Genomic DNA, 110234 nt, shown 5'->3' on the forward strand with positions numbered 1-110234 from the left:
AGGAGGGATGTAATCATGTGTACATCGACCAATAGAAACAGGACTATAATGTCTGGAGGAGGGATGTAATCATGTGTACATCGACCAATAGAAACAGGACTATAATGTCCGGAGGAGGGATGTAATCATGTGTACATCGACCAATAGAAACAGGACTATAATGTCTGGAGGAGGGACGTAATCATGTGTACATCGACCAATAGAAACAGGACTATAATGTCCGGAGGAGGGATGTAATCATGTGTACATCGACCAATAGAAACAGGACTATAATGTCCGGAGGAGGGACGTAATCATGTGTACATCAACCAATAGAAACAGGGCTATAATGTCCGGAGAAGGGATGTAATCATGTGTACACCGACCAATAGAAACAGGACTATAATGTCCGGAGAAGGGATGTAATCATGTGTACACCGACCAATAGAAACAGAACTATAATGTCCGGAGAAGGGATGTAATCATATGTACATCGACCAATAGAAACAGGGCTATAATGTCTGGAGGAGGGACATAATCATGTGTACATCGACCAATAGAAACAGGGCTTTAATGTCTGGAGGAGGGACGTAATCATGTGTACATCGACCAATAGAAACAGGACTATAATGTCTGGAGGAGGGACGTAATCATGTGTACATCGACCAATAGAAACAGAACTATAATGTCCGGAGGAGGGATGTAATCATGTGTACATCGACCAATAGAAACAGAACTATAATGTCCGGAGGAGGGACGTAATCATGTGTACACCGACCAATAGAAACAGAACTATAATGTCCGGAGGAGGGACGTAATCATGTGTACATCAACCAATAAAAACAGGACTATAATGTCCGGAGGAGGGACGTAATCATGTGTACATCGACCAATAGAAACAGGACTATAATGTCCGGAGGAGGGACGTAATCATGTGTACACCGACCAATAGAAACAGGACTATAATGTCCGGAGGAGGGACGTAATCATGTGTACATCAACCAATAGAAACAGGACTATAATGTCCGGAGGAGGGACGTAATCATGTGTACATCAACCAATAGGAGCAGGGCTATAATGTCCGGAGGAGGGATGTAATCATGTGTACATCGACCAATAGGAGCAGGACTATAATGTCCGGAGGAGGGAGGTAATCATGTGTACATCGGCCAATAGAAACAGGACTATAATGTCCGGAGAAGGGATGTAATCATGTGTACATCGGCCAATAGAAACAGGACTATAATGTCCGGAGAAGGGATGTAATCATGTGTACATCGACCAATAGAAACAGGGCTATAATGTCTGGAGGAGGGACATAATGATGGTTGGATTGTCATTGTAAATAAGCACTTGAACCTTGCCTCTCCCCCCATCTCATTGTAGATTGTAAGCTCTCACGAGCAGGGTTGTATTTTTTTCCCCTCTAAATATTGTATTTCTATAACTGTTACTTGTATGTATATGATCCTCCTGAATTGTAAAGCGCTACGGAATATGTTGGCGCTATAGAAATAAAGATTATTATTATTATTATTATTATTATTACATAATCATGTGTACATCGACCAATAGAAACAGGGCTTTAATGTCTGGAGGAGGGACGTAATCATGTGTACACCGACCAATAGGAGCAGGACTATAATGTCCGGAGAAGGGATGTAATCATGTGTACATCGACCAATAGAAACAGGACTATAATGTCCGGAGGAGGGACGTAATCATGTGTACATCGACCAATAGAAACAGGACTATAATGTCCGGAGGAGGGATGTAATCATGTGTACATCGACCAATAGAAACAGGACTATAATGTCTGGAGGAGGGACGTAATCATGTGTACATCAACCAATAGAAACAGGACTATAATGTCTGGAGGAGGGACGTAATCATGTGTACATCGACCAATAGAAACAGGACTATAATGTCCGGAGGAGGGATGTAATCATGTGTACATCGACCAATAGAAACAGGACTATAATGTCCGGAGGAGGGACGTAATCATGTGTACATCGACCAATAGAAGCAGGACTATAATGTCCGGAGGAGGGATGTAATCATGTGTACATCGACCAATAGGAGCAGGACTATAATGTCCGGAGGAGGGATGTAATCATGTGTACATCGACCAATAGGAGCAGGACTATAATGTCCGGAGGAGGGATGTAATCATGTGTACATCGACCAATAGAAACAGGACTATAATGTCCGGAGGAGGGACATAATCATGTGTACATCGACCAATAGAAACAAGACTATAATGTCCGGAGGAGGGACGTAATCATGTGTACATCGACCAATAGAAACAGGACTATAATGTCCGGAGAAGGGATGTAATCATGTGTACATCGACCAATAGAAACAGGACTATAATGTCCGGAGGAGTGACGTAATCATGTGTACATCGACCAATAGAAACAGGGACAGAGGAGCCACAAAGTGTGGGAGTGTCACAAAGGGAGGACTAAGGCAGTGCAAGCGAAGAGCAGACAACACCCGCACATAACATTATACTATGGCCATACACCAATGCATGAGCCTCAGGGACAGACAAAGGGCTGTGACTCCCATACCGACAGAGGACCACACGGCTTATTATCTATAGCATTAACTGCTGTCATTGCAAGAACACAGCAAATCTGCAACAAATCCGCAGCAAATCAGCAGCAAATCTGCAACAAATCTGCAGCAAATACCTAACAAATCTGCAGCAAATCTACACGAAATCTGCAGCAAGTCCCCAACAAATCTGCAGCAAATCCCTAACAAATCTGCAGCAAATCTGCACGAAATCTGCAGCAAGTCCCCAACAAATCTGCAACAAATCAGCAGCAAATCCTCAACAAATCTGCAACAAATCAGCAGCAAATCCTCATCAAATCAGCAGAAAATTCCCCCAAAAATCTGCAGCAAATCCCCAACAAATCAGCAGCAAGTCCCCAACAAATCTGCAGCAAATCCCCATCAAATCTGCAGCAAATCCCCAACAAATTTGCAGCAAATCCCCAACAAATCTGCAGCAAATCCCCAACAAATCTGCAGCAAATCCCCATCAAATCTGCAGCAAATCCCCAACAAATCTGCAGCAAATCCCCATCAAATCTGCAGCAAATCCCCAACAAATTTGCAGCAAATCCCCAACAAATCTGCAGCAAATCCCCAACAAATCTGCAACAACTCTGCAATAATCTGCAACAAATCCCCATCAAATCTGCAGCAAATCCCCGACAAATCTGCAGCAAATCCCCAACAAATCTGCAGCAAATCCCCAACAAATCTGCAACAACTCTGCAATAATCTGCAACATATCTCAAACAAATTGGCAGCAAATCCGCAGGAAATCCACACTCATTTTATCCCTGCGTTCTTGTGCCCATGGGAGCTTGCATCTGTGGATTTTCCAGATAAATCCGCAGGTTTTAGCACGTACAGTCACTCCCCATGTTATCCTATGGGACATGGGGAGTGCTGGGTCCACGCTGCGGAAAGTGCGGCTGCGGAACATGCTGCGGATGTCCGCATCCACACGTATAATTGCATGTCAATTATTCATGCGGAATTACCTGCGGATGTCCCGGCCCTCCACTATGGAGATAGAGGCCGGGACGTCCGCAGATAAGCCGCATGAATGTCCGCATGTTTCCCGCAGCTATTCCGCTGTAATCTCACAGCTCTAAAAATATGCGGACATACCTGCGGATACATCCGCAGGTACGCGCGCCCGTGGGCACTGTGCCTAAGGCTATGTGCCCACACGACTCTGTATCCACGGATTTTTCTGCAGCTAAATCCGCAGCATTGCCCCGGAATCTGCACCTTTGCATAGGTGCGAATTTGACACGGATTTCGTTGCGGATTTTTCGTTTTTTCACAATCACTTGCATGGGCAAAATCCGCAGGTAAATCCGCAGGAATAATTCCCATGCTGCTGATTTTTCCGCACAGAAATCCGCATTATTTCCGCTGCGGAAAAAAATGCAGCGTGGGCACAGCAGATCCCAAATGCCATAGAAATGGCTGGGAATTTTATGAAAAATCCACGGAATTTCCACGACAAATCCGCAGCAAATTCTGCGTATTTTCCGCAACGTGGGCACCTAGGTGGGCGCTATGGATGTATCCGCAGGTACGAGTGCATGTTTCCCGTATCTGCCCGCCGGCGTCCGCAGCTATTTTTAGCTGCTAGATTACAGCTGTGGGAAACACTGACTGCTGGGATCAGGATTCTCACTGACTGCTGGGATCAGGATTCTCACTGACTGCAGGAATCAGGATTCTCACTGACTGCAAGAATCAGGATTCTCACTGACTGCTGGGATCTGGATTCTCACTGACTGCTGGGATCTGGATTCTCACTGACTGCTGGGATCAGGATTCTCACTGACTGCTGGGATCTGGATTCTCACTGACTGCTGGGATCTGGATTCTCACTGACTGCTGGGATCAGGATTCTCACTGACTGCTGGGATCAGGATTCTCACTGACTGCAAGAATCAGGATTCTCACTGACTGCTGGGATCTGGATTCTCACTGACTGCTGGGATCTGGATTCTCACTGACTGCTGGGATCTGGATTCTCACTGACTGCTGGGATCAGGATTCTCACTGACTGCTGGGATCAGGATTCTCACTGACTGCTGGGATCAGGATTCTCACTGACTGCTGGGATCAGGATTCTCACTGACTGCTGGGATCAGGATTCTCACTGACTGCTGGGATCAGGATTCTCACTGACTGCTGGGATCAGGATTCTCACTGACTGCTGGGATCTGGATTCTCACTGACTGCTGGGATCTGGATTCTCACTGACTGCTGGGATCAGGATTCTCACTGACTGCAGGGATCATGATTCTCACTGACTGCTGGAAACAGGATTCTCACTGACTGCTGGGATCAGGATTCTCACTGACTGCTGGGATCAGGATTCTCACTGACTGCTGGGATCAGGATTCTCACTGACTGCTGGGATCAGGATTCTCACTGACTGCTGGGATCAGGATTCTCACTGACTGCCGGGATCAGGATTCTCACTGACTGCTGGGATCAGGATTCTCACTGACTGCTGGGATCAGGATTCTCACTGACTGCAGGAATCAGGATTCTCACTGACTGCTGGGATCAGGATTCTCACTGACTGCTGGGATCAGGATTCTCACTGACTGCAGGAATCAGGATTCTCACTGACTGCTGGGATCAGGATTCTCACTGACTGCAGGAATCAGGATTCTCACTGACTGCTGGGATCTGGATTCTCACTGACTGCTGGGATCAGGATTGTCACTGACTGCCGGGATCTGGATTCTCACTGACTGCTGGGATCTGGATTCTCACTGACTGCTGGGATCTGGATTCTCACTGACTGCTGGGATCTGGATTCTCACTGACTGCTGGGATCAGGATTCTCACTGACTGCTGGGATCAGGATTCTCACTGACTGCTGGGATCAGGATTCTCACTGACTGCTGGGATCAGGATTCTCACTGACTGCTGGGATCAGGATTCTCACTGACTGCCGGGATCGGGATTCTCACTGACTGCTGGGATCTGGATTCTCACTGACTGCTGGGATCTGGATTCTCACTGACTGCTGGGATCAGGATTCTCACTGACTGCTGGGATCAGGATTCTCACTGACTGCTGGGATCAGGATTCTCACTGACTGCTGGGATCAGGATTCTCACTGACTGCCGGGGTCAGGATTCTCACTGACTGCTGGGATCAGGATTGTCACTGACTGCTGGGATCAGGATTCTCACTGACTGCCGGGATCTGGATTCTCACTGACTGCCGGGATCAGGATTCTCACGGACTGCCGGGATCAGGATTCTCACTGACTACTGGGATCAGGATTCTCACTGACTGCTGGGATCAGGATTCTCACTGACTGCCGGGATCAGGATTCTCACTGACTGCCGGGATCGGAATTCTCACTGACTGCCGGGGTCACGATTCTCACTGACTGCAGGGATCAGGATTCTCACTGATTGCTGCGATCAGGATTCTCACTGACTGCAGGGATCAGGATTCTCACTGACTGCTGGGATCAGGATTCTCACTGACTGCCGAGATCAGGATTCTCACTGACTGCTGGGATCAGGATTCTCACTGATTGCTGGGATCAGGATTCTCACTGACTGCTGGGATCAGGATTCTCACTGACTGCTGGGATCAGGATTCTCACTGACAGCTGGGATCAGGATTCTCACTGACTGCTGGGATCAGGATTGTCACTGACTGCCGGGGTCAGGATTCTCACTGACTGCTGGGATCAGGATTGTCACTGACTGCTGGGATCAGGATTCTCACTGACTGCTGGGATCAGGATTCTCTCTGACTGCTGGGATCAGGATTCTCACTGACTGCTGGGATCAGGATTCTCACTGACTGCTGGGATCAGGATTCTCACTGACTGCCGGGATCAGGATTCTCACTGACTGCTGGGATCAGGATTCTCGCTGACTGCCGGGATCAGGATTCTCACTGACTGCTGGGATCTGGATTGTCACTGACTGCTGGGATCAGGATTGTCACTGACTGCTGGGATCAGGATTCTCACTGACTGCTGGGATCAGGATTCTCACTGACTGCTGGGATTAGGATTCTCGCTGACTGCTGGGATCAGGATTCTCCCTGACTGCTGGGATCTGGATTCTCACTGACTGCTGGGATCAGGATTCTCACTGACTGCTGGGATCAGGATTCTCACTGACTGCCGAGATCAGGATTCTCACTGACTGCTGGGATCAGGATTCTCACTGACTGCCGGGATCAGGATTCTCAGTGACTGCTGGGATCTGGATTCTCACTGACTGCTGGGATCAGGATTCTCACTGACTGCTGGGATCAGGATTCTCACTGACTGCCGGGGTCACGATTCTCAGTGACTGCTGGGATCTGGATTCTCACTGACTGCTGGGATCAGGATTCTCACTGACTGCCGGGATCAGGATTCTCAGTGACTGCTGGGATCTGGATTCTCACTGACTGCTGGGATCTGGATTCTCACTGACTGCTGGGATCAGGATTCTCACTGACTGCTGGGATCAGGATTCTCACTGACTGCTGGGATCAGGATTCTCACTGACTGCTGGGATCAGGATTCTCACTGACTGCTGGGATCAGGATTCTCACTGACTGCTGGGATCAGGATTCTCGCTGACTGCCGGGATCAGGATTCTCACTGACTGCTGGGATCTGGATTGTCACTGACTGCTGGGAGCAGGATTCTCACTGACTGCTGGGATCAGGATTCTCACTGACTGCTGGGATCAGGATTCTCGCTGACTGCTGGGATCAGGATTCTCGCTGACTGCTGGGATCAGGATTCTCAGTGACTGCTGGGATCAGGATTCTCACTGACTGCTGGAAACAGGATTCTCACTGACTGCTGGGATCAGGATTCTCACTGACTGCTGGGATCAGGATTCTCACTGACTGCCGGGATCAGGATTCTCACTGACTGCTGGGATCAGGATTCTCACTGACTGCAGGGATCAGGATTCTCACTGACTGCCGGGATCAGGATTTTCACTGACTGCTGGGATCTGGATTCTCACTGACTGCTTGGGTCACGATTCTCACTGACTGCCGGGGTCACGATTCTCACTGACTGCAGGGATCAGGATTCTCACTGATTGCTGGGATCAGGATTCTCACTGACTGCAGGGATCAGGATTCTCACTGACTGCTGGGATCAGGATTCTCACTGACTGCTGGGATCAGGATTCTCACTGACTGCTGGGATCAGGATTCTCACTGACTGCTGGGATCAGGATTCTCACTGACTGCAGGGATCAGGATTCTCACTGACTGCCGGGATCAGGATTTTCACTGACTGCTGGGATCTGGATTCTCACTGACTGCTTGGGTCACGATTCTCACTGACTGCCGGGGTCACGATTCTCACTGACTGCAGGGATCAGGATTCTCACTGATTGCTGGGATCAGGATTCTCACTGACTGCAGGGATCAGGATTCTCACTGACTGCTGGGATCAGGATTCTCACTGACTGCTGGGATCAGGATTCTCACTGACTGCTGGGATCAGGATTCTCACTGACTGCTGGGATCAGGATTCTCACTGACTGCTGGGATCAGGATTCTCACTGACTGCTGGGATCAGGATTCTCACTGACAGCTGGGATCAGGATTTTCACTGACTGCTGGGATCAGGAGTCTCACTGACTGCTGGGATCAGGATTGTCACTGACTGCTGGGATCAGGATTCTCACTGACTGCTGGGATCAGGATTCTCTCTGATTGCTGGGATCAGGATTCTCACTGACTGCTGGGATCAGGATTCTCACTGACTGCTGGGATCAGGATTCTCACTGACTGCCGGGATCAGGATTCTCACTGACTGCTGGAATCAGGATTCTCGCTGACTGCCGGGATCAGGATTCTCACTGACTGCTGGGATCTGGATTGTCACTGACTGCTGGGATCAGGATTCTCACTGACTGCTGGGATCAGGATTCTCACTGACTGCTGGGATCAGGATTCTCACTGACTGCTGGGATCAGGATTCTCGCTGACTGCTGGGATCAGGATTCTCACTGACTGCCGGGATCAGGATTCTCATTGACTGTCGGGATCAGGATTCTCACTGACTGTCGGGATCAGGATTCTCACTGACTGCTGGGATCAGGATTCTCACTGACTGCTGGGATCTGGATTCTCACTGACTGCTGGGATCAGGATTCTCACTGACTGCTGGAAACAGGATTCTCACTGACTGCTGGGATCAGGATTCTCACTGACTGCCGAGATCAGGATTCTCACTGACTGCTGGGATCAGGATTCTCACTGACTGCCGGGATCAGGATTCTCACTGACTGCTGGGATCAGGATTCTCACTGACTGCCGGGATCAGGATTCTCACTGACTGCTAGGATCTGGATTCTCACTGACTGCTGGGATCAGGATTCTTACTGACTGCTGGGATCAGGATTCTCACTGACTGCCGGGGTCAGTCACGATTCTCACTGACTGCAGGGATCAGGATTCTCACTGATTGCTGGGATCAGGATTCTCACTGACTGCAGGGATCAGGATTCTCACTGACTGCTGGGATCAGGATTCTCACTGACTGCTGGGATCAGGATTCTCACTGACTGCTGGGATCAGGATTCTCACTGACTGCTGGGATCTGGATTCTCACTGTCTGCTGGGATCAGGATTCTCACTGACTGCTGGGATCAGGATTCTCACTGACTGCTGGGATCAGGATTCTCACAGACTGCAGGGATCAGGATTCTCACTGATTGCTGGGATCAGGATTCTCACTGACTGCAGGGATCAGGATTCTCACTGACTGCTGGGATCAGGATTCTCACAGACTGCTGGGATCATGACTCTCACTGACTGCTGGGATCAGGATTCTCACTGACTGCCGGGATCAGGATTCTCACTGACTGCAGGGATCAGGATTCTCACTGACTGCTGGGATCTGGATTCTCACTGACTGCTGGGATCAGGATTCTCACTGACTGCCGGGATCAGGATTCTCACTGACTGCCGGGATCAGGATTCTCACTGACTGAAGGGATCGGGATTCTCACTGACTGCCGGGATCTGGATTCTCACTGACTGCTGGGATCAGGATTCTCACTGACTGCTGGGATCGGGATTCTCACTGACTGCTGGGATCAGGATTCTCACTGACTGACGGGATCTGGATTCTCACTGACTGCCGGGATCAGGATTCTCACTGACTGCTGGGATCGGGATTCTCACTGACTGCCGGGATCAGGATTCTCACTGACTGCTGGGATCAGGATTCTCACTGACTGCTGGGATCAGGATTCTCACTGACTGCCGGGATCAGGATTCTCACTGACTGCCGGGATCAGGATTCTCACTGACTGCAGGGATCAGGAATCTCACTGACTGCCGGGATCAGGATTCTCACTGATTGCTGGGATCAGGATTCTCACTGACTGCCGGGATCTGGATTCTCACTGACTGCCGGGATCTGGATTCTCACTGACTGCCGGGATCAGGATTCTCACTGACTGCTGGGATCAGGATTCTCACTGACTGCCGGGATCTGTATTCTCACTGACTGCCGGGATCTGGATTGTCACTGACTGCAGGGATCTGGATTCTCACTGACTGCTGGGATCAGGATTCTCACTGACTGCTGGGATCAGGATTCTCACTGACTGCAGGGATCTGGATTCTCACTGACTGCCGGGATCTGGATTCTCACTGACTGGCGGGATCAGGATTCTCACTGACTGCAGGGATCGGCATTCTCACTGACTGCTGGGATCTGGATTCTCACTGACTGCTGGGATCAGGATTCTCACTGACTGCTGGGATCAGGATTCTCACTGACTGCTGGGATCAGGATTCTCACTGACTGCTGGGATCTGGATTCTCACTGACTGCCGGGATCTGGATTCTCACTGACTGGCGGGATCAGGATTCTCACTGACTGCAGGGATCGGCATTCTCACTGACTGCTGGGATCAGGATTCTCACTGACTGCTGGGATCAGGATTCTCACTGACTGCAGGGATCAGGATTCTCACTGACTGCCGGGATCCGGATTCTCACTGACTGCCGGTATCTGGATTCTCACTGACTGCTGGGATCAGGTTTCTCACTGACTGCTGGGATCAGGATTCTCACTGACTGCCGGGATCTGGATTGTCACTGACTGCAGGGATCTGGATTCTCACTGACTGCAGGGATCTGGATTCTCACTGACTGCTGGAATCAGGATTCTCACTGACTGCTGGGATCAGGATTCTCACTGACTGCCGGGATCTGGATTGTCACTGACTGCAGGGATCTGGATTCTCACTGACTGCTGGAATCAGGATTCTCACTGACTGCAGGGATCTGGATTCTCACTGACTGCCGGGATCTGGATTGTCACTGACTGCAGGGATCGGGATTCTCACTGACTGCTGGGATCAGGATTCTCACTGACTGCCGGGATCAGGATTCTCACTGACTGCTGGAATCAGGATTGTCACTGACTGCAGGGATCTGGATTCTCACTGACTGCCGGGATCTGGATTCTCACTGACTGCCGGGATCTGGATTCTCACTGACTGCAGGGATCGGGATTCTCACTGACTGCTGGGATCAGGATTCTCACTGACTGCCGGGATCTGGATTTATCCAATGTCACCTATCACAGACGTTTCCATCCAATCTCAGCGATCACAGAAGACTCTGGGGCTGAATACTAATGCAATACAGAGTAAGGTGGTCGTACGGATTTCACCAGGTGCTGTATATATGCAGGGTGTGAATACTTTTCCTCAGGTGGTGTGTATACACTGGGTGTGAAGGATTTTTCCCCAGGTGCTGTATATATACACACACGGGGTGAGAAGTCTTTCCACCAGGCGCTGTATATATGCGGGGTGTGAAGACTTTCCCCCCGGCGCTGTATATATGCGGGGTGAGAAGTCTTTCCACCAGGCGCTGTATATATGCGGGGTGTGAAGAATTTCCCCCCGGCGCTGTATATATGCGGGGTGAGAAGTCTTTCCACCAGGCGCTGTATATATGTGGGGTGTGAAGAATTTCCCCAGGCACTGTATGTATACTGGGTGTGAAGACTTTCCTCAGACGCTGTACATATGCGGGGTGTGAAGACTTTTCTCAGACGCTGTATATATGCGGGGTGTGAAAACCTTCCCCTCACAGAAGACTCTGGGGCTCAATACTAATGCAATACAGAGTAAGGTGGTCGTACAGATTTCACCAGGTGCTGTATATATGCAGGGTGTGAATACTTTTCCTCAGGTGGTGTGTATACACTGGGTGTGAAGGATTTTTCCCCAGGTGCTGTATATATACACACACATGGGGTGAGAAGTCTTTCCACCAGGCGCTGTATATATGCGGGGTGTGAAGACTTTCCCCCAGGCGCTGTGTGTATGCAGGGTGTGAAGACTTTCCCCAGGCGCTGTGTGTATGCAGGGTGTGAAGACTTTACCCAGGCGCTGTGTGTATGCAGGGTGTGAAGACTTTCCTCAGACGCTGTATATATGCGGGGTGTGAAGACTTTCCCCAGGCGCTGTGTGTATGCAGGGTGTGAAGACTTTCCTCAGACGCTGTATATATGCGGGGTGTGAAGACTTTCCCCAGGCGCTGTGTGTATGCAGGGTGTGAAGACTTTCCCCAGGCGCTGTGTGTATGCAGGGTGTGAAGACTTTCCCCAGGCGCTGTGTGTATGCAGGGTGTGAAGACTTTCCCCAGGCGCTGTGTGTATGCAGGGTGTGAAGACTTTCCCCCCGGCGCTGTGTGTATGCAGGGTGTGAAGACTTTCCCCCCGGCGCTGTGTGTATGCAGGGTGTGAAGACTTTCCCCAGGCTCTGTGTGTATGCAGGGTGTGAAGACTTTCCTCAGACGCTGTGTGTATGCAGGGTGTGAAGAGTTTCCCCAGGCGCTGTGTGTATGCAGGGTGTGAAGACTTTCCTCAGACGCTGTGTGTATGCAGGGTGTGAAGAGTTTCCCCAGGCGCTGTGTGTATGCAGGGTGTGAAGACTTTCCCCAGGCGCTGTGTGTATGCAGGGTGTGAAGACTTTCCCCAGGCTCTGTGTGTATGCAGGGTGTGAAGACTTTCCTCAGACGCTGTGTGTATGCAGGGTGTGAAGAGTTTCCCCAGGCGCTGTGTGTATGCAGGGTGTGAAGACTTTCCCCAGGCGCTGTGTGTATGCAGGGTGTGAAGACTTTCCCCAGGCGCTGTGTGTATGCAGGGTGTGAAGAGTTTCCCCAGGCGCTGTGTGTATGCAGGGTGTGAAGACTTTCCCCCAGGCGCTGTGTGTATGCAGGGTGTGAAGACTTTCCTCAGACGCTGTATATATGCGGGGTGTGAAGACTTTCCCCAGGCGCTGTGTGTATGCAGGGTGTGAAGACTTTCCTCAGACGCTGTATATATGCGGGGTGTGAAGACTTTCCCCAGGCGCTGTGTGTATGCAGGGTGTGAAGACTTTCCCCAGGCGCTGTGTGTATGCGGGGTGTGAAGACTTTCCCCAGGCGCTGTGTGTATGCGGGGTGTGAAGACTTTCCCCCGGCGCTGTGTGTATGCAGGGTGTGAAGACTTTCCCCCAGGCGCTGTGTGTATGCAGGGTGTGAAGACTTTCCCCCCGGCGCTGTGTGTATGCGGGGTGTGAAGACTTTCCCCAGGCGCTGTGTGTATGCAGGGTGTGAAGACTTTCCCCAGGCGCTGTGTGTATGCAGGGTGTGAAGACTTTCCCCAGGCGCTGTGTGTATGCAGGGTGTGAAGACTTTCCCCCAGGCGCTGTGTCTATGCAGGGTGTGAAGACTTTCCCCCAGGCGCTGTGTGTATGCAGGGTGTGAAGACTTTCCCCCAGGCGCTGTGTGTATGCAGGGTGTGAAGACTTTCCCCCCGGCGCTGTGTGTATGCGGGGTGTGAAGACTTTCCCCAGGCGCTGTGTGTATGCAGGGTGTGAAGACTTTCCCCCGGCGCTGTGTGTATGCGGGGTGTGAAGACTTTCCCCCCGGCGCTGTGTGTATGCAGGGTGTGAAGACTTTCCCCCAGGCGCTGTGTGTATGCAGGGTGTGAAGACTTTCCCCAGGCGCTGTGTGTATGCAGGGTGTGAAGACTTTCCCCAGGCGCTGTGTGTATGCAGGGTGTGAAGACTTTCCCCAGGCGCTGTGTGTATGCAGGGTGTGAAGACTTTCCCCAGGCGCTGTGTGTATGCAGGGTGTGAAGACTTTCCCCCAGGCGCTGTGTGTATGCAGGGTGTGAAGACTTTCTCGCGCTTCTGCCTTCAGCTCTGGTTCTGGCTCTTGTGCCGCTGGTCAGGAGCCGTTCTTTATTGCAGCCAATGATCTAGCTGCTTTCATTCTGCGATCCGCCTATCACAGGAGAGCAGCGATCCGATTGGCTGCTCTCCCCTGCCCCTCGTGTTGTTGATTCTCCCCGGCCAGTGACGTCAGCTCTGGAGGCGTGGCTTCAGGCTCCTCCTACAGGAAGCAGCTGCGGGCACATTGGTCGGTGATGGAGCCGCGCGGAGACCGGAGCTGAGGAGGAGAGCGGGGGCCACACGGGGGGCCACACCGAGAGGGGCCACACAGCGCGGGCATGGGCGGGGCACGGCGCGGACTGCTGCTGTGCCTGGCGCTGCTGCTCTGCCAGATGGTGAGTGTGACAACAGCTGTGACCGCGCCGAGTGTGACCCCCGAACCAGAGACCCCCCGGAATCAGACCCCCAGAACCAGAGACCCCCAGAACCAGAGACCCCCCGGAATCAGACCCCCAGAATCACAGAACCCCCAGAATCAGAGACCCCCCAGAATCACAGAACCCCCAGAATCAGAGACCCCCGAATCACAGACCCCCGGAATCACAGAACTCCCAGAATCAGAGACCCCCGAATCACAGACCCCCGGAATCAGACCCCCAGAATCACAGAACCCCCAGAATCAGAGACCCCCGAATCACAGACCCCCAGAATCACAGAACCCCCAGAATCAGACCCCCAGAATTAGAGACCCCCCGAGTGTGACCCCCGAATCACAGATCCCCCAGAATCAGGACCCCCGAATCACAGACCCCCCAGAATCAGACCCCCCGAATCAGAGAGCCCCGGAGTGTGACCCCAGAATCACAGACCCCCCGAATCAGAGACCCCCAGAGTGTGACCCCCAAATCACAGATCCCCGAATCAGAGAGTCCCGGAGTGTGACCCCCGAATCAGCCCCGGAGTGTGACCCCCGAATCACAGACCCCCCAGAATCAGACCCCCTGAATCAGAGAGCCCCGGAGTGTGACCCCTGAATCAGAGAGCCCCGGAGTGTGACCCCCGAATCAGAGAGCCCGGGAGTGTGACCCCCGAATCAGAGAGCCCGGGAGTGTGACCCCCGAATCAGAGAGCCCGGGAGTGTGACCCCCGAATCAGAGAGCCCGGGAGTGTGACCCCCGAATCAGAGAGCCCCGGAGTGTGACCCCCGAATCACAGACCCCCCAGAATCAGAGACCCCCAGAGTGTGACCCCCGAATCACAGATCCCCCCCGACTCAGAGAGCCCCGGAGTGTGACCCCCGAATCAGAGAGCCCCAGAGTGTGACCCCCGAATCAGAGAGCCCCGGAGTGTGACCCCCGAATCAGAGTGCCCCGGAGTGTGACCCCCGAATCAGAGTGCCCCGGAGTGTGACCCCCGAATCAGAGTGCCCCGGAGTGTGACCCCCGAATCAGAGTGCCCCGGAGTGTGACCCCCGAATCAGAGATCCCCGGAGTGTGACCCCCGAATCACAGACCCCCCAGAATCAGACCCCCCGAATCAGAGAGCCCCGGAGTGTGACCCCCGAATCACAGACCCCCCAGAATCAGACCCCCGGAATCAGAGACCCCCGAGTGTGACAACAGCTGTGACCCCAGAATCAGACCCCAGAATCAGAGACCCCCGGAGTGTGACCCCCCGGAATCAGAGACCCCAGAATCAGAGACCCCCGGAGTGTGACCCCCGAATCACAGACCCCCCCCCCCAGAATCAGAGACCCCCCCGAGTGTGAGCCCCCGAATCACAGGACCCCCCCCCCCCCCTGGAGTGTGAGCCCCCGGAATCAGAGACCCCCGAGAGTGTGACCCCCGGAATCAGAGACCCCCCAGAATCAGACCCCCAGAATCAGAGATCCCCTGGAGTGTGAGCCCCCAGAATCAGAGACCCCCGAGTGTGACAACAGCTGTGACCCCGGAATCAGAGACCCCCGAACCAGAGACCCCCCAGAATCAGAGACCCCTGAGTGTGACCCTCAAATCAGAAACCCCCGGAGCGTCAGCCCCCAGAATCAGAGACCCCCGAGAGTGTGAGCCTCCTGAATCAGAGACACCCCTCCCGAGTGTGAGCCCTCGGAATCAGAGACCCCCCCCCCTAGTGTGAACCCCCGGAATCAGAGACCCTACCCCCCCGAGTGTGAGCCCCCCGGAATCAGAGACCCCCCCGAGTGTGAGCCCCCGGAATCAGAGACCCCCCCGAGTGTGAGCCCCCGGAATCAGAGACCCCCCCGAGTGTGAGCCCCCGGAATCAGAGACCCCCCCGAGTGTGAGCCCCCGGAATCAGAGACCCCCCCGAGTGTGAGCCCCCGGAATCAGAGACCCCCCCGAGTGTGAGCCCCCGGAATCAGAGACACCCCCCGAGTGTGAGCCCCCGGAATCAGAGACCCCCCCGAGTGTGAGCCCCCGGAATCAGAGACCCCCCCGAGTGTGAGCCCCCGGAATCAGAGACCCCCCCGAGTGTGAGCCCCCGGAATCAGAGACCCCCCCGAGTGTGAGCCCCCGGAATCAGAGAACCCCCCCGAGTGTGAGCCCCCGAATCAGACTCCCAGAGTGTGAGCCTCCCCCCAGAGCAGAGCCTTGCCCCCCCGCAGAATGTGACACGCCGAATGAGAGACTCTGCACCCCTCCTCCCCCCATTATCGGAGTCTGCGCCCCTCCTCCCCCCCCATTATCGGAGTCTGCACCCCTCCTCCCCCCCCCCCCATTATCGGAGTCTGCACCCCTCCTCCCCCCCCCCCCCATTATCGGAGTCTGCGCCCCTCCTCCCCCCCCATTATCGGAGTCTGCGCCCCTCCTCCCCCCCCATTATCGGAGTCTGCGCCCCTCCTCCCCCCCATTATCGGAGTCTGCACCCCTCCTTCCCCCCCATTATCGGAGTCTGCACCCCTCCTCCCCTCCCCATTATCGGAGTCTGCACCTCTCCTCCCTCCCCATTATCGGAGTCTGCGCCCCTCCTCCCCCCCATTATCGGAGTCTGCACCCCTCCTTCCCCCCCATTATCGGAGTCTGCACCCCTCCTCCCCCCCCATTATCGGAGTCTGCACCCCTCCTTCCTCCCCCATTATCGGAGTCTGCACCCCTCCTCCCCCCCCATTATCGGAGTCTGCACCCCTCCTTCCTCCCCATTATCGGAGTCTGCACCCCTCCTTCCCCCCCATTATCGGAGTCTGCACCCCTCCTCCCCCCCCCATTATCGGAGTCTGCACCCCTCCTTCCCCCCCATTATCGGAGTCTGCACCCCTCCTCCCCTCCCCATTATCGGAGTCTGCACCCGCCCTTCCTCCCCATTATCGGAGTCTGCACCCCTCCTTCCCCCCCATTATCGGAGTCTGCACCCCTCCTCCCCCCCCATTATCGGAGTCTGCACCCCTCCTTCCTCCCCATTATCGGAGTCTGCACCCCTCCTCCCCCCCATTATCGGAGTCTGCACCCCTCCTTCCTCCCCATTATCGGAGTCTGCACCACCCTCCTCCCCCCCCATTATCGGAGTCTGCACCCCTCCTCCCCCCCATTATCGGAGTCTGCACCCGCCCTTCCTCCCCCATTATCGGAGTCTGCACCCGCCCTTCCTCTCCCATTATCGGGAGTCTGCACCCGCCCTTCCTCCCCATTATCGGAGTCTGCACCCCTCCACCCCCCCCATTATTGGAGTCTGCACCCCTCCTTCCTCCCCATTATCGGAGTCTGCACCCGCCCTTCCTCCCCATTATCGGAGTCTGCACCCCTCCTCCCCCCCCATTATCGGAGTCTGCACCCCTCCTTCCTCCCCATTATCGGAGTCTGCACCCCTCCTTCCTCCCCATTATCGGAGTCTGCACCCCTCCTTCCCTCCCATTAATCGGAGTCTGCACCCCTCCTTCCTCCCCATTATCGGAGTCTGCACCCGCCCTTCCTCCCCATTATCGGAGTCTGCACCCCTCCTCCCCCCCATTATCGGAGTCTGCACCCCTCCTTTCCTCCCCATTATCGGAGTCTGCACCCGCCCTTCCTCCCCATTATCGGAGTCTGCACCCGCCCCTTCCCTCCCCATTATCGGAGTCTGCACCCGCCCTTCCTCCCCATTATCGGAGTCTGCACCCCTCCTCCCCCCCATTATCGGAGTCTGCACCCCTCCTCCCCCCCCATTATCGGAGTCTGCACCCCTCCTCCCCCCCATTATCGGAGTCTGCACCCCTCACTTCCCCCCCATTATCGGAGTCTGCACCCCTCCTCCCCCCCCCATTATCGGAGTCTGCACCCCTCCTCCCCTCCCCATTATCGGAGTCTGCACCCCTCCCCCTTGCTGTGTGGGTTGCCTGTGATTGGTGGGTGACTGTCGGTCTCTCCGCAGGGCGGTGGTGCAGGGAGCGGGGTGTCGCTGCCGGAGTCGCTGCTCTTCGTCTCCACCCTGGACGGGAGTCTGCACGCGGTCAGTAAGAGGACCGGCCGCCATCAAGTGGACACTGAAGGAAGGTGACTAAGACCCCAATCCCCGACACATGGGGGGCGACGCAGGGTGCGAGGGGTTAATCTGACACTGATTTATTCTGTTCTTTGCAGACCCCGTGCTCCAGGTCCCGACCCACGTGGAAGAGTAAGTGCGGCCCCCGCGGTGCGCGTCACTGGTCAGCGCAGTCCGGCCCCCGCGGTGCGCGGTCACTGGTCAGCGCAGCCCGGCCCCCGCGGTGCGCGTCACTGGTCAGCGCAGGCCCGGCCCCCGCGGTGCGCGTCACTGGTCAGCGCAGCCCGGCCCCCCGCGGTGCGCGTCACTGGTCAGCGCAGCCCGGCCCCCGCGGTGCGCGTCACTGGTCAGCGCAGCCCGGCCCCCGCGGTGCGCGTCACTGGTCAGCGCAGCCCGGCCCCCGCGGTGCGCGTCACTGGTCAGCGCAGTCCGGCCCCCACGGTGCGCGTCACTGGTCAGCGCAGTCCGACCCCCGCGTCTCCTCTGTTTCCCCCGCAGGCCTCCTCTGCGTCTCCTCTGTTTCCCCCGCAGGCCTCCTCTGCGTCTCCTCTGTTTCCCCCCGCAGGCCTCCTCTGCGTCTCCTCTGTTTTCCCCCGCAGGCCTCCTCTGCGTCTCCTCTGTTTCCCCCGCAGGCCTCCTCTGCGTCTCCTCTGTTTCCCCGCCCGTCTGTTTCCCCCGCAGGCCTCCTCTGCGTCTCCTCTGTTTCCCCCGCAGGCCTCCTCTGCGTCTCGTCTGTTTCCCCCGCAGGCCTCCTCTGCGTCTCGTCTGTTTCCCCCGCAGGCCTCCTCTGCGTCTCGTCTGTTTCCCCCGCAGGCCTCCTCTGCGTCTCGTCTGTTTCCCCCGCAGACCTCCTCTGCGTCTCGTCTGGGTTTCCCCCGGCAGGCCTCCTCTGCGTCTCGTCTGTTTCCCCCCGCAGGCCTCTCTCTGCGTCTCGTCTGTTTCCCCGCAGGCCCTCCTCTGCGTCTCGTCTGTTTCCCCCGCAGGCCTCCTCTGCGTCTCGTCTGTTTCCCCCGCAGGCCTCCTCTGCGTCTCGTCTGTTTCCCCCGCAGGGCCTCCTCTGCGTCTCGTCTGTTTCCCCCCGCAGGCCTCCTATGCGTCTCGTCTGTTTCCCCCGCAGGCCTCCTCTGCGTCTCGTCTGTTTCCCCCGCAGGCCTCCTCTGCGTCTCGTCTGTTTCCCCCGCAGGCCTCCTCTGCGTCTCGTCTGTTTCCCCCGCAGGCCTCCTCTGCGTCTCGTCTGTTTCCCCCGCAGGCCTCCTCTGCGTCTCGTCTGTTTCCCCCGCAGGCCTCCTCCGCGTCTCGTCTGTTTCCCCCGCAGGCCTCCTCTGCGTCTCGTCTGTTTCCCCCCGCAGGCCTCCTCCGCGTCTCCTCTGTTTCCCCCGCAGGCCTCCTCCGCGTCTCCTCTGTTTCCCCCGCAGGCCTCCTCCGCGTCTCCTCTGTTTCCCCCGCAGGCCTCCTCCGCGTCTCCTCTGTTTCCCCCGCAGGCCTCCTCCGCGTCTCCTCTGTTTCCCCCGCAGGCCTCCTCCGTGTCTCCTCTGTTTCCCCTGCAGGCCTCCTCCGTGTCTCGTCTGTTTCCCCCGCAGGCCTCCTCTGCGTCTCGTCTGTTTCCCCCGCAGGCCTCCTCTGCGTCTCGTCTGTTTTCCCCGCAGGCCTCCTCTGCGTCTCCTCTGTTTCCCCCGCAGGCCTCCTCCGTGTCTCCTCTGTTTCCCCCGCAGGCCTCCTCCGTGTCTCCTCTGTTTCCCCCGCAGGCCTCACTGTTGTGAATGTTAGTTATGTCTTGGCTGCTGGGAGGCTCCCTCTGGTGGCCAGGAAAGGTTTGGACAGAGACCAGGTGTGTTGTGCAGTGGGTGTTTCCTTTCCTAACTCTCTGCCTATTTAAATCCTGGTCTGCTAGCAGGCTATGCCGGATGTCAGTTGTTCTTTGTATCTCCAGCCTGCTTAATCCTGCTCTACACCACGTCTACCCCAGATAAGTGCTTGCTCTTTATTTATTGTCTGTTTTTTTTGCTCTTATCTGGGTTTGTCATTTGTTGTGGTTAGTTTCAGTTTATTTGCATGCAGGGATCTTCCCTCTCAGTTGCTTAGCTGGGAAGCTCCCTGCAGCTATGTTTGGAGTATTGCTCCTATAAGTCCATGTGTTTGTTGCTTCTTGAATTTGTAATGGTTCCTGCTTTCTGTTCATTGGTATGACAAGAGCGCCTGGTATAGGACGGAGTTCAGATCGAGTGATCTGAGGGCCTTTTTGTACTATCAGGAAGTTGGTATTTTGCAGGGTTTTTCTCTGGCCACCATCAGTCCCTTTCCTGTCCTTTCCTATTTTAGTCAGTAGGGCCTCACCTTTTGCTAATCCTGTCATCTACCTGTGTATTGTGTTTTTCCTATATCACCGCAGTCTTTGAATGTGGGGGGCTTGCTATTCTTGTCTATTTTCTGAGGCAGAGAGTTAGTCATCTTTCCTTCCTTTAGGATAGCTAGTTCTCCGGCTGGGTTCGCGGTGCACAGGATGTTAGTTCACCCCTCAGCTACTTCTAGTTGTGTTGGTTAGTAAGGGGATGGCGGCCAGATTAGTTGCCAAGGCTCTTGTCCCCTTTTGCCAATGATTTGTGGTGGTCTTCCATGGTTCCGGATCATAACAGTACATCCGGCCAACAAATTTAAAGGGTACTCTTAAGAAGGTAAAAAAATAAAAAAAGTTTGCTGAGAAATTTTTTTTTTTGGTGTTTTTCCTCTTCTTCTGCGGAAGATTTTTTTTCTAGCATGGATGAATTGGGTGAGCGTGTTGCGGATGCTGTGAAGGATGTAATGGTGGGATTTCCGTCCCTTCTGGTCTTGGTGCCTCTATGACCTTGGCCATTCAGATTGATAGGCGGTTACGTGAGCGCAGGAAGACGCCTGCTGGTTTTGTGCCTGTGGAGTGTGGAGCTTGTTCTAGGTCCAAGCCCTGTTGTTCACGTTCTAGTGGCTATTATTGCCTTTGCCGGTGCCTAAGAAACCTTGGACGCACATCTCTATGGATTTTATTTCAGAGCTTCCCGTCTCTCAGAAAATGACTGTGATTTGGGGGATCTGTGACAGATTCTGCAAGATGGTCCACTTGGTTACCCCTATCTAAGTTGCCGTCTTCCTCAGAGTTAGTGCCTTTGTTTTTCCAACATGTTGTCCGTTTGCATGGTATTCCCGAAAACATTGTTTCTGACAGAGGGGTGCAGTTTGTATCCAGGTTTTGGAGGATTTTTTGCTCCAAATTGGGTGTTCAGCTGTCTTTCTCCTCGGCGTTTCATCCTCAGACCAACGGTCAGACTGAAAGGGCTAACCAGACCCTGGAGACCTGTTTACGGTGTTTTGTTTCTGCGGATCAGGATGACTGGGTTTCGTTTTTGCCTTTGGCTGAATTTGCCCTTAACAATAGAGCTAGCTCTACCACATTGGTGTCGCCATTTTTCTGCAATTTTGGGTATCACCCTAGGTTCCTCTCAGGGCAGCTTGAGGCGTCTGACTGTCCAGGGGTGAATTCGGTGGTCGACAGAATGCAGCAGATTTGGGGGCAGGTAGTGGATAAATTGTTTCAGTCCCAAGAAACTGCCCAAACGTTTGCCAACCGGCGTCGGACTGTTAGTCCCCGGTTTAAAGTAGGGGACATGGTGTGGTTGTCCTCTAAAAATATTCCTATGAGAGTTCCATCTCCTAAATTTAAGCCCAGATTTATTGGACCTTATAAGATTTCGGAGATTATTAACCCTGTATCTTTCCGTTTGACTCTGCCTGCGTCATTTAAGATTCACAATGTCTTCCATAAGTCCTTATTGAAGAAACATGTGGAGCCAACAGTTCCTGCAGCAGCAGCTCCTGACCCTGTTTTGGTACAAGGGGATCTGGAGTACGAGGTTGAAAAAATTCTGGATTCCCGTCGCTGTAGACGTCAGCTTCAGTACCTTGTGAAATGGAAGGGTTATGGGCAGGAGGATAACTCTTGGGTTGTGGCTTCTGACATTCATGCGGACAGGTTGGTTCGCGCCTTCCATCATGCTCATCCCGAGCGACCCGGTGGCGTGGGTGAGGGTTCGGTGACCCCTCAAAAAAGGGGGGGTACTGTTGTGAATGTCAGTTATGCTTTTGCTGCTGTGAGGCTCCCTCTGGTGGCCAGGAAGGGTTTGGACTTGGACCAGGTGTGTTGGTGTTGATCAGTTGGCGTTTCCATTGCTAACTCTCTGCCTATTTAAACCCTGGTCTGATAGCAGGCTATGCCGGATGTCAGTTGTTCTTTGTATCTCTAGCCTGCTTAATCCTGCTCCAGACCACATCTACCCCAGATAAGTGCTTGCTCTTTATTTATTGTTTGGTTCTTTTACTCTTATCTGAGTTTGTCATTTGCTGTGGTTATTTTCAGTTTATTTGCATGCAGGGATCTTCCCTCTCAGTTGCTTAGCTGGGAAACTCCCTGCAGCTATGTTTGGAGCATTGCTCCTATAAGTCCATGTGTTTGTTGCTTCTTGACTTTGTTATGATTCTTGCTTTCTGCTCATTGGTATGACAAGAGCGCCTGGTATAGGACGGAGTTCAGATCGTGCGATCTGAGGACCTTTTTGTACTATCAGGAATTTGGAATTTTGCAGGGTTTTTCTCTGGCCACCATCAGTCCCTTTCCTGTCCTTTCCTATTTTAGTCAGCGGGGGCCTCACCTTTTGCTAATCCTATCATCTACCTGTGTATTGTGTTTTTCCTATATCACCGCAGTCTGTGAATGTGGGGGGCTAGCTATTCTTGTCTATTTTCTGAGGTAGAGAGTTATTCATCTTTCCTTCCTTTAGGATAGTTAGTTCTCCGGCTGGGTTCACGGTGCACAGGATGTTAGTTCACCCCTCGGCTACTTCTAGTGTTGATGGTTAGTAAGGGGATGGCGGCCAGATTAGTTGCCAATGCTCTTCTCACCTTTTACCAATGATTTATGGTGGTCTTCCATGGTTCCGGATCATAACACCTCACCCCGCGTCTCGTCTGTTTCCCCCGCAGGCCTCCTCTGCGTCTCGTCTGTTTCCCCCGCAGGCCTCCTCTGCGTCTCGTCTGTTTCCCCCGCAGGCCTCCTCTGCGTCTCGTCTGTTTCCCCCGCAGGCCTCCTCTGCGTCTCGTCTGTTTCCCCCGCAGGCCTCCTCTGCGTCTCGTCTGTTTCCCCCGCAGGCCTCCTCTGCGTCTCGTCTGTTTCCCCCGCAGGCCTCCTCTGCGTCTCGTCTGTTTCCCCCGCAGGCCTCCTCTGCGTCTCGTCTGTTTCCCCCGCAGGCCTCCTCTGCGTCTCGTCTGTTTCCCACCGCAGGCCTCCTCTGCGTCTCGTCTGTTTCCCCCGCAGGCCTCCTCTGCGTCTCGTCTGTTTCCCCCGCAGGCCTCCTCTGCGTCTCGTCTGTTTCCCCCGCAGGCCTCCTCTGCGTCTCGTCTGTTTCCCCCGCAGGCCTCCTCTGCGTCTCGTCTGTTTCCCCCGCAGGCCTCCTCTGCGTCTCGTCTGTTTCCCCCGCAGGCCTCCTCTGCGTCTCGTCTGTTTCCCCCGCAGGCCTCCTCTGCGTCTCGTCTGTTTCCCCCGCAGGCCTCCTCTGCGTCTCGTCTGTTTCCCCCGCAGGCCTCCTCTGCGTCTCGTCTGTTTCCCCCGCAGGCCTCCTCTGCGTCTCGTCTGTTTCCCCCGCAGGCCTCCTCTGCGTCTCGTCTGTTTCCCCCGCAGGCCTCCTCTGCGTCTCGTCTGTTTCCCCCGCAGGCCTCCTCCGCGTCTCCTCTGTGTCCCCCGCAGGCCTCACCCCGCGTCTCGTCTGTTTCCCCCGCAGGCCTCACCCCGCGTCTCCTCTGTTTCCCCCGCAGGCCTCACCCCGCGTCTCCTCTGTGTCCCCCGCAGGCCTCACCCCGCGTCTCGTCTGTTTCCCCCGCAGGCCTCACCCCGTGTCTCGTCTGTTTCCCCCGCAGGCCTCACCCCGCGTCTCCTCTGTTTCCCCCGCAGGCCTCACCCCGCGTCTCCTCTGTTTCCCCCGCAGGCCTCACCCCGCGTCTCCTCTGTGTCCCCCGCAGGCCTCACCCCGCGTCTCGTCTGTTTCCCCCGCAGGCCTCACCCCGTGTCTCGTCTGTTTCCCCCGCAGGCCTCACCCCGCGTCTCCTCTGTTTCCCCCGCAGGCCTCACCCCGCGTCTCCTCTGTTTCCCCCGCAGGCCGGCCTTCCTTCCTGATCCCAATGACGGCAGCCTGTACACACTGGGCAGTAAGCACGGCGAGGGGCTGACGGTAAGATATGGGGTCATCCTGGCCACAGGGGGCGCTGCTGTCACAAAGATCATCCTGTAGGAACAGCAGGATTCCGGAATACTGAATATGTGGACGCATTGTAACGACACTGCAGCTGTGATGTGGGCGCATTGTAACGACACTGCAGCTGTGATGTGGGCGCATTGTAACGACACTGCAGCTGTGATGTGGGCGCATTGTAACGACACGGCAGCTGTGATGTGGGCGCATTGTAACGACACGGCAGCTGTGATGTGGGCGCATTGTAACGACACGGCAGCTGTGATGTGGGCGCATTGTAACGACACGGCAGCTGTGATGTGGGCGCATTGTAACGACACGGCAGCTGTGATGTGGGCGCATTGTAACGACACGGCAGCTGTGATGTGGGCGCATTGTAACGACACGGCAGCTGTGATGTGGGCGCATTGTAACGACACGGCAGCTGTGATGTGGACGCATTGTAACGACACGGCAGCTGTGATGTGGGCGCATTGTAACGACACTGCAGCTGTGATGTGGGTGTGGCCCTTCTCATCTCATTTCTTTATTTGTAGAAGCTCCCATTCACTATCCCGGAGTTGGTGGCGGCGTCGCCGTGTCGCAGCTCAGACGGTATCTTATATATGGGTAAGTCGGAGTTCTCAGGGGCGTCTGACTTTGTGCGGTGTTATATGGTGTTGTGTGGCTCTGGGTGACGTGGCGGCAGCTGTCACTCCGTGTGGTGGCGGCTCTATGTGGTGACAACAGCTTGGTGTCCGGTCAGTGGTCACCCATGGCCCCATGGGGTTGCCTGGTGGCTCCGTGTGCTGGCTTTGTATGGCAGTGGCCTGTGAGTGGTTGCCTGGTGGCCCACAGTAGTGGCCCTATTGCCCCTTGTTGTGAGAGCTGCCTGGTGGTCAACTAGTGGGTCTGTGTGGTGGTTGTCTGGTGGCCCCCGTGTGGTGGTTGTCTGGTGGCCCCCGTGTAGTGGTTGTCTGGTGGCCCCCGTGTAGTGGTTGTCTGGTGGCCCCCGTGTGGTGGTTGTCTGGTGGCCCCCGTGTGGTGGTTGTCTGGTGGCCCCCGTGTGGTGGTTGTCTGGTGGCCCCCGTGTAGTGGTTGTCTGGTGGCCCCCGTGTGGTGGTTGTCTGGTGGCCCCCGTGTAATGGTTGTCTGGTGGCCCCCGTCTGGTGGTTGTCTGGTGGCCCCCGTCTGGTGGTTGTCTGGTGGCCCCCGTCTGGTGGTTGTCTGGTGGCCCCCGTCTGGTGGTTGTCTGGTGGCCCCGTCTGGTGGTTGTCTGGTGACCTCATGTGCTAGCCCGTGTTTGGTCGCCCGGTGGCCGCTCCTGACCCTTCGCTCTCTCGGCAGGGAAGAAGCAGGACGTCTGGCTCGTGGTGGACCTGGTGACGGGGGAGAAGCAGCAGACGTTGACCTCGTCCTTTGCTGAGAGCCTCTGTCCCTCCTCGTCTCTGCTGTATCTGGGCCGGACCGGTGCGTCTCCTCCCGGGTGGGCTGTGCGGCGCCCCCTTCTGAATGTTACATGACAGCGCCTCTTGCCTTGCAGAATACACCATCACCATGTACGACACCAAGAACAAAGAGCTGCGCTGGAACGCCACCTACTACGACTACGCCGCCACTCTGCCGGACGAGGGCACGGACTACAGTGAGTGGTGGTGGGCCAGCGGAGGGTGGGTGGGGGTTGTAATCCGGCTTTCTGTACACCCCTCTGTCCTTCCAGAAATGTCACACTTCGTGTCCAATGGGGACGGTCTGGTGGTGACGGTGGACAGCGACTCCGGGGACGTGCTGTGGATCCAGAACTACGGCTCTCCGGTGGTGGCGCTGTACATCTGGCAGAGAGACGGCCTGAGGAAGGTGCTGCACACCAACGTGGGGGTGGAGACGCTGCGCTACCTCACCTTCATGTCTGGGGAGGTCGGGCGCATCACCAAGTGGAAGTATCCTTTCCCCAAAGAGACGCAGACCAAGAGCAAGCTGATGTGAGTGTGCTGGCACCAGGGTCTGCGGGCGGTCAGTGACGGTAATGACTGCCACCCCCTCGGACCCCCGGAGATTCACTGATGTTCTTGTCTCCAGGCCGACGCTGTACGTGGGGAAGTACTCGACCAGCCTCTACGCCTCCCCCTCTCTGGTGCATGAGGGCGTTGCGGTCATGGTGAGTCTTCATCCTCTTACACACTTCCCTCCTATAGCCGAGGACGGCCGTAACATGCGCACTGCATGCTGATGGTTTCCATTACATCCACACTGCTGACGCAATATCTGTTCTGCAGCCGCGGGGGAAGGCGATGCCGCTGCTTGACGGCCCCAGGATGGACAGGGTAACGATTGAGCAAAGCGGGGAGTGCGAGTTCACCCCCAGCACCGATCTGAACATCCCGGCCGGCTTAAAGGGGCAGGACCGGCTGGATTACTGGAGGACTCAGTGGCTGCTCATAGGTACGGTCCTCCCGGGGGCTTCACATGCGGCACCTCTGCTCTTGCTCAGAGGTCACAATTTCCGTATGTTCTGCAGGTCACCATGAGACCCCGCAGTCTGCGCCGACCACCATCCTGGACACCTTCCCCTCCAGCCTGCCACGGGGCGAGAAGAACGTCATAGAGGGCGGAGCGGAGCAGACGCGGTTCTCCGAGGTGCGTATATTCCTGTGGGTGCGGTCTGAAGGTGGCGCTACTGTAGTAACACCCGGATCTTGGCCCCCCTGCAGGAGGTGATGGGGGTGGTAGAGGAGCCCCACACAGAGCTGCCGCCAGCATTCAATAAGGACTTGTCTGATGTCTCCCAGCCGTTCTCATCCAAACCTGAGGCACCAGTGGACTCCATGCTGAAGGACCTGGCCACCATCATCCTCAGCACCTTCCTCCTCGCGGGATGGGTGGCCTTTGTCATCACCTACCCCAAGGTAAATCCTACGTGCCGCCTGCGACTTTCCCCCCATTTTCTTCCAAAACTCACCCTTCCCTGCCCCATTGCCAGGATTAATCACCCATCCCCTTCACAGAGTGTCTCCAGCTGTCGGTGGTTTATCTCCTCCCCGTGTGTCTCCTGCTGCCGGTATCTCTCCTCTCTCCACATCTCCCCGCCTCACGGTGTTCCTCAGTCGCCGGTACCTCGTCTCCCCGCCTCACGGTTCCTCTGGTCGCCAGTACCTCGTCTCCCCGCCTCACGGTTCCTCTGGTCGCCAGTACCTCGTCTGCCCGCCTCACGGTGTTCCTCTGGTTGCCGGTACCTCGTCTCCCTGCCTCACGGTTCCTCTGGTCGCCGGTACCTAGTCTCCCTGCCTCACGGTTCCTCTGGCTGCCGGTACTTCGTCTCCCCGCCTCACGGTTCCTCTGGCCGCCGGTACCTCGTCACCCTGCCTCACGGTTCCTCTGGTTGCCGGTACTTCGTCTCCCCACCTCACGGTTCCTCTGGTCGCCGGTACCTCGTCTCCCTGCCTCACGGTTCCTCTGGCCGCCGGTACCTCGTCTCCCCGCCTCACGGTTCCTCTGGCCGCCAGTACTTCGTCTCCCCGCCTCACGGTTCCTCTGGCCGCCGGTACCTCGTCTCCCTGCCTCACGGTTCCTCTGGCTGCCGGTACCTCGTCTCCCCGCCTCACGGTTCCTCTGGCTGCCTGTACATTGTCTCCCCGCCTCACGGTTCCTCTGGCTGCCGGTACCTCGTCTCCCCGCCTCACGGTTCCTCTGGCTGCCGGTACCTCGTCTCCCCGCCTCACGGTTCCTCTGGCTGCCGGTACTTCGTCTCCCCGCCTCACGGTTCCTCTGGCTGCCGGTACTTCGTCTCCCCGCCTCACGGTTCCTCTGGCTGCCGGTACCTCGTCTCCCCGCCTCACGGTTCCTCTGGCTGCCTGTACATTGTCTCCCCGCCTCACGGTTCCTCTGGTCGCCGGTACCTCGTCTCTCCGCCTCACGGTTCCTCTGGTCGCCGGTACCTCGTCTCCCCACCTCACGGTTCCTCTGGCCGCCGGTACCTCGCCTCCCCGCCTCACGGTTCCTCTGGCCGCCGGTACGTCATCTCCCCGCCTCACGGTTCCTCTGGCTGCCGGTACCTCGTCTCCCCGCCTCACGGTTCCTCTGGCTGCCGGTACCTAGTCTCCCCGCCTCACGGTTCCTCTGGCCGCCGGTACCTCGTCTCCCCGCCTCACGGTTCCTCTGGCCGCCGGTACGTCATCTCCCCGCCTCACGGTTCCTCTGGCTGCCGGTACCTCGTCTCCCCGCCTCACGGTTCCTCTGGCTGCTGGTACGTCATCTCCCCGCCTCACGGTTCCTCTGGCTGCCGGTACCTCGTCTCCCCGCCTCACGGTTCCTCTGGCTGCCTGTACATTGTCTCCCCGCCTCACGGTTCCTCTGGCTGCCGGTACCTCGTCTCCCCGCCTCACGGTTCCTCTGGCCGCCGGTACCTCGTCTCCCCGCCTCACGGTTCCTCTGGCTGCCGGTACCTCGTCTCCCCGCCTCACGGTTCCTCTGGCTGCCTGTACATTGTCTCCCCGCCTCACGGTTCCTCTGGTCGCCGGTACCTCGTCTCCCCGCCTCACGGTTCCTCTGGCTGCCTGTACATTGTCTCCCCGCCTCACGGTTCCTCTGGCTGCCTGTACATTGTCTCCCCGCCTCACGGTGTTCCTCAGTCGCCGGTACCTCACCTCCCCGCCTCACGGTTCCTCTGGCTGCCTGTACATTGTCTCCCCGCCTCACGGTTCCTCTGGCTGCCTGTACATTGTCTCCCCGCCTCACGGTGTTCCTCAGTCGCCGGTACCTCACCTCCCCGCCTCACGGTTCCTCTGGCTGCCGGTACCTCGTCTCCCCGCCTCACGGTTCCTCTGGCTGCCGGTACCTCGTCTCCCCGCCTCACGGTTCCTCTGGCTGCCGGTACCTCGTCTCCCCGCCTCACGGTTCCTCTGGCTGCCGGTACTTCGTCTCCCCGCCTCACGGTTCCTCTGGCTGCCGGTACTTCGTCTCCCCGCCTCACGGTTCTTCTTGCTGCCGGTACCTCGTCTCCCCGCCTCACGGTTCCTCTGGCTGCCTGTACATTGTCTCCCCGCCTCACGGTTCCTCTGGTCGCCGGTACCTCGTCTCTCCGCCTCACGGTTCCTCTGGTCGCCGGTACCTCGTCTCCCCACCTCACGGTTCCTCTGGCCGCCGGTACCTCGCCTCCCCGCCTCACGGTTCCTCTGGCCGCCGGTACGTCATCTCCCCGCCTCACGGTTCCTCTGGCTGCCGGTACCTCGTCTCCCCGCCTCACGGTTCCTCTGGCTGCCGGTACCTCGTCTCCCCGCCTCACGGTTCCTCTGGCCGCCGGTACCTCGTCTCCCCGCCTCACGGTTCCTCTGGCCGCCGGTACGTCATCTCCTCGCCTCACGGTTCCTCTGGCTGCCGGTACCTCGTCTCCCCGCCTCACGGTTCCTCTGGCTGCCGGTACGTCATCTCCCCGCCTCACGGTTCCTCTGGCTGCCGGTACCTCGTCTCCCCGCCTCACGGTTCCTCTGGCTGCCTGTACATTGTCTCCCCGCCTCACGGTTCCTCTGGCTGCCGGTACCTCGTCTCCCTGCCTCACGGTTCCTCTGGCTGCCTGTACATTGTCTCCCCGCCTCACGGTTCCTCTGGTCGCCGGTACCTCGTCTCTCCGCCTCACGGTTCCTCTGGTCGCCGGTACCTCGTCTCCCCACCTCACGGTTCCTCTGGCCGCCGGTACCTCGCCTCCCCGCCTCACGGTTCCTCTGGCCGCCGGTACGTCATCTCCCCGCCTCACGGTTCCTCTGGCTGCCGGTACCTCGTCTCCCCGCCTCACGGTTCCTCTGGCTGCCGGTACCTCGTCTCCCCGCCTCACGGTTCCTCTGGCCGCCGGTACCTCGTCTCCCCGCCTCACGGTTCCTCTGGCCGCCGGTACGTCATCTCCTTGCCTCACGGTTCCTCTGGCTGCCGGTACCTCGTCTCCCCGCCTCACGGTTCCTCTGGCTGCCGGTACGTCGTCTCCCCGCCTCACGGTTCCTCTGGCTGCCCGTACCTCGTCTCCCCGCCTCACGGTTCCTCTGGCCGCCGGTACCTCGTCTCCCCGCCTCACGGTTCCTCTGGCCGCCGGTACCTCGTCTCCCCGCCTCACGGTTCCTCTGGCCGCCGGTACGTCATCTCCTCGCCTCACGGTTCCTCTGGCTGCCGGTACCTCGTCTCCCTGCCTCACGGTTCCTCTGGCTGCCGGTACGTCATCTCCTCGCCTCACGGTTCCTCTGGCTGCCGGTACCTCGTCTCCCCGCCTCACGGTTCCTCTGGCTGCCGGTACCTCGTCTCCCCGCCTCACGGTTCCTCTGGCTGCCGGTACCTCGTCTCCTCGCCTCACGGTTCCTCTGGCCGCCGGTACGTCGTCTCCCCGCCTCACGGTTCCTCTGGCTGCCGGTACGTCATCTCCCCGCCTCACGGTTCCTCTGGCTGCCCGTACCTCGTCTCCCCGCCTCACGGTTCCTCTGGCCGCCGGTACCTCGTCTCCCCGCCTCACGGTTCCTCTGGCCGCCGGTACGTCATCTCCTCGCCTCACGGTTCCTCTGGCTGCCGGTACCTCGTCTCCCTGCCTCACGGTTCCTCTGGCTGCCGGTACCTCGTCTCCCCGCCTCACGGTTCCTCTGGCTGCCGGTACGTCATCTCCCCGCCTCACGGTTCCTCTGGCTGCCGGTACCTCGTCTCCCCGCCTCACGGTTCCTCTGGCTGCCTGTACATTGTCTCCCCGCCTCACGGTTCCTCTGGCTGCCGGTACCTCGTCCCCCTGCCTCACGGTTCCTCTGGCTGCCTGTACATTGTCTCCCCGCCTCACGGTTCCTCTGGCTGCCGGTACCTCGTCTCCCCGCCTCACGGTTCCTCTGGCTGCCTGTACATTGTCTCCCCGCCTCACGGTTCCTCTGGTCGCCGGTACCTCGTCTCCCCGCCTCACGGTTCCTCTGGCTGCCTGTACATTGTCTCCCCGCCTCACGGTGTTCCTCAGTCGCCGGTACCTCACCTCCCCGCCTTACGGTTCCCCGCACCCCTGTCTCTGCAGACCGTGCACCAGCAGCAGCAGCTCCAGCACCAGCAGTTCCAGAAGCAGCTGGAGGAGAAGATTCAGCTTTTGCAGATGCAGCGCGGCTCCTTCCATCCCCCGGTGGAGGTCTCGGCAGATGGTGACGACCTGCGGGGGGAGAGCTCTGCTAATAGCACCCCCAATGTGTCCCCCCGAGCCTCCAACCTCTCGCTGCTCTCCAATCTGTCCGTGTCTGAGGTCGGCAGTGCGGTCTCCACCGAGCAGGAAGATGCAGGTAATGTCCGGAATATTCCCCCGCTCTCGTTGTCGCCTCCTGGTGGCTGACCGCAGTGTCCTCCACAGATGAGGAGGCCAGGGTGACGGTGGGGAAGATCTCCTTCAGCCCCCGGGACGTCCTGGGCCACGGTGCGGAGGGCACCATCGTGTACCGGTGAGTGTCAGTCACAGGAGGTGGTGGAGCCTCCGGGGTGTGCGGCTCTTCATGCCGGCGTCTTCCTCCTGCAGGGGGCGCTTCGATAACCGAGACGTCGCTGTGAAGAGGATTCTGCCCGAATGCTTCAGTTTCGCGGATCGGGAGGTTCAGCTGCTGAGAGAATCCGATGAGAATCCCAACGTCATCCGCTACTTCTGCACGGAGAAGGACCGGCAGTTCCAGTACATCGCCATCGAGCTGTGTATGGCCACCCTGCAAGAGGTCAGGGGTCACCAGGGGTCAGGGGCCACGAGGGGCATGAACAAACGGGGTCTCACTCTGCGCCTCTCTTCTCTCAGTATGTGGAGGAGAAGGACTTTGACCGTCACGGCCTGGAGCCCATCGCCCTCCTGGAGCAGACCATGTCCGGGCTGGCCTACCTGCATTCTCTCAGCATCGGTAAGTGGCGGCATGGAGGGGAGAAGCTGCTCTTAGAGGGGGCCTAGTGGGGGCTCGCTGGGGGCCACAAGGGCTCATAGGAGTCATGAACAGGAGCCTGTAGGAGTAGATGAGACCGTAAACCAGAGAGGTACAGAAATGTCGGAAGGAAAAGGTCGCGAGGCAAGTGAAGGCCATTGAGGTGTAGACTTCAGAGGCCAACGTTTCGGCTGATGGACGAAATAATGAGGCTCGCACCCCTGATATGTGTCACACTGGAGGCGTCTATAGGGTTATATATGTCTATGGAGGGAAGTATATAAGAATGTATATAAGATACGAATGGAGTGGGGTAGACATGACGGGCTATACTGTGTACAAGGAGAGATCAGAGCTCGGGGTGTAAGGGCTGGTAGGATGTATACCGATACCTGATGGTGTATGAGAGGACGTCAGGGTCCGGCACGAGGATCGGGGTCTATGTGTGGATAAAGAGGCATGAGGAACGAGGAAGGGGTGTGAAATAGAGGGGAGAGGGAGGAAGATGAAGGATGGTAAAAAGAGCCGTAAGCCTAGGGGGAGGCCAACCCATACAACTACACTGTTACCTGACCGCAACAAGGTAAGGAAGAGGGAAAACTCTAAAAGGGAGGCCAGTGACGGGGCAGGCCAGTGACGGGGCAGGCCAGTGACGGGGCAGGCCAGTGACGGGGCAGGCCAGTGACGGGGCAGGCCAGTGACGGGGCAGGCCAGTGACGGGGCAGGCCAGTGACGGGGCAGGCCAGTGACGGGGGAGGCCAGTGACGGGGGAGGCCAAAGACCGGGAGACCAAATCAATGAAAGGGAGAACAAAAACAGGGGAAACATTGAAAGGGAGAACCAATGAAGGGAAGAACCAATGACGGGGGGGGCCAGTGACGGAGGAGGCCGTTGAAAGGGAGAACAATAACTGGGGAGGCCAATGACTGTGGGAGGCCAGTCACTGGGAGACCAAATCAATGAAAGGGAGAACAAAAAAAGGGGAGACATTGAAAGGGAGAACAAATGATGGGGATACCAGTGACAACAATGAGAGGAAGGTTGGAGAAGAGGGAAGTAATGAGTGAGCGCCCTCAGGAGTGCTGTGTGTGGATGGCGGCCATTGATGAGGTCACATGTGGTGTCCCTGTTTGCTCTTTACCAGGACTGGCCGTGGTGAAGGTACTCGGAGATAAAGTGCGCACCTGGGGTATGGGATAGCGGATGTACAGAGGGGGTTATAGAGGCCGCTAATAATGATGGATGGCAGGTATAACATAGCCGATGTAATGCTTAGTCTGTATGTGAACCCAAGTCCTCTTGCGCCCGGCAGTCCTGTAGCCGCTCATCCTAACTGCTACCTCAGTCACAGCTTCTTTTCCTTTAGTAAGCTGTTGATCATCAAGCAGTATACGATGACTTGGGTCCACATAAACAACTGCCAGAAGAATTTTATTTTCCAATAGCTGTGTCTCTTTCCATTTCATTGAAGCAGAAATGCCATCTACGATTAAACCTCCTCTTTGGGACAGGCAAAATAGCAAGTTCTTCCACTCCCTTATGAAAATGCCAGGAGTTAAATCCTCAGCTTGTAATTTTTTAGTCACAGTAAATGGGTGATTAAGAAATTCCTTCAATTCAGCCACCTGTGTGCATTGACCTTCATTTAATGTAACTTGAGGGTTCACCATATCTATAAGAAACGATTTTAGTTCAAGCAATCGCTCAGTCATTAAATAAGTGCTGCCCCCACCGAGTGGCTTGATCAACAATTGCCCCTTTCCCAGCACGTCTCACATTTCAGAACTTTCTCAAATTCCTATGAAAAAATATTCAGCACATTCTGCATAAAACTCCTGTCCCCAATTTATTATATATTTTAGGAGCCGGATTCGGTCCATTTTATACAGACTCCACAGCCCTGAGTGAGACGTGGCTACTGATGTACAGAGTGGCAGAGGGGCATGTTAGTGTGGGGTATAGCAGCTATACAGGTAGTATGTGAGCATTGCAGAAATGCAGATCGTACCGGAGGAGGATGCACAGGGTGGGCAGCAGGGAGCCGGGGGAATGTGGTGCAGACGAGTGCCGTGTTATAGTGCGTGCCTGTGCGGTGCAGAGTCTCGTGCAGTTCCTGCCTCCTTTCTGTGGAACGCAGGGATGTAATGCTGGAAGACGCACGCCGGCGCATGTGCACTAAAAAGGTGCTGCAGGGTGTAAACGCGCATGTGTACTAAGGTGGTGCTGCAGGGTATAAGCATGCATGTGCACTAAGGAGGTGCTGCAGGGGGTAAGTGTACATGTGTACTAAGGAGGTGCTGCAGGGTATCAGCATGCATGTGTACTAAGGAGGTGCTGCGGGGTGTAAGCGCGCATGTGTACTAAGGAGGTGCTGCAGGGTGTAAGCATGCATGTGCACTAAGGAGGTGCTGCAGGGTGTAAGAGAGCATGTGCACTAAGGAGGTGCTGCAGGGTGTAAGCGCGCATGTGTACTAAGGAGGTGCTGCAGGGTGTAAGTGCACATGTGTAGTAAGGAGGTGCTGCAGGGTGTAAGTGCACATGTGTACTAAGGAGGTGCTGCAGGGTGTAAGCATGCATGTGCACTAAGGATGTGCTGCAGGGTGTAAGTGTGCATGTGCACTAAGGAGGTGCTGCAGGGTGTAAGAGAGCATGTGCTGCAGGGTGTAAGCGCGCATGTGTACTAAGGAGGTGCTGCAGGGTGTAAGTGCACATGTGTACTAAGGAGGTGCTGCAGGGTGTAAGTGCACATGTGTACTAAGGAGGTGCTGCAGGGTGTAAGTGCACATGTGTAGTAAGGAGGTGCTGCAGGGTATCAGCATGCATGTGCACTAAGGATGTGCTGCAGGGTGTAAGCGTGCATGTGTACTAAGGAGGTGCTGCAGGGTGTAAGCGTGCATGTGTACTAAGGAGGTGCTGCAGGGTGTAAGCGCGCATGTGTACTAAGGAGGTGCTGCAGGGTGTAAGTGCACATGTGTAGTAAGGAGGTGCTGCAGGGTATCAGCATGCATGTGCACTAAGGATGTGCTGCAGGGTGTAAGTGTGTATGTGCACTAAGGAGGTGCTGCAGGGTGTAAGCGTGCATGTGTACTAAGGAGGTGCCGCAGGGTGTAAGTGTGCATGTTTACTAAGGAGGTGCAGGGTGTGAGTGTGCATGTGTAATAAGGAGGTGCTGCAGGGTGTAAGCGTGCATGTGCACTAAAGAGGTGCTGCAGGGTGCATGTGCACTAAAAAGGTGCTGCAGGGTGTAAGCGTGCATGTGTACTAAGGAGGTGCAGGGTGTGAGTGTGCATGTGTACTAAGGTGGTGCTGCAGGGTATAAGCATGCATGTGCAGTAAGGAGGTGCTGCAGGGTATCAGCATGCATGTGTACTAAGGAGGTGCTGCAGGGTGTAAGTGTACATGTGTACTAAGGAGGTGCTGCAGGGTGCATGTGCACTAAAAAGGTGCTGCAGGGTGTAAGCGTGCATGTGTACTAAGGAGGTGCTGCAGGGTGTAAGTGCACATGTGTAGTAAGGAGGTGCTGCAGGGTGTAAGTGTACATGTGTACTAAGGAGGTGCTGCAGGGTATAAGCATGCATGTGCACTAAGGAGGTGCTGCAGGGTATCAGCATGCATGTGTACTAAGGAGGTGCTGCAGGGTGTAAGCTTGCATGTGTACTAAGGAGGTGCTGCAGGGTGTAAGCGTGCATGTGCACTAAACAGGTGCTGCAGGGTGCATGTGCACTAAAAAGGTGCTGCAGGGTGTAAACGCGCATGTGTACTAAGGAGGTGCTGCAGGGTTTATGTGCACATGTGTAGTAAGGAGGTGCTGCAGGGTATCAGCATGCATGTGCACTAAGGATGTTCTGCAGGGTGTAATTGTGCATGTGCACTAAAGAGGTGCTGCAGGGTGCATGTGCACTAAAAACGTGCTGCAGGGTGTAAGCGTGCATGTGCACTAAGGAGGTGCTGCAGGGTGTAAACGCGCATGTGCACTAAGGAGGTGCTCCAGGGTGTAAGCGCGCATGTGTACTAAGGAGGTGCTGCAGGGTGTAAGTGCACATGTGTAGTAAGGAGGTGCTGCAGGGTATCAGCATGCATGTGCACTAAGGATGTTCTGCAGGGTGTAATTGTGCATGTGCATTAAGGTGGTGCTGCAGGGTATCAGCATGCATGTGTGTGAGGCAAATCCCGGGATATGAAGATGAATTATGACTCCAGTCATAATCCCTCATCACTCCCTGGCAGTGCCCCCTCCCTTCTTGTTCTCAGTGTTCCACTTACACCTCCATGGCCATGTCCTGTGATATGGAGATGAGGTGGTGTGGGAACAATGGACACAGGATGACTCCCTGCCGTCACCCTGTAACAAGAGTTGTATCTCATTAGCAAGGCTATGGAACTAGCCAGACAGAACGACTCCAGTAAAAAATGGTTCATATCTCGCAAGCCATATTTCCGATAAATATGGCAACCATAAAAATGGTGTCTCCGCATGCGGACGATGCCGGCACACCCTTTTTATGGGAGCAGGACATTGGGAAATGCCCCAGGCGTGATATCAGCCAATGGGGAACTGGCAGACAGGTCATGAGTCCCCTCGTTCTGTAGCTAAATTCATAACTGTCACAATGAGAGCATTGGCGTCCGCCTACGACGCTCCCAGGCAAAGTTATGGCCATATTCCATGTTGGGATATTGTCCATAACTCCAGCCAGGGGTGGAGCAGTGCTCCCTCTGAGGTCACTAAGGTAGGAGGGGACCTGGATTTGCCCAGGTTGATAACCCTACTTCGGCCATTTTCCAGTGTTCTTTTCGCTGGGGGCACGTGTAGGAAACATCTGTGGGAAGGATCCTAGAAACCTGGGTACAGCGCCCCCCTGTGGCCAGACGCAACAAGGTAACTGCTGAAACTGTGTATGCCTGTTTGTAACCCATGCTTTGATTGTAACTGTACTCTGACATATGTATATTCTGTAGATTCCCTATTGTATATATTGTAGTTCTAGTGTGCTTTAGGCTGATTAAATTATATAATTAATCTTGGGCTGTTCTGTTATCTCGATCTTGAATCCCACATCTGTGTGTTCGGCTAATAGTTACCGTAAATCGGTTGGTGGCAGCGAATTGTGCCAAGGATTATTGTGGGGAGGCCAGTGAGATTCGGGGAGATTTTATATATTCCGCCCGCGGAGGTCGGGGGAATATATACCTTACTCTCACCGGGGACCCTTCAATAATCGGCATAAGTAGTATAGCGGCCTCCTTGCTTATTGTCGGGCAATTCCATAATTGGCCTGACTATAAGAGGGGCGCTAGAGAGCGCGTCACGTGCTCTGTCTGTCGGTCGGGAGGTATAAAGGAGGGGTGACCCCCACTTGTTACCCCCCGATTGTGACGTACTGGTAGCCAGCGCGGGGGATTTCTGAGTGACCCCCCGGTGGTTTGTGACATATTGGTGGTATAGCGGTGGGATCGAGATAATAGTGTGTGTGAGTGTGAGACCCATACTCCCAGACACTAAAGACTGCCTGCAGCAGCTGTGGCTGCTGGGGTCTTCAGACTAGCTCAACACTAGAGTGTCAGAGTGCAGATACTGTAAGGTGTGTGGAGGCATCAGGTGTCAGTTCTGTGTCAGTGACCAAAAGTCTGCAAGAATGGCTGATGGCACCAGGAGCAGAGCTAGGCAACTGGCCAATGCTAAAGCAGGAGCCAAAGAGAGGGAGGACGGTGCTGTGGACAGTAATGAGGAGGTTGCCCACGAGTCCTCCAGGAGCTCGACACCAGAAAACAGCTCTGCAGAGGACATTGCACAACCTGGCACTGCTGGACAAGATGAGGAGCAGCTCACCCAAGGGTCCTCAACGAGCCAGATGCCAGCCCTCCGCTCTGCAATGGACAGTGAATCACCAGGCTCCGCAGCGGGCCGCAGATCACCACGTGCCATTCCACCGAGCCTGGGAGGCTCGGATAGCCTTCTTCAAATGGCTATGGCCCTTCTCCAGGCTGGAGACCAGAAGGGCTACAAGGAACTCCTGGCAGAGCGCAGGGCAGAGCGGCAGGCAGCGCGTGACGCTGAGGCTGCGGAGCGGCACGCAGAGCGTGAGGCTGCGGAGCGAGAGCGGCAGGCAGCGCGTGAAGAGCGAGAGCGACAGGCAGACCGTGACTACCAGCTGCAGCTAGCTCAGCTCCGGCCCTCATCAGCCACATGTGACCTTCGAGACACCAAACTTCCAAAGGTCCGTGTTGAGGACTTCCCAGTGCTGGAGAAGGATGGAGACTTGGACTCTTTCTTGACTGCTTTTGAACGGACTTGCTTGCAGCACCATCTGGACAAGGACCAGTGGGCCAAATACCTGACCCCCCGTTTAAGGGGTAAGGCCCTGGATATCCTTGGGGACTTGCCTGCTGAGGCAGATCAGGGCTACGACACCATCAAGCGGGCCCTGATCCAACAGTACAACCTCACTCCAGAGTCCTACCGCAAGAAGTTCCGGAGCCTACAGAAGGGACCAAAGGACTCCTGGGCTGACCACCGGCGGGCACTTGCCCGAGCTGCCGACCACTGGACCCAAGGCCTGCAGCTTTCCACCGGACCGGAGATCCTGGACTTGTTCATCACGGAGCAACTCTTGTGGAACTGCCCTGAGGATCTCCGCCAGTTCATCCGAGACCAGAAGCCAAAGGGGTCCACGGCTACAGCTGCCCTTGCCGATGACTACACCAACAACCGGGCCCCTGAGGCCAGGAGAGCGGCCACCAGCAGCACCTGGAGAGGGGGTAAGATGAATTCTGCGACTGCCCCACCTGCCCCTAGACTGCAGGGGGCGTCCCCCTCAACTCCCCTCTCCAGGCCCGTGGCGGAACCAAGACGGTGCCACCAGTGCAACCTACCTGGACACTTCAAGGCCATGTGCCCTCAGCGTCCCAAGGCCCCGGCTCCGTCCCCGTCCCAAGGGCCGCCCAAGGTGTATTGTGTGGGTGGGGGTGGTGGTAGGTCCCTGGACAGCTTCCAACCTGTCACCGTCGGCCGGTCTGTGACCATGGGACTGCGAGACAGCGCCTCGGAGGTGACTCTGGTGCGGCCGGAGATGGTGTCCCCCCAAGACTTGATCCCTGGAAAAACCCTCGCTGTCTCCGGGATTGGAGGCATTGACCCGGCGCTGCCTGTTGCTGACATTTATGTGGACTGGGGCGCAGGGCGAGGGGTGAGGGAGGTGGGGGTAACTGATCGGATCCCTGCAAACGTGCTACTTGGGACAGATTTGGGGCAGATAACCTCCCAGTTTGGGCCCCCCCCAAGGGCTGAACCTTCAGCCAGTACTGACATGACTCCTGACAATGTTAATGTGTTATCTATGAATGATGTAAGGGAGGAGGGAGTGAACTCTGATATTTCTGCTTGCATAGACACCATAGACACACACTCAGCTGCAGCTGTGACAGGGGAGGGGGTCAGAGAAAGGTGTGACAATGCCTCTACAAGTAATCAGCCTGTGAGCTGGGATCTGCTGCCCTCTGCAGGGATAAGCAGAGAGCAGGGTGCTGCAGGGGGAGAACCAGTGTGTGGGGTGGGGGCTACCACAGCAAATGTGGGGTCCCCAGAGATTTCACAGCGGGGTTCTGTTGCTGCAGGAGGGGAACAGGCAGGTGAGATTGGGGCCGGTCCAGGAGCGGAAGTGCTCCCAGGTAAGATCTCGGTGCATGGTTCCCCCACAACCGGGGTGTCAGGAAGCCAGGTCGGTCTGCCTGAACCGGCGACTTGGTCAGGAATGGAGGAGGAGCAGGCACGACCCACGGTCGCAGCGGCTGTGGCCGCTGTCACCCGCAGTGGGAGTGCTGGAAGCCAAGGGGCCTCCCGGAGGTCCGATAGCTCTTCCCCTTCTGACCAAGTGGCAGCCGAGTCAGGTGGAGGCCAGGACACAGGTCCCGGGGTACTGACCGAAGATGTGACAGTCTCGTCGATTCTGGCCACATCTAGTCAGGGGTTTCAGGCGGCGTTAGAAGCTGACGACAGCCTGAAAGCTCTTAAGGAGCAGGCGGCACAGCCTCCCTCGGACTCTGACCCGGAGCGAGTGGTCTGGGACCAAGGACGGCTGTACCGGGCCACGGTCCAGCAGGGTTCACCGGAGGCGTGGCCCAGGGACCGACAGTTGGTGGTACCCTATCCGTTCCGGACGGAGTTGTTGCGGATCGCACATGAGATTCCGATGGCCGGACACCTAGGGATCGCTAAGACCAAGGCCAGGTTAAACCAGCATTTCTACTGGCCAAAAATGGGGGCCGATGTGGCTGCCTACTGCCGTTCGTGTGAAACCTGTCAGAGAGTGGGGAAGGCGGGGCCACACCCCAAAGCCCCACTAGTATCTCTGCCAATCATCGATGAGCCTTTCAGGAGGGTGGCTGTGGATCTGGTCGGCCCGCTGGCCATCCCCAGCAGCTCCGGGAAACGCTTCCTACTGACGGTAGTGGACTATGCCACCCGGTACCCAGAAGCAGTGGCCTTGTCGTCCATTCGGGCTGACAAGGTGGCCACCGCATTGCTGGAGATTTTCTCCCGAGTGGGTTTTCCCCAGGAAATGCTCACTGACCGGGGGACCCAATTCATGTCCCAGCTGATGGAGGCCCTCTGTAAGCAAGTCCAGGTGCGACATCTGGTGGCCAGCCCGTACCATCCACAGACTAATGGCCTGTGCGAGCGGTTCAATGGCACCTTAAAGCAGATGCTTAAGATGTTGGTCGACTCCCATGGGCGTGACTGGGAGCGGTATCTCCCACACCTGTTATTTGCTTACCGGGAGGTTCCACAGGCCTCAACAGGATTCTCACCGTTTGAGCTCCTGTACGGGCGACGTGTGCGGGGCCCCCTGGCTCTGGTGAAAGAGGCTTGGGAAGGGGATTTGGCCACCCCTGGAGTGTCGGTTATCGAGTATGTCATGCGCTTCCGGGACAAAATGCAGGCCTTGACGCAACTGGTACACGACAATATGGCTCAAGCCCAGGCCGATCAGAAGCGTTGGTACGACCAGAACGCTTGTGAGAGGACCTACCAAGTGGGTCAAAAGGTGTGGGTACTGGTCCCCGTACCACAGGACAAGCTTCAGGCAGCCTGGGAAGGCCCATACCTCGTGTACCAGCAGCTCAACCCTGTGACGTACCTGGTCACCCTGGACCCTGCCCGTGGAAGGCGGAAGCCCTTCCATGTGAACATGATGAAGGCACATCATGAGCGGGAGGCATGTGCGCTCCCCGTGTGCAACCTGCCCGAGGAGGGAGAAGCGGAAACCCTCTTGGATATGCTAGCCCAGGTTAGGGCAGGCGGGTCCATTGAGGATGTGGAGGTTGGCCACCAGCTCTTGGAAGACCAACGGTCCCAGCTGTGGGCCACCCTCCTCCCCTTCCGGGGGTTGTTTACCAACCAGCCCGGAAGGACTGACTTGGCTGTCCATCACGTGGACACTGGGGATCATCCCCCGATCCGGCGTTCAGCATATCGGGTCTCCCTGGAGGTGCAGCAACACATGCGCCAGGAGATTGACGAGATGCTGAAGCTGGGGGTGATCCAGGCATCCAACAGCGCTTGGGCCTCGCCTGTAGTCCTCGTCCCTAAGAAGGACCGAACCACTCGGTTCTGCGTGGACTACAGGGGGCTCAATGCGGTCACGGTCGCCGATGCGTACCCAATGCCACGCATCGATGACCTGCTCGATCAGTTGGCCGGGGCTCAGTACCTGACCATCATGGATCTGAGCCGGGGATATTGGCAGATCCCCCTGACTCGCAAGGCCAGGGAACGCTCTGCCTTTATTACCCCATTTGGACTGTACGAGTCCACGGTGATGCCATTCGGGATGAGGAATGCCCCTGCCACTTTCCAGCGGATGGTCAACACCCTGCTCAAGGGACTTGAAGGGTACGCGGCCGCGTACCTGGATGACATTGCCGTCTTCAGTCCCACCTGGGAGGACCACCTAGAGCATCTAGCACAGGTGCTCAGGCGGATCCACCGGGCAGGTTTGACCATCAAGCCGGGAAAGTGTCAGCTGGCCATGAGCGAGGTCCAGTACCTCGGTCACCGGGTAGGTGGGAGAACACTGAAGCCCGAGCCTGAGAAAGTGGAAGCCATCGCATCCTGGCCCACCCCCAGGACCAAGAAGCAGGTGATGTCCTTCTTGGGGACCGCTGGGTACTATAGGAGGTTTGTTCCATGCTATAGTAGCCTGGCAAAGCCCTTGACGGACCTCACCAAGAAGAAGCTGCCCTCTGCAGTCGATTGGACAATGGACTGCGAGACAGCCTTCCGGGCCCTAAAGGACGCCCTGTCCAGCCCGCCCGTGCTACAGGCAGCCGACTTCACGCGGCCGTTTGTAGTACAGACCGACGCCAGTGACTTCGGCCTCGGTGCGGTGCTCAGCCAGGTGGACTCTGCGAGCCAAGAGCACCCAGTCTTGTACCTGAGCAGGAAGCTGTTACCAAGGGAAGTTGCCTATTCCACGATGGAGAAGGAGTGCCTGGCCATAGTGTGGGCCCTGCAGCGTCTGCAACCCTATCTATACGGGCGCCACTTCATCGTGGAGACGGACCACAATCCCCTCAGCTGGTTGCACACCGTCTCTGGGACGAATGGGCGATTGTTGCGATGGAGCCTTGCGCTCCAGCAATACAACTTCACCATTCGCCACAAAAGGGGCCGTGACCACGGTAACGCAGACGGGCTGTCCCGACAAGGAGAGGTCGCGGACGGGCGCACGGGGGAACACCGGAGTGTGCTGCCCCCTAGCGCCCTCAAAAGGGGGGAGGTGTGAGGCAAATCCCGGGATATGAAGATGAATTATGACTCCAGTCATAATCCCTCATCACTCCCTGGCAGTGCCCCCTCCCTTCTTGTTCTCAGTGTTCCACTTACACCTCCATGGCCATGTCCTGTGATATGGAGATGAGGTGGTGTGGGAACAATGGACACAGGATGACTCCCTGCCGTCACCCTGTAACAAGAGTTGTATCTCATTAGCAAGGCTATGGAACTAGCCAGACAGAACGACTCCAGTAAAAAATGGTTCATATCTCGCAAGCCATATTTCCGATAAATATGGCAACCATAAAAATGGTGTCTCCGCATGCGGACGATGCCGGCACACCCTTTTTATGGGAGCAGGACATTGGGAAATGCCCCAGGCGTGATATCAGCCAATGGGGAACTGGCAGACAGGTCATGAGTCCCCTCGTTCTGTAGCTAAATTCATAACTGTCACAATGAGAGCATTGGCGTCCGCCTACGACGCTCCCAGGCAAAGTTATGGCCCATATTCCATGTTGTGGATTGTCCATAACTCAAGCCAGGGGTGGAGCAGTGCTCCCTCTGAGGTCACTAAGGTAGGAGGGGACCTGGATTTGCCCAGGTTGATAACCCTACTTCGGCCATTTTCCAGTGTTCTTTTCGCTGGGGGCACGTGTAGGAAACATCTGTGGGAAGGATCCTAGAAACCTGGGTACAGCGCCCCCCTGTGGCCAGACGCAACAAGGTAACTGCTGGAACTGTGTATGCCTGTTTGTAACCCATGCTTTGATTGTAACTGTACTCTGACATATGTATATTCTGTAGATTCCCTATTGTATATATTGTAGTTTCTAGTGTGCTTTAGGCTGATTAAAGTATATAATTAATCTTGGGCTGTTCTGTTATCTCGATCTTGAATCCCACGTCTGTGTGTTCGGCTAATAGTTACCGTGAAGCGGTTGGTGGCAGCGAGTTGTGCCAAGGATTATTGTGGGGAGGCCAGTGAGATTCGGGGAGATTTTATATATTCCGCCCGCGGAGGTCGGGGGAATATATACCCCACTCTCACCGGGGACCCTTCAATAATCGGCATAAGTAGTATAGCGGCCTCCTTGCTTATTGTCGGGCAATTCCATAATTGGCCTGACTATAAGAGGGGCGCTAGAGAGCGCGTCACATGCTCTGTCTGTCGGTCGGGAGGTATAAAGGAGGGGTGACCCCCACTTGTTACCCCCCGATTGTGACGTACTGGTAGCCAGCGCGGGGGATTTCTGAGTGACCCCCCCGGTGGTTTGTGACAATGTGTACTAAGGAGGTGCTGCAGGGTTTAAGCATGCATGTGTACTAAGGAGGTGCTGCAGGGTGTAAACGTACATGTGTACTAAGGAGGTGCAGGGTGTGAGTGTGCATGTGTAATAAGGTGGTGCTGCAGGGTATAAGCATGCATGTGCACTAAGCAGGTGCTGCAGGGTATCAGCATGCATGTGTACTAAGGAGGTGCTGCAGGGTGTAAGTGTACATGTGTACTAAGGAGGTGCTGCAGGGTGTAAGCTTGCATGTGTACTAAGGAGGTGCTGCAGGGTGCATGTGCACTAAAAAGGTGCTGCAGGGTGTAAGCGTGCATGTGCACTAAGGAGGTGCTGCAGGGTGTAAGCGCGCATGTGTACTAAGGAGGTGCTGCAGGGTGTAAGCGTGCATGTGTACTAAGGAGGTGCTGCAGGGTGTAAGTGTACATGTGTACTAAGGAGGTGCTGCAGGGTATAAGCATGCATGTGCACTAAGGAGGTGCTGCAGGGTATCAGCATGCATGTGTACTAAGGAGGTGCTGCAGGGTGTAAGCTTGCATGTGTACTAAGGAGGTGCTGCAGGGTGTAAGCGTGCATGTGCACTAAAGAGGTGCTGCAGGGTGCATGTGCACTAAAAAGGTGCTGCAGGGTGTAAACGTACATGTGTACTAAGGAGGTGCAGGGTGTGAGTGTGCATGTGTAATAAGGAGGTGCTGCAGGGTGTAAGCGTGCATGTGCACTAAAAAGGTGCTGCAGGGTGTAAGTGCACATGTGTACTAAGGTGGTGCTGCAGGGTATAAGCATGCATGTGCAGTAAGGAGGTGCTGCAGGGTATAGGCATGCATGTGTACTAAGGAGGTGCTGCAGGGTGTAAGTGCACATGTGTACTAAGGAGGTGCTGCAGGGTGTAAGTGTACATGTGTACTAAGGAGGTGCTGCAGGGTGTAAGCTTGCATGTGTACTAAGGAGGTGCTGCAGGGTGCATGTGCACTAAAGAAGGGAATTTTGTTACTTACCGTAAATTCCTTTTCTTCTAGCTCCTATTGGGAGACCCAGACGATTGGGTGTATAGCTACTGCCTCCGGAGGCCACACAAAGCATTACACTAAAAAGTGTAAGGCCCCTCCCCTTCTGGCTATACACCCCCAGTGGGATCACTGGCTCACCAGTTTTAGTGCAAAAGCAAGAAGGAGGAAAGCCAATAACTTGGTTAAACAAATTCACTCCGAGTAACATCGGAGAACTGAAAAACCGTTCAACATGAACAACATGTGTACCCGAAAAAACCCAAAAATCCCGAAGGACAACAGGGCGGGTGCTGGGTCTCCCAATAGGAGCTAGAAGAAAAGGAATTTACGGTAAGTAACAAAATTCCCTTCTTCTTCGGCGCTCTATTGGGAGACCCAGACGATTGGGACGTCCAAAAGCTGTCCCTGGGTGGGTAAAGAAATACCTTATGTTAGAGCTGCGAAGACAGCCCTCCCCTACGGGGAGGCAACTGCCGCCTGCAGGACTCTTCTACCTAGGCTGGCGTCCGCCGAAGCATAGGTATGCACCTGATAATGTTTGGTGAAAGTGTGCAGACTCGACCAGGTAGCTGCCTGGCACACCTGTTGAGCCGTAGCCTGGTGACGTAATGCCCAGGACGCACCCACGGCTCTGGTAGAATGGGCCTTCAGCCCCGATGGAACCGGAAGCCCAGCAGAACGGTAGGCTTCAAGAATTGGTTCTTTGATCCATCGAGCCAGGGTGGCTTTGGAAGCCTGCGACCCTTTGCGCTTACCAGCGACAAGGACAAAGAGTGCATCGGAGCGGCGCAGGGGCGCCGTGCGGGAAATGTAGATTCTGAGTGCTCTCACCAGATCTAACCAATGTAAATTCTTCTCATACCGATGAACTGCATGAGGACAAAAAGAAGGCAAAGAGATATCCTGATTAAGATGAAAAGAGGATACCACCTTCGGGAGAAACTCCTGAATGGGGCGCAGCACTACCTTGTCCTGGTGGAAGACCAGGAAAGGAGCCTTGGATGACAGCGCTGCTAGCTCAGACACTCTCCGAAGAGATGTGATCGCTACCAGAAAAGCCACTTTCTGTGATAGTCTAGAAAGTGAAACCTCCCTCAGAGGCTCGAAGGGCGGCTTCTGGAGGGCAACTAGTACCCTGTTCAGATCCCATGGATCTAACGGCCGCTTGTACGGGGGTACAATATGACAAACCCCCTGCAGGAACGTGCGCACCTTAGGAAGTCGTGCTAGACGCTTTTGAAAAAAGACGGATAGCGCCGAGACTTGCCCTTTAAGGGAGCCGAGCGACAAACCTTTTTCTAACCCAGATTGCAGGAAAGAAAGAAAGGTAGGCAATGCAAAAGGCCAGGGAGACACTCCCTGAGCAGAGCACCAGGATAAGAATATCCTCCACGTTCTGTGGTAGATCTTAGCGGACGTGGGCTTCCTAGCCTGTCTCATGGTGGCAACGACCCCTTGGGATAATCCTGAAGACCCTAGGATCCAGGACTCAATGGCCACACAGTCAGGTTCAGGGCCGCAGAATTCCGATGGAAAAACGGCCCTTGGGACAGTAAGTCTGGTCGGTCTGGTAGTGCCGACGGTTGGCCGACCGTGAGATGCCACAGATCCGGATACCACGCCCTCCTTGGCCAGTCTGGGGCGACGAGTATGACGCGGCTGCAGTCGGATCTGATCTTGCGTAGCACTCTGGGCAAGAGTGCCAGAGGTGGAAACACATAAGGGAGCCGGAACTGCGACCAATCTTGCACTAAGGCGTCTGCCGCCAGAGTTCTGTGATCGCGAGACCGTGCTATGAAGGTTGGGACCTTGTTGTTGTGCCTGGACGCCATTAGGTCGACGTCCGGCCTTCCCCAGCGGCTACAGATTTCCTGAAACACGTCCGGGTGAAGGGACCATTCCCCTGCGTCCATGCCCTGGCGGCTGAGGAAGTCTGCTTCCCAGTTTTCTACGCCGGGGATGTGAACTGCGGATACGGTGGAGGCCGTGGCTTCCACCCACGTCAGAATCCGCCGGACTTCCTGGAAGGCTTGCCGACTGCGTGTCCCTCCTTGGTGATTGATGTATGCCACCGCTGTGGAGTTGTCCGACTGAATTCGGATCTGCTTTCCTTCCAGCCACTGCTGGAAGGCTAGTAGGGCAAGATACACTGCTCTGATTTCCAGAACATTGATCTGAAGGGTGGACTCCTGCTGAGTCCACGTACCCTGAGCCCTGTGGTGGAGAAAAACTGCTCCCCACCCTGACAGACTCGCGTCTGTCGTGACTACCGCCCAAGACGGTGGTAGGAAGGATCTTCCCTGTGATAATGAGGTGGGAAGAAGCCACCATTGCAGAGAGTCCTTCTGTGAAAAGGATACTTTCCTGTTCAGGGATGTTGACTTCCCGTCCCATTGGCGGAGAATGTCCCAATAAGAGGACGCAGATGAAACTGCGCAAACGGAACCGCCTCCATTGCCGCCACCATCTTCCCGAGGAAGTGCATGAGGCGTCTTAAGGAGTGCGACTGACCTTGACGGAGAGTCTGCACCCCAGTCTGTAGTGACCGCTGCTTGTCCAGCGGAAGCTTCACTAGCGCTGAGAGGGTATGAAACTCCATGCCAAGATACGTTAGTGATTGGGTCGGTGACAGGTTTGACTTTGAGAAGTCGATGATCCACCCGAACGTCTGGAGAGTCTCCAGCGCAACATTCAGGCTGAGTTGGCATGCCTCTTGAGAGGGTGCCTTGACAAGTAGATCGTCCAAGTAAGGGATCACAGAGTGTCCCTGTGAGTGCAAGACTGCTACCACTGCCGCCATGACCTTGGTGAACACCCGTGGGGTTGTCGCCAGACCGAATGGCAGAGCTACGAACTGAAGATGGTCGTCTCCCATCACGAAACGTAGAAAACATTGGTGCTCTGTAGCAATCGGCACGTGGAGATAAGCATCTTTGATGTCTATTGATACTAGGAAATATCCTTGAGACATTGAGGCAATGACGGAGCGGAGGGTTTCATCCGGAACCGCCTGGCCTCCACGTGCTTGTTGAGCAGTTTTAGGTCCAGAACGGAACGGAAAGAGCCATCCTTTTTTGGCACCACAACCAGATTGGAGGAAAACCGTGTCTTGTTCCTGAAGAGGAACAGGGATTACCACTCCTTCTGCCTGCAGAAGAGCATCGGCTCGGTGGGGAGGTGGGGACGTTCTGAAGAACCGAGTCGGAGGACGAGAACAGAACTCTGTCCTGTGCACGTGGGCACAATGTCCCTCACCCACCGGTCTGTGACCTGTGGCAGCTAAATGTCGCCAAAGGCGAGCGAGTCTGCCATCAACCGCGGATGCGGAGAGATGAGAGAGCTGAGAGTCATGAGGAGACCGCCTTGGTAGCGGTTCCTCCGGCTGCCTTCCTTGGGCGTGATTGAGCCCCCGGAAACTGAGCCCCTCTGAGGCTTTTCAGCTCTTTTGGACGAGGACAATTGGGACCTGCCCGAGTTTGGGAAGGACCGAAACCTCGACTGTCCTTCCAGGACAGCATTAATAGGGTAAGTCGCAGTGCAGACATTGCGGAGTTACGGACGCCCCTGCGGCACAAATGTACATATGCTCAAGACCAGCTGTGCAAGAACAGCTGAAAAGCTTAGGGTGCCCATACGGCTGTAAATGCCGGAGCAACCGACACGCCGATAGCCTCATAGACAGATTTCAACCAGAGTCCATCTGTCTGTCAATGGCATCTGTAAGTGAAGTCCCATCTCCACTGCAACTATAGCTCTAGCCGCAAGCCTGGAGATTGGAGAATCCACCTTTGGACCCTGGGTCCCGCGCTTGACCACGTCAGGGGGAAAAGGATAACGTGTATCCTTAATACGTTTGGAGAAAACGCTTATCTGGTAAGCGTGGTGTTTCTGGACTGCTTCTCTGAAGTCAGCGTGGCCAGAAAAATACTCAATATCCGTTTGAGATACTGAAAAGGGACTTCTCCTGCTGTGAAGCTGACTCCTCCGCTGGGGGAGCTGAGGGAGAAAGATCCAACATTCCATTGATGGACGCTATAAGATCATTCACTATGGCGTCACCATCCGGTGTATCCGGAGTGAGAGCGGTGTCAGGATCAAAGTCCTGATGAGCTACGTCTGCCTCATCATACAGAGAGCCTCCTGGGACCCCCCCCGGAGCACCGATTTTATTCCAAGTGAGGGTGGCCAGGGAGCAATGATCCAGATTGCCCATGGCCTGTCCGGACTGCAAGTCTCTATCCCATTGCAACTCCATCCCTGTCCTTGGACAGGGTTGACAGGTGGTTCCTTTGGCCACGTCTAGTAGAGACCCCGGCTGACCAAGTGCTCCAGGGGAGCATTGCACACAATGGGGTTCAGTGCCGTGGAACAGTATCACATGCAGTAAAAACAGCATCGAAAGCCTGTGTTGCTTATATGCTGCTGCCGACTAGCCATCTAGGATATAGAGCCAAGAATGGCGACCGTACAGTGCAATGTATAGCATACAAGCATAAAGTACAATGAACACTGCAGCACATGCAATACAAGCAGCATAGAAAGCCTGTGCCTTGGCACCCCTGCTTTTCTGCTGCTGTAGACTAGCCATCTAGGGGAATATAGCCCAGAATATCGACCATACAGTGCAATGTATAGCATACAAGCATAAGTACAAATGAACACTGCAACACCTGCAATACAAGCAGCATAGAAAAAACCTGTGCCTCAGCACCCCTGCTTTTCTGCTGCTGTAGTCTAGTCATTCTAGGCGAAAATAGCCCAGACTAGCGACCGTACAGTGCAGTGTATAGCATACAAGCATAAATACACATGAACACTTCAGTACATGCAATACAAGCAGCATAGAAAGCCTGTGCCTTAGCACCCCTGCTTTCCTGCTGCTGATGTGTCGCCATCTAAGAGGGCATATAGCCAAAAATAGCGACCTATGCAGTGTAAGCATAAAATACAAATGGACAACTGCGGTATTTAGTGGGGTCAGCACTTCAGGTGCCGCTTACCGCCCACCTATAAGCGGGTGTGTGGTCGCCCTAGTCCTGTGCCTGGTTGCCCAGAGTCCGATCTCTCAGCTCGGACTGCAGGAATGGCTGCCGGCGTCCTTCTCCAGCTCGTGTGAGTAGGGGCGGGCCGTGGGCGTGCCCCCAAGTCAGAGCGGGAAACCGGCGTCCCATAGTGTCCAGTGAGAGGGCTGGAGCATGTAAATAAGGCTCCAGCCCTCGGCGCTGCTGATTGTACAGCGTCTCTCCCCTACCCTGATTGACAGGGTGGGGGCGGGAACGAAGCGGAGCTAGGCCGCAAAAGCCGGGGACTGGATTTATAAGCGCCACCGCCGTAAAAGCGCGGTCGGCGCTAAGTCCCCGGCGCACTACAAGTCCCAGCCGCGCCGCCGCTCCCGGAGCGTCCGGCGCGGTAGTTCCCCATACATAAAGTCACTCAGCTAGGCTGCAGTGACTGTAACCCTTTACTGTCCCCGGCGCACTAGCACACCCAGCAAGTCTGGAGTGTGCTGTGCCTGTGTGTACGGGGACACAGAGTACCTGAATGGTGCAGGGCCATGTCCCTGAACGGTACCCAGCTCCGTATCCAGCAGGTTCAATGGGTCTGTGGATGGAGCCCGGCCTCAGGGCTTTGGGGCCGGTAAGATCCCACTTCCTCAGAGCCCCTCAGGGGGATGTGGAAGGAAAACAGCATGTGGGCTCCAGCCGCCGTACCAGCAATAGGTACCTCAACCTTACAAACCACAAGCGGGGTGAGAAGGGAGCATGCTGGGGGCCCTATATGGGCCCTCTTTTCTTCCATCCGATATAGTCAGCAGCTACTGCTGACTACAAACAGTGGAGCTATGCGTGGATGTCTGACCTCCTTCGCACAAAGCAGAAAACTGGTGAGCCAGTGATCCCACTGGGGGTGTATAGCCAGAAGGGGAGGGGCCTTACACTTTTTAGTGTAATGCTTTGTGTGGCCTCCGGAGGCAGTAGCTATACACCCAATCGTCTGGGTCTCCCAATGGAGCGACGAAGAAAAGGTGCTGCAGGGTGTAAGCGTGCATGTGCAGTAAGGAGGTGCTGCAGGGTATCAGCATGCATGTGTACTAAGGAGGTGCTGCAGGGTGTAAGCGTGCATGTGCACTAAAAAGGTGCTGCAGGGTGTAAGTGCCCATGTGTACTAAGGTGGTGCTGCAGGGTATAAGCATGCATGTGCAGTAAGGAGGTGCTGCAGGGTGTAAGCTTGCATGTGTACTAAGGAGGTGCTGCAGGGTGTAAGCGTGCATGTGCACTAAAGAGGTGCTGCAGGGTGCATGTGCACTAAAAAGGTGCTGCAGGGTGTAAGCGTGCATGTGCACTAAGGAGGTGCTGCAGGGTGTAAACGCGCATGTGCACTAAGGAGGTGCTCCAGGGTGTAAGCGCGCATGTGTACTAAGGAGGTGCTGCAGGGTGTAAGTGCACATGTGTAGTAAGGAGGTGCTGCAGGGTATCAGCATGCATGTGCACTAAGGATGTTCTGCAGGGTGTAATTGTGCATGTGCATTAAGGTGGTGCTGCAGGGTATCAGCATGCATGTGTACTAAGCAGGTGCTGCAGGGTGTAAGCGTGCATGTGCACTAAAGAGGTGCTGCAGGGTGCATGTGCACTAAAAAGGTGCTGCAGGGTGTAAGCGTGCATGTGCACTAAGGAGGTGCTGCAGGGTGTAAACGTACATGTGTACTAAGGAGGTGCAGGGTGTGAGTGTGCATGTGTAATAAGGAGGTGCTGCAGGGTGTAAGCGTGCATGTGCACTAAAAAGGTGCTGCAGGGTGTAAGTGCCCATGTGTACTAAGGTGGTGCTGCAGGGTATAAACATGCATGTGCAGTAAGGAGGTGCTGCAGGGTATCAGCATGCATGTGTACTAAGGAGGTGCTGCAGGGTGTAAGTGTACATGTGTACTAAGGAGGTGCTGCAGGGTGTAAGTGTACATGTGTACTAAGGAGGTGCTGCAGGGTGCATGTGCACTAAAAAGGTGCTGCAGGGTGTAAGCGTGCATGTGCACTAAGGAGGTGCTGCAGGGTGTAAGCGCGCATGTGTACTAAGGAGGTGCTGCAGGGTGTAAGCGCGCATGTGTACTAAGGAGGTGCTGCAGGGTGTAAGTGCACATGTGTAGTAAGGAGGTGCTGCAGGGTGTAAGTGTACATGTGTACTAAGGAGGTGCTGCAGGGTATAAGCATGCATGTGCACTAAGGAGGTGCTGCAGGGTATCAGCATGCATGTGTACTAAGGAGGTGCTGCAGGGTGTAAGCTTGCATGTGTACTAAGGAGGTGCTGCAGGGTGTAAGCGTGCATGTGCACTAAAGAGGTGCTGCAGGGTGCATGTGCACTAAAAAGGTGCTGCAGGGTGTAAACGTACATGTGTACTAAGGAGGTGCAGGGTGTGAGTGTGCATGTGTAATAAGGAGGTGCTGCAGGGTGCATGTGCACTAAGGATGTGCTGCAGGGTGTAAGCGCGCATGTGTACTAAGGAGGTGCTGCAGGGTGTAAGCGCGCATGTGTACTAAGGAGGTGCTGCAGGGTGTAAGTGCACATGTGTAGTAAGGAGGTGCTGCAGGGTGTATGTGCACTAAGGAGGTGCTGCAGGGTATCGGCATGCATGTGCACTAAGGAGGTGCTGCAGGGTGTAAGCTTGCATGTGTACTAAGGAGGTGCTGCAGGGTGTAAGCTTGCATGTGCACTAAAGAGGTGCTGCAGGGTGCATGTGCACTAAAAAGGTGCTGCAGGGTGTAAACGTAAATGTGTACTAAGGAGGTGCAGGGTGTGAGTGTGCATGTGTAATAAGGAGGTGCTGCAGGGTGTAAGCGTGCATGTGCACTAAAAAGGTGCTGCAGGGTGTAAGTGCACATGTGTACTAAGGTGGTGCTGCAGGGTATAAGCATGCATGTGCAGTAAGGAGGTGCTGCAGGGTATAAGCATGCATGTGTACTAAGGAGGTGCTGCAGGGTGTAAGTGTACATGTGTACTAAGGAGGTGCTGCAGGGTGTAAGTGTACATGTGTACTAAGGAGGTGCTGCAGGGTGTAAGCTTGCATGTGTACTAAGGAGGTGCTGCAGGGTGCATGTGCACTAAAAAGGTGCTGCAGGGTGTAAGCGTGCATGTGCACTAAGCAGGTGCTGCAGGGTATCAGCATGCATGTGTACTAAGGAGGTGCTGCAGGGTGTAAGTGTACATGTGTACTAAGGAGGTGCTGCAGGGTGTAAGCTTGCATGTGTACTAAGGAGGTGCTGCAGGGTGCATGTGCACTAAAAAGGTGCTGCAGGGTGTAAGCGTGCATGTGCACTAAGGAGGTGCTGCAGGGTGTAAGCGCGCATGTGTACTAAGGAGGTGCTGCAGGGTGTAAGCTTGCATGTGTACTAAGGAGGTGCTGCAGGGTGCATGTGCACTAAAAAGGTGCTGCAGGGTGTAAGCGTGCATGTGCACTAAGGAGGTGCTGCAGGGTGTAAGCGCGCATGTGTACTAAGGAGGTGCTGCAGGGTGTAAGCGCGCATGTGTACTAAGGAGGTGCTGCAGGGTGTAAGTGCACATGTGTAGTAAGGAGGTGCTGCAGGGTATCAGCATGCATGTGCACTAAGGATGTTCTGCAGGGTGTAATTGTGCATGTGCATTAAGGATGTGCTGCAGGGTATCAGCATTCATGTGTACTAAGGAGGTGCTGCAGGGTGTAAGTGTACATGTGTACTAAGGAGGTGCTGCAGGGTATAAGCATGCATGTGCACTAAGGAGGTGCTGCAGGGTATCAGCATGCATGTGTACTAAGGAGGTGCTGCAGGGTGTAAGTGTACATGTGTACTAAGGAGGTGCTGCAGGGTGTAAGCTTGCATGTGTACTAAGGAGGTGCTGCAGGGTGTAAGCGTGCATGTGCACTAAAGAGGTGCTGCAGGGTGCATGTGCACTAAAAAGGTGCTGCAGGGTGTAAGCGTGCATGTGCACTAAGGAGGTGCTGCAGGGTGTAAACGTACATGTGTACTAAGGAGGTGCAGGGTGTGAGTGTGCATGTGTAATAAGGAGGTGCTGCAGGGTGTAAGCGTGCATGTGCACTAAAAAGGTGCTGCAGGGTGTAAGTGCACATGTGTACTAAGGAGGTGCTGCAGGATGTAAGTGTGCATGTGCACTAAGGAGGTCCTGCAGGGTGTAAGTGTGCATGTTTACTAAGGAGGTGCTGCAGGGTGTAAGCATGCATGTGCACTAAGGAGGTGCTGCAGGGTGTAATTGTGCATGTGCACTAAGGAGGTGCTGCAGGGTGTAAGCGTGCATGTGCACTAAGGAGGTGCTGCAGGGTGTAAGCATGCATGTGCACTAAGGAGGTGCTGCAGGGTGTAAGTGTGCATGTGCACTAAGGAGGTGCTGCAGGGTGTAAGCATGCATGTGCACTAAGGAGGTGCTGCAGGGTGTAAGTGTGCATGTGCAGTAAGGAGGTGCTGCAGGGTGTAAGTGTGCATGTGCACTAAGGAGGTGCTGCAGGGTGTAGTTGTGCATGTGCATTAAGGAGGTGCTGCAGGGTGTAAGCGTGCATGTGCACTAAGGAGGTGCTGCAGGGTGTAATTGTGCATGTGCACTAAGGAGGTGCTGCAGGGTGTAATTGTGCATGTGCATTGAGGTGCTGCAGGGTGTAAGCGTGCATGTGCACTAAGGAGGTGCTGCAGGGTGTAATTGTGCATGTGCACTAAGGAGGTGCTGCAGGGTGTAATTGTGCATGTGCATTAAGGAGGTGCTGCAGGGTGTAAGAGTGCATGTGCACTAAGGAGGTGCTGCAGGGTGTAAGCATGCATGTGCACTAAGGAGGTGCTGCAGGGTGTAAGTGTGCATGTGCACTAAGGAGGTGCTGCAGGGTGTAAGCGTGCATGTGCACTAAGGAGGTGCTGCAGGGTGTAAGTGCGCATGCTTCGGTGCTGTATGGCCCTAGTTTGGAGCACTCATGAATCATGACCTGAAAAAAACAGTGGAGCTGCCACGCCAAATCACAAAAATTGTCATCTTCGTACCTTCTCCATGTAATTGTGTTCCCTCAGTAGAGGGCAATCGTAGATGAACGTATCCATAAAGATTTGAGCATAGTGGGCATCGTGTTGGACCCCATGGCGGTCCCCTGCACTGCACGTAATGCTGGTCCTCACATGTGAGCATAGTGGGCATCGTGTTGGACCCCATGGCGGTCCCCTGCACTGCACGTAATGCTGGTCCTCACATGTGAGCATAGTGGGCATCGTGTTGGACCCCATGGCGGTCCCCTGCACTGCATGTAATGCTGGTCCTCACATGTGAGCATAGTGGGCATCGTGTTGGACCCCATGGCGGTCCCCTGCACGGCACGTAATGCTGATCCTCACATGTGAGCATAGTGGGCATCGTGTTGGACCCCATGGCGGTCCCCTGCACTGCACGTAATGCTGGTCCTCACATGTGAGCATAGTGGGCATCGTGTTGGACCCCATGGCGGTCCCCTGCACTGCACGTAATGCTGGTCCTCACATGTGAGCATAGTGGGCATCGTGTTGGACCTCATGGCGGTCCCCTGCACTGCACGTAATGCTGATCCTCACATGTGAGCATAGTGGGCATCGTGTTGGACCCCATGGCGGTCCCCTGCACGGCACATAATGCTGATCCTCACATGTGAGCATAGTGGGCATCGTGTTGGACCCCATGGCGGTCCCCTGCACTGCACGTAATGCTGATCCTCACATGTGAGCATAGTGGGCATCGTGTTGGACCTCATGGCGGTCCCCTGCACTGCACGTAATGCTGATCCTCACATGTGAGCATAGTGGGCATCGTGTTGGACCCCATGGCGGTCCCCTGCACGGCACATAATGCTGATCCTCACATGTGAGCATAGTGGGCATCGTGTTGGACCCCATGGCGGTCCCCTGTACTGCACATAATGCTGGTCCTCACATGTGAGCATAGTGGGCATCGTGTTGGACCCCATGGCGGTCCCCTGTACTGCACGTAATGCAGTGTGAGCGGAAATCAGTAGTGTCCATGAGATGGGAGGTGGTGAGGGGAACCAGGGGAGGATTTTATCTTGTGGGGGCTACAGGCGGGCGTCCAGGCGCTTTCTTCAGATGTGTGTGTGTGTTTTGGGCAATGTACAGGTGGGATGGGAGGTATCGTGTAGAGGACCTCGGCTCGGTTGTTGTCTGTAGCCCTCTCTATCAGGTAGTCCTTAGTGATGGACCGTGTCGGTGATGTAGGGTCTCTAGGGATTGGAGTGTAGGTCCAGCTATCCACCGGCTGGCTAATACGATTCTTCCATCACCATTGTCGGTTGCTTATTAATCAGTGTCTTGTCTTTCATGTTCTGAATAGCCGGGGTCTCTTCTGGTGTCAGATTGTGTCAAAGGCACGTCCCCTTCATAAACGCCTTCACCACCAAGGATGTATATATACGTCCTCGCCCATGTCTGTCCCTGTAATGTGGAATTGTTGACTGGAGCGGTGGGCAGAATCAGAGCCCCTTCTGTTGTACCATATATTGTTGTAGATAGGATCATTCCTTGTAAGACGCAGACTCCACTTCCCTGGTGAAGACTCGTCCGTCAGCCAAAACGTTGGAATCTTATTTTAAGTCTATACCTGTGCATGAGACCTCCCCTTACTCCTTCCCACTGTGACTGCTCTTACTGTAGAGAACCCCTCCGCTTCACTCTGTAGAGAACCCCTCTTCCTCCCTCTGTAGAGAACCCCTCCACTTCCCTCTGTAGAGAACCCCTTGTCCTTCCACAGTAGATAACCCCTCTTGCTCTTACTGTAGAGAACCCTTCTCTACTCTCCCAGATCATGGGATGACATTAGTCAGCAGTGTTTTGTCTTCTTAGTTCACAGAGACCTGAAGCCTCATAACATCCTGATCTCGATGCCGAGTGCTCACGGGAAGGTGAAGGCCATGATCTCGGACTTTGGGCTGTGTAAGAAGCTGGCGGTGGGCAGGCACAGCTTCAGCCGCCGCTCCGGGGTTCCTGGCACAGAAGGTTGGATCGCCCCTGAGATGTTGAGTGAAGATTTTAAGGAGAACCCTGTAAGATCTGTCAATCCCTCTAATGTTGGGGGTGGCGGGTGGGATTGGCCAGTGTGGCGGGGCGAGTGGGGCTGGGTTGTGCAGTGGGCAGTGTGGCGGGCAGGGTTGGCCGCTGCAGCAGAGGGGGGATGGCTGGTGCGACTGTGGTGGCTGGCTGGGGGCGATGGTCTGTGTGGTGGAGGGCTGTCCGGTGAAGTGGGCAGTGTAGCGAAGCGGGGTGCTGGGCGAGGGCTCCGGCCTGTGCGATGGGGGCGGCTGGTCTGTGTCACGGGTGGAGGAGGCTAGCTGGAGCAGCGCGGGGCACTGGCCTGTGTGGTGCAGAGCAGTGGCCGGTGCGGAGCGCAGGCCGGTGTGGTGGGGAGCGCAGGCCGGTGCCGGTGGGGATCGCAGGCCGGTGGGGAGCGCAGGCCGGTGCCGGTGGGGAGCGCAGGCCGGTGCGGTGCGGTGGGGAGCGCAGGCCGGTGCGGTGCGGTGGGGAACGCAGGCCGGTGCGGTGGGGAGGGCTGGCCGGTGCCGGTGGGGAGGGCTGGCCGGTGCCGGTGGGGAGCGCAGGCCGGTGCCGGTGGGGAGCGCAGGCCGGTGCGGTGCGGTGGGGAGCGCAGGCCGGTGCGGTGCGGTGGGGAGGGCTGGCCGCTGCGGTGGGGATCATCACTTACTGACTTGTCTTGCAGACGTACACTGTGGACATCTTCTCCGCCGGCTGCGTCTTCTACTACGTGGTCTCAGAGGGGAGACACCCATTTGGCAAGTCCCTGCAGCGGCAAGCCAATATCCTGCTGGGGGCGTCCAGCCTGGACTGCCTGAGCCTAGAGAGGCACGGTGAGTGCGCCACTGCAGAGGAGGCGCCATAATGCTGCTCCTCACCGCTCTGACCGCTCCTGTCTCCTGCTACAGAGGACCTGATCGCACATCACCTGGTAGAGCGGATGATCGACAAGGACCCGCAGAAGCGACCGTCCGCCCCGGCCGTCCTCACACACCCCTTCTTCTGGAGTCTGGAGAAACAGCTTCAGTTCTTCCAGGTCGGTAACCTGTGTAATAAGACCCCCGTATATGTAACTGCCCCTCATAGATGTATCTGCCCCCCATAGATGTAACTGCCCCCGTATATGTAACTGCCCCCCATAGATGTATCTGCCCCCATAGATGTAACTGCCCCCCATAGATGTAACTGCCCCCATATATGTAACTGCCCCTGTATACAGACTGTGCGAACAATGCTTATGTTATAATGGAGGTAGAGCGCAGCTCTGAGGGATGAAGACTTCTTCCAGCTCGGAGCGCTCCTTACGTCAATCTCATTGTTGTGCATTATTAGATATTTTCTTGCTCGTCAGTGTAAGGTGTAGAATAAAGTGTTAATGGATGTGGAGGGGCACCGGGGGGACACCATTCACCATACACATACCGCGCTCATCCAGACCCCGGAGCCATGAGGCAGAGACGTGCCTGCTGGATCTTACATACACAGAAGGCCAGGCATGGGATTGGTAATTAGAGTCAAGCAATCATTCCATTACTCGTTAGTGCCTCAGGGGCCTCAGTTAAGCCATTGTTCTTCCTCCCACTGGCCCTATTATGTGCATGGTGATCGTAGACCCATTGGAGCCATCACCACAGGGGGTCTCACATGCAGTCCCAGGTGAGGAGCTCGGCCTCCCAAAAATACCTCCACCAATGCAGAGTTCGCTTTAGGGTGGTGTTCCTCCGGCATCGGGCTTGATCCTGAAGGAGCGGCTTGGGGTATTTAGAACACCAATGAGAGGATGGGGGGTTGTTGCCAGCTGGAGCTGGATACACGCTCTGCGGTCATGGTATCCGCCATGTGGAGGAGCAAAGGCTGAGATTGTGACCATACCAGCGGTACAAAAGTTTGGAGACGGTGGGTATGGCCTGATCCTGGGGCAGAGGAATTACCGGTCCCCGTTTGGGATCTTGTTGACTGGGGGCACCTCGTTCTGGCCATCTAACTGGCATTGCTGTAAGACCGTGGACAGAAGAATAACCTTCCCAGGTGATTAATACAACCCACAACCTCAGATCTTCACACGTGGTGGCAGCGGTGGGATCATCTATCTCTGGACCAGGGGAAAGTTACTGAGCGGTGACTTGGCAGAAGAGATGGCAGAGATGGCTGAGAGCCCTCTGCTCGGGGAGAGAGCTGGAATGGCTGCCGGAGGAAAACCGGGAGACCCTAATACAATGCTTGGCCGTGTGAGACCGAGAACATCCACAGGAGGAGGTCGGTTCAGACATGGAGGAGGGCAGCTCCATGGAGGGACCACAGCTCAGAACTCTGTGGACACATGGGACACTTTACCTCATCATCCACGTCCCTAACCGGTGAACACTCTACTGTAATAGGGCTGGAATGCTGGGGAAAAGGATCCCACTACCCCGACCGGAAGAGGAAGAGGCAGATGTGGTGGAAGGACAAGTGTCTCAGACTAGGATGGACACCTCAGCCACCATGAACCAGCATCTGCAGCCGGTCTGGTTAGACAGCACGGAGTCTGGGTGGTCCATGACTCCAGTGCCTCGGTTACATTAATCAGAGACCATCTAGGTGGGATCCTGTCAGCCATATGTTAGTCCACGTAGCCGGAGGAGAATCTGAAGGTTCGGAGGGCCCGAGTACATTTACACTGGGGGCACAGTCATGGAGTGGTGAATGTAGGAGCAGTGCGGCACATACCGGTAGACGTGCTGCTGGGAAGCAACCAAGGAGCAGGGTTAATGTGCCACTGGGCCAGCGTCGTGACCCGAAGCCAAAGACTGGTTCCCACTGTGTCAACGAGAAGGAACAGAGCGATCTCAACATGACGACTTCTCCCCGCCCCACCAGTGGTGAGTAACACACACAACCCAATGACTGCTACTGTGGTGGAACGTGACCTGGGGGAGGTAAAGAACATCATGGAGGAGGTACAGGGAGGCCCATCGCTACCGGGGATGAGGAAGACGGGAAAGGGGATGGCTGTGTCAGGTGACACAAGGGGCAGGATACCAAGCAGAAGATGGTGCCGGAGAAATACAGAAAGGAGATCCTATCCTCTACTTATGAAGCTCCATTATGAGGACACCTGGGAGTGAGAGATCTAATCCAGTGTTATGAGCAGGGCCTTCTGGACCGGGAGGGGGGTCCTTGAAATAAAAACAATTGTAATCTCTTGTAATGCTTGCCAACGGGTGGGTGGCCCCTCTCCGCACAGAGCCCTTTTACGACCCTTGCCTTTAATAGCAGAACCTTTACAACAAGTGGAGGTGGATTTGATGGACCCCCTGCCCCAGCCCTATCTCTCAGGGAAGAGATACAGTCAGGGCCAGAAATATTTGGACAGTGACACAAGTTTTGTTATTTTAGCTGTTTACAAAAACATGTTCAGAAATACAATTCTATATATAATATGGGCTGAAAGTGCACACTCCCAGCTGCAATATGAGAGTTTTCACATCCAAATCGGAGAAAGGGTTTAGGAATCATAGCTCTGTAATGCATAGCCTCCTCTTTTTCAAGGGACCAAAAGTAATTGGACAAGGGACTCTAAGGGCTGCAATTAACTCTGAAGGCGTCTCCCTCGTTAACCTGTAATCAATGAAGTAGTTAAAAGGTCTGGGGTTGATTACAGGTGTGTGGTTTTGCATTTGGAAGCTGTTGCTGTGACCAGACAACATGCGGTCTAAGGAACTCTCAATTGAGGTGAAGCAGAACATCCTGAGGCTGAAAAAAAAGAAAAAATCCATCAGAGAGATAGCAGACATGCTTGGAGTAGCAAAATCAACAGTCGGGTACATTCTGAGAAAAAAGGAATTGACTGGTGAGCTTGGAAACTCAAAAAGGCCTGGGCGTCCACGGATGACAACAGTGGTGGATGATCGCCGCATACTTTCTTTGGTGAAGAAGAACCCGTTCACAACATCAACTGAAGTCCAGAACACTCTCAGTGAAGTAGGTGTATCTGTCTCTAAGTCACCAGTAAAGAGAAGTCTCCATGAAAGTAAATACAAAGGGTTCACATCTAGATGCAAACCATTCATCAATTCCAAAAATAGACAGGCCAGAGTTACATTTGCTGAAAAACACCTCATGAAGCCAGCTCAGTTCTGGAAAAGTATTCTATGGACAGATGAGACCAAGATCAACCTGTACCAGAATGATGGGAAGAAAAAAGTGTGGAGAAGAAAGGGAACGGCACATGATCCAAGGCACACCACATCCTCTGTAAAACATGGTGGAGGCAACGTGATGGCATGGGCATGCATGGCTTTCAATGGCACTGGGTCACTTGTGTTTATTGATGACATAACAGCAGACAAGAGTAGCCGGATGAATTCTGAAGTGTACCGGGATAGACTTTCAGCCCAGATTCAGCCAAATGCCGCAAAGTTGATCGGATGGCGCTTCATAGTACAGATGGACCATGACCCCAAGCATACAGCCAAAGCTACCCAGGAGTTCATGAGTGCAAAAAAGTGGAACATTCTGCAATGGCCAAGTCACTCACCAGATCTTAACCCAATTGAGCATGCATTTCCCTTGCTCAAATCCAGACTTAAGACGGAAAGACCCACAAACAAGCAAGACCTGAAGGCTGCGGCTGTAAAGGCCTGGCAAAGCATTAAGAAGGAGGAAACCCAGCGTTTGGTGATGTCCATGGGTTCCAGACTTAAGGCAGTGATTGCCTCCAAAGGATTCGCAACAAAATATTGAAACTAAAAATATTTTGTTTGGGTTTGGTTTATTTGTCCAATTACTTTTGACCTCCTAAAATGTGGAGTGTTTGTAAAGAAATGTGACAATTCCTACAATTTCTATCAGATATTTTTGTTCAAACCTTCAAATTAAACGTTACAATCTGCACTTGAATTCTGTTGTAGAGGTTTCATTTCACATCCAATGTGGTGGCATGCAGAGCCCAACTCGCCAAAATTGTGTCACTGGCCAAAGATTTCTGGACCTAACTGTACATTCTAATGGTTGTGGATTTTGCCACCAGATACCCCAATGCTAGTAGCTCTTCGAGGAATAATTCCAAAGAGGGGGTCTCACTCATTAGAGGAGATATTTAGCTTGGTGGGTTTCCCCAAGGAGGTTGTCTTGGATCAAGGCGCACAATTCACGGGGGGGGGGGGGGGGGGTATGGCGTGTCATGTCCTGGGTCCATCCAGTGTTCACCTCCACCTACCACCCACAGATGAACAGACTCTACGAGGTGTCTAATGGGACCCTGAAATGTTTGATCAGTGCCTATCTAGAGGCGGAGGGGGGACTGGGAAGAGGCTCCTCCACAGCTGCTCTTTGGTGCTGTTTGTCCACAGAGATGTGCCGCAGGCTTCTAGCTGTTTTCCCATTCATACCCTTACATGGCCGGCAGCCTCGGGGCCCGCTGGACTTGGTGTGAGACCACTTTGGAGATCGAGACAATTCTGGGGGGTGCCAGTGCTTCGCTATATGAGGCGGTTGCGTGAGAGGATACAGCACCTTGAGCGGCTCACACGAGTACACTTATAGAGGTGGTACAAGGGCAACAGAAAACCTACTATAATGGGGCACCCGGCCCCGAGAGTTCACTGTGGGCCAGCTGGTGATGGTACTAAATCCCATCCACCATGACAAGCTGCAGGACAACTGGGAGGGTCCCCACACCATAGCCATAATAAAGGGGACATTCACCAATCTGGTAGCATTCGACCCCCACCACACCCAAACTAAGCAGAGTCATAATAACCAATTACCAGGCCAGAGATACGTGTGTGGTAGCCATATACTGTCCCCTCCAAATGCCTGAGAACACCATCCCCTCCGGTCTTGGTACAGCCCACCATAGAGAAGGAGAAGTGGAGCACATCGCCTTAGAGGTCACCTCACCCCAGCCCAGTCCATTATCAGACCAGTATCGTGAGCTCTTCTCTATCCAGCCTGGCCGAACCTCTCTGACTGAGCATCGGGTAGACCTGTGACAGCAAGACCAATTCACCAGCCGCTGTGCCGAGTGGCATCCAATGGTCAGCAGATGATTCGGAAGGAAGGGGATGAAGTGTTCTAGTTGGTGGTGGTGATCTCTTGTACAGTCCCTAGGCGGCCAACGCAGTCCTTGTCCCTAAAAATATAGAGCACAAGATTCTGCGTGGTGTACCAGAGGCTGAATGAGACAACCATCACCGATGCAGACCCCATGCCCCGAATACTTGATCTGTCAGACTAGATTTGGGGGGACGACATTCATGTCTACCCTAGATCTCGGTAAAGGCTGCTGGCAGATGGGCACTGGAGCGTTCAACCTTCTTTTGGTCATGCCATTCGGGGTGAAGAATGCGCCAGGTACCTTTCAGTGAATGGTGGAGGTGAGGCTGTCAGAAGCTCTCCCAGGGTTATCGGAATGATACTGCCATATTCAGTAAGACCTGGGGAGATCACCGCGTCACATAGAGGAGATACTGCAGCGTATTCAGCAGGCTGGGTAACCATAACCATGCCAAATCAGAGATGGCCAAGGTCCAGCACCGAGGACACTGAGGTCACCTCTCCGCGGTTTCTTCTGACCTATGGCGGTTCCCTCCTGCAGGATGTCAGTGACCGTATAGAGAAGGAGGCTTTGGATGGACCAGTTGTGAAGAGTCTGGAGAAGGGAGGACGGAACGTGGTGAAGATGGACTGGAGAGAACACATCACGTTGCCGCTGCAGACAGGTACGGTGGTGTGAAATTAGTGCGACGGTGTTACCTTGGCAATGTGAAGGCACTGCGGTGTGCTGTCCGTGGTGTGGTGTCAGCACTGCAATGTGGTGTCAACGCTGCAGTGTGAGGTCAGTGGCGTGATATCCGTGTAAGGGAGCGCGTGCAACCGTGCGTATGTGGTGACCGGTCCCAGTAAGGGAGTGTGGGGAAATGTGTGTATGTGGTGACCGGCCCCAGTAAGGGAGTGTGGGGAAATGTGTGTATGTGGTGACCAGTAGAGAAAACCGAATCTCATTAAAGCTGCAATACAAGTTATACAGATTGAAATACATATGTATGTAGCTATTATCTGTGGTGACTCAGGCACAGGGTGCCACAATGGCAGTGCTTCCCTGTGATTGCGCTGCAGTGTGATGATGGCGTTCTAATGGAGCTGCAGTGTGATTATGGCGTTCTGATGGTGCTGCGGTGTGATGATGGTGTTCTGATGGTGCTGCGGTGTGATGATGGCGTTCTGATGGCGCTGCAGTGTGATGATGGCGTTCTGATGGCGCTGCAGTGTGATGATGGCGTTCTGATGGCGCTGCAGTGTGATGATGGCGTTCTGATGGCGCTGCAGTGTGATGATGGCGTTCTGATGGCGCTGCAGTGTGATGATGGCGTTCTGATGGAGCTGCAGTGTGATGATGGCGTTCTGATGGCGCTGCAGTGTGATGATGGCGCTACAGTGTGATGTCGGTTCTGCGCTGTCCCTGCTTTACTGCACCTTTCTTCTTACAGATCTGAGGAAGTTCCGCAGTTACAAGGGAAGATCCGTAAGAGACTTACTGCGGGCACTGAGAAATAAGGTGAGACGACGGAGCAGACACTGATCCGCAGAACAGAGTATTTCAGGAGCAGGTTTATCTGTAGTGTTGGGGCGGCTGTCAGTGCGGCACAGAGTATTTCAGGAGCAGGTTTATCTGTAGTGTCCGGGCAGCTGTCAGTGCCGCACAGAGTATTTCAGGAGCAGGTTTATCTGCAGTGTCCGGGCAGCTGTCAGTGTGGCACAGAGTATTTCAGGAGCAGGTTTATCGGTAGTGTTCGGGTGGCTGTCAGTGCGGCACAGAGTATTTCAGGAGCAGGTTTATCTGTAGTGTCGGGGCAGCTGTCAGTGCGGCACAGAGTATTTCAGGAGCAGGTTTTTCTTCGGCGCTCTATTGGGAGACCCAGACGATTGGGTGTATAGCACTGCCTCCGGAGGCCACACAAAGCAATTACACTAAAAAGTGTAAGGCCCCTCCCCTTCTGGCTATACACCCCCAGTGGGATCACTGGCTCACCAGTTTTCTGCTTTGTGCGAAGGAGGTCAGACATCCACGCATAGCTCCACTGTTTGTAGTCAGCAGTAGCTGCTGGCTATATCGGATGGAAGAAAAGAGGGCCCATATGGGGCCCCCAGCATGCTCCCTTCTCACCCGCGGTGGTGCTTGTAAGGTTGAGGTACCTATTGCTGGTACAGAGGCTGGAGCCCACATGCTGTTTTCCTTCCACATCCCCTGGAGGGCTCTGTGGAAGTGGGATCTTGCCGGCCCCCAAGCCCTGGGGCCGGGCTCCATCCACAGACCCAGAGAACCTGCTGGATTTGGAGCGGGAGTGCCGTTCAGGGACAAGGCCCTGCAACTTTCAGGTACTCTGTGTCCCCGGCAGGCACGGACACTCTCAAGGCTTGCTGAGCGTTATAGTGCGCCGGGGACAGTAGCGCTGTGCGCTGGGGTTAGGTCACTGCAGCTTTGCTGAGTGACGTTACAGGTTGGGAACTACTGCGCCGACCGCTCCTGGAGAGGCGGCGCAGCTGCGACTTGTGGTGCGCCGGGGACTTTGCGCCGACCGCGCTTTTACGGCGGCGGCGCTTCTAACTTTAGCCCCGGCTTCTGCGGCCTAGCGCCGCTTCGTTCCCGCCCCCACCCTGTCAATCAGGGTAGGGGAGAGACGCTGCTCAATAGGCAGCGCCGAGGGCTGGAGCTTTATTTACATGCTCCAGCCCTCTCACTAGGCACAGTGGGAAGCAGACGTCCCGCTCTTCGTCTGTATACGCCCAGGGCCCGCCCCCCCTCTCCACAAGGACGCCGGCAGCCCTTACACATGCGGTCTGGCTGGGGAAAGGCAGCAGGCTCTGGGAGACCCAGACTAAAGGGATTTCGGCGCCCACACACCCGCTCCTAAGCGGGCGGTAAGCAGCACTTTAGTGCTGGCCCCACTAGTGCCTCAGTGTTATATTAGTGTACTTTTTTCTTAGTACCATATATATATATATTTGCACTGTAAGGTCGCTTCTTGGCTGGACACCCTGTACTGCTCTGAGGAAGCAGCAACATGTCATCCGCAAAACGCAAGGGTGCCAAGGCACAGGCTGTGTACACTGTTTGTACTGCATGTGGGGCTGATCTACCGGCAGGCTCCAATGACTCACATTGTGTGCAATGTTCAGTCCCAGTGGCACTTCGTCAGCCAGAGCCTAATGTGGTGGTAGCCCAGGCAGAGACGCCTGTGAACCCTGCCCCGGTGACGGGGACAGACTTTGCAGTTTTTGCTGATAAAATGTCTGTGACTATGACAAAAATCCTGGAGACCTTGCAGTCCAGGCCAGTTCCTCAGACCATGGACACTGCTGTGTCTATGCTCTCCGGTCCCCCTCAGTTGGAACTAATCCGTACTTCAAGGGGGTCTCAAGCATCACAGGCTGAAGTCTCTGACTCAGATGACAGTCCCAGGCAGCCTAAGCGAGCTCACTGGGAAAGACCCTCCACGTCATCACACTGCTCAGGGTCTCAGCGAGAAGAATCTCTCTGTGATGAGACTGAGGACGGTGATCAGGATTCTATTCCTGAGGCCCCTCTCAATCTGGATGCCCCTGAGGGTGACGCCATGGTTAATGACCTTATATCGGCAATTAATAGACTGTTGGATATTTCTCCCCCAGCCCCTTCTGCAGAGGAGGCAGCTGCACAGCAGGAGAAGTTCCATTTCCTGTATCCCAAGCGTAAATTAAGTGCTTTTTTGGACCACTCTGACTTCAGAGAATCGATCCAGAAACACGACGCTCATCCAGACAAGCGTTTCTCTAAACGTTCTAAGGATACCCGTTATCCTTTTCCCTCTGAGGTGGCCAAACGCTGGACCCAGTGTCCAAAGGTGGATCCCCCAATTTCCAAGCTTGCGGCTAGATCCATAGTCGCAGTAGAGGATGGCGCTTCACTTAAAGATGCCAACGACAGACAGATGGACCTTTGGTTGAAATCTGTCTATGAAGCTATCGGCGCGTCGTTTGCTCCAGCATTCGCGGCCGTGTGGGCACTCCAAGCTATTTCAGCTGGTTTAGCACAGGTGGATGCTATCATACATCCAGCAGTACCGCAGGTGGCGTCCCTAACTTCGCAAATGTCTGCGTTTGCGACCTATGCTATCAATGCTGTCCTAGAATCTACGAGCCGTACCGCTATGGCGTCCGCCAATTCCGTGGTTTTGCGCAGAGCCTTGTGGTTAAAGGACTGGAAAGCAGATGCTGGTTCCAAAAAATGCTTAACCAGCTTGCCATTATCTAGAGACAGACTGTTTGGTGAGCCATTGGCTGAAATCATAAAACAGTCCAAGGGTAAGGACTCTTCCTTACCACAGCCCAGAGCAAGTAAACCTCAACAGAAGTCGAGGTTTCGGTCCTTTCGAGGCTCGGGCAAGGCCCAATTCTCCTCGTCCAAAAGGACTCAGAAAGAACAAGGGAGCTCAGATTCCTGGCGGGCTCACTCACGCCCCAGGAAAGCAAATGGAGGAACCGCTTCCAAAGCGGCTACCTCATGACTTTCGGCCTCCTCCCTCCGCATCTCGGTCGGTGGCAGGCTCTCCCGCTTTTGCGACATTTGGCTGTCACAGGTCAAAGACCGGTGGGTAACAGACATTTTGTCTCGCGGGTACAGAATCGAGTTCAGTTCTCGACCTCCACTTCGGTTCTTCAGAACCTCCCCACACCCCAACCGAGCAGATGCCCTGCTGCAGGCGGTGGACTCTCTAAGAGCAGAAGGAGTCGTGATCCCTGTCCCCCCTCAGGAACGGGGGCGAGGATTTTACTCCAATCTCTTTGTGGTTCCAAAGAAGGACGGCTCCTTCCGTCCTGTTCTGGACCTAAAACTGCTCAACAAGCATGTGAACGCCAGGCGGTTCCGGATGGAATCCCTCCGCTCAGTCATTGCCTCAATGTCTCAAGGAGATTTCCTAGCATCAATAGACATCAAAGATGCTTATCTCCACGTGCCGATTGCTACAGAGCACCAACGCTTTCTACGCTTCGTGATAGGAGACGACCATCTTCAGTTCGTAGCTCTGCCATTTGGTCTGGCGACAGCCCCTCGGGTGTTCACCAAGATCATGGCGGCAGTGGTAGCAGTCTTGCAGTCTCACGGACACTCTGTGATCCCTTACTTGGAATCTACTGGTCAAGGCACCCTCTCAAGAGGCATGCCAACTCAGCCTGAATGTTGCACTGGAGACTCTCCAGGCGTTCGGGTGGATCATCAACTTCCCAAAGTCAAATCTGTCACCGACCCAATCACTAACGTATCTTGGCATGGAGTTTCATACTCTCTCAGCGATAGTGAAGCTTCCGCTGGACAAGCAGCGGTCTCTACAGACTGGGGTGCAGGCTCTCCTTCAAAGTCAGTCGCACTCCTTAAGACGCCTCATGCACTTCCTCGGGAAGATGGTGGCGGCAATAGAGGCGGTTCCGTTTGCGCAGTTTCATCTGCGTCCACTTCAATGGGACATTCTCCGCCAATGGGACGGGAAGTCAACATCCCTGGACAGGAAAGTCTCCCTTTCCCAGACGGCCAAGGACTCTCTGCAGTGGTGGCTCCTTTCCACCTCATTATCACAGGGAAGATCCTTCCTACCACCGTCCTGGGCGGTGGTCACGACAGACGCGAGTCTGTCAGGGTGGGGAGCAGTGTTTCTCCACCACAGGGCTCAGGGTACGTGGACTCAGCAGGAGTCCACCCTTCAGATCAATGTTCTGGAAATCAGAGCAGTGTATCTTGCCCTACTAGCCTTCCAACAGTGGCTGGAAGGGAAGCAGATCCGAATTCAATCGGACAACTCCACAGCACCAAGGGGGGACACGCAGTCGGCAAGCCTTCCAGGAAGTCCGGCGGATTATGATGTGGGTGGAAGCCACGGCCTCCACCATATCCGCGGTTCACATCCCCGGCGTAGAAAACTGGGAGGCAGACTTCCTCAGTCGCCAGGGCATGGACGCAGGGGAATGGTCCCTTCACCCGGACGTGTTTCAGGAAATCTGTCGCCGATGGGGAAGGCCGGACGTCGACCTAATGGCGTCCCGGCACAACAACAAGGTCCCAACCTTCATGGCACGGTCTCGCGATCAAAGAGCTCTAGCAGCAGACGCCCTAGTGCAAGATTGGTCGCAGTTCCGGCTCCCTTATGTGTTTCCACCTCTGGCACTCTTGCCCAGAGGGCTACGCAAGATCAGATCCGACTGCAGCCGCGTCATACTCGTCGCTCCAGACTGGCCGAGGAAGGCGTGGTATCCGGATCTGTGGCATCTCACGGTCGGCCATCCGTGGGCACTACCAGACCGACCAGACTTACTGTCCCAAGGGCCTTTTTTCCATCGGAATTCTGCGGCCCTGAACCTGACTGTGTGGCCATTGAGTCCTGGATCCTAGCGTCTTCAGGCTTATCCCAAGGGGTCGTTGCCACCATGAGACAGGCTAGGAAGCCCACGTCTGCTAAGATCTACCACAGAACGTGGAGGATATTCTGATCCTGGTGCTCTGCTCAGGGAGTGTCTCCCTGGCCATTTGCATTGCCTACCTTTCTTTCTTTCCTGCAATCTGGGTTAGAAAAAGGTTTGTCGCTCGGCTCCCTTAAAGGACAAGTCTCGGCGCTATCCGTCTTTTTTCAGAAGCGTCTAGCACGACTTTCTAAGGTGCGCACGTTCCTACAGGGGGTTTGCCATATCGTTCCCCCGTACAAACGGCCGTTAGATCCATGGGATCTGAACAGGGTACTAGTTGCCCTCCAGAAGCCGCCCTTCGAGCCTCTGAGGGAGGTTTCACTTTCTAGACTATCACAGAAAGTGGCTTTTCTGGTAGCGATCACATCTCTTCGGAGAGTGTCTGAGCTGGCAGCGCTGTCTTCCAAGGCTCCCTTACTGGTCTTCCACCAGGACAAGGTAGTGCTGCGCCCCATTCAGGAGTTTCTCCCGAAGGTGGTATCCTCTTTTCATCTTAATCAGGATATCTCTTTGCCTTCGTTTTGTCCTCATGCAGTTCATCGGTATGAGAAGGATTTACATTTGTTAGATCTGGTGAGAGCACTCAGAATCTACATTTCCCGCACGGCGCCCCTGCGCCGTTCGGATGCACTCTTTGTCCTTGTCGCTGGTAAGCGCAAAGGCTCGCAGGCTTCTAAGGCTACCCTGGCTCGATGGATCAAAGAACCAATTCTTGAAGCCTACCGTTCTGCTGGGCTTCCGGTTCCATCAGGGCTGAAGGCCCATTCTACCAGAGCCGTGGGTGCGTCCTGGGCATTACGACACCAGGCTACAGCTCAACAGGTGTGCCAGGCAGCTACCTGGTCGAGTCTGCACACTTTCACCAAACATTATCAGGTGCATACCTATGCTTCGGCGGATGCCAGCTTAGGTAGAAGAGTCCTGCAGGCGGCAGTGACATCCCCGTAGGGGAGGGCTGTCTTGCAGCTCTAACATGAGGTATTTCTTTACCCACCCAGGGACAGCTTTTGGACGTCCCAATCGTCTGGGTCTCCCAATAGAGCGCCGAAGAAGAAGGGAATTTTGTTACTTACCGTAAATTCCTTTTCTTCTAGCTCTTATTGGGAGACCCAGCACCCGCCCTGTTGTCCTTCGGGATTTTTGGTTTCTTTGCGGGTACACATGTTGTTCATGTTGAACGGTTTTCAGTTCTCCGATGTTACTTCGGAGTGAATTTGTTTAAACCAGTTATTGGCTTTCCTCCTTCTTGCTTTTGCACTAAAACTGGTGAGCCAGTGATCCCACTGGGGGTGTATAGCCAGAAGGGGAGGGGCCTTACACTTTTTAGTGTAATTGCTTTGTGTGGCCTCCGGAGGCAGTGCTATACACCCAATCGTCTGGGTCTCCCAATAAGAGCTAGAAGAAAAGGAATTTACGGTAAGTAACAAAATTCCCTTCATCTGCAGTGTCAGGGCGTCTGTCAGTGCCGCAGCTTCTTCTCCTGTATCATATTCCGGTGCGGTCTTACATGATGGGGGATATAACTCCTGCTTCCTCTCTGCAGAAGCACCACTACCGGGAGCTGCCGCCCGAGGTGCAGGACACGCTGGGGAACGTTCCGGATGAGTTTGTGTGTTACTTCACGTCGCGGTTCCCGAGACTCCTGCTGCACACGTACCTGGCCATGCAGCTGTGCAGCCGCGAGAGACTCTTCCTGCCGTATTATGTTCAGGAGTTATGGGAGCCGGCCGTCAGCACAGAGCCGCCATGGGAGCCGGCCGTCAGCATAAAGCCGCGGGGGGAGCCGGCTGTCAACACAGAACCACCATGGGAGCCGTCCGCCAGCATAGAGCCGTCATGGGAAGCGGCCGTCAGCACAGAGCCGCCGTGGGAGGCAGCCACCAGCACAGAGCCGTTGCCTGAGGCGGCCGCCAGCATGGAGTTGCCGCCAGAGGCGTGAGCCTTGCTGGTGACACAGACACACGGTGCCTTACACTGCCGGAGCTCCGCTCTGCTGCACGGAGGGGGTGGATGTAGCAGAGCCGAGTCCCCAAGGTTATCACACATTGCACTATGGCCTCTGAGGGAAGGCTCTTATTTATGGACGAAGCTCAGTATTCGGGATCCCGCAGCCGTCTTGTGCGCCTGTCTCGGCAGCGGCGCCTTACACGGTGGATGTTACTACATGAAGTATCGGAGCATTAACTTATTTATGTTCTTTTTATATTTGGTGCAGAAGATGTTTTATAAAACGGGGTGCAGGGTGGGGTGCTCTGCACGGGGTGGGGGGCGCTCGGAGTAGACGGTTTGGGTTTTTTTATGCTTTTTTATAAGGAAAATGTGATATTTGCAGAACTGTTGTTTGGTCTTAATGTGGAATAAAAGCGGTTTTCTTGATAGTCCGAGCGCCTGGTGCTGCAGCCGTGACCCGGGGAGGGAGCGGGCGAGAGTGGGGGGGTGACACAAAAGAACATGAAAGTCCCATGCCGGTCATACGGCAGACGGAGGGTGCACGGATCAGGGGTCCCACCATAAAGAGCAGCAGGATAAGGAGAAGTGGATCCAGCTCCAATGTGGTGGGAGAAAAAGGTCAAAAAGGAACATTCATTTCATCTTCCATTATCTTATCCGTGAATTGATATTATAAAGAACGCGCACGGCCCATGCGTTCCACACCCGGTGCAGGGACATCCTCCCAGCAGGACACTGTACAGAATACATCACTTGTGTGATCCCCCTGAATACAGTGGCTAAAGAGGGGGCACCCTTAGAGGCACCGCCCACTGCTGACCGAGAGGCACCGCCCACTGCTGACTGACACCCCGCCCACTGCTAACCGAGGCACTTAGCCTATCGGGTTTATGTTTCCCGCAAACTAAACCTAATTTGCTGCCATATTCTGGGATCCTGAGCACCACAGTTTTATAGCACTATTCTACACATTACATTCTGTAAGTTGTGCCCCGGGGAGTGTGCATTGGCAGCAGTCATGGGTAACGTGCAGCATTTACCTATCCTCGCTCTGACCATAGCCACGTTTGCTATAGCCATGGGTAACGTGCAACATAGAAGGCAATCTTTGTTTACCTATCCTCTCTCTGACCATAGCCACGTTTGCTATAGCCAACATTCCTATTGGGTAGTCATTCTGCTTCCCTAGTTGCCTGGTCAGTCAAGGCATTCCCTACTGCATCAGGAGTTTGTGTGTGTGCCAATACTTTGGCAATGGCTACCCTGCAGGGCAGGTTGAGTGCTGTGAGTAGCTGCACTGCCGTCTTTATAGGTTTGGCAGCAGAGATCAGGAAATTACAGCTTCTCCAAAATGGCACCAAAGTCAGGTAGCACCCTGAAACCATATCTAGAGTCTGAAATACATTAATATCCTACCATTGCCCACATTGCACTCTGCAGTGAGTGCCTTCAGCTCAGCCTCCTGTGCAGAGCAGCTGGAGGGGAGCGATTATTGTATTACCTTCTTACCATTGTGGAGTACTGCATACTTGGTGATGAAACGTTTGTCCCAAACTCTGGAACCATTTACAAAATACTCAGCAGAGGTGTTATTGAGTGGAACATCAGTGATTTTTACCAAGCACCCCCTTCAATGTCAGCCATCATTATTCCCTATAGAAGTTATTGACAGTGGACCAGAATCCGGCGATTAAAAATGGTGGTAGAAGGGATAGGGGCATAGGAGCAGGAATGCTATACTTAGAGCCTGTAACTGCTTCGGTGGCCACCCACTCCCTTCTGGGGCCACTTACTCATCAGGCTCATGGATATGTAGTGGTTTTCCCGCCCACTGGAATCTGTGATTGCAGTCAGAAGCGCCCCATCCCTGAATGTCAGGTGACTGCTTCCAATCACAGGCGTTGTGTGCGTCTATCGTGGTATAAAAATAAATAAAACAATTGGCGTAGGGTCCCCCCCATATTATGATACCCAGCACAGAGAAAGGCCATGGTTACAGGCTGCAGCCCCCAGCCATGTGCTTATCTTGGCTGTGTATCAATATAAGAGGAACTGCATGCGGATGTTTTTTTTTCTTCAAATTATTTAAATTTTTTAAAATTGACGTGTGGTTCTCACCCCCCCACAATTTTGATACCCAGCCATGATAAAGCCTGAGAACTGGGGTTGGTAGTCTCATGGTTATTGGGTCCCCCAGCGTAAAAATAGCAGCCTGCAGCTGCCTGGAATTGTCACATCCATTAGACTACCCAGCTCTTCCCGATTTCCCTTGTACGGTGGCAGTTAGGGTAATATGGGGTTAATCACAGCCCACAGCTGCCACTAAGCCCTAGATTAGTAATGGGGAGGGTCTGAGACTCCCCCATTACTAATCTGTAAGAGAAGGTAAATAACCACAAACCACGAAAAAATCCTTTATATGAAATAAAACCCAAAAAGACATCCTCTTTCACCACTTCATTAACCCCACAAAAAACCCAGTTCCAACGTAATCCACTTGACATGCTTTATTACTGAAGGCACCGCGCGTGATCGTGGAACATGACCGGTTGCTGTAGGCTTCAGACAGAGAATGAGCCGCGATGAGTGGTGACGTTACTCAGGTTAGTTGCGGTCACGGCTGGAGGTTCCCACGTTCCTCCACCTGTGACTGCAGGTAACCTTACCCCCGGTGACCTCAATGAACTCTCTCACTGAGTTCACAGACCTACATCTGGCAGAAAACTGTGTTTTGTTTTTTTGCCAAGAGATGCAGATATCGTGCTGAAATGTTTACACCATATTCCTGCACCCCATCTACACCTCCTGGCAAAAGGAATCACTACCGCATGTAGGCTGGGAAAAGGAAATAAGTAGTGACAAACTGAAAAAATACCAAAGAGATTTGCAAGATTTTAAGAACAACTATATATATAAATGGCAATTCAGAAAAATTACTTCTTCCAAACTTATCACCAAAAATTAATCTAATCAGTCACGATCCTCAGTCTCAGACAGTGCAACATCAGCAAGTGAATCTGAAAGTTATAAGAATTTTTCCTTTACAAACCAAAGAAGAAAAGAAAGGGGCAGCACATTTTTAACAAAGGTGACAAAAGAACAGACAGGCCACAGGTAATTAATTTATCATCTCATACCTTGACAGATGTTCAAATTAACGTCTTGGAAAAAGGTTTAACCTTTTCCCTTTCAAATTCCATAACCCCTATTGTTCTTATTGATGCGTAGGTCAGGAAAGTTATTTCTTTGTTTGAGGTACTATATAAACTGGTCACATGATGTAATAAAGCAGAAACTTTCAGTACCCCACAAAGCGTGTGTGCTGATACTACTGGTTTCTGAGCTTCCCTCCTACATTCTGGGCACCAGCGCAGCTTTAAAATGACTTGGAAGATGGTAAGGTGATCGTGACAACTGATATCGAATCGCTGTATACATCCATCAAACATTACGAAGGGCTAAAGCAAGTGCATGGGTTTTTAACTCCAGCAGTATTGAGAAACCAATCGCTGATCTGATACTCGGCTGTTATGATCCGGAACCATGGAAGACCACCACAAATCATTGGCAAAAGGTGGCAAGAGCATTGGCAACTAATCTGGCCGCCATCCCCTTCCTAACCATCACAACTAGAAGTAGCCGAGGGGTGAACTAACATCCTGTGCACCGCGAACCCAGCCGGAGAACTAACTATCCTAAAGGTAGGAAAGATGAATAACTCTCTGCCTCAGAAAATAGAAAAGAATAGCAAGCCCCCCACATTCAAAGACTGCGGTGATATAGGAAAAACACAATACATAGGTAGATGACAGGATTAGCAAAAGGTGAGGCCCCCGCTGACTAAAATAGGAAAGGACAGGAAAGGGACTGATGGTGGCCAGAGAAAAACCCTGCAAAATACCAACTTCCTGATAGTACAAAAAGGCCCTCAGATCGCACGATCTGCACTCCGTCCTATACCAGGTGCCCTTGTCATACCAATGAACCGAAAACAAGAATCATAACAAAGTCAACAAGCCACAAACACATGGACCCAAAGGAGCTATACTCCACACAGAACTGCAGGGAGTTCCCCAACAAACCACTGAGGGGGAAAATCCCTGCAAGCAAATAAACTGAAAACAACCACAGCAAATGACAAACCCAGAAAGCAAAAGAACCAGACAATAAAAAAAGAGCAAGCACTTATGTGGAGTAGATGTGGTGTAAAGCAGGATTAAGCAGGCTGGAGATACAAAGAACAACTGAAATCCGGCAACAGCCGGCAATCAGACCAGGACTTAAATAAGCAGAGAATTAGCAAAGGAAACACCCACTGCACAACACACCTGGTCTCTGACAAAACCATTCCTGGCCACCAGAGGGAGCCTCCCAGCAGCCAAAACATAACTAACATTCACAACACTCGGCCTTTTAGAATTTATCTTGACACACAGCATATTCTTGTTTCAAGGTAAAGTGTATTTACAAACACATGGGACCGCCATGGGGGCATGCTGCGAGCCCTCCTATGCCAACCTTTTTTGAGGGCGATCTTTTTGAGTGACACCATCTGTGATGTACACAAAATTCTAAATTGGATGAGATACATCGATGATGTATGTTTTATGTGGGAGGGGCGCATGGCCGAGCTCCGTGAACTCATGCTGAAATTAAATCTGAACAATTACAACATTAATTAACATATGAATATGGTTGGGAGATTAATCTTCTGGATTTAGAGTTCCAAACCTTGCCTTATGGGTCCTTTTCTACTCACATATTCAGGAACCCAACGGCCACTAAGTCATATTTGCAACCTACGTTTGCACCTCCCGAAACTACCATCAGAGGTAACACAACTAGGCAATTCCTAAAGGGCCAGAAGGATTTGCTCAGAGGATAAAGATTTGCACTCACATTCAAAAAATTTGGCACATCGATTTCTTGCAAGAGGTTACAGCCGCAGAATTATCAAGAAGGGGCACAAAAGATCTAAGCGGACGTCAAGAAATTCCCTATTATATACGAATTCCAATGCAATAGGAATAATGGATAACGGACAGCTACACTTAATTACTACCTATAACAACGCATGATTTTATGGAAGTTGTCAGTAAACATTGGACTGTCTTGCAAACTGTTACATTTATTCAAGTAATATAGCCACTGTCTCTCCGGTTCACTAATATGCATTCGCCTACCAGCGCCAGAGTGATTTCTGCTGCGCATCCAAGCAAATCTCATGTGACGCTCAGCCTCACGTGTCACATGAGCAGGCAGTGTCACGTGATGCAGGATTATGTGATCCAGAAGTCCTCTTTAGGGTTCTTTTCCACTTGTGTTCCGCTTCCGACCCTCCGTTGCGTGCGTCAGCCGAGGGTCATGCGACTGCGATGCCATCTTGCGATTGCATCACAGCCTCTGAGAAGAGAGAGGGAGAACTTTCTCCCATCTCCTCCGCTGTTTCTCTGCGTATATCGCACTGCAGTCGCATAACATGCGAGTGCAGTGCGATGTTTCACACTCCCATAGGCTTGTAAGGGGGTGCGGTGTGTGAGCTGAGACTCGCTACAAAACGCATCATGCTGCGATTGCACCAAGAGCACGATTCATGTTGAGAAATAAAAGGAAAGAGGACACTGCCCAATGGATTGCACTCGCAGCATTTTTAATCAGATGTTTTATAGGATCACACTCGCACATGAAAATTGCAAGTGGAAAAGAGCCCTTATACTGGGCAGACAGCCGGACTCCCCTCTTCTCATTGATCACCAGCCTGCATTCCCTCACCCTGGACTTGCCCCCCTAGGAAGCTTTGGGCGAAAAACGTGTTGGGGTGAGAGGATGCAGACCCTTTCTATGTGTGTAGTGAGCTCCCTCTAGTGGCTGCTGTTCTGTGTGTGTAGTGAGCTCCCTCTAGTGGCGGCTGTTCTGTGTGTGTAGTGAGCTCCCTCTAGTGGCGGCTGTTCTGTGTGTGTAGTGAGCTCCCTCTAGTGGTGGCTGTTCTGTGTGTGTAGTGAGCTCTCTAGTGGTTGCTGTTCTGTGTGTAGTGAGCTCCCTCTAGTGGCAGCTGTTCTGTTTGTGTAGTGAGCTCCCTCTAGTGGCAGCTGTTCTGTGTGTGTAGTGAGCTCCCTCTAGTGGCTGCTGTTCTGTTTGTGTAGTGAGCTCCCTGTAGTGGCAGCTGTTCTGTGTGTGTAGTGAGCTCCCTCTAGTGGTGGCTGTTCTGTGTGTGTAGTGAGCTCCCTCTAGTGGCTGCTGTTCTGTGTGTGTAGTGAGCTACCTCTAGTGGCAGCTGTTCTGTGTAGTGAGCTCCCTCTAGTGGCGACTGTTCTGTGTGTGTAGTGAGCTACCTCTAGTGGCGGCTGTTCTGTGTGTGTAGTGAGCTCCCTCTAGTGGCGGCTGTTCTGTGTGTGTAGTGAGCTCCCTCTAGTGGCGGCTGTTCTGTGTGTGTAGTGAGCTCCCTCTAGTGGTGGCTGTTCTGTGTGTGTAGTGAGCTCCCTCTAGTGGTGGCTGTTCTGTGTGTGTAGTGAGCTCCCTCTAGTGGCGGCTGTTCTGTGTGTGTAGTGAGCTCCCTCTAGTAGCGGCTGTTCTGTGTGTGTAGTGAGCTCCCTCTAGTGGCAGCTGTTCTGTGTGTGTAGTGAGCTCCCTCTAGTGGCGGCTGTTCTGTGTGTGTAGTGAGCTCCCTCTAGTGGCGGCTGTTCTGTGTGTGTAGTGAGCTCCCTCTAGTAGCGGCTGTTCTGTGTGTGTAGTGAGCTACCTCTAGTGGCAGCTGTTCTGTGTAGTGAGCTCCCTCTAGTGGCGGCTGTTCTGTGTGTAGTGAGCTCCCTCTAGTGGCGGCTGTTCTTTGTGTAGTGAGCTCCCTCTAGTGGTGGTTGTTCAGTGTTTGTAGTGAGCTCCCTCTAGTGGTGGTTGTTCAGTGTGTGTAGTGAGCTCCCTCTAGTGGCGGCTGTTCTGTGTGTGTAGTGATCTCTCTCTAGTGGCGGCTGTTCTGTGTGTGCAGTGAGCTCCCTCTAGTGGTGGCTGTTCTGTGTGTGTAGTGAGCTCTCTCTAGTGGTGGCTGTTCTGTGTGTGTAGTGAGCTACCTCTAGTGACGGCTGTTCTGTGTGTGTAGTGAGCTCTCTCTAGTGGTGGCTGTTCTGTGTGTGTAGTGAGCTCCCTCTAGTGGTGGCTGTTCTGTGTGTGTAGTGAGCTCCCTCTAGTGGCGGCTGTTCTGTGTGTAGTGAGCTCCCTCTAGTGGTGGCTGTTCTGTGTGTGTAGTGAGCTCCCTCTAGTGGCGGCTGTTCTGTGTGTGTAGTGAGCTCCCTCTAGTGGTGGCTGTGCTGTGTGTGTAGTGAGCTCCCTCTAGTGGTGGCTGTGCTGTGTGTGTAGTGAGCTCCCTCTAGTGGTGGCTGTTCTGTGTATGTAGTGAGCTCCCTCTAGTGGCGGCTGTTCTGTGTGTGTAGTGAGCTCCCTCTAGTGGCGGCTGTTCTGTGTGTGTAGTGATCTCTCTCTAGTGGCGGCTGTTCTGTGTGTGTAGTGAGCTCCCTCTAGTGGCGGCTGTTCTGTGTGTGTAGTGAGCTCCCTCTAGTGGTGGCTGTTCTGTGTGTGTAGTGAGCTCCCTCTAGTGGATGCTGTTCTGTGTGTGTAGTGAGCTCCCTCTAGTGGTGGCTGTTCTGTGTATGTAGTGAGCTCCCTCTAGTGGTGGCTGTTCTGTGTGTGTAGTGAGCTCCCTCTAGTGGCGGCTGTTCTGTGTGTGTAGTGAGCTCCCTCTAGTGGCGGCTGTTCTGTGTGTGTAGTGAGCTCCCTCTAGTGGCGGCTGTTCTGTGTGTGTAGTGAGCTCCCTCTAGTGGCGGATGTTCTGTGTGTGTAGTGAGCTCCCTCTAGTGGCGGCTGTTCTGTGTGTGTAGTGAGCTCCCTCTAGTGGCGGCTGTTCTGTGTGTGTAGTGAGCTCCCTCTAGTGGCGGATGTTCTGTGTGTGTAGTGAGCTCCCTCTAGTGGTGGTTGTTCTGTGTGTGTAGTGAGCTCCCTCTAGTGGTGGCTGTTCTGTGTATGTAGTGAGCTCCCTCTAGTGGCGGCTGTTCTGTGTGTGTAGTGAGCTCCCTCTAATGGCGGCTGTTCTGTGTGTGTAGTGAGCTCCCTCTAGTGGTGGATGTTCTGTGTGTATAGTGAGCTCCCTCTAGTGGTGGATGTTCTGTGTGTGTAGTGAGCTCCCTCTAGTGGCGGCAGTTCTGTGTATGTAGTGAGCTCCCTCTAGTGGCTGCTGTTCTGTGTCTGTAGTGAGCTCCCTCTAGTGGCGGCTGTTCTGTGTGTGTAGTGAGCTCTCTCTACTGGTGGTTGTTCTGTGTGTGTAGTTAGCTCCCTCTAGTGGTGGCTGTTCTTTGTGTGTAGTGAGCTCCCTCTAGTTGTGGCTGTTCTGTGTGTGTAGTGATCTCTCTCTAGTGGCCGCTGTTCTGTGTGTGTAGTGAGCTCTCTCTAGTGGCGGCTGTTCTGTGTGTGTAGTGAGCTCCCTCTAGTGGTGGCTGTTCTGTGTGTGTAGTGAGCTCCCTCTAGTAGCGGCTGTTCTGTGTGTGTAGTGAGCTACCTCTAGTGGCAGCTGTTCTGTGTAGTGAGCTCCCTCTAGTGGCGGCTGTTCTGTGTGTGTAGTGAGCTCCCTCTAGTGGCGGCTGTTCTTTGTGTAGTGAGCTCCCTCTAGTGGTGGTTGTTCAGTGTTTGTAGTGAGCTCCCTCTAGTGGCGGTTGTTCAGTGTGTGTAGTGAGCTCCCTCTAGTGGCGGCTGTTCTGTGTGTGTAGTGATCTCTCTCTAGTGGCGGCTGTTCTGTGTGTGTAGTGAGCTCTCTCTAGTGGTGGCTGTTCTGTGTGTGTAGTGAGCTCCCTCTAGTGGTGGCTGTTATGTGTGTGTAGTGAGCTCTCTCTAGTGGCGGCTGTTCTGTGTGTAGTGAGCTCCCTCTAGTGGCGGCTGTTCTGTGTGTGTAGTGAGCTCCCTCTAGTGGCGGCTGTTCTGTGTGAGTAGTGAGCTCCCTCTAGTGGCGGCTGTTCTTTGTGTAGTGAGCTCCCTCTAGTGGTGGTTGTTCAGTGTTTGTAGTGAGCTCCCTCTAGTGGCGGTTGTTCAGTGTGTGTAGTGAGCTCCCTCTAGTGGCGGCTGTTCTGTGTGTGTAGTGATCTCTCTCTAGTGGCGGCTGTTCTGTGTGTATAGTGAGCTCTCTCTAGTGGTGGCTATTCTGTGTGTGTAGTGAGCTCCCTCTAGTAGCGGCTGTTCTGTGTGTGTAGTGAGCTACCTCTAGTGGCAGCTGTTCTGTGTGTGTAGTGAGCTACCTCTAGTGGCAGCTGTTCTGTGTAGTGAGCTCCCTCTAGTGGTGGCTGTTCTGTGTGTGTAGTGAGCTCCCTCTAGTGGCGGCTGTTCTGTGTGTGTAGTGAGCTCCCTCTAGTGGTGGCTGATCTGTGTGTGTAGTGAGCTCCCTCTAGTGTTGGCTGTTTTGTGTGTGTAGTGAGCTCCCTCTAGTGGTGGCTGTTCTGTGTATGTAGTGAGCTCCCTCTAGTGGCGGCTGTTCTGTGTGTGTAGTGAGCTCCCTCTAGTGTTGGCTGTTCTGTGTGTGTAGTGAGCTCCCTCTAATGGTGGCTGTTCTGTGTGTGTGTAGTGAGCTCCCTCTAGTGGCGGCTGTTCTGTGTGTGTAGTGAGCTCCCTCTAATGGTGGCTGTTCTGTGTGTGTAGTGAGCTCCCTCTAGTGGTGGCTGTTCTGTGTATGTAGTGAGCTCCCTCTAGTGGTGGCTGTTCTGTGTGTGTAGTGAGCTCCCTCTAGTGGCAGCTGTTCTGTGTGTGTAGTGAGCTCCCTCTAGTGGCGGCTGTTCTGTGTGTGTAGTGAGCTCCCTCTAGTAGCGGCTGTTCAATGTGTGTAGTGAGCTCCCTCTAGTGGTGGCTGTTCTGTGTGTGTAGTGAGCTCCCTCTAGTAGCGGCTGTTCTGTGTGTGTAGTGAGCTCCCTCTAGTTGCTGTTCTGTGTGTGTAGTGAGCTCCCTCTAGTGGTGGCTGTTCTGTGTGTGTAGTGAGCTCCCTCTAGTGGCGGCTGTTCTGTGTGTGTAGTGAGCTCCCTCTAGTGGTGGCTGATCTGTGTGTGTAGTGAGCTCCCTCTAGTGTTGGCTGTTTTGTGTGTGTAGTGAGCTCCCTCTAGTGGTGGCTGTTCTGTGTATGTAGTGAGCTCCCTCTAGTGGCGGCTGTTCTGTGTGTGTAGTGAGCTCCCTCTAGTGTTGGCTGTTCTGTGTGTGTAGTGAGCTCCCTCTAATGGTGGCTGTTCTGTGTGTGTAGTGAGCTCCCTCTAGTGGTGGCTGTTCTGTGTATGTAGTGAGCTCCCTCTAGTGGTGGCTGTTCTGTGTGTGTAGTGAGCTCCCTCTAGTGGCGGCTGTTCTGTGTGTGTAGTGAGCTCCCTCTAGTGGCGGCTGTTCTGTGTGTGTAGTGAGCTCCCTCTAGTAGCGGCTGTTCAATGTGTGTAGTGAGCTCCCTCTAGTGGTGGCTGTTCTGTGTGTGTAGTGAGCTCCCTCTAGTAGCGGCTGTTCTGTGTGTGTAGTGAGCTCCCTCTAGTTGCTGTTCTGTGTGTGTAGTGAGCTCCCTCTAGTGGCGGCTGTTCTGTGTGTGTAGTGAGCTCTCTCTAGTGGTGGTCGTTCTGTGTGTGTAGTGAGCTCCCTCTAGTGGTGGCTGTTCTGTGTGTGTAGTGAGCTCCCTCTAGTGGCTGCTGTTCTGTGTGTGTAGTGATCTCCCTCTAGTGGCGGCTGTTTTGTGTGTGTAGTGAGCTCCCTCTAGTGGTGGCTGTTCTGTGTGTGTAGTGAGCTCCCTCTAGTGGTGGCTGTTCTGTGTGTGTAGTGAGCTCCCTCTAGTGGCTGCTGTTCTGTGTGTGTAGTGAGCTCCCTCTAGTGGTGGCTGTTCTGTGTGTGTAGTGAGCTCCCTCTAGTGGTGGCTGTGCTGTGTGTGTAGTGAGCTCCCTCTAGTGGTGGCTGTTCTGTGTGTGTAGTGAGCTCCCTCTAGTGGTGGCTGTTCTGTGTGTGTAGTGAGCTCCCTCTAGTGGCTGCTGTTCTGTGTGTGTAGTGATCTCCCTCTAGTGGCGGCTGTTTTGTGTGTGTAGTGAGCTCCCTCTAGTGGTGGCTTTTCTGTGTGTGTAGTGAGCTCCCTCTAGTGGTGGCTGTTCTGTGTGTGTAGTGAGCTCCCTCTAGTGGCTGCTGTTCTGTGTGTGTAGTGAGCTCCCTCTAGTGGCGGCTGTTCTGTGTATGTAGTGAGCTCCCTCTAGTGGCGGCTGTTCTGTGTATGTAGTGAGCTCCCTCTAGTGGCGGCTGTTCTGTGTGTGTAGTGAGCTCCCTCTAGTGGCGGCTGTTCTGTGTGTGTAGTGAGCTCCCTCTAGTGGTGGCTGTTCTGTGTATGTAGTGAGCTCCCTCTAGTGGTGGCTGTTCTGTGTGTGTAGTGAGCTCCCTCTAGTGGCAGCTGTTCTGTGTGTGTAGTGAGCTCCCTCTAGTGGCGGCTGTTTTGTGTGTGTAGTGAGCTCCCTCTAGTAGCGGCTGTTCAATGTGTGTAGTGAGCTCCCTCTAGTGGTGGCTGTTCTGTGTATGTAGTGAGCTCCCTCTAGTGGCGGCTGTTCTGTGTGTGTAGTGAGCTCCCTCTAGTGGCGGCTGTTTTGTGTGTGTAGTGAGCTCCCTCTAGTAGCGGCTGTTCAATGTGTGTAGTGAGCTCCCTCTAGTGGTGGCTGTTCTGTGTGTGTAGTGAGCTCCCTCTAGTAGCGGCTGTTCTGTGTGTGTAGTGAGCTCCCTCTAGTGGCTGTTCTGTGTGTAGTGAGCTCCCTCTAGTGGTGGCTGTTCTGTGTGTGTAGTGAGCTCTCTCTAGTGGTGGTCGTTCTGTGTGTGTAGTGAGCTCCCTCTAGTGGTGGCTGTTCTGTGTGTGTAGTGAGCTCCCTCTAGTGGCTGCTGTTCTGTGTGTGTAGTGATCTCCCTCTAGTGGCGGCTGTTTTGTGTGTGTAGTGAGCTCCCTCTAGTGGTGGCTGTTCTGTGTGTGTAGTGAGCTCCCTCTAGTGGTGGCTGTTCTGTGTGTGTAGTGCGCTCCCTCTAGTGGCTGCTGTTCTGTGTGTGTAGTGAGCTCCCTCTAGTGGTGGCTGTTCTGTGCGTGTAGTGAGCTCCCTCTAGTGGTGGCTGTTCTGTGTGTGTAGTGAGCTCCCTCTAGTGGTGGCTGTTCTGTGTGTGTAGTGAGCTCCCTCTAGTGGTGGCTGTTCTGTGTGTGTGTAGTGAGCTCCCTCTGGTGGTGGCTGTTCTGTGTATGTAGTGAGCTCCCTCTAGTGGTGGCTGTTCTGTGTGTGTAGTGAGCTCCCTCTAGTGGTGGCTGTTCTGTGTGTGTGTAGTGAGCTCCCTCTAGTGGTGGCTGTTCTGTGTGTATAGTGAGCTCCCTCTAGTGGTGGCTGTTCTGTGTGTTTAGTGAGCTCCCTCTAGAGGCAGCTGTTCTGTGTGTGTAGTGAGCTCCCTCTAGTGGTGGCTGTTCTGTGTGTGTAGTGAGCTCCCTCTAGTGGTGGCTGTTCTGTGTGTGTAGTGAGCTCCCTCTAGTGGCGGCTGTTCTGTTTGTAGTGAGTTCCCTTTAGTAGCAGTCGTGCTTTTTTTATATGTGCCTCCCTGCTATTCATACATCCGGTCTTTCTGACTTTCCTTCTTGTTTTGTTTCTCTATTAGGCTCTTTATCCCTTTCTCGCTCTCTTTCTCTCAGTCTCTCCCTGTGTTTCTGTGGTTGTCTCTCTCCTTAGTTTCCTGTGGTCACCATTGGTCTTTGGTGTTCACATGCGCCCTGTCCCTCTCGTCATCATGAGGAAATAGAAAGTGATCAGATTCCAAACCCAGAGGAGGAGACTCCCCCCAAATACACACAGCGCAGAGAGGAGGGGTAATGGCTGCAGAGAGAAGACTCACAGAGGTCTGGTAAGAACTGATTGTCACACACTTTGCTTTTCCCGTTTTTGGGTGTCGTGTTCTTCTTTTCTTCCATTCTCAGGTTCTTGGTGTCATATTCTTCTTTTTCTCCGATTCTGGGTGTCATGTTTCTATTTCTTCCTGTCTCCGGGTACGGCTTTCTTTCTCTCCCAGTTCTTGGTGCCATATTCTTCTTTTCTTCCTTTTTCTGGGGGTCGTATTCTTCCTTTCCCTGGTTCTTGGTGTCATAGTCTTCTTTTCTTCCTTTTTCTGGGGGTCGTATTCTTCCATTCCCTGGTTCTTGGTGCCATATTCTTCTTTTCTTCCTTTTTCTGGGGGTCGTATTCTTCCTTTCCCTGGTTCTTGGTGTCATAGTCTTCTTTTCTTCCTTTTTCTGGGGGTCGTATTCTTCCATTCCCTGGTTCTTGGTGTCATATTCTTGTTTTCTTCCTTTTTCTGGGGGTCGAATTCTTCCTTTCCCTGGTTCTTGGTGCCATATTCTTCTTTTCTTCCTTTTTCTGGGGGTCGTATTCTTCCTTTCCCTGGTTCTTGGTGCCATATTCTTCTTTTCTTCCTTTTTCTGGGGGTCGTATTCTTCCTTTCCCTGGTTCTTGGTGTAATAGTCTTCTTTTCTTCCTTTTTCTGGGGGTCGTATTCTTCCTTTCCCTGGTTCTTGGTGTCATAGTCTTCTTTTCTTCCTTTTTCTGGGGGTCGTATTCTTCCTTTCCCTGGTTCTTGGTGTCATAGTCTTCTTTTCTTCCTTTTTCTGGGGGTCGTATTCTTCCTTTCCCTGGTTCTTGGTGTCATATTCTTCTTTTCTTCCTTTTTCTGGGGGTCGTATTCTTCCTTTCCCTGGTTCTTGGTGTCTTATTCTTCTTTTCTTCCTTTTTCTGGGGGTTGTATTCTTCCTTTTCCTGGTTTTTGGTGTCATAGTCTTCTTTTCTTCCTTTTTCTGGGGGTCGTATTCTTCCTTTCCCTGGTTCTTGGTGTCTTATTCTTGTTTTCTTCCTTTTTCTGGGGGTCATATTCTTCCTTTCCCTGGTTCTTGGTGTCATATTGTTCTTTTCTTCCTTTTTCTGGGGGTCGTATTCTTCCTTTCCCTGGTTCTTGGTGCCATATTCTTCTTTTCTTCCTTTTTCTGGGGGTCATATTCTTCCTTTTCCTGGTTCTTGGTGTCATATTCTTCTTTTCTTCCTTTTTCTGGGGGTCGTATTCTTCCTTTCCCTGGTTCTTGGTGTCATATTGTTCTTTTCTTCCTTTTTCTGGGGGTCGTATTCTTCCTTTCCCTGGTTCTTGGTGCCATATTCTTCTTTTCTTCCTTTTTCTGGGGGTCATATTCTTCCTTTTCCTGGTTCTTGGTGTCATATTCTTCTTTTCTTCCTTTTTCTGGGGGTCGTATTCTTGCTTTCCCTGGTTCTTGGTGTCATATTCTTCTTTTCTTCCTTTTTCTGGGGGTCGTATTCTTCCTTTCCCTGGTTCTTGGTGTCATATTGTTCTTTTCTTCCTTTTTCTGGGGGTCGTATTCTTCCTTTCCCTGGTTCTTGGTGTCATAGTTTTCTTTTCTTCCTTTTTCTGGGGGTCGTATTCTTCCTTTCCCTGGTTCTTGGTGTCATAGTCTTCTTTTCTTCCTTTTTCTGGGGGTCGTATTCTTCCTTTCCCTGGTTCTTGGTGTCATATTCTTCTTTTCTTCCTTTTTCTGGGGGTCGTATTCTTCCTTTCCCTGGTTCTTGGTGTCTTATTCTTCTTTTCTTCCTTTTTCTGGGGGTCGTATTCTTCCTTTCCCTGGTTCTTGGTGTCATATTCTTCTTTTCTTCCTTTTTCTGGGGGTCGTATTCTTCCTTTCCCTGGTTCTTGGTGCCATATTCTTCTTTTCTTCCTTTTTCTGGGGGTCGTATTCTTCCTTTCCCTGGTTCTTGGTGTCATATTCTTCTTTTCTTCCTTTTTCTGGGGGTCGTATTCTTCCTTTCCCTGGTTCTTGGTGTCATAGTCTTCTTTTCTTCCTTTTTCTGGGGGTCGTATTCTTCCTTTCCCTGGTTCTTGGTGTCTTATTCTTCTTTTCTTCCTTTTTCTGGGGGTCATATTCTTCCTTTCCCTGGTTCTTGGTGTAATAGTCTTCTTTTCTTCCTTTTTCTGGGGGTCGTATTCTTCCTTTCCCTGGTTCTTGGTGTCATAGTCTTCTTTTCTTCCTTTTTCTGGGGGTCGTATTCTTCCTTTCCCTGGTTCTTGGTGTCATATTGTTCTTTTCTTCCTTTTTCTGGGGGTCGTATTCTTCCTTTCCCTGTTTCTTGGTGTCATATTGTTCTTTTCTTCCTTTTTCTGGGGGTCGTATTCTTCCTTTCCCTGGTTCTTGGTGTCATATTGTTCTTTTCTTCCTTTTTCTGGGGGTCGTATTCTTCCTTTCCCTGTTTCTTGGTGTCATATTGTTCTTTTCTTCCTTTTTCTGGGGGTCGTATTCTTCCTTTCCCTGGTTCTTGGTGTCATATTGTTCTTTTCTTCCTTTTTCTGGGGGTCGTATTCTTCCTTTCCCTGTTTCTTGGTGTCATATTGTTCTTTTCTTCCTTTTTCTGGGGGTCGTATTCTTCCTTTCCCTGGTTCTTGGTGTCATATTGTTCTTTTCTTCCTTTTTCTGGGGGTCGTATTCTTCCTTTCCCTGGTTCTTGGTGCCATATTCTTCTTTTCTTCCTTTTTCTGGGGGTCATATTCTTCCTTTTCCTGGTTCTTGGTGTCATATTCTTCTTTTCTTCCTTTTTCTGGGGGTCGTATTCTTCCTTTCCCTGGTTCTTGGTGTCATATTCTTCTTTTCTTCCTTTTTCTGGGGGTCGTATTCTTCCTTTCCCTGGTTCTTGGTGTCATATTCTTCTTTTCTTCCTTTTTCTGGGGGTCGTATTCTTCCTTTCCCTGGTTCTTGGTGTCATATTCTTCTTTTCTTCCTTTTTCTGGGGGTCGTATTCTTCCTTTCCCTGGTTCTTGGTGTCATATTGTTCTTTTCTTCCTTTTTCTGGGGGTCGTATTCTTCCTTTCCCTGGTTCTTGGTGTCATATTCTTCTTTTCTTCCTTTTTCTGGGGGTCGTATTCTTCCTTTCCCTGGTTCTTGGTGTCTTATTCTTCTTTTCTTCCTTTTTCTGGGGGTCGTATTCTTCCTTTCCCTGGTTCTTGGTGTCATATTCTTCTTTTCTTCCTTTTTCTGGGGGTCGTATTCTTCCTTTCCCTGGTTCTTGGTGTCATATTCTTCTTTTCTTCCTTTTTCTGGGGGTCGTATTCTTCCTTTCCCTGGTTCTTGGTGTCATAGTCTTCTTTTCTTCCTTTTTCTGGGGGTCGTATTCTTCCTTTCCCTGGTTCTTGGTGTCTTATTCTTCTTTTCTTCCTTTTTCTGGGGGTCATATTCTTCCTTTCCCTGGTTCTTGGTGTAATAGTCTTCTTTTCTTCCTTTTTCTGGGGGTCGTATTCTTCCTTTCCCTGGTTCTTGGTGTCATAGTCTTCTTTTCTTCCTTTTTCTGGGGGTCGTATTCTTCCTTTCCCTGGTTCTTGGTGTCATAGTCTTCTTTTCTTCCTTTTTCTGGGGGTCGTATTCTTCCTTTCCCTGGTTCTTGGTGTCTTATTCTTCTTTTCTTCCTTTTTCTGGGGGTCGTATTCTTCCTTTCCCTGGTTCTTGGTGTCATATTCTTCTTTTCTTCCTTTTTCTGGGGGTCGTATTCTTCCTTTCCCTGGTTCTTGGTGTCATATTCTTCTTTTCTTCCTTTTTCTGGGGGTCATAGTATCATAGTATCATAGTTTTTAAGGTTGAAGGGAGACTCTAAGTCCATCTAGTTCAACCTGTAGGCTAACATGTTGATCCAGAGGAAGGCAAAAAAACCCCAATGTGGCAAACAAGTTCCAATGGGGAAAAAATTTCCTTCCTGACTCCACATCCGGCAATCAGACTAGTTCCCTGGATCAATACCCTGTCATAAAATCTAATATACATAACTGGTAATATTACATTTTTCAAGAAAGGCGTCCAGGCTCTGCTTAAATGTTAGTAGTGAATCACTCATTACAACATCATGTGGCAGAGAGTTCCATAGTCTCACTGCTCGTACAGTAAAGAATCCTCGTCTGTGATTATGATTAAACCTTCTTTCCTCAAGACGTAGTGGATGCCCCCGTGTTCCAGTCGCAGGCCTTGGTGTAAAAAGATCTTTGGAAAGGTCTCTGTACTGTCCCCTCATATATTTATACATTGTGATTAGATCCCCCCTAAGCCTTCGTTTTTCCAAACTAAATAACCCCAAGTTTAATAACCTGTCTTGGTATTGCAGCCCACCCATTCCTCTAATAATCTTGGTGGCTCTTCTCTGCACCCTCTCCAGTTCAGCTATGTCCTTCTTATATATCGGTGACCAGAATTGTACACAGTATTCTACGTGCGGTCGCACTAGTGACTTGTACAGAGGTAGAACTATATTTTTTTCATGAACACTTACTAGGGTCGTATTCTTCCTTTCCCTGGTTCTTGGTGTCATAGTCTTCTTTTCTTCCTTTTTCTGGGGGTCGTATTCTTCCTTTCCCTGGTTCTTGGTGTCTTATTCTTCTTTTCTTCCTTTTTCTTGGGGTCATATTCTTCCTTTCCCTGGTTCTTGGTGTAATAGTCTTCTTTTCTTCCTTTTTCTGGGGGTCGTATTCTTCCTTTCCCTGGTTCTTGGTGTCATAGTCTTCTTTTCTTCCTTTTTCTGGGGGTCGTATTCTTCCTTTCCCTGGTTCTTGGTGTCATAGTCTTCTTTTCTTCCTTTTTCTGGGGGTCGTATTCTTCCTTTCCCTGGTTCTTGGTGTCATATTCTTCTTTTCTTCCTTTTTCTGGGGGTCGTATTCTTCCTTTCCCTGGTTCTTGGTGTCATATTGTTCTTTTCTTCCTTTTTCTGGGGGTCGTATTCTTCCTTTCCCTGGTTCTTGGTGTCATATTGTTCTTTTCTTCCTTTTTCTGGGGGTCGTATTCTTCCTTTCCCTGGTTCTTGGTGTCATATTCTTCTTTTCTTCCTTTTTCTGGGGGTCGTATTCTTCCTTTCCCTGGTTCTTGGTGTCATATTCTTCTTTTCTTCCTTTTTCTGGGGGTCGTATTCATCCTTTCCCTGGTTCTTGGTGTCTTATTCTTCTTTTCTTCCTTTTTCTGGGGGTCATATTCTTCCTTTCCCCGGTTCTTGGTGTCATATTCTTCTTTTCTTCCTTTTTCTGGGGGTCGTATTCTTCCTTTCCCTGGTTCTTGGTGTCATATTCTTCTTTTCTTCCTTTCCCTGGTTCTTGGTGTCTTATTCTTCTTTTCTTCCTTTTTCTGGGGGTCATATTCTTCCTTTCCCTGGTTCTTGGTGTCATATTCTTCTTTTCTTCCTTTTTCTGGGGGTCGTATTCTTCCTTTCCCTGGTTCTTGGTGCCATATTCTTCTTTTCTTCATTTTTCTGGGGGTCGTATTCTTCCTTTCCCAGGTTCTTGGTGCCATATTCTTCTTTTCTTCCTTTTTCTGGGGGTTGTAGTCTTCCTTTTCCTGGTTCTTGGTGTCATATTCTTCTTTTCTTCCTTTTTCTGGGGGTCATATTCTTCCTTTCCCTGGTTCTTGGTGTCATAGTCTTCTTTTCTTCCTTTTTCTGGGGGTCGTATTCTTCCATTCCCTGGTTCTTGGTGTCATATTCTTGTTTTCTTCCTTTTTCTGGGGGTCGTATTCTTCCTTTCCCTGGTTCTTGGTGCCATATTCTTCTTTTCTTCCTTTTTCTGGGGGTCGTATTCTTCCTTTCCCTGGTTCTTGGTGCCATATTCTTCTTTTCTTCCTTTTTCTGGGGGTTGTATTCTTCCTTTTCCTGGTTCTTGGTGTCATATTCTTCTTTTCTTCCTTTTTCTGGGGGTCGTATTCTTCCTTACCCTGGTTCTTGGTGTCATATTCTTCTTTTCTTCCTTTTTCTGGGGGTCGTATTCTTCCTTTCCCTGGTTCTTGGTGTCATAGTCTTCTTTTCTTCCTTTTTCTGGGGGTCGTATTCTTCCTTTCCCTGGTTCTTGGTGTCATATTCTTCTTTTCTTCCTTTTGTCTGGAGGTCGTATTCTTCCTTTTCCTGGTTCTTGGTGCCATATTCTTCTTTTCTTCCTTTTTCTGGGGGTCGTATTCTTCCTTTCCCTGGTTCTTGGTGTCATATTCTTCTTTTCTTCCTTTTTCTGGGGGGTCGTATTCTTCCTTTCCCTGGTTCTTGGTGTCATATTCTTCTTTTCTTCCTTTTGTCTGGAGGTCGTATTCTTCCTTTTCCTGGTTCTTGGTGCCATATTCTTCTTTTCTTCCTTTTTCTGGGGGTCGTATTCTTCCTTTCCCTGGTTCTTGGTGTCATATTCTTCTTTTCTTCCTTTTTCTGGGGGTCGTATTCTTCCTTTCCCTGGTTCTTGGTGTCATATTCTTCTTTTCTTCCTTTTGTCTGGAGGTCGTATTCTTCCTTTTCCTGGTTCTTGGTGCCATATTCTTCTTTTCTTCCTTTTTCTGGGGGTCGTATTCTTCCTTTCCCTGGTTCTTGGTGTCATATTCTTCTTTTCTTCCTTTTTCTGGGGGTCGTATTCTTCCTTTCCCTGGTTCTTGGTGTCATATTCTTCTTTTCTTCCTTTTTCTGGGGGTCGTATTCTTCCTTTCCCTGGTTCTTGGTGTCATATTCTTCTTTTCTTCCTTTTTCTGGGGGTCGTATTCTTCTTTTCCCAGGTTCTTGGTGTCATGCTCTTCTTTTCTTCCTTTTTCTGGGGGTTGTATTTTTCCTTTCCCTGGTTCTTGGTGTCTTATTCTTCTTTTCTTCCTTTTTCTGGGGGTCATATTCTTCCTTTCCCTGGTTCTTGGTGTCATAGTCTTCTTTTCTTCCTTTTTCTGGGGGTCGTATTCTTCCTTTCCCTGGTTCTTGGTGTCATATTCTTCTTTTTCTCCGATTCTGGGTGTCATGTTTCTATTAATTCCTGTCTCCGTGTATTGCGTTCTTTCTCTCCCAGTTTTTGGTGTCATATTTTTCTTTTACGTGTCATATTTCTATTATTTCCCGGCTCTAGGTATCGCACTCTTCTTTTTCTCCGGTTCTAGATGTCGTATTCTTCTTTTTAGGGCTCTTTTCCACTTGTGATAAAATAATCACTGCGATATTCGTGGACGAGTGTCATGAGTATGGTCTGATTTTTTTGTTCTCATCTAGCATCCGTATTTTGTGCGAGTGCCGTGAGAGTGTGTAGATTTTTCTCAGCAAGGATCCGTGTGACATGCGTATTTAATGCCGTGCGATATTTTTCTCGCACCCATAGCAAGTCTGGTGCGAGATACACTGACAAACACAGCGTGCTGCGATTTCAACGAGAACAAATCGTGTAGAGAAATAAAAGGCAAGAGGACACTGCCTCATTAATTAACACTGGTGCGAGCGCAAGCCGATGTTCTCGCAAGTGGAAAAGAACCCTTAAGCCGATTCTGGATGTCATACTTTTGTTTTTGTCTGGTTCCGAGAGTCATATTCTATTTTCCCCCTATTCTGCATGTCATATTCTTCTTTTTTGCTACTTTTGGGTGTTGTTTCACAGTTACATAATTACATAGGTTGATAAAAGCCCTTGTTCCATCATCTTTCCTCCACTAATTATATATTTCATCACTAAATCATCTATAACCAACAATTCTATGTACTGAGGAAATCATCCAGCCCTGATATAAAGCTGTTCTAGTATCGGCCATTACTACCTCTTGTGGTCGCATTGCACAGTCTGACTGCTCTAACTGTAAAGAACCATTTCCTATTTAGCTGCCGGAATCTCTTTTCTTCTCCCCGCAGTGGGTGTCCCCTGGTCCTTAGTATTGTCTGTGGAAGGAATAAGTCCTGCGCCGTCCTTTATATTGACCACACATGTATTTATACATATAAATGAGATCTCCTCTGAGACGTCTTTTTTTCCGCCTCTCATCATACGGGCTGCCTCCATTACTCATCATACTGGCGGCCTCCATTACTCATCATACGGGTGGCCTCCATTACTCATCATACGGGCGGCCTCCATTACTCATCATACGGGCAGCCTCCATTACTCATCATACGGGCGGCCTCCATTACTTACCATACGGGCGGCCTCCATTCCTTGTAATAATCTAGTTGCCGCCTTTGATTCTAACTTCTGAATGTCCTTTTTAAAATGTGAAACCCAAAACTTGATCCCATATTTCAGATGTGGTCGTACAAGTGATCTATAAGTGGGTTAACAAAACTTTGGGATCTAGTCTCTATTTTTCTCCTCCCTTTTGCAGCTGCTGCCTGACATTGAGTGTTACTGCTCAGTTACTTGTACCCACAATCCCCCGCTCCTTCTCCGGTTCTGTAGTCCCGAGTTTACTTCTTCCATGTAATGTATATGCAGTTATAGGATGACTCCGTCCTCGGTGCATTACTCCACATTTATCACAATTACATCCCCTCCATCCATTGTCTACCCATTCCCACATCTTATGTAGATTGTTGTATTCTTCTTTTCCGCAGTTCTGGGTGTTGGGTTCATCTTTTCTCCGCTTTCGGGTGCCATGTGCATTTCTTGAGTTCCAGGTGTCGTAGTCCTTCCCCCTAGTTTGGGGTGTCGTGTTCTTCTTTTCACTGGTTCTACGTGTTCTACTGTTTTTCCCCAGTTTTGAATGTCGTATTCTTCTTTCCCCCAATTCTGGGTGTTGTTTTCTTCTTTTTCTCTGGTTCTGGGTGCCGTATTCCTTTTCTCCGGTTTTGTGTATCAAATTCTTTTTCTCTGGTTCTGAGTGTCGTATTCTATTTTGCCGATTCCTGGTGTTATATTCTTTTTTTCTCTAGTTACTATTATTATTATTATTTATTATTATTATTATAGCGCCATCTTTTCCATGGTGCTTTACATGTGAAAGGGGTATACATAAGAGGGACAAGTATAATAATCATAAACAGTACAAGACACAGACAGGTACAGGAGGATAGAGGTCCCTGTCCGCGAGGGCTTACAGTCTACAAGAGATGGGTGAGGGTTCAGTAGGTGAGGGTAGAGCTGGTTGTGCGGCGCTATATCAGACTGAGTGTTACGGCAGGTTATAAGCTTGTCAGAAGAGGTGGGTCTTCAGGTTCCTTGTGAAGCTTGTTAAGGTAGGAGAGAGTCTAATATGTTGTGGCAGAGCATTCCAGAGTATGGGGGAGGCACGGGAGAAATCTTGGATGCGATGGTGGGAAGAGGAGATGAGAGGGGAGTAGAGAAGGAGGTCTTGTGAGGATCGAAGGTTACGTGCAGGTAAGTACCGGGAGACTAGGTCACAGATGTAGGGAGGAGACAGGTTGTGGATGGCTTTATAGGTCATGGTTGGTGTTTTAACACTAGAACTACTGAGGTAGTCATTTTGACTACTTTGCACTATGTATTTCTATATAGGTGTCACAAGTCCAGTAGTTCTAGTGTTAAACTGGAGTCGTTGGGCGATGGGAAGCCAGTGAAGGGATTGGCAGAGAGGAGAGGTCGGGGAGTAGCGGGGGGACAGGTGGATTAGCTGGGCAGCATAGTTTAGAATAGATTGTAGGGGTGTGAGACTGTTAAAAGGGAGGCCACAGAGCAGGAGGTTGCAATAATCCAGGCGGGAGATAATAAGGGCATGCACTAGGGTTTTTGCAGCTTCTTGGGAAAGGAATATACGAATCTGGGAAATATTTTTGAGTTGGAGGCGGCAGGAGGTGAAGAGGGCTTGGATGTGTGGCTTCAAAGAGAGATCAGAGTCTTGAGTTACTCCCAGGCAGTGAGCACGAGGGACCGGGGAGAGTGGGCAGCCATTAACATTGATGGATAGGTCAGGTGGGGGGGTTGAGTGAAGAGGAGGAAAGACAATGAATTCTGTTTTGTCCATGTTAAGCTTTAGGAATCGCGCAGAGAAGGATAAAATAGCAGACAGACATTGTGGGATTTTGGTTAGTAGAAAGGTGATGTCAGGTCCAGAGAGGTAGATCTGCGTATCATCAGCATAGAGATGATACTGAAAGCCATGGGACTCTATGAGCTGTCCCAGGCCGAAGGTGTAGATGGAGAACAGCAGGGGTCCAATAACTGAGCCTTGGGGGACACCGACAGATAGGGGGCGAGATGAGGAAGTGGTGTGAGAGTGGGAGACGCTGAAAGTTCGTTTGGTTAAGTATGAGGAGATCCAAGATAGGGCCAAGTCTGTGATGCCCAGAGATGAGAGAATCTGTAGTAGGAGGGAATGGTCTACTGTGTCAAAGGCAGAGGACAGGTCCAGGAGGAGGAGGACAGAGTAGTGTAGAAGGCAGAGGACAGGTCCAGGGGGAGGAGGACAGAGTAGTGTCGCTTGGATTTTGCGGTGAGTAGGTCATTAGTGACTTTGATTAGGGCAGTTTCAGTGGAATGATGGGGTCGGAAGCCAGATTGTAACCGGTCAAAGTTGGAACAGGAAGAGAGATGGGAGGACAGTACAAGATGGACATGCTGTTCCAGTAGTTTTGAGGCATAGGGGAGAAGTGATATGGGACGATAGTTTGACACAGAGGAAGGGTCAAGGGAGGTCTTTTTGAGGATGGGTGTGATGGAGGCATGTTTAAAGCATGAAGGGAATACACTAGTTGATAGTGATAGGTTGAAGAGATGGGTTAGGGTCGGGATGAGGATTGCGGTGAGATTGGGGATGAGGTGGGATGGGATTGGATCAAACAGGCAGGTTGTGAGATGTGATCTTGAGAGTAGAGTGGAAAGATGTTCTGTCATGGTGGAGAAGCTGGATTTGGAGGAAGAAGGCTGAGTAGTTGTGAGGAGTGGCTGTGGGGATTGTGGGCCAAAGATTGCTTTGATGTTGTTAATCTTCTGCTTGAAGAAATAGGCAAAGTCTTCAGCTGAGATGAGAGGAGACGGAGGTGGTGCCGGGGGACAGAGGAGAGAATTGAAAGTGTTGAATAGATGTTTAGGATTGTGAGAGAGAAGATATGAGGGATAAGAAGTAGGTTTGTTTTGCAGAAGTGAGTGCGGACTTGAAAGTGATGAGGGCCTATTTGTATGCCATGAAGTGCTCAGTGGAATGAGACCTCTTCCATCTGCGCTCAGCGATTCTGGAAGCCTGTCGCAATTCTTTAGTCTGACTCGTGTGCCATTGTTGCCTGTTGATTGTGCGGATTTGGTGTGTGTGAGTGGGGCAGCTGATTTGAGATCAGCAGAGATTGTACAGTCATGGCCAAACGTTTTGAGAATGACACCAAAATTATATTTTCACATGATCTGTTGCCCTCTGGTTTTTAATTGTGTTTGTCTGATGTTTACATCACATACAGAAATATAATTGCAATCATATTATCAGACCAAAAGGTTATATTGACAGAATGAGTTAATGCAGCAAGTCAGTATTTGCAGTGTTGCCCCTTCTTCAGGACCTCTGCAATTCTCCCTGGCAGCTCTCAATCAACTTCTGGACCAAATCCTGACTGATCGCGGTCCATTCTTGCATAAGCAATGCTCGCAGTTTGCCAGAATTTGTTGGTTTTTGTTTGTCCACCCGTCTCTTGATGATTGCCCACAAGTTCTCAATGGGATTAAGATCTGGGGAGTTTCCAGGCCATGGACCCAAAATCTCTATGTATTGTTCCATGAGCCATTTAGTGATCACCTTTGCTTTATGGCAAGGTGCTCCATCATGCTGGAAAAGGCATTGTTGGGCATCAAACTGCTCTTGGACAGTTGGGAGAAGTTGCTCTTGGAGGACATTCTGGTCCCATTCTTTATTCATGGCGGTGTTTTTAGGCCAGACTGTGAGTGGTGCGATTCCCTGGGCTGAGAAGCAACCCCACACATGAATGGTTTCAGGATGCTTAACAGTTGGCATGAGACAAGACTGGTGGCAGCACTCACCTCTTCTTCTCCTAATAAGCTGTTTTCCAGATGTCCCAAACAATCGAAAAGGGGATTCATCTGAGAAATGACTTTACCCCAGTCCTCAGCAGTCCCTGTACCTTTTGCAGAATATCAGTCGGTCCCTGATGTTTTTTCTGGAGAGAAGTGGCTTCTTTGCTGCCCTCTTTGAAACCAGGCCTTGCTCAAGCAGTCTCCGCCTCACAGTGCGTGCAGAAGCACTCACACCAGCTTGCTGCCATTGCTGCGCTAGCTCGCCACTGCTGGTAGTCCCATCCCGCAGCTGAAACAGGTTTAAGATACGGTCCTGGCGTTTGCTGGTTCTTCTTGGGCGTCCTGGAGCCTTTTTGGCAACAATGGAAGCTCTCTCCTTGAAGTTCTTGATGATGCGATAGATTGTTGACTGAGGTGCAATCTTTGTAGCTGCGATACTCTTCCTGTTAGGCCATTTTTGTGCAGGGCAATGATGGCTGCACGTGTTTCTTTAGAGAGAACCATGGTTAACTGAAGAGAAACAATGATACCAAGCACCAGCCCCCTTTTAAAGTGTCCAGTGGTGTCATTCTTGCTTAATCATGACTGATTGATCGCCAGCCCTGTCCTCATCAACACCCACACCTGTGTTAATGGAACAATCACTAAAACAATGTTAGCTGCTCCTTTTAAGGCAGGAATGCAATGATGTTGAAATGTGTTTTGGGGGTTAAAGTTCATTTTCTTAGACAATATTGACTTTGCAAGTAATTGCTGTTAAGCTGATCACTCTATGACATTCTGGAGTATATGCAAATTGCCATTAGAAAAACTTAAGCAGTAGACTTTGTAAAAATTAATATTTGTAGCATTCTCAAAACTTTTGGCCATGACTGTAGTGTTGTATAAAGTGGCAGCAGCATCTGCATCGTGTGAAGAAGCAATGTCTGCAAGAGGGAAAAGAGACTGAGAAAGTGAGCGTAAATCAAGGTGATTGAGATTTCTGCGAGGGTGTGAAAGTTTGTGGAGGGGGTTGTGTACTTGGAGAAGAGAGGGGAGAGAATGTGAGTAGGTTGTGGTCAGACAGGGGGAGAGGCGCGTTAGGAAGATTAGATAGGGAACAGAGACGGGTGAAGATGAGCTCTAGCGTGTGGCCATCTTTGTAAGTAGCTGGTTCTGGATGTAATATTCTTTTTTTATCCATATTCTGGGTTTTGTATTCCTTTTCTCTAGGTCTGGTTATTATATTGTTTATCTTCTGGTTCTGAGTGTCGTATTCTATTTTGCCGGTTCCTGGTGTCGTATTCTTTTTTTCTGTTTCCAAGTGTCGTTTTCTTTTTCTCTGGTTCTGGGTGTTATATTCTTTATCTTCTGGTTCTGAGTGCCGTATTCTGTTTTTCCGGTTCTTGGTGTTATATTCTTTTTCTCTGGTTCTGGGAGTCGTATTCTTCTTTTACCCGTGTTCTGGATTTCGTATTACTTTTCTCTAGTTCTGGGTATTATATTCTTTATCTTCTGGCTCCGAGTGCTGTATTCTGTTTTTCCGGTTCCTGGTGTTGTACTTGATTTCTCTGGTTCTGGGTATCATAATATTTTTCTCTGGTTCTGAGTGCTGTATTCTGTTTTGCTGGTTCCTGGTGTTGTATTCTTTTCTGGTTCTGTTTGTCGTTGTCATGTGTTCTCTTGGTGACAGTGTCTCATCATTATTTATAGGAGATGAAAATCACTCCCTAAGGGGTTCTTCCCCCGTGACCTCTTTGATGGTGCCAGTCATCTCCACTATACAGTAAGTACAGAAGGAACCTAGCAGGGTTATTACTGGGCAGAGGGCTTTACTGGGTTGCCCCAATGTTGTTCAGTCCCACTTTAGGAGGTAACAATGCTGTTGCAGTCTTGTCGATAGGTGACTGCTAGGAGTAGGATTCCAATGCAAAAGTGTTAGGCCCCAGACAACCTTTCAGGCTCATCTCCCAGCAGCCCCTGTACTGACAGCCTCTTCCCAGAAGTGGGACTGGTGGGTGATGCTGTGTACGTACATCTATGGTTAGGGCGATTTTTGTTTTTGGGTCTCACCCCCCCCTCTGTGACACTGTACTGTGTACTGACAGTTCTACGCTGACTCTTGGTTTTCTGCTCTCAGGATCACCTGTGCCTTCTTTGCTGACCACTAGGCTGCCTGCACCCAGCACCAATGGCGGGTAAGTCCAGAACAAGAATAGCCATTGGCCGCCCTCACACTGATATCTGACACTGTATTTAAATGAGGGGGGAGGGGTTAGCAGGAGTCATCTGACCATTCATGCTGCACAAACAACATGAATCTCAGCCCATCTGCATGATTGCAGCGAGGTATATTATTCTTTGAAATCTCTGCAGGTGATTGCCAGATTTCTATCTATGTACTATATTTTTCGTTTTATCAGACACACAAATTATAAGATGCACCCCAAATTTAAAGATAAAAAAGGTAAAAAAAAATAAAAAAATGGGGTCTGTCTAAAGGGGGCTTTACACGCAACGATATCGCTAACGATATGTCGTCGGGGTAATGGAATTCGTGACGCACATCCGGCCTCGTTAGCGACGTCGTTGCGTGTGACACCTATGAGCGAGTGTGAACGATCAGAAATACTCACCATATCGTTGATCGTTGACACGTCGTTCATTTCCCAAAAATCGTTGCTTGTGCTGGACGCAGGTTGTTGGTCGTTCCTGAAGCAGCACACATCGCTATGTGTGACACCCCGGGAACGACGAACAACAACGTAACTGCGTCCTGCCGGCAACGAGGTGGGCGTGCCAGTAATGCAGTTGGTCTCCGCCCCTCCGCTTCTATTGGCGGGCCGCTGTGTGACGTCACTGTGACGCCGCACGAACCTCCCCCTAAAAAAAGAGGTTGTTCGCCGCCCACAGCGACGTCGCTAGGAAGGTAAGTACGTGTTACGCGTCCTAGCGATATTGTGCGCCACGGGCAGCGATTTGCCCGTGACGCACAAACGACGGGGGTGGGTGCTTTCACGAGCGACATCGCTAGCGATGTCGCTGCGTGTAAAGCAACCTTTATACTCCGGTGGTGTCTTACCGGAAGGGGGGCGGCACCGGTGGTGGAGCGGAGTCACAGGAGGCGGGAGCGGTGCTGGAGTAGGGCGATGCTGCAGGCGCTATGATGGGGGCTGTGCTGGCTGCGGGCACCGTGCTGGCTGTGTGGAACAGGGCGGTGTGGCGGGTGTCACTGATGCTCTATCGGCGGTGCGAGCTTCAAAGAAATGGCACCTGCAGTCAGCACATGCGCAGATTGAGCTCTCGGCTCAATGACAACCCGATATCTCATCTGCGCATATGCCACCTCCAGGCGCCATTTTCCTTCAGTCCGCTGCTGGGAGATCAATGGGCCGGAGGCGGCGCATGCGCAGATGAGCTTTTTAGCTGAGAGCTCTATCTGGGCATGCACTAACTCCGGGTGCCATTATTTGAAGCTTGCTCCACCGACAGAACATCTCACCCACTGCACCACCCTTCTCCGCACAGCCCCCCCCGCAGCCAGCACAGCTCCCCGCAGCCAGCACAGCGCCCATTCTTCACCTCCCGGTAAGCTACATTCGCATTAGAAGACACTTCCCTCAATTTCCTCCCAAATTTTTGGGAAGAGAAGTGTGTCTTACAATCCAAAAAATACGGTACATGTGAGAAATTTGTGGAGCATCTTACTTACATCCTCCGCTTACAATGCTGTGAACAGTAGCCACTCCATGCACACCTCTATGACTGAAAGCTAGCGGCTTCTGGGAGGAATAAAGATCACTTTTACCCAGTACCTGCATTTTCATTCAGGCAGCCGGACAGCATTGTAATGCTATTAACTTGCAGATTAACCTTATATCTGCAGGGTAGCAGCATATGGGGACATGATAGGTTCCCTTTAAGTACTTGACAGTATCCTTTATCTGGATAATTGTCCTTTGGTCTATACACTGACTATGTCTCTCCTTCCTTTAGATTACAAGACGAAGCCTCTGAGTGAGTGGACCGAGCAGCATGTCTCGCACTGGCTCCAGTCCATTCCCATAAACCAGAAGTACGTTGACAAGCTCTACGAGGAGGAAGTCTCGGGGCCGGTGCTGAAAGAAATAGACGAACAGTTCTTAATAAATTTTGGAATGAAACACGGTCCCATCAAACTGCTGATCAAAAAGAGGGATGAGCTGCTCTCCAAAGAAGGGGAGCAAAACACAGAACAAAGACCTGATGAGGACAAAAAATATCAAAAAATTCCAGAGGAAATGGGAGCATCAGGAAACTCATCTGAGGTCTATAGTAAACCTGAGGACGTCTTGTCTCCTGTAAAGTCAGATACTGTAAGCTCTCCAAAGAAACTTCCCAAAGATGAAACCGAAAGCTCAGAAGAAACTCAAAACAGCAGTACATCGGACCACAGCGCCCTCCAGCCTCAGCTCTCACCCTCCTTGTCTACTGCTAATTTCCGCCCATTCAATAAAGACATTGGGAACTTTAAATATGTGAAGGGCCAAGTCCTTCCTCCAGAATCTGGAGTAGAAGACCTCATCACTCCATGTCATGAGTATAAGTCCCTCATTACTGCCTCTAAGCTGGACCGTACAAGACTCCAGGCAAAATTTGCCTCCGAGGTGATCAGATTCGCTTGTGCTTGTATGAACGTGAGGACTAATGGAACAATACATTTTGGAGTGTTGGATAGCAAAGAAGACAAGCGCTGTACACATGGACAGATAATGGGGATCACGGTGAAGGAGCAGGACGTGTACGTCGATGCACTGGACTATATTGAGAGGTGTTTTAATAAAGGAGAACACGATGCAGTCAGAGCATGTATTCGCACCCCCAAATTCATTGCGGTGGTCGATAAAGAGTGTAAAGATCAGCGCTTTGTGGTTGAGGTGGACGTGGTGCCAGATTCAGGTTCTGTGAAAGGACGAGCTTTCCAAGCAAGTTTACCAAAGTTTAATGAAAAGAGCAACAAAGCAATTCTAGATAAGAAAACCTATTACCGCAGAATTGGCGCAAAATCTGTGCCAGTCCCTGAGGGTGATATTGATATGGTGCAGTTTATCCAAGGGCTGCAGGAAGTGGATGCAAGAAGAGAGAAGGCAGAATGCATACCACTGTGTGAGACTACAACCACGGAAAACATCACCAAGAAAATAGACCTCCTTACTGGAGGCAAAGAATACATGGATGACACCATCTGGTACATACTAGTCACCAACAAGTGGGAACCTTCCTCCCTAGCAAATATCAACTTCCTCACACGTCTTAAGATTTTTTGTGTGTTTGATTTTGATGCCGACTCTGATGAGTCCGGACTGTGCTCCACATACAAGGGACACCATGCCACCAACATCCACTCCCTGACAGATTATGCCAATGACAGTAGAATGAGCCCAAGTGAGCTGAGAAAGTCTCTTGGACTCTTCGATCAAACCAGCTGGATATTCTGTAATGGCCGAAGTAATTTCCGAGGAGGTGATGAGCCTTTTGATGAAAATTCCTGGATTAAGACTAGAAAAAAACACCTGCTAAAGGCACTGTCATTAATCTGTGATGAGCTTTTCCCAAGAGGGACCTATGTTGTGGTGTTTTTCCTGATGTCACCAGTGGAGAAACCCATTGTCGAAACCTTCCACAACTTCTACGCCCTGATGAATGGCATAGAAGACATAATTTGTATTGCAGAAAACAAGGAATATTACAAGGAATGGGCCAGCCTTGCCCAAGCATCTTGTAACATAGAAACACTGGAGCAGAGGAGCATTGTTGGGGTTCAGTTGAGTCACATCAACGCTACTGTCCAGAGCATGTTCCCCATTGGGAACTCTTATCGGAATCTGCCAGTGTCATCCAAAGGTGTCTGTGTGCTTAACACTCCCGATGAGGAGAAAATGCACTCACTGGAAATCCTGTGCGTGAATGAATGCAGTGATAAAAATCTTCATCTTCTGACCAAAAAGGAGGTGAAAAATCTGGAAGGGACTTTCTATCGAGGAGGCAAGATCAGCTGGAAACATCTCTGGCTTTCGGAACAGAAAATGTGTGGAGATTTTATTGAGCGCGATGCTTGTAACAAAGTCCAGAATATTCTACATGGGATTCTGTATGAAAACACTGTCCGGCTTCCAGTCGCAAGGATTAAAATTTTCCACCATCCTGGGAGTGGAGGGAGTACAGTCGCAAGACAGGTCATGTGGAAGAACAAGAATGTCTTAAGATGTGCTATTGTCAGGTCATCTCATCTTGTTTCTGTTAGTCAGCATGCCGTGAAGCTCCGGGAGTATGAAGAGGACAATCCAAACTTATGCCTGCCTGTCCTGCTGCTGGTGGAGGACTGTGAAGAAGACTACCTGGATGACCTGAGGCATGAGTTGATGGAAGCTATGGCAGTAAAGAAAATTGTTTATTCCAAGCCGTGTTTCATTCTCATGAGCTGCAAACGATCAAATATCCCAGAAGATTTTTTTAAAGCCTCTGCATCTGACACAGTTGTTATCACACATAAGCTCAGCCAGAAGGAAAAGCAGGAATTCTCTACCAAAGCAACAGAGTTGGAGAAAGAGTTTCCCGAAGAAGAGTTCATAATCACCTTTGTTCTTATGAGCCATGAATTCGACAAACAATATGTGAAGGATTTTGTCCAGAACGTTCTGCGAGGAATCGATCATTCGTCGGACATCACTCGGCTCTTGAGATACGTTGTGCTGCTCAATTGCTACGTCCAAAATTCCTACATTTCTGTGTCACACTGTGAGGCTTTCCTTGGTCTTGGAGTTATGACCAAAGATCAGCACAATACAATACGGCAATGTAATTTTAAGAGCTACCTCAACAAAAGCGAACAGGCCCGGCTTCTGTTCATTGAGTTGAGGGAGAAGAATTCTTGTATCAGCTCCATCCACATCATACATCCTCTGATCGCTAAGGAATTGCTGAACCAGCTGTCAGAAATACGGCCTCAGAGTGACATCGCCAATGATCTCCTTGACGAGAAAGTTCTACTTCAGCACAGATTTGGCCGAGACGAATTTATAAAGTTTATTCGAGACTTGTTTTTACTGCGCTACCGGAAAAGTCGAGGTGACAGCGTGGACACGTTCTTCTCACCCATGATTGAACATGTTTGTGAAGTGGAACAAAATCCTGAGAAGGCAATCAAGTTACTGAAAGCCGCCTATGAGCAATTTGATAAGGATGCCTTCTTTGCTCAGCAGCTGGCACGCTTACATTACATGCATGAGAAATTCGAGGAGGCTCAAACATGGGCAGAGACAGCCAGACGTCAACTACCTACCCATTCCTTTATACTACACACAGAAGGTCAGGTGCACAAGAGATGGTTCAATGTCCATCTCGAGAGGAAGAAAAATGACCTGACTCGAGAAGATGTGATCGACTTGATAGAACGCAGCCTCAAATCCATGGAGTGTTTCAGAGCAGCAGAAAGAGCGGCAAAGGCTGAGACAGACAGCATGAATGACTCTGCATTTTTCGGAGAAGTTGATGTGGGCTGCCGATTGTTACAGATGCTTTCATCACAACTCGTATTCTCCAAGAACAGAGGGGAGGAGAACACAGAACTCCTGAAATACCTTTTGACTGATTATATACCAGAAGAGATTGAGAAGCCATGGTTTAAATTTCACAGCCGCCTAAAGGGACTTTACCAAAATATGTACAATGCGTTGGAGTGGATTGCAGATGATGTGGGTTACTTCCAGTTAGAGAAAATTGAAGATGGAGTACAGCTGAAGAAGACAGAAGAACATGTTCACAGTCCCCGAAAGTGGTTGTTGAGGAAGACCAAGGATTTTGCCAAGTTCTTTAGCTCTGAGTTTTTGCTGTCCTACACAGAAGCCGATGTTAACAGTCAGCTGGTCCGTAAGATGAGCATTTATAGGCTGGGAGGAGGAAGCGTGGCCACAATTCTGTCCATACTGTCCGATTCAAAAACTAAACGATCCAGTGAAAAGCTGGAAAATATAATTGCGCTGTACCCAGAGGATATCACCTGTCAGGGGCTTGATAATACTGATATGGCCAATTACATCATGTCTCACATAGCGCTGGGATGTGTCTGTCCTGGATCTCCAAAACTGTTATCATTGCAGGTACTTCGTGAACTTGGTAAGAGGTTTCTACACACTAGAAAGACCTTCCAGCCCAGCGCCTACCTACTCACCTTCCTGCTCTACTGGCCAGATAACAAAGTCGACGATAAACCGGACGCTAATAAAGACAACATATTGGCCAATGCTCTGCAGATGGCACGAGAATTGCATGAGAGAAGAATCAAAAATGTTCCAGTTCGGAAGAAAAGAATCAATGTGCTCTTCTTTCTGGGGAAGGGATACGGCCTCCAGAAGATCATTCACCGAAGTACCATCGAGAAGCACATCGCCGGTCCACTGAATGAAAAGCGCATGAAGTGGGACAATGATGACCTGTGGAAGTTTGATAGCGTTCACCGCCTGCTGACAATTGTCCCTGGCTGGACCGAGAACGGAAGACTGTACGCAGAAGGACATTGCAAGAAAAGTAAAATTGAGATCCTGCCCTTGAACGTCTCATCGGTGCCCCACGGCAATGAGAACGTCACCTTCTTCCTGGGGTTTACATTCATTGGCTTTGTAGCTTATAACATACAGGTGCAAACTGACGCCAAATCCTGAGCTTGGGCCACAATGTCATGTGGTACTGAAGAAGTGGATCTCTACTTACAGAACAGGAATGTAATCCTCCTCATCCTCTATTATGGTGAAGGTTCTCTCCACTACCTCTGTAATGACAGTTACTAGCCCCTCAGGCGGTGATATAAGTGTATCACGAAGGACAATATAGACTTATAATCAAACCTTGAAACCTATAAGCAGAGCTACAGAGCAGGAGCGCCTAATCCAGACCTGCGGGAATAAAGTCCTGCGATCAATCCAGAAACCTTGAGGACAATTCGTCAGATTCTGCCAAAAATCTGCTCTAAAACAGGTTTAAATGTCTCAATATTTTTACGCCACTCGTAGTTGTGGGGGTGAGGCCAAATGTGGCCCATCAAATTAATGCACAGTAGTTAATGATACATGGCGGCCGGAGGGGAGCAGTAAATTCTTTGAGACCTATGCCACCGTGATCAAGACTGGCACACAAAGAGGTGGGCTCACCCAAGCCCTGTATATTCTAATAGAGCAGTATCAGCCCCCATTTTTGGCTTTACTACCAAGTGTACAACTGCACAAGTAGGAGAGAGACGGCAGAATATGTCTATTACCATGGACCCACACTGTCTGCACTGGACCCACACTGTCTGCACTGGACCCACACTGTCTGCACTGGACCCGCAGAGACATAATGGGTATACATTTCTAATTAAAAGTTGTTTCATTTCAGATTTATTGGAAAGATAATAAAAATGTTATGAAAAGAGAACATCGCTCTTTGTCTCAAATTCCGCCTTAAACTCCGACCTAGTAGGTTCATAGATGGAATTTGTTTTTCTGATCAGGAGCTCCTATCTTCTGTGTGTTGGGGGCTTGTCTGGCTGTGGACACAGGAGCGGGCTGTGTTTAGAACAAAGCAGCCATATTTTTCATACTCTGGACAACCCCCTCCCGGTATCCGCCATACATGTCCTCGCCTATCGCTCACTTTTCACAGCCAAAGTCAGGAGGGAGGAGGTCAGTGAAGTCTAGAGGGGGAGGAGGACACGAGTCTGGAGGGAGAATGAGGAGAACACAGGTGTCCTGAGAGACGAGGAGGAGGACAGAGGAGTTTGGAGAGACATTGAAGTCTAGGGGGAGGAGGACAGATGAGTCTGTAGGGAGGAAGAGGACAGAGCATTCTGTAAGGAGGAAGAGGACAGAGGATTCTGGAGGGAAAAAGAAGTCAGAAGAGTCTGGAGGGAGGAAAAGGACAGAAGAGTCTGGAAGAAAGAAGAGGAGGACAGAGGAGTCTGGAGGGAGGAGGAGGAGGACAGAAGAGTCTGGAGGGAGGAGGAGGAGGACAGAAGAGTCTGGAGGGAGGAGGAGGAGGACAGAAGAGTCTGGAGGGAGGAGGAGGAGGACAGAAGAGTCTGGAGGGAGGAGGAGGAGGACAGAAGAGTCTGGAGGGAGGAGGAGGAGGACAGAAGAGTCTGGAGGGAGGAGGAGGAGGACAGAAGAGTCTGGAGGGAGGAGGAGGAGGACAGAAGAGTCTGGAGGGAGGACGAGGAGGACAGAAGAGTCTGGAGGGAGGAGGAGGAGGACAGAAGAGTCTGGAGGGAGGAGGAGCAGGACAGAAGAGTCTGGAGGGAGGAGGAGCAGGACAGAAGAGTCTGGAGGGAGGAGGAGGAGGACAGAAGAGTCTGGAGGGAGGAGGAGGAGGACAGAAGAGTCTGGAGGGAGGAGGAGGAGGACAGAAGAGTCTGGAGGGAGGAGGAGGACAGAAGAGTCTGGAGGGAGGAGGAGGAGAAAAAGAGTCTGGAGGGAGGAGGAGAAAAAGAGTCTGGAGGGAGGAGGGAGAAAAAGAGTCTGGAGGGAGGAGGAGGAGGACAGAAGAGTCTGGAGGGAGGAGGAGGAGGACAGAAGAGTCTGGAGGGAGGAGGAGGAGGAGGACAGAAGAGTCTGGAGGGAGGAGGAGGAGGACAGAAGAGTCTGGAGGGAGGAGGAGGAGGACAGAAGAGTCTGGAGGGAGGAGGAGGAGGACAGAAGAGTCTTGAGGGAGGAGGAGGAGGAGGACAGAAGAGTATGGAGGGAGGAGGAGGAGGAGGACAGAAGAGTATGGAGGGAGGAGGAGGAGGAGGACAGAAGAGTATGGAGGGAGGAGGAGGAGGACAGAAGAGTCTGGAGGGAGGAGGAGGAGGACAGAAGAGTCTGGAGGGAGGAGGAGGAGGACAGAAGAGTCTGGAGGGAGGAGGAGGAGAAAAAGAGTCTGGAGGGAGGAGGAGGAGAAAAAGAGTCTGGAGGGAGGAGGAGGTGTCACGCTGGGTGTGGGGAGAGACACCCAGCAAGTGGACTCCAGGGAATAAGGGAGGCTGTAACAAAAAGAGGGGTGGGAAACCATGGGCTCCTGCGCTGACCCTGACACTGGGGGGCCCTGCGCTTACCCTCAAACCACAGGTACCTATAATGGTTAGGAGGTGTGGACCACCAACATGCCCCTGTCTCCTAGCCAGACCCTAGGACTAAATCCCACCACCCACCAATCCATGGGGGGGGGGGGAAACAAAAAAAAAAAATAACCAGCAAAAGGGGAAAAAGGAAAAAACAACAACTTATCTTGAGAGGGAATCTTCAGAAAATACAGCTACAGTAGTCTGAAGCAACATGCACTCCTGAGCAAGCAACTTCTCCAAGTGAAGAGTATAACCCGCACTGGAGGAGCGAGAGGCCCCACATTATAAAGGCCCTTAACTACCAGCTGGAAGAAAGGCTCCTCCAACCTGGCAAGGAACAGAAAAAACCCTAAATCAAGCCCTAATGCGGGCGTCACACGGTAGAATATATCAGGCGATATGTCGTCGGGGTCACGTCGTTAGTGACGCACATCCGGCATCGTCAGACATATCGTACCATGTGACACCTTGGAACGACTGTGAACGAGCAAAAATACCTTATCGTTGCTCGTTGACACGTCGTTCATTTTCAAAAAGTCGTTCCTCCTTCTGCACGCTGGTTGTTCGTCGTTCCTTTGGCAGCACACATTGCTACGTGTGACACCCCGGGAACGATGAACACAGCTTACCGGCATCCCGCCGGCAATGTGGAAGGAAGGAGGTGGGCAGAATATTTACGTCCCGCTCATCTCCGCCCCTCCGCTTCTATTGGCCGGCCGTTGTGTGACGTCGCTGTGACGCCGAACGTCCCTCCCCCTTCAGGAAGAGGATGTTCGCCGCCCACAGCGACGTCATCCGGCAGGGACGTGCGTGTGACGGGGGTTACCGACTTTGTGCGCCACGGGTAACAAATTGCCCGTGACGCACAAACGACGGGGGCGGGTGCGATCGCACGATTTATCATCCCGTATGATGCCCGCATTAAAGGGACAGCGTCCATTAATGTCTAGACAATTGCCGGGTCCTTCTGCACCTGGTCCCAGTAGCAATACCTGAAGGTCCAGACAGATCCGTGACAGGAGGACAGAAGAGTCTGGAGGGAGGAGGAGGACAGAAGAGTCTGGAGGGAGGAGGAGGACAGAAGAGTCTGGAGGGAGGAGGAGGACAGAAGAGTCTGGAGGGAGGAGGAGGACACAAGAGTCTGGAGGGAGGAGGAGGACACAAGAGTCTGGAGGGAGGAGGAGGACACAAGAGTCTGGAGGGAGGAGGAGGACACAAGAGTCTGGAGGGAGGAGGAGGACACAAGAGTCAGGAGGGAGGAGGAGGACACAAGAGTCTGGAGGGAGGAGGAGGACACAAGAGTCTGGAGGGAGGAGGAGGACACAAGAGTCTGGAGGGAGGAGGAGGACACAAGAGTCTGGAGGGAGGAGGAGGACACAAGAGTCTGGAGGGAGGAGGAGGACACAAGAGTCTGGAGGGAGGAGGAAAACAGTAGCGTCTGGAGGGAGGTGGAGGACAGGAGGAGTATGGAGAGAGGAGGAAGAGGGCAGTTGGATGGAGGAGTTCAGAGTCTGCAGGGAGGAGGACACAGGGAAGGAGGTGGAGGATAGATGAGCATGGAAGGAGAATGAAAGAGGATCCTGGAGAAAGGAGGACAGAGGAGTCTGGAAGCAGTAGGAGGATAGAAGAGCCTGGAGGAAGGAGGACAGAAGAGCCTGGAGGAAGGAGGACAGAAGAGCCTGGAGGAAGGAGGACAGAAGAGCCTGGAGGAAGGAGGACAGAAGAGCCTGGAGGAAGGAGGACAGAAGAGCCTGGAGGAAGGAGGACAGAAGAGCCTGGAGGAAGGAGGACAGAAGAGCCTGGAGGAAGGAGGACAGAAGAGCCTGGAGGAAGGAGGACAGAAGAGCCTGGAGGAAGGAGGACAGAAGAGTCTGGAGGAAGGAGGACAGAAGAGTCTGGAGGAAGGAGGACAGAAGAGTCTGGAGGAAGGAGGACAGAAGAGTCTGGAGGAAGGAGGACAGAAGAGTCTGGAGGAAGGAGGACAGAAGAGTCTGGAGGAAGGAGGACAGAAGAGTCTGGAGGAAGGAGGACAGAAGAGTCTGGAGGAAGGAGGACAGAAGAGTCTGGAGGAAGGAGGACAGGAGAGTCTGGAGGAAGGAGGACAGGAGAGTCTGGAGGGAGGAGGACAGAGGAGCCTGGAGGAAGGAGGACAGAAGAGCCTGGAGGAAGGAGGACAGAAGAGCCTGGAGAAGGAGGACAGAAGAGCCTGGAGGAAGGAGGACAGAAGAGCCTGGAGGAAGGAGGACAGAAGAGCCTGGAAGAAGGAGGACAGAAGAGCCTGGAAGAAGGAGGACAGAAGAGCCTGGAGGAAGGAGGACAGAAGAGCCTGGAGAAGGAGGACAGAAGAGCCTGGAGGAAGGAGGACAGAAGAGCCTGGAGGAAGGAGGACAGAAGAGCCTGGAGGAAGGAGGACAGAAGAGCCTGGAGGAAGGAGGACAGAAGAGCCTGGAGGAAGGAGGACAGAAGAGCCTGGAGGAAGGAGGACAGAAGAGTCTGGAGGAAGGAGGACAGAAGAGCCTGGAGGAAGGAGGACAGAAGAGCCTG

General features: G+C 52.6%; 2 protein-coding genes across 2 annotated transcripts; both read left to right on the forward strand.

Moving 5' to 3' along the window:
• The first annotated feature begins 13942 nt into the window (after positions 1–13942).
• ERN1 (endoplasmic reticulum to nucleus signaling 1) lies at positions 13943–72266 on the forward strand. The gene is given in 23 exon segments (XM_075351511.1): positions 13943–14110; positions 18078–18173; positions 18175–18199; positions 18287–18320; positions 24364–24436; positions 24994–25066; positions 25784–25906; positions 25980–26081; positions 26157–26418; positions 26516–26594; positions 26713–26878; positions 26955–27073; positions 27148–27342; positions 31461–31716; positions 31785–31872; positions 31947–32136; positions 32214–32313; positions 57245–57444; positions 58116–58263; positions 58339–58466; positions 64011–64134; positions 64903–64970; positions 71451–72266. Coding segments are annotated over 23 exon segments (3102 nt in total). The 5' UTR covers positions 13943–14053; the 3' UTR covers positions 71847–72266.
• Positions 72267–84575: 12309 nt separating this feature from the next.
• On the forward strand, positions 84576–105972 carry LOC142312536 (sterile alpha motif domain-containing protein 9-like). Its single transcript, XM_075351512.1, has 4 exons — positions 84576–84748; positions 98291–98363; positions 98718–98775; positions 100574–105972. The coding sequence occupies exons 3-4, from the start codon at positions 98769–98771 to the stop codon at positions 105274–105276; spliced, it is 4710 nt and encodes a 1569-aa protein (XP_075207627.1). The 5' UTR covers positions 84576–84748; positions 98291–98363; positions 98718–98768; the 3' UTR covers positions 105277–105972.
• Positions 105973–110234: the final 4262 nt, after the last annotated feature.

This window comes from Anomaloglossus baeobatrachus, chromosome 5, assembly GCF_048569485.1.
Source record: "Anomaloglossus baeobatrachus isolate aAnoBae1 chromosome 5, aAnoBae1.hap1, whole genome shotgun sequence".
NCBI classification, from domain to species: Eukaryota; Metazoa; Chordata; class Amphibia; order Anura; family Aromobatidae; genus Anomaloglossus; species Anomaloglossus baeobatrachus.